The sequence below is a fragment of the Ochlerotatus camptorhynchus genome, unplaced genomic scaffold, assembly GCF_037179485.1.
Source record: "Ochlerotatus camptorhynchus isolate MF236.1 unplaced genomic scaffold, CSIRO-AGI_Acam_v1.1 ptg000770l, whole genome shotgun sequence".
NCBI lineage: Eukaryota > Metazoa > Arthropoda > Insecta > Diptera > Culicidae > Ochlerotatus > Ochlerotatus camptorhynchus.
The window spans coordinates 78,077-222,255 of record NW_027041237.1 but is presented as its reverse complement, the minus strand read 5'-3'; the positions used below and the strand labels follow the sequence as shown (position 1 = coordinate 222,255).

Genomic DNA, 144,179 nt, shown 5'->3' with positions numbered 1-144,179 from the left:
CTTGTGTTCTCCCAAGTGGTTAGCTGCCCATCGGTGTACCTGCATTTTTGTATTTTTCATTAGAGTGTCGCTTAGTTCGAGATCAAGAGCATATTGCTCTCCAAACCTTGTGTTCTCAATCCCTACCCTGCCATCCATTTGTTACAATTTGTTACCCTTAACCTCGAGATAACCGCGAGTAATCGGCCCCCGCTTTACTAACGTTAGTTTTAAGTAATTTTATAACCCAAACAATGATCATGGGCTCCGCAAAGCTACGACAAATGAGCCTGGAAAAATAAACGCATTATAAAAAAAAATCGAATATATTGCAAAAATAGTGAGTCGATTCCAAAAAATGCCGACTTAATGCCAGGTTAGGTATATAAAATAGTGTCCGTTCATAGTGTAACTTTTTTAGTAAGTAAATTGACTTTTCAGAAAATAAAATCTTAAAATACAATTATAAAAGCGGTTCATTTGGAAAATATGCGTTTTTTATATTATTCGATGAAGAATTTGTTGTTTCAATTCAGACAATTTTCCATCAGTTTCGCTTTTACCAAATTGTTGTACAAGCAGGTTTGGAAGCCCATATGTTTATTTTTTTAATAATTACTTTATTTGTACAGGCTCAATCGAATAAACTTTACAGAGCCGAGTTATCATTTTTCTTATACATTATTGTGATTTACGATGCAAATATTTAATTAATCCTAGAACATGAACTTATTTCTATTCTTCTTGAAAAAAAAAAGAACAAAATACAAACTCAACACAAGGTTAATCAAACTTACAATCTAAGGTAGATATTCTAAGAGTAAACATATATGAGTTTCATAAACTCCAGATCACGCCAAAATATCCCGAACTGGAACATTAGGTTGTCTACCTCGAGTACGAAGGGAATCGTACTGTTCAGATCTGACTCCACGATGCTCAGCACAAGACTAAATAATGTGGTTGGCGTCTTGGTAACCTTGTCCACATTCTCAGAGATTGCTATCCCCCAGCCCAACACGGAACAAGTGAGCGTTTAACGAATAGTGGTTGGTCAGGAGGTGAGACATCAGACGTATGAAGTCTCGACCCACCAACCCCTTGAACCAAGGACACTTCGACACGTTAGGGATGATCAAGTATAGTCATCGTCCCAAACTCCCTTCACTCCATTTATTTTGCCAGCTGGCGAGCGACTGTTGACGATAAATGAAGAAAAATTCATTGTAGGCGATTTGACGCTTGTAAATATCGCCTTCCATAGCGCCCACCTTAGCAAGTGAGTCCGCCATTTCATTGCCTGTAATCGAGCTTTACCGGCCTCATGGAGCGAATAGCCTCAACAGAACTGAGACTATCCGTAAGATTAAAATAGTGATCTGGTGCAAGTGAGGCGATAGTTTCTAGCGTATAATGTATTGCCGCCAGCTCAGCAACATATATGGAACAAGGAGCAACATATTGGAACGATGTTGTTCTGGGATTCCGCGAATCTCTTGCGTCATAGACTGAATTGCCAAACTGACTGAATTGCTGAAGTCGGAGAAGCATACACGATTAGGATTATGCTGTGAAGGGCTGACATCCTGTGTTATGTACACGTACACATAAAACGAGCTGGGTTTATTTTTTTTCCTTGATTTTTTTTTCCGTCGATCTTGTTTTCCTGAGCATCAATGCTACCGACGCAAGAGAGGCAGCTCCCACACCTGGACCCTACCTATCGACCCATCAACTCATGAACCGGGGACCATCCCGGTGGTGCCGCCTGGGATTGAACCCAGGCCTGCTGGGGTGAGAGGTAATCACGCTTACCACTACACCACCGGCACCGCTAGTTTGAGGGTTTAGCTCAAGAAGCTTCTCAATGTTTTCGATTACCAGTGGGTTCATAACTTCACAACGGGAGAGGAGCCTGAGGGAAAATTCCGAAAACCCATTAGAGAGTGGCAACATGCCCACCAACACTTCAAGACTCATCATATGAGTCGAGTGCATGCATCCTAACGCGATACGAAGAAAACGATACTGGATACGTTCCAGTTTTATGATATGTGTTTTAGCCACCGGAAGCAAAAACTACCGTACTCTAAGACCGATAAAATCATTGTCCGGTTCAACGTTAGAAGATATTGCGGATGAGCTCCCCACCACGTTCCGGTAATTGTTCGGAGAAAATTGATCCTTTGTTGGTATTATCATCTCAGATACTCAATGTGGAATCGAACCAGACCCCAAGATATTTGAAAGAAATGGAATGAGTGATCGGCTTACCCAAAAGTTGAAGCTTCGGTTGTGCTGAGCTATGCTTCCTAGAAAAAAAGACCAACTCAGTTTTCTCCGTGGAGAATTCGATACCTAGCTGGATAGCCCAAGTAGACAAATTGTCTAAGGTTTCCTGTAAGGGTCCTTGCAGGTCGACCCCTTTGGGTCCTGTGATAGACACTACGCCGTCATCTGCAAGTTGTCTCAACGTGCAGTTGTCACTAAGACAATTATCAATTTCTCTGACATAGAAATTGTACAAAAGTGGGCTTAAACATGAGCCCTGGGGAAGGCCCATGTAGCTAAATCGTGAAGCTGTAGAGTTTCCATGAGAAAAGCTCATATGTTTCGCTGACAGCAAATTGTACTAAAAGTTATTAATTAATGGAGAAAGGCCACAAGCGTGGAGTTTTTGACAGGACTTCAACCGATACTGACTCAAAATCCCCTTAATATCCAAGAACACAGAAGCCATTTGCTCGTTTTAAGTAAAAGCCAACTGAATTTCTGTGGAAAGCATCGCGAGACAGTCGTTCGTTCCCGTGCCCCTACGGAACCCAAATTGAGTATCTGAGAGTAGGTGGTTCACCTCAACCCATTTGTCGAGGCGAAAAAGGATCATTTTCTCCAACAATTTTCGAATGCATGATAACATCGCGATGGGGCGATACGAGTTATGATCTGATGCGGGTTTTCCAGGTTTTACAATGGCTATAACTCTCACTCGCCTCCAATCATATAGAATAATATTTAACTCCAAGAACTGACAAAACAAGTTCAACATGCGCCTCTTAGCGACGTCTGGGAGGTTCTTCAACAAGTTGAACTTGATCCTATTAACCCCCGGAGCTAAATTGCGACACGAAAGGAGTGCGAGTGAGTGCTCCAGCATTATTAAAGGTTGGCTGATCTCGTGTTCTGAATTCGTCGTTTCACGAGGGGATTTTATTTTATTTTTATGTCCAAATAGTTTAAACTACTAACAGATTAACTCCTAACCCCTAGTCAACCCCTGATGAGTAGTCTCATATACATCTGATTATTTTCTTTTCCCATCGTTGTTTTTGGCAATAATACTGTTTGCACGTTTCACATGAGAAGGTTGTAGATTTGCGACCATTGCTACATATTGCGCAAGAAATACGATTTTCAGCAGGGTTTGCAGAACTCTGAGGATCACTTTCAGCATTTTGTGAGTATCATGGCGGATTTCGTCGTACTTCATCGATGTGCTGCAAAAACATGTGCATGTCATATTGACATTCAAGTGGTATTCCACCAGCAACAGATTTTTCGAACCTCTGAGTAACGAAAGCTTCTACCATAAAATAAGATTCATATTTTATAAATTTCGTTCGTCTGCCAGAATAATTTTTGTTCCAGTCAGGAGATTTGGTAATGAAAATAATGTACGCATTATACAGAGAAATATCAAGACTGTTCCAAAATAATCGTACAGGCCAACGATACGTGATTCTGGCACATGACGTGTCTCTTGTGACCTGATCTAAAGTGTCAACTCCTGCAATACAATGTTTGATTTATGTTTTGCAGCGGAAGATATGCCATGAATATGAGGATTACTGGACAGCACAAGAACAGTTTTGTACTTTTTGGGTTCTTATGAGGTTATTGTTGACTGTTTGTTGTACCCAATTAAAAATGAATGCTCTTTGCGACAGGAGAGCTACATGATTTCCCTTTTGTTTTAACGCAGAGTTCCTGTCATGTATGTTGTTAGGGTCGGATCGTGGTTTTCCGGCAGGGTTTTTTCGGTATCATACACGGACACTAGTCGCCAAAAACGAAACGGCAAAATCGGCGAAGTTGGCACTCATGTTCACGAACACTTTATTTAATTTGAAAAACGATCTTTATTTATTGGCGGTTGAAGCTTTACCATCTAATTTTTATACCCTTACATTGTCTATTGAAACCTACGTTGTGTTGGAAACATTTCTTCTAAAAAATTAGCATACAATATTTGCAGTGAAGTAATACTGCTTGCCTTTATGGGCAACAATTAGTTTGAGAATTGTCATCGCTGCCACCTGAAATTTCTGAATTTCACTCTTTCTAAACTCCTGTCATAATAATTCATGAAAAAACAAATCACACAATCAAAATACTCTAAGCTTCTTCAGTTGCTTCTTCGACAAATCTTTACAATCGGACGACAGATGATTCCCTTGCTGGTTTGCAGATTGACGACTCGGATGAGCCCATCTGGTCCGGGGATGGTGTTGACGATTCTTGCTAGTGGCCGCTTCACGGTAGCGAGAAACTCATCGACGACGACGACCAATCATCCGGGCTGGATTGCAGTGTTCGGTGTGATGTGTCGGTTTTCCTTCTGCAGCTCCTGCAAGTATTCGGTCATTGCTGCCTCAATTTGTGCCAGCACAGTGGACATATCTTCGAACGAGAGCATTGCGTTGCCGAACTGTCGATGTAACTGCTTCTTTGCGATCTTCACTGCTGCCTCCCACAACCCACCATAGTGTGGGGCTTTCGGCGGTGCCATATGCCACTGGATTCCCTGGTTCGCACAGTGGGTGGCTATTTGTCATCTTCTTCTTCTGCATCAGCTTTAAGCAGGTATAATTCGCGAAGTTCGCTTTGGGCACCCTGAAAGTTTTTCCCTTTATCGAAATCGATGTGTACAGGGCAACCACGACGAGCGATGAATCTTCGCAGTGCAGTGATAAATGCGGGTGTGGATAAACCGCTCACAAGCTCCAGGTGCACAGCTTTGGACGAAGCATACAAACACGCTGATGTAGGCCTTGGCTGGTGCAGCTCGTTTGTGGATTGGCCTGATGTATACTGGGCCGGCATAGTCAACTCGAGTGACTGAATACGGACGGCTAGGAATGATTCTGTCTTGGGGTAACTGTCCGGTTTATTGCTTGGTGGGTACGGGTTAAGCACGAGCGCATCGAAAGCAGTTTCTAACGATACCATTGACCAATCTACGTCCTTGAATTGGCCAGTATTCTTGCCGAATGGCTGCTAGGGTTACACGGCCGCCACCATGTAACAGTCTCATGTGGTGATGGTTGGCAACTAACCGTGTAAATGGATGGGAACTGGGAAGAAGGATGGGATGTTTGGTTAAATAAGGCTGCTCCGAAAGACGCAATCTACCTCCAACTCTGAGAATGCCTTCCGGGTCGACGAAGGGGCACAAAAGGCGTAAGCACGAATGCTGCGGAACCGCTTTTGCCTTCCCCAATTCTCGCTGGGTTTGTTTTGGATGGCCGCCACCATCTCTCGCCGCTCTGGGATGTCCTCCAGTGCTTTTTGTGGGAAGTTTTAGGCACACTGGTCCATGATGTCAAAGGTCGCTGCCGATCAACTTTCAACTTTCATTCCCCTCAACTTTCATCAACTTTCATTCCCCTCGAGACGAGATCCGCTGGATTCTGCTTGCCAGTGACGTGATGTCAACGTGATCCCGGAGTAGTGGTTTGGACTTCAGATACCTGATTCGCGACGAAAGTATTCCATTCAAGTACGACGGTGGGATCTGACCAGAAATGTGAGGCCAAATTGGGCATATCCAGGGCCAGGATGACCTTTTGATGTAATCTAACAGCGAGAACAGCTGCCGACAATTCCAGCCGGGGAATGGATAAACGCTTGAGTGGGGTTACCTGCTGGGGTGAGAGGTAATCACGCTTACCACTACACCACCGGCACCGCTTAGTTCTCCGAGTTGGCGAAGGGTTTTGGTGTGGTGTTCATATTCGTCGACGAGAAAATGCAATGCTGATGCGGACTCTTTCTTCATGCAAGGACAGTCGAGGAGGGCTTGCAGGTGGTGTTTTTTAGAAGGTAGTCATTGGCGTAGCGTTTGCCAGGCGATGGTGTAGTTGGCGGAGCTGATACAAATGGATTGGATCAGTTGGGCTGCTTTTCCCTTGAGAGCAGGGCGAAGGTAGTGCAATTTTTGAATATCATGGACCTCGGGATTGGTATGAATCAGGGCAACGAACGTATCGTGGAAGGCTAGCCACTGATTGTAGTCGCCGACGAATTCCGGCAGAGTAATGGTCGGCAACTTGATTCCCGAGGACCTAGAGCCAGCAGGTTTAGGGATTGAGCATGTGGAAGAAAGTACAATGGGGAGGTACGATTGAAGAGCAGCCTTTATTACGAAGTAGCGGGTTTCATTATGGGAGCGGTAGTGGAGGTTTTGTGCCATACCTTCGTTCGTTGTTTCGATGTCCTCTAGCTGGATCAGCACATCCCCCAATCCCATCCACATGGTGTCCAAATGGTCCAGACGTAGTTGCACTTGTCCTCGATCTCGTTCTGCAGCGTAATTCTCGACGAACTGCTCCGTTCTGCCCAAGGAAGCGATGAGGGTTGTCCGCCGGGTGATGAGTTGCTGCTTCGTGCGATCATTCACCATTTTGGACACGGAGTGTCGATGTGTGTACTAGATAGGGTTACACAGAGAATGACCCGGTAGAGCCGGACAAACAGAGTAGAGATATTGGAGCGGTACTAACCTGCTCAAGGCTAGTATTAGGCCTTTTGATTTTATTTGAATACTGGAACTGATGATGTTACATTATACAGGTATTCCACTAAGACGCCCACATTCATCAGGATACTGGAACTGGTCTACGGAACGGTGATGTGGGAAAAACTGAAAACTGCTTTAACTGAAACTAGTGGTGGTCACTTCCTGGACTGGTTAGCTCAACAGTTGGGCATGTATCTTGACAGGTGGATGGTTAATGCGGTATGACGGAATCGGAATAAAATTGGGAAAAAATACCTAAAAGCACTAGCGGGAACTCCTGCACAACTTGGAATACTACGTACTGTGTGCCTAAGGGTACTAGGCCTTGTATTTAATAAATCCAAGCATGAACTTTTACGGGTTTCAAAATTCTCGATGGCAGTGAAGCACAAGTGGATCTGAGAAGAATGGCGATCACTTGAATGCCGATGAGATCACAATAGATCGGGATAATGGCGAATGTAGCGTTAGTTTCCGTAGTGCGATGGCGGGATTTCTGGGAGGAAACCTGATCCTGTTCACGGCACCAATATGTTAGGGCCGGATCGTGGTTTTCCGGCAGGGTATTTTGGGATCACACACGGACGCCAAAAACGAAACGGCAAAATCGGAGGAGTAGGCATTCAAGTTCACCAACACTTTATTTAATTTGAAAAACTATCTTTATTTTTTGGCGGTTGGAGCTTTACTATCTCATATTTATTCCCTTACATTGTCTATTTAAACCTACGTTGTGTTGGACACATTTCTTCTAAAAAACATGCATACAATATTTGTAGTGCAGTCCTAGAACTGCCAGCACTGCCTGCCTTTATGGGCAACAATCAGTTTGCGAACTGTCATATGTTTTCCTCTCAAGTAGTTTTTCATATGGTTGCCAAAAAAAGTTGTCAACCACTACTTCCCTGATCCAGAAAAGATTGTACCAAGTCCATAGCAACTCGACGACCTTGGTTCTCTTCTCGTATTTTAGGTTTTCTTTGATACACACTTAGAAAAAATTACCGACTTCGGTAATTCATTTACCGAATTCTCAACAGCTGAACGGTCGGTAATGTGTTCGGTAATCGAGAACATTGCCGACAAATCTGTAAACTGAATCAGCAAAATTAGCTGTCAAATTAACCGAACGATCGGTAACGTTTACCGTTTACAAGAGAACTGCAATTTTGGAGTCGATATGGAAAATGAAAAGTTTTGCCGGTGCCGGTATGAAATCTTTCCTTTTTATGTGGTCATTGATGTGCCGGTGCAGGCCGGTAACATAACCTGGAACTTGCAACCGACAGAAAAACCAAGCAACAGCATCGGCCATCTGTAACAATGGGTATTTTAGGTTATTTAGATAACGAAATATCATTACTTACGGAACATATCTACGATTCGCTCATCTTGGTGTTGCAGCTGGTCCATAACAGCCTCCATCATTACACTTTTTATTTTTCACAAGTTTCCACTTACAAACTTTTTTTAGAAGGTCTAAAATCACAATATGGCGAATTTGATGTTTCTCGCTGTGAAAACTACCGAACTTGGAACTGGAATGGTTTGTTTACCGAAACATCAGTAAAATATTTAACCGAAGTCAGTGATGCAGCTGATTTACAGATCTTGTAATTTATTATTATTATTTAGCTTTATTAAGGGGGCTTTCAGCCTTGGGCTGGTTCGCCTCCAAAGTATCTTGTAATTTAATACTCAGTAGTAAAAGAGTTTTTATTTGCGTTTTTCGTTGGTTCTGTACACCAGCTATCATCAATAATTTTATTTTCGTCACGAGCTGTCTTCGGGCGCGGACGCATTTGCATTTTGGTCTGCAAGTAATTTGTATTCATATAATTTTTACCCTTCTTACAAAGAAGGGTATAGATATCACTTGAAAAACCGACTATCGATCCGAGGCCCGGAGGGCCGAGTGTCATATACCATTTGACTCAGCTCGACGAGATCGGAACATGTCTGTGTGTGTGTGTGTGTATGTGTGTATATGTGTATGTGTGTGTGTATGTAACGAAATGAATGCGCTCACGTTTATCAGTAACCGCTCAACCGATTTGGACAAACTCGGCGCCAAATGATAGGTCTTGGGGTCCCATTGAACGCTATTGAACGGTTTTGGAATCGGTGAACCGGTTCCGGAGATATGGCCGGAATAAGATCCGGTGAATATGGGCCTTCACGCTGGATTTAACGGAAAACGTATCAAAACCATCATATACCATTCGACTCAGCTCGACGAGATCGGAACATGTCTGTGTGTGTGTGTGTACGTGTGTATGTGTGTATGTGTGTATGTGTGTATGTGTGTGTGTATGTAACGAAATGAATGCGCTCACGTTTCTCAGCAACCGCTCAACCGATTTGGACAAACTCGGCGCCAAATGATAGGTCTTGGGGTCCCATTGAACGCTATTGAACGGTTTTGGAATCGGTGAACCGGTTCCGGAGATATGGCCGGAATAAGATCCGGTGAATATGGGCCTTCACGCTGGATTTAACGGAAAACGTATCAAAACCATCATATACCATTCGACTCAGCTCGACGAGATCGGAACATGTCTGTGTGTGTGTGTGTGTACGTGTGTATGTGTGTATGTGTGTATGTGTGTATGTGTGTATGTGTGTGTGTATGTAACGAAATGAATGCGCTCACGTTTCTCAGCAACCGCTCAACCGATTTGGACAAACTCGGCGCCAAATGATAGGTCTTGGGGTCCCATTGAACGCTATTGAACGGTTTTGGAATCGGTGAACCGGTTCCGGAGATATGGCCGGAATAAGATCCGGTGAATATGGGCCTTCACGCTGGATTTAACGGAAAACGTATTAAAACCATCATGCGACACATCAAATTACTACAGAATTCAAAAATAAGATCAATGCAAGTCGTGGTAAGTGTTCCAGACCACATTGGACACACTTGGACATGTTCCGGGTACCCCGGGGAAGTTGCTTGAATATGAATTGAATTAAAACCCATTAAATCACATTAAAATACGATGATAAGGTGATTGGTAGCCTCACCAAATAGACTTCACCCGGATATATTCCGGGTACCCCCAGGCAATGGCGTAGCGTCACTGGATGACACGGGGGTGGGGGGCTTGGTCACTGATAATAACAATAAAATAAATAAATTTGAATAAGTAAGAAGGGTCTGATCACAACAAAGGGGGATAAATTCGGGTTTTTTTTTACATTTCGACAACGACGCATGTGTGTCTCGCTGGCCATTTGTCCCTTATAGTGTCGCGTCGAATATTTACAACATAAGCAGTTATGCTGTGTGGTGTAATATCATGCAGCATCAACGACGACCGCTTTCTATGGAAGTGCGAATTTTGCTACAAAAAATACCATGCTGCCTGTGTCGGAGTACAGCGACAACGGGAGCATTTCATCACCGCATTCATGGTGCCAATGTCTGCTGACTGCCAGCACATTTTACGGAAGGAAGCCGACGTGAGGAAGCTGCTTCATCAACAGGAGCAATCCACTCTCAAACGGACGCGAATCACCGCATTGCTGCTGACCTAAAAAAATTCTGCTTAGTATCAGAATTATTCGACAGCATTGAGCACTTGCTCAATGACGTAAAAGAAACGTTGGCAGTAATAAATAAAAATAATAATAACATGTACAGCACGGTCGGCCAGCATATGAAAACGTGCGATTCACAAGCGCACGCGACAATAACCGGCATCAACGAATCAAATTCGTTGATGTCACAAAAAATTACAAAATTACTTGACGAACGGCTATCAAGTTTATCAAATGATATGGCATTTTCAATAAAAGGGGCCGAATCATCACCATCATCATCATCCAGAGCCAAAACTTCTGGAAATTCTTGAGGAAGTGAAATTTTTATCTGGGGCAGTTTCTAGTCTTCAGATAAATGCTGCAGAACCTCATCAGAAGACCTTGGAGGAAGAATTAGCTGAAAGTTCTCCAGTACACAAAAATACAATATCTCCAAAAACTGACCATTCATCTCCTGGGCGGTTTTTATGCAACAAATGGCACTGGAAGCAGGACTGGTCTAAATTTGACGCAAAACAATGGACTCGCAGGTTGCAGGAAAAAGTTGCATAAAAAGCCAAACGCAGCAGAAAACGACGAAAACAACAACAAATCCACACCAGCAATACCAAAAACATCATCCAAAGAAAGGAATATGTACAACAACAGCAACAACAACAACAACAACAACAACAACAACAACAACAACAACAACAACAACAACAACAACAACAACAACAACAACAACAACAACAACAACAACAACAACAACAACAACAACAACAACAACAACAACAACAACAACAACAACAACAACAACAACAACAACAACAACAACAACAACAACAACAACAACAACAACAACAACAACAACAACAACAACAACAACAACAACAACAACAACAACAACAACAACAACAACAACAACAACAACAACAACAACAACAACAACAACAACAACAACAACAACAACAACAACAACAACAACAACAACAACAACAACAACAACAACAACAACAACAACAACAACAACAACAACAACAACAACAACAACAACAACAACAACAACAACAACAACAACAACAACAACAACAACAACAACAACAACAACAACAACAACAACAACAACAACAACAACAACAACAACAACAACAACAACAACAACAACAACAACAACAACAACAACAACAACAACAACAACAACAACAACAACAACAACAACAACAACAACAACAACAACAACAACAACAACAACAACAACAACAACAACAACAACAACAACAACAACAACAACAACAACAACAACAACAACAACAACAACAACAACAACAACAACAACAACAACAACAACAACAACAACAACAACAACAACAACAACAACAACAACAACAACAACAACAACAACAACAACAACAACAACAACAACAACAACAACAACAACAACAACAACAACAACAACAACAACAACAACAACAACAACAACAACAACAACAACAACAACAACAGCCGAAAATCTGACGTACGTAATTATCGTGGTATCCTTATCTTGCATTCCTAAACTTTTCGAGGCAATTGCCAACGAAAAATTATTTCACCAAATCAAAAATAGAATAACAACAACAACAACAACAACAACAACAACAGCCGAAAATCTGACGTACGTAATTATCGTGGTATCCTTATCTTGCATTCCTAAACTTTTCGAGGCAATTGCCAACGAAAAAATATTTCACCAAATCAAAAATAGAATAACTGACATGCAACGCGGCTTTTTCAAGGGCGGCTTTTTCAAGGGTCGCTCGACCTTGACAAATTTACTTGAATTTATAGACTACAAACTTAGAAAAATTCATGTAAATGTAGGTGCTCTGAGAGTGACATAAATTTGAGTCATAACAGACGCGAAATATAGCTGAATGAAACGAGCAACGAACTTTTCAGTCTTGGAGCACTTAATATTACATGACATGTTTGTTTACGTCTCATCTTTTATGTCAAAGCTGGATTCCGTCACGTGTAAAATTAGTTATTTATAAGTGTGTATTCATTGAATGCAATGGATAATGGAAACCACGTAGAAGCTCTCTATACAGACTTTAGCAAGGCATTTGACCGCATAGACATACCAATGCTACTTTTTAAATTGCAAAAAAATGGAATTGAGTCAGGGTTCCTAAAATGGCTTGAATTATATTTAACTAACCGCCAACAAATAATTAAATTCAACGGAAAGAAATCGAGTCCAATTCAAGTCACTTCAGGCGTTCCCCAAGGCTCTCATTTGGGACCTCTTCTTTTTATTCTATACGTAAACGACATTTCTTTCATTCTCAAAAAAACTTGAATTGCTTATTTATGCCGACGACATGAAGCTCTTTTTGGAAATAAGAAATGATATCAGTATATTCCGGAATGAAATACGCATATTCTACATATGGTGCAAAAAAAGTCTACTAGAATTGAATGTAAAAAAATGTAACTTAATATCATTTAGCAGGAAAAGAACAACTTCAAATATTTCAATTGCACTAGGAAATCAGAATGTAGAAAAATGTGAAAGAGTTAGGGATTTAGGAATTATCTTAGACTCTAAACTAACTTTCATAGACCATTACAACACAATTATTCACAGGGCAATTAACATGCTAGGCTTTATCAAGCGCTTTTGCTATTACTTTCAGGAACCATACACAATTAAAACACTATATATCGCCTATGTGAGGTCAATACTGGAATATTGCAGCATTGTATGGTCTCCTTTTTCAATCACGCACGAAGAAAGATTAGAATCCGTACAAAAACAATTTCTATTATACGCTCTTCGTAAATTAGGTTGGACATCATTTCCTCTTCCATCATATGAAGCACGCTGCATACTTATAAACATTCAAACATTAAAAGAGCGTCGTGAATATGCAATGGTATCATTTGTAAACGATATCGTTCCGCAGCGCATTGACTCCACAGAACTTTTATCAAAATTAAATTTCCATGCACCTACTCGGCAACTCCGAAATCGAAACTTATTTGCCATAAAACACCATCGCACAAATTATGCAAAATATGGGCCATTACCCGAGCAAAGTTAGAGATCAAATTGAAATCAAAATTTGGGAGAGAACGGGAAGCTACTATTCATTGCTGTGGAACATGTCCGGGTTGCCAGTATTGCTGGATTCTAGTAATTCTCAACATGCCGGTCGCCTTGAAATCAGTTGTATTTCAAGCTAACTACTTCTACCTACTACGACCGACTGTTTTCCTATCTAAAAAGCCGAATACATACTACTACCTACTATATTGATTTGTTTTGTTTATATAATCATCGTCTGCTGCTTTCGAATGCTGAGTGCGATGACCTATCCAGTATTGACCGAGAAACGTAGAGCTTCCTTTGAAATTGTTAGTGGTTGGTTGTTGTTCTTCCCTCACCGGTTGGTGGTTGCTGGCATCAATCGATTCTACAAAACATTCAGTGCTTTTTTATTTGAAATTTTGAAAATTTACAGAACTTTCCTGGAGCGGAGGCCACCTGGCCTCCGCGGATGCCACAGACACCGATGACAACGAGTGGATCGTCGTTCTAGCTACGTTGGAGAATCATCTGCAACCATACTTGATGCTACGAGGTTGTCACGGTAGAGACTAGCCATCCTAACGGGTTATTCAGGCCCTATCGACGGCTTCCTGGTTACGAAAACAGCAGGACCGAGCGATGATACCAGATGCTCGGCTGGAATTGATGATGACTGGAGTATTGATGGCATGCTGTGACATTGGCGATATGGGGTGACTGATTGCTAACAAGAATGGAGAAGTATTAATTCCTAGGACTAACGATAGCTGACATTGACCAAGAACCGAAAGGGATAGAACATGCTGGACAACAATGGGTGACGATTGACGGACTGGAACAGCTTGGACCTGATGAACTTAGCAACATCTTCCAGGGGGCCGACGTCCCACGGTTGGGACTAGCCGAGTGGCTATGGAGTATAAACATTCCTTAAGCTTTTTGCAATAAATTAATATAAAACTACTTAACTGGGAAGCGGAGGCCGCCTTAGTGAAGGCCTCCGCGGTGCTGAAGCACCAGCGATGAGTACTAATTCTCTTCAATAGAGGGTGCGTTGTCCTTGATAGGAAGAACGCAGATTTTCGAAATACCCCGTTTAAACGATCCCTCTTTGGTGCGGACGTTGACTACTCGAATGTTTCCATCCGAGCCCGTGAATACTTCTTCTATTCGCCCCAACTTCCATTTTTGAGGGGGCAGATTGTCCTCCTGGACCAGAACCATGGGGCCTATGTGGACGTTATCACGCTTTCTAGTCCACTTCGTCCTATTGTGCAGATCCGAGAGGTAGTGGTTTTTCCATTTCCACCATAATTGTTGCACAAAGCCTTGGGTTCGTTGCCAGACTGACAAACGGTTTTCCGATATTTCTTGCAAGTCTGGTTTCGGAATTGCTGTCAGAGGTCTTCCGATGAGGAAATGTTCAGGTTTAGTGCTTCATAATCGTTGGGATCACTGCTGAGGGGTGTTATTGGCCGAGAATTCAGGATATCTGCAGCCTGCTGTGTAATTGTGTGCAATTCATCATAGCTCAACTGCCTCGTTCCAACGATCTTCCGGAAATGCCCCTTGAATGTCACGGCCGCCTCCCATAGTCCTCCAAAATTTGGTGCGCATGCCGGTATGAAATCAAACTCAATCCCTCCATCTTCTGCTGTGCGTACTACAGTATGTTGAAATCACTGATCAAGAAACTGAAGGCGTAACTCTTCTAACCCTCTGCTGGCTCCGACGAAATTGGTGGCATTATCGCACATGACCACTAGCGGTTTGCCTCTAATAGCCACGAAGCGCTTGAATGCTGCCAGAAATGCTTGCGTCGACTAATCTGCTACAACTTCCAAGTGCGATAGGACTAACTCGAACGGATGGTAGGTCAGCCATTAGCTGCTCGTGTATCTTTGGTTTGTTCCGGAAGCATGGAATTCATTCATGATACACCTTGCGAGCTAGGTTGCGAGCGTTCGTTGGCCAAAACTTCTCTCTTACGGATGCAATTAGAAGCTGTTGACCAGCATGGAAGTGCTTTAGATGATAGTGCCGCATTATAAGTTTGGTGAACGGATGCTGATGGTGAAGAATCATAGGGTGCTTACGACCATCTGAGACAGGAGCGTGAGCAAGCCGGCCGCCAACGCGAAGCGTTTTATCCACCAGAATAGGATTCAATGATAGAATTTTCGACGAAACCTTCACGTCACGACTATGTGAGAGATCTGTCATTTCTCCAGGGAAGCTTTCTTCCTGGGTAATTCGAACAAGAGCTGCTGTAGCTTCTTTCAGTTCCTGAAGGCTGATATTCCTGCGACGAAAATTATAGAATCGGTCCAAAAGTACGGTTGTAACGGAATCTGGATTCTGTTGCAGAATTTCTCATAGAGATGACTCATCAAAAGTGCTGCGGATAGTTCTAACCGTGGTATAGATTGAGTCTTCTTCTTTCGCTTGAGATCTTCGAGTGGTGCAACTTTCGACTTGGCAGTAATCAGTCGAACAGTAATCGATCCGTCCGTGGCAACACAGCGGAGAAACAAGCATGCTCCATATGCTACTTGCGAGGCTTCGCAAAAACCATGTACTTCTACAGTGGCTAGGTCTTGGATGAGGGAAACCCATCGACGTACAGTGAGAGTGTCCAAAGCCATTAGATTACGACGATATTCCAACCAGAAATGCTGCAGATCCTCAGGTAACAAGTCGTCCCAGTCGCATTTTTCCTTCCATAGCCTTTGTAGGAATATTTTAGCTTGGACCACTACAGGACTAATCAAACCGAGAGGATCGAAAATCCGAGCAGATTCTGACAAAACAGTCCTTTTGGTGATAGGAGCTTCGGTATCGAATTTCGGAACACTGAAGCTAAAAGTGTCGGTAGCTGTTGGAAGCCAGCCAAACCAAGAGTTTTTACGGAGGACGTCGATGAATCCAATTCAAAAGATATGCATTCGTCTTGGAAATTAGTGGGAACACACGCCAGAAGTTCAGCGCTATTCGAGTTCTATTTTCACAGAATGAAGCCAGCCGAATTCGTGAGATCCATCAGTTCTTTCACGAGGACCTTGCCTTCGTCCAGATTGTCTGTGCCTGTCAAAATGTCGTCGACATAGAAATCCTTCTTAACAGCCTTTGCTGCTGTCGGATGAGTGGTTTCACCTTCACTTCCCAATCGCTGAAGGTACTTCGTTGCTAAATGCGGAGCAGAGCTTGTTCCATATGTAACCGTAGTCAGCTTGTACATTTTGTTGAGTTCATTGGGTGAACGTCTCCAGTAAATGCATGTGAGGAGAAGATCTGCACGGCAAACCTTTATCATTACGAATCTCCGGAAGCGAAAGCGTAGTGTAATGGAATGCAGATCATCTTGCACGATTGGTCCAACCATCAATCCGTCGTTCAGTGAAATCCCCGTTGAGGTCCTGCATGAAGCGTCAAACACGACACGATGTTTGGTAGTCGTGCTGTCAGGCTTCAGTATGGCATAATGTGGCAAATAATATGCTGGTTCTTCCTCTGCAGAAATTTCTTCCATATGACCCATTGACAAATACTCGTCGATGAAGTCACAATATAGATCTTTCAAGGGTTATTCGATGTGAACCGAAGCTCAAGCCCATAGAAACGTTTTAGAGCACTGGTTCTTGAATCTCCAAGCTGCTGGAGCTTCCTTTTTTTTGGGAGTGTAACTACAAATCTACCATCATCATCCCGTGTAGTAGTTCGCTCGAAGATTTCTTCGCACATCGATTCCTCTACAGACAGCGTGCTTCTGTTGTTCCAGTATTCCAGTTCCCAAAATTTGGTCAATTATTCCTGAAGATCAAGTGCAGCACAAGTTTCGGTAGAACGTACAGTTGAATGTATTCTGAATACGGAGATATTTTGAGCGACCGTGGGAGTACTGTCGCATACACCATTTTTGTTGATTTTGTCGAAGAACAACCAATGCCTGCTATAGACAGGTCACTGGCAGTTTCTGCCAGCTTGAGTTTTTTGCAAAGGTTCTTCGAAATAAAGCAGTACTCGGAGCATGAATCGAACAAGGCTCTTGCGAGTTGCACAATTCCATATTGGTCCGTTATGCGCACCAAGGCGGTGGACAACAGGACTTGGCGTGATGCAGTGTGCATGTTGACAGGCAATGATGTGTGTCTATTGAGGGAGTACGATCTGTGATGGGTGGTGGGTGTGAATTTGTGCTTGCAATAGGGAATGAGCTTGTGGAAGGTCCTGTGTTTTGATTTGGTGTGGTTTGATTCTGGGCGTGTGGCTGTGTTCGATGGTTGTTCGATTTTTGTGTTCGATTCTGTTCTAGTGGGACGGAGGAACCATTCTGTGACGATGTAGCAGCTGCTCCACCGTCTATTGATCCCATGTGCAAAAACGAATGGTGCTTCCGCTGACAATGTCGACAGACACCCTTGGTGCAAATCCGAACCAGGTACGAAGAAGAATAACAATTTAATCACAGTCCACATTTCTTCACCTTCTCATATCGCTCAGACACTTTCAGTTTCAGGAATTATGGCACTTGAATGCTGAATGTTGAGCTTCTCCACAGAAAGGACACTGTGTCGAAGAATGTGCTGAAGGATGACTCACGGTTGACTTCGGTTTTCGCGTCTCGAAGTTGGTGTGTTTCTCTGGAGCAATTGATTGAAGCACAGAACATTAATTTCTTAGGAAAGACAGCAAAGCGTCGTACTTGGGCACCTCCTTGGAACAATGATGTGATTCCCAATGGCGAAGGGTAATGGAGTCGAGCCTTGAACACACCATGTGCACCAGTATTGTGCTCCATTTTGTAGTATCCTCTCCAATTTTTTCCATTGTGAAGTATCCTGCTATCCATCACTTGTGTTTCTCATTAAATTATTCAACTTCACTTGTTGATGGTTTATGTTAGATTGATTTTATTGTTCATGTTTAACTTAGCCTAAACTGGAGGTAATTGAAGTCATTATGTATTTGCTAGCCAATCAGCGATCGATACATAGATCGACCAAGAGAGGGAGAGAAATGATCAAGAGAGAAACCGCGCTGCGGCTTTCCCACGTTTACATGTCGCATGGTGACAACGCCGCTTGGAAACAGACGTAGTGCATTGGCTTAGTAATTAGATCCTTTCTCTTATTGTAGGGTCGATGACTGGCGACAGCTAAGGAATTTCGACTCAGCAGTGGCGCAACAAATGCGATCTGCTGGAAATGAATAGAATTCGATGGCGACTGTTATGCAGATGCCACACCATCATCTGTAGATTCCTGTCATATTCGCTGATGAGATGATTCAACGTTTCGTAACTCTCTTTTTTTTTTAACTCTTTATTTGTTCCAAATTCAAAATAAATTACATTTCATTTTTAACCTAGGTGCTCCAGTTACTACAGTAACTTACCAGCTTTAATTGTTATGATATATATCTAAGTGTTTTTACATTGTTCCTGTCTTGGCAATTCAGTATTTTAAACAGGTTTTTTAACCTGCATGTCAGTATAACAATTGATAGCTTAAAACTAAATAGCTAAAACTAAATCTTATCTAAGTATAAAGGGAATTAATCGTTGCAATTGAGGATTGTAACGATTTTTGCCGGAAATTATTAATTATTTTGTTGGACATTTGTGCTAAAGTCTCAACATTCGAAATTCTATGTACTTCGGTAGTACTGTCCAGGGAGGCAACTTCAAAATCATCTTCAGAATTTTGTTCTGAATCCTTTGAAGTGCTTTTTTCCTGGTAGTGCAACAACTAGACCATATTGGCACAGCGTAAAGCATGGCCGGTCTAAAAACTTGTTTAAATATTAGAAGTTTATTCGTCAGGCAAAGTTTGGATTTCCTGTTTATAAGAGGATACAAACATTTTATATATTTGTTACATTTGGCTTGAATGCCCTCAATGTGACCTTTAAAAGTTAATTTTTGGTCAACTGCTAATCCAAGATATTTCACTTGGTTTGACCAGGAAATTGGAACTCCGTTCATAGTAACTATGTGACTACTACTAGGTTTCAAAAACGAAGCTCTAGGCTTATGTGGAAATATTATAAGTTGAGTTTTGGAAGCGTTGGGAGAAATCTTCCATTTTTGTAAATAAGAAGAGAAAATATCTAAACTTTTCTGCAGTCTGCTGTAAATAACACGAAGACTTCTTCCTTTAGCGGAAATGCCTGTGTTATCAGCGAACAAAGATTTGTGGCAACCCTGAGGCAAATCAGGGAGGTCCGAAGTGAAAAAGTTGTACAATATAGGCCCAAGAATGCTACCCTGAGGAGCTCCTGCTCTAACAGGTAGTCAATTAGATTTGGAATTTTAATAATTTACCTGCAGAGTTCTGTCAGTTAAATAATTTTGAACTAATTTCATAATGTAAAGTTGAAAATTAAACTTTTTCAATAAAGCAATCAAAACTTCATGCCAAACACTTGTCGAATGTTTTTCTATGTTTAGAAGATCAACTTCAGTTGAGAGGCCTTCATACTTGTTTGAACGAATTAAATTGGTAACTCTTAAGAGTTGATGAGTAGTTGAATGCCCATGGCAAAATCCAAACTGCTCATCTGCAAAAATTGAGTTCGTATTGATGTGAAGCATCATTCTATTCAAAATTATCTTTTCAAAAAGTTTACTTATTGAAGAAAGCAAACTTATTGGACGGTAGCTAGAAGCTTCAGCTGGATTTTTATCCGGCTTCAAAATTGGAACAACTTTTGCATTTTTCCATTTATCAGGAAAGTATGCCAAATGGAAACATCTGTTAAATAATTTTACCAAGAAAGACAAGGTACTCTCTGGGAGTTTTTTGATGACGATATAGAAAATTCCATCATCACCTGAAGCTTTCATATTATGAAACTTTTTAGTTATAGACCTTACTTCGTCCAAATCAGTCCCCCAGGAATCATCAAAAATATTTTCCCGAGAGAAAATATTCCGATAATCCCGAGCAACCTGATTCTCAATGGGACTAGTAAGACCCAAACTGAAATTATGGGAACTCTCAAATTGCTTAGCAAGTTTCTGAGCTTTTTCCAAATTTGTGATCACAATTTTACCAACTTCTTTAACCGCTGGAAATGGCTTATGAGGTTTTTTCAAAAATTTTGTGAGTTTCCAAAAGGGTTTGAAACTCGGGTCTAATTTAGAAATATTATTTTCAAAAGTTTTGTTCCTCAGGGCAAAGAATCGCTTTTTAATTTGTTTTTGCAAATCCCGCCAGATAACCTTCATGGCAGGATCACGTGTTCTTTGATATTGTCTCCTACGGACATTTTTAAGACGGATCAAGAGCTGAAGATCGTCGTCTATTATAATTGAATCGAATTTAACCTCGCATTTTGGTACTGAGGCAGCTCTTGCTTCAACTATAGAAGAAGTCAGAGATTCAAGAGCATAATTAATTTCATCTTTGGTTTGCAAAGGAATGTTTGCATCGAAGTTATATTCCATAAATGTTCGATATTGCTCCCAATCAGCTCTATGGTAATTGAAAGTAGAGCTGTTGGGATTACAAATTATTTCTTGGGATATTTCAAAAGTTACTGGAAGGTGATCAGAACCGAAGTAAGCATGGGTAGCCAATTGGCTACAAAGTTGACATGAATCAGTTAAGACCAAATCAATAGTGGAGGGATTTCTTGCACAAGAAAAGCATGTTGGGCTGTTTGGATATTGAATAGTGTAATAACCTGCAGAACAATCATCAAACAGAATATTACCATTGGAATTGCTTTGAGCATTATTCCATGAGCGGTGTTTTGCATTAAAATCACCAATAATGAAAAATTTAGACCTATGACGGGAAAGTTTCTCGAGGTCACCCTTGAGAAAATTCTATTGCTGGCCTAAGCATTGGAATGGCAAATAGATAGCTCTAAACGTAAAATTTCCAAATTTTGTTTCAACAGAAACTCCCAAAGTTTTAAAAACTTTGGTTTCAAATGAAGAAAGAATTTTATGTTTGATTCGTCTATGAATAATGATGGCAACGCCACCACAGGGTCCAACAAGACGATCATTTCTATAAATGAAGTAATTTGCGTCCTTCTCAACCTTATGGTCAGGTTTAAGGAACGTTTCAGTTATAACGGCAATATGCACGTTATGAACTCTCAAACATTTCTTTTATCTTTAAGAGATCGAGCATTCCAATTTAAAATATTTAATGTTTTAAAATCCATTGCTGAATTTTATAGTCATGACAATATTGTTTGCAAATTTTACCCCAGTTTGAATAGCATCAAACATGGAGTTAGATTTTGGCATATCAGAAATCATGTCAATTAATGATTTCTGTAAAAATTCCATTTTAGGGGCAGTAATGCTTCCTAAGTAAAAATTGTCGAAATTTCCGGTAGAACGTTGGTTAGTATTTTGATTTCTACCCGTTGCAATAGCAGCATAGGTAGCTCCATTAACTCGCTGAACATTTTTAGCAGCGAGGGGAGTAAGTACAGATGAAAAATTTGAAGCAGGGGTGATATTTGTACCTACGGGTACGAATGTAGAATTTGTTCCTCGCTGACCGTTGTTAACAGCAGATGAATTTGTACCTGTTCGGAAACGTGGAGCGTTTCCTACCTGTCGCTTAGAACGAGATTGTAGGATCGCTTTGCGAGTCTTACATTCCCAAAAATTGGATTTGTGGTTTTCACCACAATTTGAACATTTAAATTTCTTAGGATCTTCCTTCACAGGACAGTCGTCCTTTGCGTGAGAGGAATCACCACAATTCATGCATTTAGCAATTTTTAGTTCCGTGACCCCATCCCTGGCACTTACGGCACTGAGTGAGTATAGAAGATGAATTTTCCAAATCGATATCCAAGAAGGATTACCTCGGATAGGGTCCAAAAAAGGATCGAAGAGGAATAAAAGTTGAACAAGGTAGAAATTTTACAGGTTGAGCACTGAAAAGTGCTGTTTAAATTTTTTGTAGCTTTAGGTAGTAGTAACACTTCCTTCAGCAAAAAGCAAATAGATCCGCACGGCAAGAGAGCACGATGCGGACTGATTGAACCTATTCTTCAACTATTATTCTAGATCACTTCGATGGCGGGTACAACAGCCATTTCAATAACGTTCACGATGGCTGATACCGACGCCACTTCTATTGTCCACAAAACGTTTACCACGAGTCACTATTGTCCACTTCTTGGTCCGATTTATCGGGATTATCCAGTCCAACGGTCCACCAGTCCCAAAATCCGGTTCGAAGGACCAAAATGTTCTTACCGGTACTGTGGAGGAGACCCTTATTTCGGACACTTGAAATATTTGTTTTTTGAATAAATGAACACTTGAAAATATAGAAAACGAACACTCTATTGACCGACGGAGTTCGATTGCAAAAACTGTTTATTTGCTGCTATTTGGGGCACGATCGATAGCTAACTAACTGTGCCCTGGTATATTGAAACGATACCTAGGGTCAGTGATGAATATGAAGACCGAGAGAAATACCGATCGCGTACGATCAGTCCTATCCTCATCTAGTTTGCGCCCTAGATAGTGATAAGGAAAACTGATAACGATCACTGTGGGAGAGAACGGGAAGCTACTATTTATTGCTGTGGAACATGTCCGGGCTGCCAGTATTGCTGGATTCTAGTAATTCTCAACACTATTAGTGGTGGAGAACAAGTTACCCTTTCACTTTCCTGAGTGGAATGCGATGAAGATTTTAAATGAGCTTACTCGTACCGCGGAAATCATGCGGAATTCAATGATTGAACTATTTCGCAATAAACTGGTTTGTTTGAAAGTGGACTCGGCGACTCGACACGGAAAATCGGTTTTTGCTATAAACTTGACCTTGCCAGATGAAGAAGGCAATTTTGAAATATACCATCTCAGTAAGTAAATGATTATATCGAATATACAACCAAAAAAAAATGTGAATTTTTGGATTCTGTGAGACGCAGTGTAAAAAAAATATGGCTAAAGATACCATTCTTTGTTACCAACGCAAACGCAATAAAAAAAAATTAGTCCGGGAATCGATTGCGCCAAGAATCACCGATTTAAGACGGTGATAACTGTCATTATTGCTCCATTTCTCTGTTCTTCTTATCGCAAAATATTAGACCCATATTATTTTATATTTTGTTATTATGGTGAACATTTCCATGTTAGAGTGGTACAAAAAATTGTTTATTTTCGTTTTTTTAAATGACCTTTTTTCTGAAACTTTTAACTTTTTAACCATTAAGCCGATTTCAAAGATGAAAATATCATATGAAAGTTATTTATAAACATTAATAGGAAAAAAAAAAACAATAATATTAAAATATTGGGATTTTGTATTGAAAAACATGAAATGTGTTTGATTTTTATGGTTTTCAAGGACGCAATATGTTTTTATATTTTTCCTTGAAAATTTAGGCTTTATTACACAACTTATCAAAAAATCTGCAAGTCATTTTTTCAGCCTATTTATGATTTAGGCTGATCCTTAAATTAATGGTTATTTGGAGACAAGGGTTCAATTTCAAAGTGAATCTACGAAACATTAAACAAATGGAGGATAACTTCAAGGGCATTTTAAAAGGGTTTCTATATTATTTTAAGTAAAATTCCAAGTGAGTTGTCAGGGATAATAAAAATAGATTGAAGCTTCCTTGAACTCATAGAAAAACAGTAGAATTTAAAGAGAATCTACCGATAAATGTTGTGATTTTTTTTGTGTATTCTGCGACAAAATCCTTGAGAATAATTGAATAAAATATTACAGAGTTTCCTGTGAAATTTTAAACACAGATGTTGGAAGCTTTTGACGCAGAACTAATTGTCTAACTGAACAGAAACAAACAGTTGAAATGTTTTAACTATCACACCAAGTGACTCGAAATTTTCAATGAATATTATCTAGTCCTCATAGCACACATAAAGTTTTATGAAGTTCTAATGCAGTACCTGCATCTTGAGTCAAGAGAACAATATGAATTCTGAAAAAAAAACTGTACAGTAACAAATTCAAATCAAAAAGTTAAGCAAGGAAACACTATGACCAGTCTTCTTATATATACACTTTATCAAGCAATCTTTTAAGCTAAATATCCCACAACAAAATATTTTACACTACGAAAGAAATAATGTTTCAAAGTTCTGGCTTATTTTGACCTACAATAATTCAAAACCTCCAAATTGCATGACAATTCAACCTGTTAAAATGTAACAAAAATAGGAATATCTGTCACATTTTCCAGTTTTTAAATCCGCTAAAACATTCAGCAAGGATTGATTAATAGATGGTCCTTGTTATATTAAGAAACTTCGCTTAATACACCAAATCCCAAAAATTCACCCGTATACTTCGCTTTAATGGGTTCATCTATAACACATTTCAACATGATGCCGTATGTTTTTGTTTCTTCAAATAAGCGGCACGTCAGACAAAAGAAAACCAGACACGAGTCATCAACGAAGAAATTGGATCATTTGGCCTCGAGTATACGCAAATCGTGACTATCACTTCTAACAATGGGCAAAACATACTAGTAACTGTTCTGGAAATTAAGAAACTCTTTGGTCCAGGTGTTACAGGTTCTTTAGCGTCTATTCTTACCAAAGAAAACGCATTGATTGGTAGTTTGAAAAATGAAGCTGAACCGGATAGCGATACAGAAGTTGTTGAGGAGGCGGAAGAAGAGGATGAGGAGTGCGAAGATATTGGTGGACATAAGCATTTGGGCCCGGAGAGTGATGATTTCAGTGAAGATCGTGAAGGAGAAACTGATAAAGTTAGCGTTAGCTGTGACCATGAGGACGCCGACGACTTCAGAATTGACATACTTGAAAGCGTGAGGTGTGGTGCTCACACCGCCCAATTGGGGGTATGGGACGTTCTCCGGGAGTACAAAACCAGATTGTCAAATATAAACAAGAAGTGCCTCCGCATGCATCATAGAAAGAACCACCAAATGTTCCAGTTCCACAAAATTTCCCTTCCTCCGAAGTTTTGCGAAACCCGGTGGAATGTCTGGTATATTTTACTGAGGTATCAGAAGGAGCAAGATAAAACACCGTTCTTAGTCATACTCAAGAACAATGATCCTGACATTGGTAAGCATTGCTAAAGTAAACGGGCATTTTATTAAAAATGCATGAATAATTTATACCGTTTTCATCAATACATTATTTAGTAACAGTTGATCCGCAACGTGACTGATTTTTACATGATCTTAATTTTGATTAACCTTCTACATACATAAAACCAGTGCACTTACCTTAAGTCATCAAATATTTTAAACTAGAATTCTCGATATATAAAAATATATTGAGCATATGCATTGAGTCAAAACTTGAATGATTTAGAAATCGGACATAAGTTTTTGGATATTACAGCGTTCTTAGTGGCCGTAGCCAAAAACTTTTTCTGGTTTAAATACTTTAACGAGTAGCTGTTGAAAATTTAATCAAAGTCGATCAACGTATTTCAATGTTATAGATTATGGAATTTGAAATGGGAAAATTATTTCCGCACAACACTTGGAGAATATTTTGTGCTCTGTTTTCAAGATATCCATAATGTTTAACATATTCCTTTGTGTCATTTGACAGCTGAATAAAAACCCTTCAAATTAGGCGTTAATCATCTCTATACCCAAAGTCTTTCATGATTTAGAAGCGTTTAAATGTATGCAAGGTTTCTTGTACTCAAGCTTACAAATCGACAGCACCTGCTCTATACTCCTTCAACACTGGTTTAGAGTAGTGGCAACAAGTTATGCACACAATTCTGTTTTATGAAATTTTTTTTTAAATTCTGCTATCATGCAAGATTAATACCACCTGATTTTTCTTCGATTTTTTTGTGATTTTGAAATAAGTTGTATTAAATTTGAAAATTGAGATCAAACGTTCAAAATTGAATTGAGTGCATCACGATAAAACACTACCTTGAACTTGTGCTGTCATATGAAAGGTAAAACCCTCTTTTGCAAACTCTCTTTCATGAAGATCTTTGACGTTATAGTGCACTATGCGTTCAAAATCTTGGATTTAGGTTCACAGCTACAGATCTCTTGCTGTTATTGCCGAAAATGTGTGTCCCATTTATAAATGATTCAAGCTTTAAGACATGTATACTGGTGTCACAAATGCTTGTCTTAGACGTGGTAATAAGATTGATACAAATTCTAATGTCTTAGTATACATAAATGATCGCTTTAATAGAGCAGAAGTTGCTATCGTCGTTCATAATCATTCCAATCACCATTTTATTGCTGTTATTAATAAAGTAATAAGATAACAAATAAAATATTTGGCATGAAAGAAGTAACCGTTAAAAATATCTTTATTTTAACAAGCGTGTAAAATTTCCTCTTGTTTAATTTTGAGCTATAGTTAGTATCAACAGTGAAATTGCATACAAGCTTGTATATAGGAAACGCACCAGTATTGGCCATGTTCCTATTTTGGACACCTTCTGACGATATTTCACTTTCAGTTCCATTGAAAAAATATGAAAAATTGTATGAAAAATCGTCTCACATTTCGACCACAAAGTGCACTACTCTACCTTACATAAACATTTCGACCACAAAATGCACGAATATTAAAATGTAATCGTGTGTTCAAAATAGGAACCTAAGGCTAATACTGGTGCACATACCCTACAACATTGTTAATGTATGTCGCTGACATATCGCTTGAATTTACATGATATATTGGGTAAATTCGCGCGAAATCTAGCGTTAATAACGCGTGCGCTATGTATCGCTGAAACTACGATGAGTTTTTCAAACGGTGTAACTACCCATGCGTCATGTTAATCATTGCATAGAATGTTTGATTTGCTAATTATGTTTGTTTTTAGAATTTTCTCGGCACTGGACCTTCATCAATCAGTTTTGTAGGGCATTTGAACCTCTAGGGGCCTCATAGCCTAGTCAGTAAAGGCACGGTATAACCAAGCCGGAGGCGGCGGGTTCGATTCCGGTCCGGTCGAGGGAATCTTTCGGGTTGGAAATTTTCTCGACTTCCCTGGACATAATAGAGTATCATTGTGCTTGCCACACAATATACAAATTCATGCATTGGTATTGGCATCGAAAGCTCTTAATTAATAACTGTGGAAGTGCATTTAGAACACTAAGTTGAGAGCACGCAATAAGCTAATATGCGCTAAGCAATAAGCTTGAAATGCGAATAAGAAGAAGAAGTTGAACCTCTTTTTATGTTAGCAATGAAATGCCAGAAGGATCACGTGCCCATTTCTCAATTTTTTGCCGAATGGTTGATGAGCCAAGCTCAATTGAGTGTAATTGCCAAAGGTGGCAATTTATTGGCCAAACAACTCCTTGTAGCGATGGAAAACGGATGACCACACTGAGAACTAGCATGCCGTTCAAAGCTTGTCTTTACATGGACCCTAGATTTAATTTTCTTGGATCATATCGGCTCAGTGCAGATGAGAAGACTAAAATACAGATTCGTTTATTTGACTCTTAGGTTTTTTTTTCTATTTTGAATTATCATACCGAAGAATCTCAGAAAATTTATGGATTTTTCAGCTACGGGTAGAGAGCAAGCAAATGTTGAAAATTAATAATTTTAGGAATCAACTAGGGGAAATGTTGGCTTCGGCAAAACCTTAACCTATTATCGTCAGGGGGTAAACTACGTTTGGCTCAATTTTGGTATGTGGACACAATGTTGAAAGCATCTATTTGCCAAATTTTAGTGTTCTAGGACTTTTTTTACCCCCCTGACGATAATAGGTTAAGGTATTGCCGAAGCCAACATTTCCTCTATCATATAAAAAAAATGAAAAGGAACTTATCTCAGCTATTCATAGCAGGGGAAACTCACCTATTTCAGATATGACCTATACATGGTGACTGGTAGCTCGTGGTATTCCCGAAGCAGGGTGATAGAGGATCTCGAACTGAGCAAAACAATTTCTACACTATACCTCAATTCTCTATTATAACGGAGATATTTAGGCTCATAGTTCGTGACCACTCTAACTTTTGACCGCCCTAGTGCCTAGTGCGCTCTAAACAAAAATTCTAATATTATCTTGAAAAATATGCTATATTATGAACCGCTCACAACTATCATAAATGCATAAGTTAAACTTTTTTTTAAATCTATGGTACCATGAAATTCCCTATTTTTTAGCTATGGCAAAACATTGACATCCAAGTATCAAGCTTCAAAAACGTTGGATATTTTTTTTTATATTTGGTAACCCTGCCTCTATTATCGCTTAACATCAGTTTTTCTCAATTCCTATGGAGGAAAGGATTTCATCCCTTTATAATACGAGTCGTTAAAACTTGATTATGTTCAAGCGCTAATAATTCGACAGGGTTAGCAGGTATCAAAGAAAGCTAGACAATGTGAATGTAGAGAAATTTTCATCAATAAAAAAAAATTACGTAGGGGAAATGTTTGCTTCAGCAATACCTTAACCTGTTATCGTCAAGGGGGGTAAACAACGTCCTTGAGGGTTCAATTTTGGTATGTGGATACATTGTGTTTGAGAACATCCATTGGCCAAATTTAAGTGCTCTAGGACTTTGTTTACCCCCTGACGATAATAGGTTAAGGTATTGCCGAAGCCAACATTTCCCCCATTTAAGTTGTGAACTGCTTAACGGATAACATATTTGTAACAATAATTTTACAATTTTTGGTTGGACCACTAAGTGGTTGGGAGGTTGCACTAGGACCGTTCAAAATTCAGGGAATCATGAACTTTGAACCCAAATATCTCCGTTATAAAAGAGAATTAAGGTATGGTGTACAACAATTTCTTGCAGAGTTTGAGGTCCCCCATCACACTTTTTCTGGTGAGATACGAGCTACCTGTCTCCATATAGGGTGGGGTAAATGTAAATTTTAGCAATAGATTTATTCCACGCAAATGACGAATCGATCTTTTGTTACTTTCTCCGATTAGCTTAAAATATTGCATAATGGTTTTTTTTTTTATTGAAGAGACTTTCAGCCTTGAACTGGTTCGTCTGAGATTGCATAATGGTTTGTTATGGTCAGAAATTCACATTTCAGCTAAAATTCGGCCACTTTTAGCTTTTAAAAAAATGTGTACCATATTCGAAAGCTTGTCGAAAACGCATCGAAAACATCATGCCTCGAAAATGTGTTATCTAATCGAATTGACGTTAAAAAACAACTATGCGATAAGATCGAGTCTGACATTAATATTAATTTTGCTATATGACCAGAAGCTGCATAATACCCTACACTAATATCGTCAGGAAATAAGGAAATTGTGAGTTCTTTGCCGTTAATGTTTACGAAAAGTTCACTATTTTGCCATACAGAAATTCAAAACAAAAAATTTAATCGGTGGATTTGGACAGTTTGTGACCTGTTTCATACGACCGGAAGGTGTATGCTGGTCACAAATGCCGTGCCAAACTGATTTCCTACGCAATTAATCAATCTTTGATGTGACTTTCGCTAATAAACACGAGGAGCATTTCTTATAGCAAAACTGCCACAACAAAATGGGCATAGTTCATTTTAGTAAACAAACTAACACTTCTTCCTTGTGTGTCACCTTTATATTAAACGCCCAGGCTCCTGCCCACCTGTCATATTAGGCGCCTAGATCTCTCCCGAAGAATGCTTGTTGGATTCGTGTGGTTGCAAAATTATGAGTGAGTGACGCTTGCTTGAATATGTACATAAGGTAACTCAGCGAATGACGAGAGAAGGCGGAAGAGATGAAAGAGCGTGAATCGTTCCCTCAATATAACCGATCGTATTTGAAGGATGACGCTTTTTCGCATTGCTGTAAAGACTCAGATAACGATGGATAAGCGTAGCGAGTTGCGCAGAATGTTGTTAATCAGCAACCTTGGTTTTTGCCAATTTCTTTAAAACATCATAATAGATTTTCATAACAAAATTTTCGAATTCGATAAAACAAATTATATTTTTTTATCTAGTTCGTTTATTTGTAAGGCTCAATCGCGTTAGCTTTACGGAGCCGATAATTCATTGTTCTTTGTTTGTACCAAAATTCACTTAATTCTATGTCTAGCAGGAGTTGGGCCGAATACTCGCGGCTTACTCGAGGTTAGAGGGGTACATTGTCGAAGGATAGGAAAAGGAGAGGAGCTTGGGGTAGGGTCGCCAGTATGTGTGGTAGTGTGGTTCTAGATTCGTCTGGAGTTCGACCGGCTATGGTGACCAGTGGGCGACGATGAGACTCATCGAGACGGGGGGACAAGACAAACAAAAACTATTGAAGAGAGACAAAAGACAAAGAAATTAAATTCTTATACTAGACATTTGAAGAAACACATAAATCGACTGCATATAGCAGAAATCGCGGGTACCGAACACGTCTCTGATAGGGATATAGGGTTGTCTTTCTTGGGCCTCAAGGGTATTTAAAAGTCGCTCTCTGGGGCGTCATTATCCGTACAGTGCCAAACTGCGTGATCGATGTCATCGTAACCGTTTCCACACCGACAGATGTTGCTGTCCACGAGGTTTATTCTATTGAGATGAGCATCTAGCGAGTAGTGGTTGGACATAAGTCTACTCATCACGCGAATGAAGTCACGACTTAAGCCCAAGCCTTTAAACCACACTCTCGAAGAAACATTAGGAATAATTGAATGTAACCACCGTCCAAGATTTCCAGTATCCCAATCGGTTTGCCAACTCGAAAGGGTACTCTGACGCACTAAATGGTAAAATTAATCGTGTGAATTTGCCTGTCATAAAATTCGCCTTCCTGCGCGCCCACCTTTGCGAGAAAGTCCGCCTTCCCATTGCCTGGGATTGAGCAATGTGAGGGGACCCGTACAAAGGTAATCATATATGATCTTTCGACCAGCACACACATCTGCTCCGTTATCTTTGAAAGGAAATAAGATGAGTGCCTACTTGGTTTCATCGACCGAATAGCCTCAATCGAACTGAGACTATCCGAGAAGATGAAGTAATGGTCTGCGGGCATGTTGGAAATCATCCCCAATGCGAAGTTGATTGCTGCCAGCTCAGCAACATAAACAGAACAAGGTTCCTGAAGTTTGCGGAAGGCGCTAGAGTTTTCATTGAAGACACCAAAGCCAGTGGATCCAGTGAGACGTGACCCGCCTGTAAAATATCGTTTCACGCAATTGACGTGTTGGTACTTTTCAGTAAAAATACGCGGGATAATAATAGTTCGAAGTTGATCTGGAATCCCATGAATCACTTGTTTCATGTACAGATCATATTCAATTGAGGAACTGCGATTGGTGTCGTGAGCACGGTATGGAGTATAACAAGGAAGACACATATCCGACGATATGTAGTGGAGGTAGATTCTCATAAATCGAGATTGTGTGTTCAGCCCAAGAATTTATGCGTTGAGTGCATACAGCCAAGAGCAATACGCAGACAACGATATTGAATTCGTTCCAATTTTATTAGGTGACATTTTCTTGCCGAGAGAAAGCAGAAAGAGCCGTACTCTAGAACAGAGAGAATTGTTGTTTTATAAAGCGTTATGAGGTCTCCCGGATGAGCACCCCACCATGTGCCGCAAATTGAACGGAGAAAGTTGATCCTCTGCTGACATTTTTGCTTCAAATACGTAATATGGGTATTCCAAGTGCACTTTGAATCAAACCAGACCCCAAGGTACTTGAAAGACAATGATTGAGTAATGTTTCTGCCCAAAAGATTAAGCTGCATTTGGGCTGGGTACCGCTTTCGAGTAAACACTACCAGTTCAGTTTTCTGCGGCGAGAATTCGATCCCTAGATTCCTAGCCCAAGAAGACAAGTTATCTAAGGAACTTTGCAATGGTCCTTGCAAGTCCACGGCATGTGGACCTCTTACGGAAACCACACCGTCATCTGCAAGTTGTCTAAGCGTGCATTGTTCTGCCAAACAGTTGTCGATATCTTTGACGTAAAAATTATAAAGAAGAGGGCTGAGACATGAGCCTTGGGGCAGGCCCATGTAGCTAATTCTGGAAGTTGTCAGTTGTCCAAGGGAAAAGTTCATTTGCTTTTCTGACAACAAATTGTACAAGAAATTATTTAAAATTCCAGAAAGTCCACATCTGTGCAGATTGTCTGACAGAATTTCAATGGAAACTGAATCAAAAGCCCCCTTAATGTCCAAGAATACTGAAGCCAATTGCTCCTTGTGCGCAAAGGCCAGTTGAATATCTGTGGAAAGCAGCGCTAGACAATCGTTTGTTCCTTTGCTCTTGTGGAACCCAAACTGTGTATTTGATAGCAAGTCTCAGAAGGATCATTTTCTCCAACAATTTCCTAATGCACGAAAGCATCGCAATCGGACGGTATGAGTTATGGTCAGACGCTGGTTTGCCAGGTTTTCGAATGGCTATTACTTTGACCTGTCTCCATTCAGGCGGTATAATATTGTTTTCTAGTAAGGAATTGAATAAGTCTAGCAAGCGTATTTTAGCGATATCTGGGAGATTTTTCAGAAGATTGAATTCATATCGCTTCGCGGTGAGTAGTTGTTCGATGAAAGAAGAGCCATAGAGAATTCCAGTATTGTGAATGGTCTATCCAGAGAGCTGCCGCTCGAAGACGCTTCTCGAATAATGTGTTGTGCTGGAACTGAGTCCGGACAGACCTTTTTAGTGAAATCGAATATCCATCGGTTGGAGTATTCTTCACTCTCATTAGAAGATGAGCGGCTACTCATGTTGCGAGCCACCCTCCACAAGGTGTTCATTGAGATTTCTCGTGAGAGTCCCTCGATGAAATTGCGCCAATAACCGCGTTTTTTTTTGCTTTGATTAATTGTTTCAGCTTTGCCTCAAGCTTTGAATATTCCTCGAAGTATGTGGAGGTTTTGTGTCTACGAAAAGCTTTGAAAGCATCAGATTTTTCTACATACAATTTTGTGCATTCTTCGTCCCATCCAGGTGTGGCTGATCTACTTTTGAAGGGCGCACTTGGAACTTTTCTTTTTTGTGCTTCCAGTGAGCTTTTGTATATCAAATCGGCGTGGAATCGATATTCTTCTAATGGTGGAAGCGTATCTATTGATTCGGCACCAATGGTCACCGCCGTTGCATATTTCTGCCAATCTATGTTCCTTGTAAGATCAAATGGAACTCGAGGTGGTTCTGCAGAGTGAGGGGCACACTTAATTGAAATGGTGATTGGAAAATGATCGCTACCATGGGGATCATTGATAACCTTCCACAGACAATCCAATGATAGTGATCTTGAACACAAAGTTATGTCTAGTCGACTTTCTCGAGCCGGAGGTTTAGCTATACGTGTCACTTCACCAGTGTTCAAAATAGTCAAGTTGAAATCGTCACATAAATCGTAAAAAATTGCCGCTCTATTGTCATCGTATAGATCGCCCCACCCAGTACCATGGGAGTTCATATCACCTAGAAATAATACTGGGATGGAAGAATCGAAACTAGATTCCAGAGTTGACTACGACTAATGGAGGTTCTTGGTGGAACATATACTGAAGCTATGCAAAGATTTTCGTTCTTTACATTTATTTGGCAAGCGACGATTTCGACGCCTGATAGAGCAGGAAGGGACATTTTGTAGAAAGGGTAGAACTTTTTGATCCCTAAAAGTACTCCAGCCACATCATAAGTCGGTGCTTCTACACGCAGTTTATTGAATCTCTCCTTATGTACCAAGATTCTCGGATACTTCCGCAGCAAGTCTCTCGAAATGTCGAGTGTTTTCAAAGGTTTATTTCTAGGCAGAAAAAAGACAACCCACGGTCCTTTCGAAGACGGTTGGTAGTATCTAGTTCGCGCAACGTAGGTATCCGAAGACGCCATGAGTGTTGCGCAAAAGCGGTGCACAACCGCTTAAAAAGGAAAGAAAAAAAAAACTCAAAAAAAAACCCTTCACCAATTAATCTACTTAACTACGATGTTAATATTTTGTTGCCCAGTGTATGAAAAACCAAGCAAAACAAAAACAAAATTATCACAAAAAAAAGCTTTTCACTAGTTGCAAGAAGTTGCACCACTATAGCCCTCACAACACTATCAGGGGAGAGGGCAAAGCCACGCGCAAAATTCTATAACAAAAGCGCGGCAATGGGCTAGAGAAGACTATTGTATAGTATACTTAACACCGGCCGGTGCCGGCTGTGTGAGCTGGTGCAGCCACTCCGTTTGCTGCTTTGTTGTTGTTGCTTGCTGCTTTGGAGTGGTGATGAGACGATGACGGTGAGATGATAGTCCACCTATAGCGTCGCTAAAGGTGGCTACTTCCTCTGCTGACTGCGATTGCCTTGAGCACTGAACTTCGTCCACGGTAGGTAAAACGCGCGATATAAAAAAACCACTATGGTGCGAAAAAAAAACTCCACCGGCTACGAAACCAATACCCGCAACGGAGACACGAACAAACTACGTCCGGCTACTTCAAGCTATCGGCGAGGAATGGAAACAAATTATATTAATCTCAATCATAGTTGTAGCCAATTTCTTTAAAACGTCATAATAGATTTATTAGGAATTCTGATCGTTTCCGCTTAACAATTTCATTAAAATTGGTAAAAAATGTGATCAATTTCGTTCTGAACAATTGCTCTTGAGATCACGACAATTTATATTGAAAAATGTGAACATTTCATATCCGATTAAATGTCTTAACATTTGTATTGTATATTGCATAATAGTGTATATAGCAGTTTGGTATATTCTTATAGGGATTTACTATTTTTTAATTGTTTTTTCTTCATGTGCTTCAAACAGATTTATAGAATGTCTACTGCACATCGCATATAGGTTGAAAATCAGGTGCTGGCAAGTAATAACACCAGAACACAAGGAAAAACTAGCAATGATAAAAAAGCAATTCAGAAGAATTTTAAGCACAGGCTTGGTTTAATAATAGATGTTCCAAAACAGGCTCCAGCAACGATGGGAACACTGTTTTTTTTAACCCGAAAGTAGCCACTAAAATCACCGGATTAGACGAAGAAATAATTGAAATTTCCGGTAATAGTAAGCGTGCTGGCCTATGGGAAGAAAATCGAAATTGCCGCTTTAAGAGCGTATTGTTATGATACTGCCAAATATTATGTACGTTTCTATAACTGGTATTATATGCCCGTGCATCGTATTTTAATTCATGGGGCAGACATCACAGAAGCAGCGATCGGATATCTTTCGGAGAAACCACAGGAATGCCGAAACAAAGATCTCAAACGTTTTCCAGAGTGCTCAAGGTATGTTGACAATAATAAAAACGATGAAAAATATTCCTTAATTACTCAAGTACTTTTATTTGTGTACAGAATGGCAACCAATGAAGAATTTTTAGACGGTTACTTATGACTTCGGACCCCTTCATAACAAATCTAAGACGACAAACTCTAAAAAAAAATGGAAATGTTGCCAGCAGCAAAGAAACTTTTACTAGATTCGCTAGATCAATTATCTGATAGTGATTCAGACACAGAAGCTGACGATGAATAAATCCAGTAACACGTAACAGTTTTAATTGTATGCACTAATTTTAACAAAATCTAACATTGTGTAACACATGCATTAATTAATAAACCAATAAAAATAGCAAAAATTAAGTGAAAATATAATCACAACGACCTTAAACAAAAAAAAAAGAAGAAAAATAACTATGTAGCCGAGCAGAACTGGCCATGTTGTTTGGTCCACTAATACATTATGTTATGATTGATCAAAACATGCTTATTTTGGCTGCTAGAAACTGCCATCTTCAAAGAACGTTTAATTGCAAATTGCTAATTATTTTCCTTAAAATCGCTTTAAAAAGAAAATAAAGCAATATAAATTATTGCTGTCTTAAAAAAAATTGGGCATTTTAATAGTATTGAAAACTTTGTAAAACATTTTGAATCGATTTTTTAAGATTTATGATACAAGAAAGGTAGTCCTGACCGAAATCCAATTATATATCACATTAATTATGATTTAGAAACATGGTGTCTATAGCAAAGTTTTATAAAATGCAAAGTTCTACAACTTTGTCAAAGACATAAACCTATTATCTTGCGATTACAAAAAAAAATATTTTTGTGTAATACCACCTTAATCAAAATTCATGTGTATATTTCAAAAGATGTAGAATAACATTTTGAGAAATTTCTTCGAAGACACCTCATTGCTGAAACATCGGATACTGTGGGAAAAGAGTTTTGACCGTCTTTTATCAGAATAGTCCCACTGTGCACCGGTGGTGTAGTGTTAAGCGTGATTGCCTCTGAAACTCAATGAAAGTTTGAAAAGTTTTTTTTTATACATATAAGGGTTGCGTAGATTTTTGACACAATTTTTTTTATATATTTTTTTTGTACTGGCTTTACAGAGCTGAGTTATCCTTTGAATTATACATTATTACTGTCTTATATTTAAAGTTAAAGGAACTGGACCGAGTACTCGCAGGTGTCTCGAGGTTAGTGGCGATTTATAATTTTTTGGATAGGAAAAGGGAAGAAGGAGGTTTCAAATGTGGTTTACGATACAACTATTTAATTAATCCTAAAGCATGAAATTACTTCTATTCATCTTGAAAACAAACATTGAAAAAAAAAACCCCCACACGTACAAAATATAACAAGGTTAATCAAACTTACAATCTTAGGTTAATATCCTTAAAGTAAACATACATGAGTTTCATATACTCCAGATCGCGTCTAGCCAAAATATCCCGAACTGGAACATTAGGTTGCCTACCTCGAGTCCGAAGGGAATCATAAAAATGTGATCTGACTCCACGATACTCCGCACAAGACCAAGGGATGTGATCAGCGTCCTGGTAACCTTGTCCACATTCACACAGATTGCTGTCTCCCAACCCCACACGGAACAAGTGAGCGTTCAGGCAATAGTGATTGGACATGAGACGAGACATCACGCGTATGAAGTCTCGACCCAAGTCCAACCCTTTGAACCATGCAAACTTCGACACCTTAGGGATAATTGAATGTAGCCATCGTCCCAAGCTCCCTTCACTCCATTGATGTTGCCAGCTAACGAGTGACTGCTGACGATAAATAGAGAAAAATTCACTATAGGCGATTTGTCGATCATAAATGTCGCCTTCCATAGCGCCCACCTTCGCAAATGAATCCGCCTTCTCATTGCCCAAAATTGAGCAATGCGAAGGGACCCACGTGAAGGTGATGATGAAAGAGCGCGCGGATAAAGCACTAAGCAGCTCTTATATTTTCAAGAGAAAATACGAGAAGTGCTTTACCGGCCTAATGGAACGGATAGCTTCGACAGAACTGAGACTATTCGTAAAAATAAAGTAGTGGTCTGGAAGAAGTGAAGCAATAGTTTCCAAAGTGTAGTGAATTGCTGCCAGTTCAGCCACATACACAGAACAAGGAGCTTCCAGTTTTCGAGAGGCGCTATGAAATTCATTAAATACACCAAAACCAGCGGACTCCTCTATTAGAGATCCATCTGTGAATGCAGAATCAACATGGCCAAACTTTGCAGCGTATAATGACGGAGCAATCAAAGGACGATGATGCTCTGGAATTCGGCGGATTTCCTGCGTCATAGATAAATCAAAATTCACTGAATTGCTGAAATCGGAGAAGAATACACGATTGGGAATATTTCTTGAAGGGCTGACATCCTGTGTTAAATACAGGTAGTACAAAGCAGTGCTGTAAATTCTCAAAATCATTTGAACATTTTTGATGAAAATGAGAAAAGTAGCTATTCGCTATCAAAGGAGACCTCCTCCGAATGGGTGATATCAGTTGCTTACTCATTTGACGAAGGCATGGATCATTCTCATTTGAGAAACGCTATATATCATTCAATTGAGTGTAACCTACACACAAACGGAGCTCCAGAAGCTTCTCAAAGTTTTCTATCATCAGTGGGTTCATTACTTCGCAACGGGTGAGGAGCCTCAGAGATAACTCTGAAAAACGGACGGATAGTGGCAACATGCCCGCCAGCACTTCGAGACTCATAGTATGCGTCGAGTGAATGCATCCTAACGTGATACGAAGAAAACGATACTGGATCCGTTCCAGCTTAATGATGTGCGTTTTAGCTGCCGACTGGAAGCAAAAACTACAGTACTCGAAAACCGATAAAATCGTTGTCCGTTACAACGTCAGAAGATCTTGTGGACGGGCTCCCCACCACGTTCCGGTAATTGATTGAAGGAAATTGATCCTTAGTTGGCATTTTCGTCTTCGATACTTAATGTGGGATCTCCAGGTGCATTTGGAATCGAACCAGACCCCAAGATATTTGAAAGACATGGAATGAGTGATCGGTTTACCCAAAAGTTGAAGCTTCGGTTGTGCTGGGCTATGCTTCCTAGAAAAAACGTGAGTCTCCGTGGAGAATTCGATACCTAGCTGAATAGCCCAAGTACACGGAGAACAAATTATAGCAGACGCAATTATTTTTCCGGTCAAAATAACTATATTGTTCAATTGTTTTAGAGATAACCCGAAACTGTAGTTGATTTGACTATATATAGAGGGCAACAACTATAGTCCATAGTTGGCTCCTCGGTTGGCTCAACTATATTTTTCAGTAGATGAACAAACGTCAATCTTCAAAATACAACTATGCTTTAGTTGATTCAATAAAACTATTGTTAGAAAAGCAAAATTTTACAATGTTTATTAAACGAGCTGCTCTTCATTATCGACATATTAAGGAAGTTTGTTTTGCTTCTTTATCGATCTCAAAAACACAACTGCAAAATCATAAAAAAGTGAACAAGAACATTCAACTTAGATTTGAACCGTGTTCATCTGCGTGAGAACCAGCTATCTTATCGCCTGCTCTACGCATCACAAGTTAAAAGTATGTGGATTTATGATGATCATTTGAAACCAAATTATATAAATAAATTACATTTGACGGTTGTTATAATTGATCAAAGTTATAGTTGAATTGAGTATAAGATGAACAGTTGAATCTACTAGGTAGATATGATTGAGTTGACGGTCAAATTAATGTTGGAATAACTATAGGTTTCTGTTGGGGAAACGGTTCACTTAGTGGCAGGATGTGGCCGATCTGGACCCTACTCTTCGGCTATGGCTCGCCACAATTAGTCAAATGGTCATCGATAGACCAAGCTCACAAAAATCCACTTTTTACACCACCGTTTAAACTTCAGTTTATTGGTTTCACTCACTTTAAATTGACTACAAATTTGGTTCTTGATCTTCACTTCTTGAGCTACTGATAAGGAATGTTATTTATTACTGATACTGTCGACTTAAATCTAATAAGAACAGCTGATGATGTGTATGTATTGTAAACTGCACGAAAGAAATGAACAGCAATAACTAAACTAACGTAGAGTTCACACTAAGGTTGGATTCTGCTTTTAGCTATATACCCGCTACTGAACATCGCCGCCACCTTGAAATGCTCAATTTCAAAAAGGATTAAATTCAAAATTCTAATACTATTTCTACCCGCTACCAACAAACTACATCAATAATAGAAACAAAAGAGAACATAGTGTAAATGCTGCTTAACTATCTGTCACAATTTTCCTTTTCTTCATCATTTGGATTGCGGCTACTTCTCACCTCCGTTGAGTTCTCCGTCTTCGCTGGTGGTTGCAGAGCTGTCATCTCGGTCGGCGTCATTTTGTTTGTTGTTTTCTCCGGTTGGGTTATCCACGTCGTCATCGGATGGAAGAAAGCAAATTTTTGTAATTGGCCGCTTGATAACCCCACGAGACGTCTTCAGGGTCACCACACGAGTCAGCTGGTCGCGGCCAGGATGGATATCGAGAATACGAGCGAGTGGCCACTTGACTGGATGCAAGGATTCATCGACGACGATCACGAGACGACCGGGAAGGATTCCTTTGTTCGGCTTGTTGTATTTGGTGCATAGCTGCATCTCGTGCAAATATTCCTTTCGCCAATGATGCCAAAACTGCTGAAACGTCCTTTGAATTGCTTGATATTGGTTGAGAATACTCATCGAGAAATTTGTGTAATCCGGCTCAGGAACTGCGTGCATCGTTGACCCAATCAAAAAGTGAGCAGGAGTTAGGCACGATAGATCGTTGGGATCCTCCGACAGGGGTACAAGTGGCCGGCTATTCATTGATGCTTCAATTTGAGTTAGAAGCGTCGCCATACCCTCGAACGTAAGGCGAGAGTTTCCCAGCTGTTGGTACAGATGTTTTTTCGCGACTTTCACCGCAGCCTCCCATAATCCACCAAAGTGAGGCGCTTTTGGTGGACACAGGTGCCAGGTTATGGATTCGTTGGCGCAAAAGGAATGGATTTGGCCAGCTTGCTCGTTCTTCAGTAAACGGTAGATTTCTTCCAGATCGTTCTTCGCGCCCTCGAAATTCTTGCCGTTGTCCGAATAGACGTCGGACGGTCGGCCTCGACGGGACACAAATCTCCGAAATGCTGACAGAAAGGCTGGGGTTGATAAATCTCCTACCAACTCGATGTGTACAGCTTTTGTACTGAAGCAGACAAAGATGCAGATGTAGGCCTTGGTTGGAAGTGCTCTCTTGTGGATTGCTCTCAAGTAAACAGGTTCTGCAAAATCTACTCCGGTGATGCTGAATGGACGACTGGGGCTGATACGATGAACTGGAAGCTGTCCAAGTTGTTGGGTTGCTGGAACGGGACTTGCTCGGGCGCAGCGGAAACATGCGTGTATGATGCCTTTGATGAGTCGTCTTCCGTTGATAGGCCAGAATTTTTCTCTCATGGAGGCCAGTGTGAGTCGGCCGCCACCATGAATTAATCGTAGGTGGTGAAGTTTAGCAAGAAGGCGAGTATAGGGGTGAGGATTTGGTAGGAGGACAGGGTGTTTGTTTATGTATGGCTGCTCTAGTAAATTTAATCTCCCTCCCACTCTAATTATGCCGTCAGGGTCGAGAAAGGGGCTTAGGCGGCGAATCGGTGACTTATTAGATACTGCGTTGCCTCTGCGAAGATCCTTCAGCTCTTCTTTGAAACCATCGGCCTGGACTAGCCTGATGAGAATGGATTGGGCAGTACAGAGCTCATCTCGTGTTAGAGGGCTACTGGAAAGCGGACCAGTACTGGGGGGCTGTGTACGAAACTTTTCACGACAGTGGCGGACAAAGCGCAGACAGTATGCAGTTATGCGGATCATTGCAGTGTGCGTCGAAAAGTGAGCGAAGTGGGGATTGATAATGGATTCGGTTCTTGTTACTGCTACGACGAGTTTTCGGCGCTCCTTTCCGTCCTTTGGGTAGTCCTGTATGTTGTCACATGGCCATTGCCGTTCGGGAAGAGACAACCAGTTGGGTCCGTGCTTCCACAAGGTGCAATTGACGAAATCTTCGGTCTCCATTCCTCTCGATACCATGTCTGCGGGGTTTTGTTTGCCGGCTATATGGTTCCAGTAAGCTCCGTGAGTGGCTGACTGTATTGAGGAAACTCGATTGGCCACAAACGTTTTCCAGGTGTTGGGTGGAGCCTTGAGCCATTGGAGCGTGACTGTTGAGTCAGACCAAAAGTATGAAGCGGAAATTTCAATTTGCAATGCCTCGGATACTTTGACGAAGAGTTTTGCAGCTAGGTCAGCGGCACAAAGTTCCAATCGGGGAAGGCTGACGCGTTTCAGTGGCGCCACTCGGGATTTCGATGCAAGTAAATGTACAGCAACATTACCATAGGAATCAACGGATCGTGCGTATGTGCATGCACCATAGGCAGTCTCGGATGCATCGGAGAATGTGTGCAGCTGGATGGTAGCGTTTGGAAGCAACGCGTAACGTGGCACCCGGAACTCGGAAAGTTTTGTTAGTTGCTCGGCGTAATTCTCCCATTTCTTCGCGATCGATTCTGGAACCTCATCGTCCCAGCCAAACGATTGCAGCCACAGGAGTTGCATCAGCATTTTGCCACGGATTACTACAGGAGAAATTATTCCGAGGGGGTCGAATAGCTGCGATACCCCAGATAAAATGCTTCGTTTAGTAGGCGGTCCTTGCGTCGGTCGAATGATGGTCTCAAAACGGAACACGTCGATTTCAGGTTCCCAGCTGATTCCCAACGCCTTGATTGTTTCGTCCTTGTCGAATTTCAGAGCGGATTGAGTACCGACTTGGTCAGCAGCTAGTCCCTGCAGCACTTCCAACTTATTCGACGTCCACTTTCGCAAGCAGAATCCACCCTTCGCCATCAATTCTCCCAATTCGGTCCTCAACTGGATTGCTTCTTGAACCGACTGAGCACCACCGATGAAATCGTCAACGTAAAATCCCTTTCTGAGCGCTGGTCCTCCCAGCGGATAGGCATCACCTTCATCGTTGGCCAACTGCAGTAGTGTACGAGTTGCAAGGAAAGCAGACGGAGCCATACCGTACGTAACGGTAAGAAGTCGATAGGTTTGTACTGGGTCGGATTTGTTGAAACGGAATAGGATTTCTTGAAGCGGTGTATCCTCTTCATGGTTCAGGACCTGGCGGTACATCTTCTCGACGTCACCCACAACCGCTACAGGAAAGGTTCGAAATCGCAGGCTAATGTTAAGTATATCGTCCTGTACTACGGGGCCTACGAGCAGCGCTTCATTCAGAGAGTGTCCCGTAGACGTTTTGGCGGAAGCATCAAAGACGACACGTACTTTTGTCGTTGTGCTGGCCTCTTTCAGCACTGGATGATGGGGTAGAAAACATTCCTTCGACCTGCCTTCTTCCTCCTCAGGAACCAATCGCATATGCCCTAAATCCAAATACTCTCGCATGAACTTGCAGTATTCTTCTTTCAGGTGTACATCTCGGTTGAGCCTGCGCTCGAGAAGTTCAAAGCGTCGTAAAGCAGTGGCCTTCGATTCTCCAACTAGTTCGTCGAAGTTGGATTTACGTGGTAGTCGCACTATGTACCGTCCTTCGGTGTTTCTGGTAACCGTGGATGTGTAGAATTCCTCACATTTCTTCTCCTCTGGTGAGTAGGCAGATCGAGATGGCAGCTCTTCGATTTCCCAAAAGCGTTCTAAGCTTTCTTCGAGGGACATTAGTGAAACGGTCGTAACAGAGCAGGCAGAAGAATCGGAGGAATTTTCAGCAGCGTTGGCGGTTCCAGAGACGATCCACCCGAAGACACTATCAACTAGCAACGGAAGGGAATCGGACAATTGAATTCTAGCAGCGGTCTTGAAGCAAGAGAAGAAATGCTCGTTGCCGATTATTAAATCAATCCCGGAGCTCTTGTGGAAGTTTGGATCGGCGTAGAACAGGTCCTGTGGTAGATTCCAGCCTTCAACGGAGACGTCACGGGACGGAAGGTTCGGGATGACCTTGTTCAGCACCAAGAAGTCGACATCTAGGATGAATTCTCCTTTCCGGGAACGAACTTGCGTACGGACAGAGTTGCGGGCATGTTGCGGTTTCTCCCCTACTCCATGGATCAAAACATTCACTTTGTTTCGTTTCAGCCGCAAAATTTGGGCCAAGTTTTCGGAGATGATGTTCGGTTGGGAAGCGCAATCCAAAAGAGCTCTGGCAAAATGCTCTTCACCATAACAGTCGACGATTTTCAGCAGTACGGTGAGCATGAAAACGTTTCTACCGCAACTTTGCATCGGAATACTGCACACTTGCTCTTGAGATTTCACAAATGTCGATGCAGACAGCAACGGAACGGCCTCGGAAGTGGCTATGTTGGTTTGAACGGATGCCCTAGAAGAACTACCAGAAGAGGAAGCGTTGACATTTGTGCTGGATTGTTTGGAACTATCCACGTAGGCTGCATGGATGAGGGAGTGGTGGCGTTTCTGGCAGAACTTGCAGCTGTACTTCGACGAACAATTTCGAGCGAGGTGGTCATTGCGGAAGCAATTGAGACAGAGACGCTTGGCATTAAGAAGGTTCAACTTTTCGGAAATAGGAAGCTTCTCGAATTTGTAGCACTTTACTAAAGGATGACGTTGATCGCAGGCGTAGCACTTCATAGGAGAATTTTCGACGGCAGCATGGGACGAGACTTTCGTTGGAAACGATCTTTTCGAAAACGGAGGTTTGAATTGGGTTTCGGCTGGGACAGACGAATAGTGTTGGTTGACGGAAATCGATTCCAAGACGCGCATACGACGTTGCAGGAACTCGATCAGTCGCTCGTAGGTTACTGCGTCCAGAGTGGAAGCGTGATCCTCCCACGCCTTCAGGGTGTCATCGTGCAGTCGCGTACAGAGGACGTGCTCCAATATGGTACTCCACGAATTTACTGGCTCACCCAACTGACCTAGAATTTTGACGTGTCGCTCGAAATCATCGACGATGGTATGCAAGATGGACGCTGACTCTCTCTTCATCTTTGGGCACTCCAACAACGCTTGAAGATGACGTTTTCTCAGGAGGTACTTGTTGGCATATCGGTTGACAAGAGCTTCCCAAGCGAGCGAATAATTAGCAGCACTGATTCCAATTGATTCGATTAACTGAGCTGCTTCCCCCTTGATAGCAGCCCGTAGGTAGTGAAATTTCTGGATGTCTGCCACATCCGGATTCGCATGGATAAGAGCCAGAAAAGTGTCGTGGAACGCAAGCCAGTCTTTGTAGTCCCCAGAAAATTCAGGCAATGAAATGGTAGGCAGTTTCAGACCCTTTAGAGTGTTAGCCCCAGAAGCAGTATGTTGAGGGAGATTGTCGTGCAGATTGATTGGAGGAGGAAGTTTAGAGCGTAAGAAGGATTTTATTTTAAAGGACAGAGTTTCGAAATTGGAACGAAACTGTAAGTTTCTCACCATGCCTTCGTTGGTGTCCTCCATATCCTCCAGTTCCGTCTGCACATCCTCTAGCCCCTGTAGGATCACGTCGAGATTCTCCAATCGCAGATCGACCTCGAGCTTGTCCCGTTCCTCCTGGTACTGCAGCATAAATTTCTCCGCTCGTCCTAGAGACGCAAGCAGAGTGGTTCGTCGGGATGTCAGCACATGTTTCCGACGATCTTCCTCCATCGTGTCGAAGCGAGACGTGCAATGAAGGTAGGCAACGATCTGGCAACGAAAAAGACCAGGAAGCACTGGGGGAAAAACAATAAATCACTTGGAAAGGTGCTCACCTGACCAAGGCGGATAAGTGCCTTGTATTAATGTATACGCAGGAACAAAAAAAACGATCCAAAATGGCACTGGAGTGGTGGGATTCTTTGCTCGATTGCACCACGGCGTGGTCGCAGAAAAGCACCAGGAAACGGCAGGGATTGCTTTAACGACGTATTCCGTTCCTTCGGTTCCACACACGGGCACTGGTTTCGTTTCTTCAGTACTGTTTGCACACACTTCAGTTCCGTTGATTCGTTTGGAACAGCAAGAACGTGACGATCTCACAAACTCCACCGAGCGAAAATTCCGATCAGCACATGAAAGGTAGAGGTAATCTAAAGAGCACCAGCAAACAATAGGAAAGGAAGTTGGACAGGCAATTACCTTCTGCCTGATCTCAACAGGCCTTGTATAAATTGATTGCTGCAACAGTTCTTCAGTTGGATCTTCACGGATGGCGGATGGCGTCACTCGATGGCAATGGCACAATAGGATGGGCTTTGTGTCTATTCACAGTGCACTTCGATGGCGGACGATTGGCTTGTTCAGCTGGCTGAGGTGGCGTCTATAACAAGCTGGTATTGTCCACTACGTTGCTTGGAAGATGGCGAATAGAGCGGGCTTCTTTGTCCCACGGAAGAATGGCGAATCGGTCGGCGACCTTTTCGTACTCAACAATGCCACTATCCTGGTCACGGCACCAAATTGTGTTGGGGAAACGGTTCACTTAGTGGCAGGATGTGGCCGATCTGGACCCTACTCTTCGGCTATGGCTCGCCACAATTAGTCAAATGGTCATCGATAGACCAAGCTCACAAAAATCCACTTTTTACACCACCGTTTAAACTTCAGTTTATTGGTTTCACTCACTTTAAATTGACTACAAATTTGGTTCTTGATCTTCACTTCTTGAGCTACTGATAAGGAATGTTATTTATTACTGATACTGTCGACTTAAATCTAATAGGAACAGCTGATGATGTGTATGTATTGTAAACTGCACGAAAGAAATGAACAGCAATAACTAAACTAACGTAGAGTTCACACTAGAGTTGGATTCTGCTTTTAGCTATATACCCGCTACTGAACAGTTTCTTTCAAACAACAATATTTTTCCATGTGAAAGTAACTATTAGGATTGTTATCTTAACTTAACGAATTTGTTCTCCGTGTGGACAAATTGTCCAAGGTATCCTGTAAGGGTCCTTGCAGGTCAACCTCTTTTGGTCCTGTGATAGACACTACGCCGTCATCTGCAAGTTGTCTCAACGTGCTATTGTCACTAAGACAGTCATCAATTTCTCTAACGTAGAAATTGTACAAAAGGGGGCTTAAACATGAGCCTTGGGGGAGACCCATGTAGTTAAATCGAAAAGCTGTAGAGTTTCCAGCTCATATGTTTTTCTGACAGCAAATTGTACAAAAAATTATTCATCAATGGAGACAATCCACAAACGTGGAGTTTCTCTGAAAGAACTTCAACGGATACTGAATCAAAAGCCCCCTTGATATCCAAGAACACAGAAGCCATTTGCTCTTTCTTAGCAAAAGCCAACTGAATTTCCGAGGAAAGCAACGCGAGACAGTCGTTCGTTCCCTTACCCCTACGGAAACCAAATTGAGTATCTGAAAGAAGGTGGTTCGTCTCAACGCATTTGTCGAAAAAGGTGAAAAAGGACCATTTCCTCCATCAATTTCCGAATGCACGACTGCATCGCGATGGGCCGATACGAATTGTGATCCGACGCGGGTTTATCAGGCTTTTTAATGGTTATCACCCTCACTCGTCTCCAATCGTCGGGAACAATATTGAGCTCCAAGAACTGATTGTACATGTTCAACATGCGCCTCTTAGTGACGTCTGGGAGGTTTTTCAGCAAGTTGAACTTGATTCTATCAGATCCCGGGGCAGAATTGCCACACGAAAGGAGAGCGAGTGAAAGTTCAACCATTGAAAAAGGCTGACTGATTTCGTCTACCGCATTCGCGGTTTCGCGAAGAATCAACTGCGACGGCACGGAATCCGGACACACTTTTCGCGCGAATTTAAGAATCCATCGATCCGAGTATTCCTCGCTTTCGTTGTTAGTAGACCGGTTACGCATTCTTCGCGCCGTACTCCAAAGCGTATTCATAGACGTTTCGCGCGACAATCCGTCTACAAACTGCCGCCAGTAACCCCGTTTTTTGGCCTTGATGAGGCTCTTGAGTTCGCGTTCAAGAGATGTGTATGCGTCGAAATGCTCGCGTGTTCCGCGTTTCCGAAAAAGTTTAAACGCGTCGGACTTTTTACGGTAAACCTCCGTGCATTGTTGGTGTTTTCTTACGAATTGACGATCGCGGTCGTGTTTGAGCTTGAAGTGCGCTGTCGACGAACAGATTAGAGAATAAGTTATATTCCTCCAACGGCGGAAGCTCTTCCACTGCCGATACTGTATCGCCTATCGCGGATTGGAACTTAGTCCAATCGACGTTACGGGTTAGATCATACGCGACTTTAACGGATTCTGACGAGTTGAACCCACTGGCAATCGAAATTTTGATCGGCAGATGATCACTACCGTGCGGATCCTGGATTACATGCCAAGTGCAATCCAACGATAGTGAATTGGAGCAAAAGGTGAGGTCTAATCTGCTACCATTCGAGGATGGACCAGCCAAACGTGTTACTTCTCCATTGTTAAGTGTTGTCATGTTGAAGTTGTCGCAGAGATCATAAATCAAAGTAGAACGGTTATCATCGTACAGCTCCCCCCCACCTTTACCGTGGGAGTTAAAATCTCCTATGATCAACCATGGAGCGGGAAGTACCGCACATATGTCGAAAAGTTGTTTGCGATTAACAGAGACCCTAGGAGCAATATATACAGAAGCAATACAAAGGCTCTTACCTTTAATGGTAGCCTGACATGCGACAACTTCAATACCGGGGAATTCGGGAAGATTTACTCTATAGAAGGAATGGCACTTTTTGATCCCCAAAAGTACCCCTCCTCCACGTGAATCCTCACGATCCAATCGAATAATGTTAAAATCATAAAAAGGGAGATCAATTTCTGAAGAGAGCCATGTTTCACAGAGGGCAAATGCATCGCAATTATTGTTATGGACAAAATACTTGAACGAATCTAATTTCGGAATACGACTTCGCCAATTCCACTGTAGAACAGTGATCAAATCCCCGACCTCGTTTGGAAAATTATCCATCGAAGGAGATGATAGCTGCAAGAAGGGGCATGAGAACAACCCAGATGAAGAAGGGGCTTTCGTTCTTAAAATTGGGGCATCAGGGGTTTTGGATGTCCCCGGAAGAGGTGGAAAATCCTGGGTATAGTCAGTTCTGCGGAATCCAGGAGGAGTAGAAGTCTCCTTTTTTCCACCACTCCTTGATTTGGGCAAGCTGATTTAGGGTTCTTTATTTGCAACAATCCGCGAACGGATGCGCTTTCGTTTCCGTGCAGAACCTTCCGGAAAACTGAAAGATGTTCCCTCCTCAGCCAAGTCAGAGTCAGTCTCGTCATCTGACAAAAGAGAAAAGGGATTTTTGTCATTGGTCGATGGCGTGGCTGTCTTAAGCATTTCTGCAAAAGACCGCCTGAAACGTTCCTTAAGGGAGCGTTTCATTTTGTCCCCGAGCTGTTTGTACGCCGAGCACGGCGAGAGAGCATGCCCAAGTAACAAATCTAGAGCTACTTGGCTATATTCAAAATTTATAAAGGTTTTATTGCAGCTGCAACCATTACCTACAGCTTTATGACGGTCATATACAATGCAAGTCATGAAACATTCTTATAGCTATCTACAAAACCCCTATAAAGCTAATGAAAAAACCAACTGATGCTTATGCTATTTTCACTATTGAAAGGTTTTATGATTGCTTTGAAGTATAAAAAAAAGTAATATGAATTGCCCTTATAAAACCCAAAAATAAATCCATTTGTTGCTTTATTAGTAAGCGCAATAAAACTAGTTGGCCATGAAACAGTTATTTTAAAACAATTATAAGCATTCAGTTGCAACTTGTCAGAAATGTTAATAGGCGGTTTATTTTTACAACATAGAAAAGAATCAAAACTTTCCGGTACTTCCAAGCGGAGCGCAAAGAAAATCAACAAAATTGTTAGCATGAGTATGAAAACATTTCGTGTATACGTATACGCGACGTAGTGTGCGTAAGAAAAACGTCAGCAATCTCTATAATTCTTCTGTTCTCGCTCGCATATACATGGGGTGATACTGTCGAATCTTGGTCGAAATACATGGAATGGTGACAGTCCTAGGACAAAAAGGCTGAAATCACGCATATCTTTTCATAAAGGTCAATGTACCATTCAAAACTTTTCCAAATGTTTGTAAAATTAATCGGTTGCACCCGTAGAATAGGAATATACATTTGCCCTCAAATAAAAAAAATGAATTCCAGCTGAACATTGCATTAGGTCCTAAGTAACATTGACAGATTCTCTTCGTCAACTTTCTCTTTGCATCCCCACGGTCATGTAAAGACATTCCCAGGTATTTTCAGCACATAAATCGATAAAAGAAGCTTTTATCTAGAATCCAATCGACAAACACATCAAGAAACGGTTCTGTGAATAAGTTACTAACGAAAGAGAAAGTCGACGAAGGGAATCGATCAATGTTACTTAGAACCTAATGCAAAGTTCAGTTTGAATTGCGTTGTAAAAAGAAAATAGTTCTCGTAATAAATAAAATCATGCATTATGATTTTCTGTTCTGCTTTCATCCTATGCATACTGGGCCAGGAATGCAACCTAGCGGAGCAAAATTAATAACTCCGAAACGAAGCATTTCCGCGACTTGCTGTCTTCGGCAAAATTTCCCATCATAATAAGGACCATCTATTGACATAAACAAATAGTTCAAAACTCTTCCGCAAAGATGGTGCCACAACCTAACTGCTTTCTCTGACGTTTTGGAAACTTGATGTCTTCGGCAAAGTTGTTTATCTTGACAAAATGAACAGCTCTTTCAAAGACGTTAAATTTCCACAGTCTACTGGAATGCCGTATGTCCAAACCGCTTGCAATTCTGGCAGTTCATGACCCGAGGTACAAACAACCGCACAGGAAGACGAAGTTTTCCCAGCTCGATGTATTGAGGAAGGGCAGATCCAGAAAAGGTCACCCGAAACGAGTCTGTGGGGGTAAAACTCTTTTTACCCTCGCTGAGCGATACTGACTTCATTCTATGAACGGCTAGTATCTTTACCGGAGGAAGCAAGGGGTTCTTGAATCGGCCAACCGCTTGCTTCTCCAGTATCTCGGGGTTCAGGCTCGTCTCAGTGACCACGCCTTCGATCTCCACATCAGAGGCTGGAATGTACACCCTATATTCCAGTGTGAAAAACTGGGAAACAGCAATTTCATTGGCCTGTTTCAGGTAAGCGACGGTCACACGAAGTTTGTTGTGCCTAACCTTCGTTATTTCGGTCACGGCAGAGAATCGCTTTGTCAGATCATCAGATATCTGAACAACATTCAAGGGTTTGTTTTTGGGCTGAAAATAGACAACTCATGGGCCAGTCGAGTCATTCGGGTAGGCCCGCAATCTGGTGCTTTTCTCAGCCTGCCCATTGACAGACTGAGACGACGAACCAGGGATGACATCATCATTTTTCTGAGATGAATGGTCATCCATGCCGTCTTCCGAAAAAACATCCATTTTGTTCTACTAGAGGGAGCGCAAAACGCTCTCCCACTGAATTGATGTTTAAACTCGCACAGACACAATACACAGAAATACAAAATGAAAATTTAACTAATGGGGGAGTAAAAGAAACAAGAAAAAAACAAAAACTTATCTGATAATCCTATACTACTACCACCGAGCGTTATATGTGTAGGCGTTTACCCAGATGGCTGGGAAGCGACGCGCAGCGTGGATGACCTTCGCTGTGATGCACTTGATCGAGGCACGACACTCAGCGCACACAGGCGCACGATGATTGATGAACGATGTAGATGTAGAAACGGGTGCTCACACTCGATGATGATGATACGTGAGCGGGTATGCGTAAGCGCGTATGCGTGACCACGCAACGATGATGCCCAAATTGGTTTGCGAATTTCCAATAGCATGGATTAATTTTTCCGAAAATGACACTTTCTACTAAAAAAACCTCACTTTTCGATCAATTTACCGGGAACTATAGTAAGAAAAAAACTGATAATTTATATCAAGCGAATACCGAGAAAACTTCCAAAACAACGGAGCGCGAAACAAGTCGACCGTGCTTCTTGCTAGGACGCAGTGAGATTAAAGCCCTACAGTAAAAGTATGGATGTCTGTCAAAAGTTGTTCCAATCGAACCGTCAAAATGCACCGCTTTGCTCGATTGGAACAGCTTTTTTCAGTTTTGTGGTGACAGTCGTCCATACTTTTACTGTAGGGCTTTAAGTGAGATGACACAATTTTTGTGTGGACTTTTTTTCATTTTGGTCCACCTGTTCCGTAACATTTTCCATTAATATAACCCCTCCTACCTCCTTTCGTCGCGTTTTTCCTATACATAGAGCAGTACTTATCACAAAATCTTAAGCCCCCATCTCCCGTTAGAGCGTGACATAATATACCCCTCATACCCTCTCCCACTTATGTAACAATAAGTAACGCAAGCTCGACTCCGTCCCCCCTTCTTAATGCGTTAATTATTATGTGCAAGAAGACTATGCACTGCCTGGTGATTACATTTATTTTATGTTTTTTTCTCGCGTTTGGGAGTTGTGTCATCGAATCTTAAAAGAGAACAGTTAATATATAATATTTATTTATTCATGAATGAAGAATATTGAATTTATGTAACGTCAATCATGATGTATTTCTTTCAAAAGTATAATGATAAATCTTCTATGTCAATTAAAGATGCGTCTTGACTCATCTGTAGTTCATCGCGCTTCATAAGCAACTGAACTAGATCATCATTTAACAATTCGATATATCTCTGTAAGTCGTTAACAATTATTTGAAGTTGAGCGATATTTAAATTAGTTAAAAAATGACGTGAAACACGTCGTTTATCCTCCTGCATTATTACTCCAGCTTTTTTGACTGCTGAACGGATTATCGTCGTCACGGGGGAAACCTCTACGTTGTTGCATTTGTCTATCTGTGAATGCAATAGTAATTTAATAAATTATTTTATGAAAAGAGGAATTTTATAATTTATAAAAAGTAACAGATGAAATTGGGCAATAGAGTAAACGCTCCTATAGTTGTGATACGTTAGAAGCGTTATATTACTATAATAGTTGTGTCTGGATTCTCCGTACATTATATTTTTCTCAGAAAAAAACATTATATTTCTCTACAAATTTGTCTCAGGCGTCATTTCGATCGTAAATGTCGTTTCCATGCAACTTTTATTTAATTTTAATTTTGAAAATTTTACAAGATCCAAAATGACCGAATTTTAGCAAAAATGTGAATCATTGTTAATCTGAAACAATTATGCAAATTTGCATGCGAATCGTAGAAGGCCGATTTTTTCCGATTCGTAATTTGGTGTGGAATTGCTTTAATGAAATCGAGGGAGTTGCCACCGAAGCGAGCTTGACTTGACTACCAATTGTGGATTGCATTAAAATGCTATCAGTGTCTGTCGTCATGACGAAGAAAACCACTTGGACTCGTTTCGTGTTACCTTCACTGGGGTAGGGTAGGATGGTGCAAAACGACCGTTTAAGCAAAATCGTCAATTGCTGGCGAATGGAAGCTAAAATCAAAAAGAAAGTAATGGCTTTGTTTCATTACCATGTTTTCTACGAAGATCAAGTGATTTAGAGCTACAAAAGAATGATTTTCCATGACTTTCAAGGTATTTTATAAATTGCTTCCAATATGATAGCTGGGCAAAACACCTGATTCATGGTGCAATATGCACCACAACATTAGGGCAAGACGCACGACAACAATGGCCAAAACGCACCACAACATTGGGGTAAAATGCACCCCATGGTAGACAAACCATGACCCCTGCAAGTGGATAATGCAAAGGGATGCGGTATTTCAAATGATTATTTCTTTATGTTACATCAGAAATCAGGTCTCAAAATCTCAATAGAATGTTAAACTGTGATTCATCAAGTAAAATATCTTAACAATATACAAAAAATAAATTCGTCAAATTTTTTGTGATATATGATGTAAAAATCTTAATTTGCAGTCGATGATTTTAACAACTGTGTCCTGTTTTGCACAAAATGCTATTTTTTAAAGGTATCAGTTGGTAAATATATGATTTTCTGATCAAGAATTATTTGTCAAACCTCCAACCAAAATGCATCTGAGGAAAAGTTATCGCTGTTTTTCTAAAAGTGGGCATTTTACCCCAGGGGTGCATTGCGGGCTGTTCTCCCTTACTACCGAATTAAGTCAGGAAAGGGAAGGTTCAACTACCTGTACGCTTGTAAACTGTCAAAGGTAATGAACTGCTCGAGAAACCACACTGCGATATGTGTGGTAAGAAGCATGCGAAGGGTCCTTGTCGTGCTTCACTGAAATGTATTTATTGCAAGGATACTCCGCAGGCTCTTGCAGATTGCCTGAAGTACATACAAGTGTGAGAAAAACTTAGCACTCTCTGCAGGATCACTCCCGACGTTTCTTTGCAGAGATCTTGAAAACTTCTGCTACATCTTCCCGAATCATCCTGCCACCTCCTTTGACCTTCTTTAGAACATCATTTCCGTCATCTGTTGAAAAAAACTCAAATTTTAATAGATTCGAGTCGAAACAATTTAATGTGCATGGCCGTGAAAATGAAGGAAAAAGATGACATCTTGTAAAGAAATGGAACGTCATCGCTCAATGAAGCATGTTTCTTGAGTCAATTGTAGCCGAGTTATTTACGAAGAGAGAGTACATGAAGAGAATCGATCAATGTTGATAGGAAAGTGAAAAGTGACACGAGATTTCGGGTTTAATTTTGCAAGTCATACCGCAATAGAGGTAACTCTAAGACCAGAATGTCCGATGAAACGTGCTCAACTTTTTGGCTCAGCTCTGGTACTATCTTTGGTCCCAAGCTAATCGATGCACTCCTCCCTCGAAACATAGGAAAATCTACGAACCCCTTATTTTATCTGTCAAACTTTCATAGCGAATGAAAACAAACATAGTGTAGTACTAGAATTTCAACTATAACAGGGTACGCTTGAGTGCTGGGACTCGGATTATCCGGATATTTTTATTTTTAAATTTTATTAAATTTTGCCAATTCATAGATCTGCCATTCCACATCAGGTCACATGGACACCTAATAACCAACTTGTTGACACATATATAGAACAGTAAAAAAGAAAACTGTTAGAGGGAGAATAAATTTGAAATTTCACTATCCGGATATCCGGATAGTTACTATCCGCCTGATAACGATCTCAACGTTTTCTCAATTTATTTTATTTCAATATTGGGCATTAGAAAGCATGATATTCTGTATATTGAATATAAATCTAACGATATTTAATTTGTCTGAAAGTAATTTTATTGAAAAAAAAAAAAACTGAAGTATCCGGATAGCTGAAGTCCCAGCTCTAGTACGCTTACAGATGTATTGGGACCAATAGGTTAATCAAGTAGCACATAACATATGTGGAACTCCATCATCAAAAATCGACCCCACTTCAGTAATTTCAATCTGAAATTACTGAATCGATTTTGCAAATTGATTATACCAGCTGTAAAATGAGAAAGGAGATCAAGGGGGTAACCGATTATATTTAAATAATTATAACCTGGTTTATTATATAAAATTTTCTTAGCACTTTTGAACTTATGTCGTTATTTTTCTTTAACTATTTATGTACTTTATTTTAAACTATATAACTAGCTTTAACAAACTCATCACCTTGCTTCACAGTAAAAAATAGATTAACGTTTGCATAAAAAAGTAGACAGTTTTTGCCGATTTTTTATGCAATGACCTGCTACCCAACGATTAATCCTGAAATATCATTGTAACTGTATATGCATATGTTAACTGTATGCAGTCTTCTAACTCTAAGTTTGACCGGGTATATTTTTCAATTTTGTTTCTGTAAACTGAGAAGAAAAATGTATGTACTATTTTTTTCCCTAAACTTTTTCTCAATGTTTGGAACCAATTGCATCAACCTTTAATTTAATTTGGATTCGCAAATCTACCGCGCAAACTAGGAGTTAACTGCACAAAAAACAGCAAAATTTTGCGGTTTATGCTGAAAATATGCTGACCATCGTTCCATTCACAAGAATTTTGATCTGTAATACCCAAGGATTCAACCCTCGATATGTTTCTCAGCTGCGGCCAAATTAACATTTTTGCTCTAATCCCAACACAAAGATCTACTTCAATTACGTTGTACTAAAAAACGTAGAAAAGTTTATCGAAAAGCCAAAATGTGGGACTTCCAGCTAGCAGCCTCAAAGTTACCAGGAACGGCTAATGGACCAACAACTGGAACACTTACCCTAGTTTTATTTCTAGCTTTTAGAAAAAAATTAACCTTAACATCCATCAACAGAATATTTCGTGATGTAATCATAACGTTGACTTACTAAAAGAACAATGATCAATTTTCCAACATTCAATTGAATATTCAAACTGGTTGCAGTATTTTACATTCAATTAACGTAATTTCCGTAATGAATGCAATGCAATTTAACCAGGCCGAAAAGATGAAGAAATATTACATCTGTAAATAGGCAATACTACTATAGAGGTAACTCTAAGACTAGAAGGTCCCGCAGAAACGTGCTCAACTTTTTGGCACAGCTCTGGTACTCTCTTCGGTCCCAAGCTAAATGATTCACCCCTCGAAACATAGGAAAAACCAATAACCCCTCATTTTATCTGTCAAACTTTCATAGCGAATCAAAACAAACATTGCGTAGTACTAGAATTTCGACTAGAATAGGGTACTTTAATCGTTTGCTTGGGACCAATAGGCTACTAAAGTGGTGAGCCAATTTAAAATCGTTAGTTTCGTATTGATTGTTGATATTACCATAGAGGTAACTCTAAGACTAGTAGGTCCCGGAAAAATGTACTCAACTTTTTGGTTCAGCTCTGGTACTATCTTCGGTCCTAAGCTAATCGATGCACCCCTCGAAACATAGGAAAATCCACGAACCCCTCATTTTATCTGTCAAACTTTCATAGCGAATCAAATCAAACATAGTGTAGTACTAGAATTTCGACTAGAATGGGGTACGTTAATCGATTTGCTTGGGACCCATAGGCTAGTCAAGTAGTGAGCCAATTTCAAATCGATAGTTTCGTATTGATTGTTGATATTACTGGTTAATAGCTTTCTTGATAGGATTTTGACCAATTTGAAAATAGCTTGTAGAGCTAGTCGAAAAAAGAATGGCCGCATTACCAAGACAATTTATAATTCACCTTTTTCACCACTATGTAACTCTTTACTCTTTTGGACAAATCCCATCAGCAAACGTCAGTCTGTGCTTGAAACATGGTGGACATTTCCTTGCCCTTCCACTCCTATGAAAATCCCATATACTGTCAATCTATACGTGAAAAGACGGTGGCTCGCTGGTACCATGGTGGAGTGAAGAGATAAGACAAAGTCCGCTAGACTTCATGTACAGATTGTCCGATGCTTATGGGATTTTACCATAGGAGTAAAGAGTTGCAGAGTCGTCGTCAACGTCAATGCTTACTGAGCATGCAACCATATATCTGCTTCCCAGACAACCAGTAGTCGTATAACAATGTGCAGACAGTATCGTAAATTGCTACAGTTTAAGTCAAAATCGCATATGAGAATGGCATACATCGCATTATGTATAATTTAAATCGTATAGAATGCAAATTTCCGACCTATATGCGATGATTCATTTTTCCGTCGTACTGTATCACAAATCAAATCGGGTTACATCGTAAGACTTTTCAAAGTGAATTTGTTATTACAGATTAAATCGTATATGTTGTTAAATCAACTCGTTTAAAATTAAATTTAAATTTGCACGTATATGGCCTCCACTTTTGTACGTATAAGCCATTTCTTTGCATTCTATACGATTTGTCGGTTTGTATATATGTTTGTATATCACGAAAACAACTTTGAATATACGTGCATTCTGGTTGTCTGGGTTTTCTTTCATAAGAGCCAATGTCGCAAACGTTGAACAATTACTTTTTCCACGAATTTCTCGAGAAAGAAAAACCACTCAATTAAACCACCACGATGATTGTGTAGAGGGAGAGTCACCCTTTCCGATAGAATTGATGACTTACATGCAGTGATGGGCAACTGAACCAACCGGTGCGCACCGTGTGCTGGTTCGTGTTCAAAAAATACTCCTGTGTTTATGTAAGCGTGTACCCTGGCTCGGTTGAGTTTTAGTGTACCAGTGTGTTCTAAATCAAAACCGTGTGCCGGTTTTCGAGTTGATGTTCAGAACCGCAGCTTGAAAACCGAAAACCGGTGTGCTAGAATTTTGGTTTTGGTACACGAGATATAAACCGTGTGCAGGGTTCAATTATATGTTACCAAAATCGGGTATACCGTTCTTGGTTCGGAACATTGGCAAGAATTAAATAGCAGTGCTCCCAAAAAGGTGAGTAAAATATTTGTACCAAGCGACAGTTATTAATTCAATTGGCAAATATTTTGATAGGCAATATTGGTAGCGAAGGAACTAGAAATCATTTTGAAGTCTGACAAATACCCTTCGATATGGGTATTTTTGGAGTCCGCGTCACGCCTATAGTCTGGAAATCGATAACCGATACCTTCTTGAAATCCAGAAGGCGGCATCCTGTTGCAGATAAACTGAGAAATCCTGTCAAATACCCTTCGATATGGGTATTTCTGGAATCGGGGTGACGTATAAATACCGGAAATCATTGCCAGACACCATCTTGAAATCCAAGATGGTGGCTTCCGGTAGTAGGAAAACTGGAAAATACTAGCAAATACGCTTCAATATGGCTATTTTCGGAATGGGGATGACCAATTTAGACCGGATATCAATGTCAGACACCATCTTGAAATCCAATATGGCAACTTCCGGTTATAGGAAAACTGAGAAATAGTAGCAAATACCCTTCAATATGGGTATTTTTGGAATCAGGATGAGGTTTATAGGCCGAATATCAATGTCAGACACCATCTTGAAATCCAAGATGGCGGCTTCCGGTTATAGAAAAACTGGGAAATAATTTGAAATCGTTAGTTTCCACCGGTTGATACCGCCTTCGTTAGCTTCTAAATACTACAATTTGCTTACAGAACACATGATCGAAAGAATTCACAAACCAAAGATCCTGCAGGTACTGGTCGGAAAGACACATGGATGAACCTTCTCTCAAAACTATTACAAAATAAAGATAGATTAAAATTTAATCAATTTATGTCCAAGCGAAGTTTAAACATTGATTTGATTAAAAATAATTTAAAAATTATTGTTCAATTGTTCAGGCTAGATGAATTGATGTTAAAAATTTTAAACAAACAGATTGTAGAATGTATTTATTGAACGTCCGAACTGGTGTACAACATAAAAGTAATTGCGCGGCTGAGCGAGAGTGATGCTGCCTACCTATGTTAGCTATCTGATGATTGCTATGCTGCCTCTAAAGTGGATCCTACACGATTGCTTTTATTGACAATAATCGTATTGTCAATACATTCTATATTGACTTCAATATATCGAGATTGACAATATTTCTGAATTCACATCATCAATATTATTGTCAATAATTCCCCTTCGTGTCAATATATTGATGCGTGTGGGCTTTGCTTAAGACAAATGCATAGCGGTGTCAAGGTTTATATAAAAATGAGCTCATGGAATAGGTTTATAAAAGTATCATCACGCTTTCTTTTTGTTTTGTTAGCCTATTGTTAGAATTTATGGACCGTTTACCCGCGGTCTACTCGGGGTTAGTGAGTTACTAAACTTCCCAATCACCAAAACGTTCTGGAGGAACCACTGAACGACCACTACGCGTTACACGAGGACATACAACAGGGGACGAAGCACCTTGAGAAGAATGATGACAAGGTAGAGAATCTTGGAGAGCTTGTTGAGGGGAGTCCAATGAGCCATCAAAGTCTTCACGTGCGAGTGCCGTTCCATTAATTACACCGGAACCATTAGAATAATGGCAACTATCCAATACCTCCCCGCATAAATGCAAACCATTACTTTACCTTACCAAAAATGGTTAAACATTGTTTATAATCCCTGCTAAACTTTAACTGAAATGGTTATGGAACTTTACATGAACGTTTGTGTGATAAAGTTTAAACCTTATGTATTATGGTTTTTTGGAAGTGAACCTTACAAACAATGGGTTGTTAAGAACCATTACCATTCCAAATTCTTGTTTTCTCCATACATTTTCGGAGAGAGGACTAAATTAAAACCTTTTTACTTATGGTTTGAGAACTTTAATGGTAATAGTCATGGTAGCCAGTAAGGTCCATAAATGGTTTAGTATTATCGGTTATGGTTCGCGTTTATGCGGGTCACCCGAAGAACCGTGAGAGGAATTTTCTATCGAACTGAGATTCTGGAGATGATCTGATGGTTTCGGAACAATGATGTTTCAGTGAATCGTCTTCTACAAGTAAATCACTGCTATTGAATCCGTTATTCGTAGTTTGGGTCAAAAATCTACGATTTCGACGGAAGTGGTTTCCAAAGTTATCTTTAACCACATAAGATCCACCATTTACATCACGTACAATCTTTCCATAGTGCCATTCGTTGGAACTTTTCTTAAAAGTACTCGATCACCAACTTTCACTAGTGGGAGTTGCTTGGCGGACTGATCAAAATATTGCTTTTGAGAATTTCGCTTCTTATCTATTCTATCACGAACAATACGTTCATCAAGTGAATCGCGGATAAGAAGCGATTCATCTATTGGCAAACGTGTTTTGATCTGCCTTCCAAAAAACAATTGACTGGGTGAAATTTTCATGCTAGCGACGGGTGTGGTGTTATACTCAAGCAGACGATACTGGAACTGATCAACTTCCCCTACTTCATAACATCTCTTCAGTAAGTTTTTAGCTATAGTGACTGCCTTCTCAGCAAGACCATTGCTTTGCGGATAACGCGGACTAGAGAACTCAAATCTAATGTTATTCCTGTTGGCATCCCTTTCGCATTCAAGGGAGTTAAACGGCACATTGTCACTACGAACCACGGTTGGATATCCATAAAAGTTAAAGAATTTTTCGAACAACTTACACACACTGGACATGGGCTTGTCTTGCAACCCATCAGAGCAAATAAACCCAGAATAAGCATCTATTACCACCAACCAGTCATGGCCGCCATACTCGTAGATACCAGTCGAAACTCTTTGGAAAGGATATGCTGGGAATTTATCGTGTGTCAATGGCTCTTTGCAGTTGTTACGCCGAAATTTTCCACATGTCGTACACGAAGAAACAATTTCCGTCAAGTTATTTGTCATTCCAGGCCAGAAAAAGTGAATTCTAGCGTTGGCGAGCGTTTTTTCGATCCTCAGGTGTGGGGCGTGTAGCCATTTACACTGTCGACTGCAGGCATGGAAAATCATTTGCATTCATTTACATTCATTTGCCTTTAACTTTTTTCTTCAACAGCATTCCGCAAAATGATGTATAGAGCTTTTGTAGGTTTTGTTATTAGCTACAACTTTTGTTAGCAAGTCAAATTCATATCTCTTATGCATGACGAACCAAAGCGAACAGGAGCCACTATTATTTTTCAGTGAATGTATTTTACATTCACTGAAAAACAGTAACAAGTTGTGCTCGCTCTAGTTCGTAATGCATAAGAGATACAGATTTGAATTATAAGAAAAAGTTGTAGCTAATAACAAAACCTACAAAAATTCTACATATCATATTGCAGAATGCTGTTGATGAAAAAAGTTAGAGGCAAATGAATGTAAATGAATGTATGAAATGAATGTAAATGATTTTCCATGCCTGGTCGACTGTCGAGGATATTTCAGCAAAATCAAAAACATACGCTGCAATCGAGGAGTATCATCGTCAATATCTTGCTTAATGAGAGTTTCGAGAGGTTTATGATCCGACTGAACTGTAAACTCTCGCCCATACAAGAAATGGTGGAACCGTTGACAAGCGAAAACGACAGCAAGGAGCTCTTTTTCAATCTGGGCCCATTTTTGCTCACAATTGGTCAGAGTTCGTGAGGCATATGCTACAGGCCAGTGATCTTGCAACAAAACACATCCAAGCCCATCCTTTGAACTATCTGTCTGAGCAATGCAAGGCTTACTTGGATCATAGATTGGTAACGTTGGTGGAGCAAATCTTTCAGCTCCATCTCATTTTCAGTATTCCACTCCCATTTAGCACCATGGTGAGTTAGTTTACGCAAGTTGATTGTTCGTTTCGATAAGTTAGGGATGTATTTGGCAAGATACTTGAAAAGGCCCAACAAGCTGACAACATCTACAATACACGAAGGTTTAGGCATAAGCGTAATTGCCCTAATTCCTTATCTACAGGATGCATTTTTCCACAGCCAATAATACTTCCCATAAACGTTACCTTATCTTGACGATATTGTAACTTATCAGCATTGAACTTAATGTTATTGCCTCGAGCTCGCTCAATGACTTGAGCTAAGGCTCTGTCATGTTCGTTTTCATCCTTACCTGCAATCAACACATCGTCGAAATGAGCTACAACACCTGGAATATCGCTAAAAATTTGCACCATCATCCGCTGAAACATTTCAGGCGCATTATTCAAACCAAATGGAACACGATTCCATCGGTATCGCCCAAATGGTGTCATGAATGTTGTCAAATCCGAACTTTTGCGATCCAATTCCATTTGCCAGAACCCACTACTCAAGTCAACAACAGAAAAGACTTATTTCCCGGATAAACGACTAAACAAATCTTCTTGAGTAGGGATGAGAAAATGTTCACGTTTGATACATTTGTTTAGAGGTTTTGGGTCTTTTTGGTAATTTACCGTTTGATTTTTCAATCAACTGCATATTACTTACCCAATCAGTTGGGTAATCAACAGGAGAAATCACACCTTCCTCTTTCCAACGGCTCAGTTCCAACTTCAATCGATCATGAAGCGCCAATGGGATTCGCTTTCGATAATGCAACGACGAAACAGAGTTTTCTTTCAAAATGATTAAAGATTTTCCAGGAAATCTATCCAATCCCTCAAAAGTGTCACGAAAACATTCTACGAATGGTTGACTTTCATTAGGAAACTCCGAACGACCTTCTACCGCACTAAAGGCCGGCGCACAATAGATACGTTTTCGGGTTTTTTGACAGTTAGCCCATGCATTATCTGTCAAAAAACCCGAAAACGTATCTATTGTGCGCCGGCCTTAAGACTACCGAGCTATGGGTCAACCAGGTGAATAGCGATTTAGTGTGATTCGAGGGGGAAGACAGTGAGAGCAATCCAGAGTAACTCTGAGGATCTCTTTTGCTCTCTGATGAACGATTTTATTATCTCGATTGTTTTGACAGCGCAGTCCAAGGAACGTTAGTTTTTTCAGCCGGTGATCTATGCCGTAAAATACACTCAATTCATCGGATAACCTATTAGCAAAACAAACATCACGCAATAACGTTGCTATTTTGATACCAAATAAATGGGGTTAGGGGGGGAGGGGGGCACATGTGGGGGCTTGGTGGAATAGTTTATACGTTTTTATTTTTTGTTCTAGCAACCGAGACCCTCACAGGACTCATCATGAAGTACATGTCCCCACCGGAGCTGGTAGCTGGAAGGGAATATCAATTCGCTTGCTCTAAGCATCTGGATGCCCAGTACTACGGTAGCAAGATCCTGGTCAATTTCATTATCATTGCAAATAGAAAAGTGCAGAAATCCATCATCAGAGTGATTTAAGAAAATAGCCAAGACTTCAATGAACTGGCTTATTTAAATATGGCATCCATTTATTTCCTTCATTCATTGTTTTCGTTTCGTTATCGAACTGACATTTGCACTATATGCCCTACTAATTTTGCTTTCGTCACAAATTAGATCAGATCCCAGAGCAACTCTGAGTAAAAGTGGTACTCAAATGAAAGCCGTCTTCCCCCTCGGTGTGACTTTTAAACTATGTTAATTTTTTTCTGAGTGTATGTATTGTCTGCCAGGTTCACATAAATCCGGACATCTATAAATCACTGTAACTTTTGAAATACTGCCACGTAGGAATGAAAAATTTCACTGAGGTAAAGCTGAGAGTCATTGATGAAAAAGACTATGATTGGTGTTAACTTTCCATGTTTAGTGTTCAAGATGGCGACGAATGAAAAAAAGGTGCGTCAGCGGATTTTGTACGGATCTAATACAAATCCTGACTAGTCAATACGGGAACTATCAAAACAAATGGATTTACCTAAATCCACTTTTCACGGTGTGCTCAAATCATTTTCGGGACGTTTGACAGTCGAGAAGAAACCGAGAAGTGAAAAAACATTGGACGTGCTGTCAATATCATGGACTGAAAGGTGAAGAGGATATTGAAGAAGAAAACCCGAATCATTCTGTTCGAACGGTGACTCGTAAAATAGGAATGTCTCCTGGTTTTGTCCAAAAATCAAAACAGCGTTTGGGGCTGAAGTCTTATAAAGTAAAAACAGTTCCAAATCGCAACGACAAACATAATTTGACAGCAAAATCACGGGCTTGACATTTGTACTGAGATTATTTTCTAGCGTTGTTATGGAATTATGTCTTGGAGGATTTCAAGCAGCTTCCAGGGCTGGCTTTCTATTCAGCTATGTCCAAAAATGATACAGTTGAGTATTTCAAGACGAAGAAGAAGGCATCGAAATTTACCAAAAATACCTTATTTGGCAACCAATTTGCACGAGTGGAAGAAAGAGTAAATCTTTCATCACTACATGCACAATCAACAAGGAGATTTACCAGAAAAAGTGCCTGCAGAAGTGATTGACATCCTTCATCAAAAGCCGCAAAGAAAACCTTTTGTTGTGGCCCGATTTGGCATCATGCCATTATGCTACAACTGTGATGGAGTGGTACAAATCAAAACATGTGAATATTGTACTAAAAACCGCAAATCCGCCAAATTGCCCAGAGCTACGTCCAATCGATGGGTTCTGATAAAGCGGAAGCTTTCTGGAAAGAAACAAGGAATCAAAGATATCAAATACTTCCAACACATTTGGACAAATACTGAATAACTATGTTTCGACTTCATGAATTTTCAAATCATATCCCATGAATCTGAAATTAACAACTACAATTGAAATATAATGCGAAATTTATGTTTACTTAAGTTTTGATGTGTCCGGATTATTGTAGATACATACTTTACTCTTAGTGGTCTCCCAGTTACATGTGTAGGCCCTTGCAATGGAACGTTCCATTTCAATTGTGCGGCAATCACTATTACCAACAATCAATACGAAACTATCGATTTTAAATTTGCTCACTACTTGACTAGCCTATTGTTCCCAAGCAAATCGATTAACGTACCCCATTCTAAACGAAATTCTAGTACTACACAATGTTTGTTTTGATTCGCTATTAAAGTTTGACAGATAAAATGAGGGGTTAGTGGATTTTCCTTTGTTTCGAGGGGTGAATCAATTAGGTTGGGACCGAAGATAATACCAGAGCTGAGCCAAAAAGTTGAGCACGTTTCTTCGGGACCTTCTAGTCTTAGAGTTATCTATGCTATTACTGCGGCAATACTAATAGGAGAGAGCGCAAATGTGCTTTTTTTTTCAAGTGTGATAATTGTCTATCAGGTGATTGTGATTAAACCGAAAGAGTCCAAACTTGCGAAGTCACTCGTTAGTTTTCGAAATCTCAGTTGGATTCAAAATTACACAAAATCAGTGATCCCAGAGCATCAATACGGATTCGTAAGACAAACTCTCGACGAATTCGAATCCTATGCCGTACACCAATATTCTCATCAACATAATCGAAAAGCGGTAACAAGTGAATGCTATTTACGTTGATTTTTTAAAAGACTTCGACAAAGTGCCCCACGACCTTGCCATACTAAAAATGGATTGTCTTGGTTTACCATCCTGGATCATAATTTATCGTCTCGCAAAGCTTTCTTACGATTCCAACAGGTTTGACAGAAGGAAGTCATTTTGACCCATTGATCTTCGTATAATTCGGTCAGTGATGAAAAAGTTCGCAAAAAATCACTATGACTCGCGAACTTTTCCCTTGGAGAACTTCGTGAAATATCGCGAACTTTTCCAACACTGAATTCGTTAATGACCTATGCGATAGTCTACCTACATGGAAAGAAAAAAGTTCCTGATTTTGAGTTTTTTTCACCCAGGTTGGCAGTTCCGTGCGCCAACTCAATTTAGAGTTCTAGCGCCTACTCAATTTTGAGATGTTGTCATTCACTCGCATGTAAACAGGATTACTTACTTTTAAGTTGTTTTCACTCAACCTCAAGTTCAAACTACTCAAAATTAAGTTTTACACAACTTACTTGGCGAACGGAACTGAGAGCAAGTGAGAGACATCAACTCAAAAGTAAGTTTAAAGAACTCAACCGTTGGGTAGTTTTGGTTCTCCGTGAACGCTCCGTAATGGTATTAGCATAGACAAACAGATATAACACTCGCACGTTGTTCATCGAGCAAGCATTTAACGGTCAATTTAAAAGTATCGTAGTTGGTAGTACCGCCACCTGTGGCGCGTATAGTCAATTCCCTTGCGTTTGACGTTTACATACTACCGCCATCTGTTCAGCGTACTACCCACAACAGTGTACTCAACAGATGGCGGTAATGTTTTAGCGACGATGTTTTACAGTGAGAAATATTCAATGGGTTATGTCTGTTTGTCTGTGGTATTAGCGTATTACACGGTGTTTCGCGAAAACCCATTAATGGGTATAAAAATACCCATTACCGCTAAAAGTGCCCCTCCTCATTTAATGGGTAAACTATGGTTTACTCATAAATGGGTAAATGGGTGGTCTGTCAATAAATGGGTGTTTTTTCGCCCATTTTCTTATATTATGTTTACCGTAAATGGGTGAAAAAATATCCATTTTTACAAATGGAGGATGCAAGCTCTCGTTGATATAAAAAAAGTTAAAGGGTTGTGTCCTAGACACGACCGCAGTATGACGTAGAACCACACAAAATTGATGTTTTTCATGCATTTTTGACTATTATAATTTTCAAGTATTTCAATGTTTCGGTTATGGTACACTCAAAACAATTTACACATTTTTCTTGACAAATATCCATGTGAAATTTCACATGATTTTCATTTGACCACACATAAACAGAATCCACTCAGAAGTACACATGAAATTTATACGCAAATGAATAGTATGTGTGGTCACTAGACTGATGCAAAATTTGACTTTTTCGCTCCACAGTGCTTAAATGGTTTCAAATCGGGTCCTGATTAGCCTCCCAAAGTTACAACTCATTTGGTTAGAAACAGACATCGCACAAGCCATTTGAAGTTTACATGTAAATTACTATGGGAAATCTCAACTTTTTGTTCATTGCCTTCTAGTCTTTTTCCATATTGAGCTGCGAAACAGTTCGATAGCCATTATTAAAGAAAATTTTCTCAGCTACAACTTTGCTCAAGATTGTTTCTATGTAAAACGAGACAGGAAAAAGTTATTAATTATTTAAGAGATTGGTAAACTTATGACATGATCAAGCAGCTGCTCTGTAGGCAACACTGTATTTTGCAGTGTGACATAGTAGCCATGATTTTTGTGTCCTATTCAACGCCCCAGAAACACCAATGTTGCCTGCTGAGCAGTTGATTGAGCATGATCATTAGACATCAGCGCATTGAACCATTGATAACTTTCGATCCTTGCATTTACTCAAAAAGTGGTCTTGGGCAAAGTTGTAGCTGGGAAAATTTCTTGCAAGTACAATTGAATGTTTTTGAAGCAGACCGATATGGTGAATTATTAGATAGACATGAACAAAAATCTTGGTTTTACCATAGTAATTCCCATACAAACTTCAAATGGTTTTGTTATTGTGGAGCGAAAAAGTCAAATTTTGCATCAGTCTAGTGGTCACGCATGGTTTTTATATGTACATATATTAAGTATGTGGCTGACACATAGATATTGATTTGTTGATCACGTTGCAACAATTACAGTGTGGATCCTAAACAGTCCAGGACCCGGAATTCTGAGGTTCACCGCCTGGCTGGCCTTCAGCCTCTCGAAGAGCGACGAACGGTCTCCTTGGAAAGGTTCAGAGACACCTGTCTGAGATCAGATCTTCAGATCGTACGTGATCTGGCACGTTAGTTAAGTTAAACTCGTAGTTAGGTAGGTTATCAAATTTTTCAATTAAAACAAAACACACCCCCCAAGAGGTATTCTGTTAACTAGATGAAATACGCAAATACTAAATTACAATATTCAATGAACAAAGATGAAGAGCAATTGAAATCAAATATGTCTTTCAAGCAATTTTTCTTTCTCAAATTTGAAAGTTTTGGTGCAGGAAGAAATTAAAGGAGAAACTTCTGTTTTTACTAAAAATTGTGGTTTGCTTAAATTTTATTTCCCGGAAAAAGTGATCGTCAAAGTCCTTGTCTTTTTCGGATTAGTGTTGAGGGGAGGGAGAGCATTCCTCATTTCACGCCGTGATCCACTATTAGCCACTGACTTGGTCCTGCTTGCTGCAGGACCAAGTGCCTCGCCGTCCGAGGCGACAATGAGCAAAAGCACGACAGCAGCGCTGATTTGTATCTTTTCAGGCTCAAGCAGAACGATGTGCAACCGAACCTGATAGGATTTCCCGCCGTTTTTTATGAATTAGGTGGAGCAGAAAGTTTCTTTTGTCCAGAATATGTAAAATAGGATGGACTTTTGATGTTAATATAATTGCATATATAGAGGTACCAGATATGATTTACAGTCAGTTGTTGGTAATCCATCGAGTGTATGTCTCCTGTTAAGCAATTAGTTTTTGAAAATGTTGGCTCTGCATGTAAAAAAATAATTGTTTATAGGGGAAATGTTGACTTCGGCAATACCTTAACCTATTATCGTCATGGGGGCAAACAAAGTCCTAGAGCACTCAAATTTGGCCAATAGATGCTCTGAAACACAATGCATCAACATGCCCAAATTGAGCTCTCAAGGACGTTGTTTACCCCCTGACGATAATAGGTTAAGGTATTGCCGAAGCCAACATTTCCCCTACATAATTGTGGTTTGCTTAAAATTTATTTCCTGGAAAAAAAATGATCGTCAAAGTCCATGTCTCTTTCGGGCTATTGTTAAGGGGGGAGGGGAGAGGTTGTTAAGAGGGAGGGGGTTTTATATGCACGTTTTTTCAAGTCTCATGCCTCATTGTGGTGGACATGCCGTGATCCACCTTTAGCCGCTGACTTAGTCCTGCTTTCTGCAGGACCTAGTACCACGCCGTCCGAAGCGGGAATGAGCAGAGGCAGGAGAGCAGCGCTGATTTATATCTTTTCACGTTCAAGCAGAATGATGTGCAACCAAGTGGTATTCGTTTATGATGACTGGGTTTAGGAAAAGGGCTTATTTCATGGAAACAGTGATAAAATTATAATTTGTACATTTCCAATAGTTTAATTACAGAAAAATTGGAAAAATATTTATTTCAGCAGGTTCGTAATGTAATATCCTATCGCTTGGCTATTTGGATTTTAATTTCATCTATAAATGACAAAGTTACAAGCGTTCAAAACCTAACACTACTTCACCACACATATTTTTTGATTTGCACCCCAGTATAGTCGACAAAGACGTAGTTCTACGTCAAAACTTTCTAAAACATTGAAAATAAATGCTCAAATTTTACGCGAAATATTATTATACCATATTGGATAATATGTATTGACTTATCCGTAAGCCTCTCCAAAATTTTGGATTCTAACGTTTTCCGGAGATCGTCTATTTTCGCCAAATATGCTGCGGACATAACTGTTGAGTCGGTGACGGAAATGAGATAAAATTTCGAAGTGTTTTTTCACCCATTAATGGGTAAAAAATATACCCACTATGCAACCGTGAACTGATTCTTTAAATGGGTATTTTTTCACCCATTTTATGATTTCAAAATTCCCCCATTTTTTGACAGGCTGCATAAATGTTTTGAAAATGGGTATTTTTTTTTACCCATTAATGGGTTTTCACGAAACACCGTGTAGGTCGTATGAATAAAAGCGTTTACTTTACTTTTCCCGTAAGAAAAGCACGGGAAAGTAGAGTAAACTCTTTTTATTCATACGGCCCATTGAATGCAATCCTCTGCCAAGAAGAAGGTTTGCTGAAGCCACCACCATTGGTGGTGTCAGCACTGTAGCCTACAATTTTTATCAACAAATCAAGCATCTATATGGACAGATTATAATTTCTCAATGTTTGCATCAGCTGTCTTAGTTCTTAGATTGGCAGATAAACGAGCCAAAGAAGGAGGAGACAATAGAGAGACTTTTGTGAACCATCTTTCTGGCAAACACGAACGTATAGAAACGCAATAATTTTTACAACAGGGAATCTATTTTCTTGTATTTTGACAGTCGACTGCGTCGCCCATAATGAAATAGTTTTTGCACGGTCGTTTCCGCGAGAGAAGAAGAACACGCCACCGACAAAAAGTAGCCAGTTGTCTCCTCTTCCTCTTAGCAAAGAACCAACAACTTTGGCTTTAAGAAAAATGTTGGTGGATGACGTTTCTGCGGATGTGGATGATCTGAAAATTTCCCGGGCGATGCAATCAATAGTGGATTTCTGGAAACTCAAAGCAGATATCGAGCGGCTATCTGTCTGATGCTAGGCAAATTAAATGCATAGGAACGTCGAGAAATATAGTCATCACGTTTTTGATATTTTAACCGGCAACATTGACTGTAATAATGTACTTCAGAATGTATGCTTACATGCACCCCGCCAGCTACAACATCAATAAATAGTGTGGATTCCTAGTCACCGATCCAGCTATGGCAAAATAATCTATTAGACGCTTGCTGCAAAGTCAAGTTTGCGAGGTTTTAGATTTCAATATTAGTAAATTAGTCTATAAGAAAGTTGATTGATGATTTGATGGTTGAAGATGATGATCTAAATAAATAAAAAAACTACAAGGGACAGCCCAATGGGGTTGTACGAACAGTTGACGTAGGACTACGCTCACATATATTAATAATTGGTCAGTGTCCATTTTCCGTTTAATACTAATAAGTTTCTTTTTCAGTTCATGTGTAATTATTCTTGTGTTAGAAAATATTCCAAACTAACTCTTTCTTTGAAAATTGTGGTGGCCCTGAAAAGGGCCATTTTGATGGTTTGTGGCTCTGAAAAGAGCCGTTTTGATGTTGCATGGCCCTCAAAAGAAGTAAGGACTATCCAACGCTTATGTAATCACAAAAGCACAAGAATGAGGATCGGCTCGACGACGCCAATCTTATATAGTGCCTGCTGACACGTGATTGGTTAGTTGCATTATCCAACCAGGTTGCAACACGTGGTGGTAACTTTTAGAATTTTACATGCGAGTTGTGCTTCGCTAGGATGTTGACAAAATGAACCATTAAGTCAAGGCTATTTTTTCGCATAGACGGCGCTGTTCCATTGGTAGTAAGTAATAAAATTTTGAGACCTCCACGGATATGTTGAGCTAGTTTGAGTTTGCGTGAGCTTCGACATGATGATAACGTGCTTGATGACGGTGGCCCACAATGCTTTCTCACGATGAGCAACTGTACCCAAACAGTGACAGTGTGGCTTCGTCACTGCTACCCTGTATATAGAGCGCTCTTGCAGGCAGCCATGGCAGCAAGCTGCTTGTGGAGCCTTTCGAACACGTCTGAAGTTCGAAAGGAAATGCGGCAACGGCTTGATTCGTTTGCGACCAACTATGTGATGTCTTTATTAGGAAATACACCTTATGGTGTAAGTAAATGTGTAAAAGTAAAAAAAACTGAACGACAATGTCCATAAACGATTTCTTTAGGTTGTCGTCAACTTTTTTTGGAAAGCTATGTGAAATTCACATTGATTTCATGCATTACATAAGTGATATATTTTTTGAGTGTATCCCCTGTTTCCAAGTTTGGTCACAAGATTACAACTCTGGAGAGCATTTTGTGTGGTCGTTGGGAGCATGTGGTTCTGAATATGGCGATGAGGATCGGAGGCGAATGCCACTTCGACTTGTTTCGTCTACTTACTACTCTCTGACGACTGTGCTGGGGAAGCAACATATGCATGTAGGTAATTGGCGGAATTGTTAGTTAATTTGACGCTTTTGGACAATGCTGGACATTTACCAGTTTTTCAATAGTTTTTTGTTGAAAATCAACACTCAAAAGCATTGTTATCGATGCGTTGCCATATTTCTGATCGATTGGTGATAAAGTTATTGAAATTGAACCAGGGGCAGCTGAGATATTAACGTTGAAAATCTTTCTTAATTTGTTACATGTTCCATTTTCGGTTTTCACAAAGTGTACCCCCATATAGAAATCAAAGACGTAGTCCTACGTCAAAAAAACTGGATGCTAAAAGCCCTTGGGAATTTTATGGAGGTAATGATGTCGTCTTTCAACACAGTGACAATTTGTTCGACTATCATGAATACGGCGAATGAGAACGACCCAAATTTGAGTTTAGTCAACTCATAATCGCAAAAGTGCAGGAACTCAGCGATGAGTAAATTTGCCTCATGTTTTTCCTAGGATTTCAAGAGAAAAATTCTTAAATTTGAGAAAAGTAAAGATTGGATTCACTCAGTCTATTGGTACTACTCCGAGACTGAATAAAATGTTTGTCAATTTCCTCATTTTCCGGCAGATATTTTAGGTTTTCCACAGGAAACCATTAGATAAATTTACTCATCGCTGAGTTCCTGCACTTTTGGCGATTATGAGTGAACTAAACTCAAATTTGGGTCGTTCTCATTTGCCGTGAAGAAATAGTGACATGCGTGTGGCGAATAACTTAGCATTAATGTGTATTGCATTTGAGAAGAATAATTTGAATTTTATATTTTTGCATTTGTAAACATTGACTTTGATTTTTCGTAACTGTTAACAGCTGTTTACTCACAAATATACAACTCCAATTAGTAGGGAAACATCTACGAGGAAGAGGAGACAACTGGCTTCTTTTTGTCTGTGATGTGTTCTTCTTCTCTCGCGGAAACGATCTTGAAAAAAAAATTATTTCATTTTGGGGTACACAGTCAGCTGTCAAAATACAAGAAAATAGTTTCCCTGTTGACCAATTCCACGCCAAATCGGTCAGTCACCAAACTTTGATCTGCATGATACTTGGCACATATGTTTAGTATGATAGACCAAGTATTTTCCGCAGGAGACCCTTTTGACTCAAGGGTAATTTTTGAAAAGGGCCTATGTGTTTCTGCACACATACGTTTAAAAAAAATGTAGTTCGAAAACAGTTGGTAATTTAACGGGGATAGTTAACATTCTGGAATTTTTTTTTTGTCATATTGGCGATACCAGCTATGCCCTTGTTGAATAGCTCAATATTATGCGTCCTGGAAAATTGTTGCTCTCCACTATCCTGAGATGATGTTGTTGTTATTGACGTACACACTTAGATTTTTTCGCCGAGATGGGCACCACCGAGCAGCTAAAAAACGGGAATTTTGCCGAGATCTCAGCTAACAAACATATTTTTTGCTGAATTTCCAGCAAAATAAAATGCCGAGCTGCTCGGTGGTGCCCATCTCGGCAAAAAAAATCTAAGTGTGTAGTTGATGGTATTTCTTCGAGGCCATGTCGATGTAGATGGCTGCGGCTCCACGATGTCCATGACTGACGGTTGCAATTATAGGTCCAGATTTTCAGCACATGGATCGATTCTATTTAAATTCAAGCGACACGTATCACAGATTGATAGAGATGTATCCAAATTAAATTTCCACTCTAGAAACTTATGTTTTTCAATCAAATTTTCGGATAATTTACGAAGCTTTGACAAACACCGTTTATTAGGAAACGGCTTGCAACACTCGACCTTCTTGAATTCCATATTCAAATTATACTTGGTCACTCAAAAAGATTTTTTTTTAGTGATGTCTGTTTTCAAAAGGATGGACAGGCTTATATACAAACGTAGGTACCATTTGGATATTCAGGTATAAATATTGTGTTGGTATTGAAGCTACTCTAACAGAGAAGCTCTTTTTTCATGAAAAATACCATGGAAGACATTATGATGTACCTAAAATAATAAGATGGATTGGTACATCAAAATGAACATCTTAAATAGGATGAAACTACGCTTGATAATGAAAATAAGTGCAACTTAACTTGTGTTGGTTTCTATATTTAAAATAATAGTGTTTTCATTTCCCCTGTAAATTCAAAACGGGTTGTCTGATCGTTCAATCGTCAAAAGACAAATTGAAGGTTAATATATGTGTATCTTGCTAAACTTATCAATGCTGATGGAGAATCACGATTAACTTATGAAAACGGCTTATTTTCTACAAAAAATTGATGAAAGTAAATTTGAAATATCTCGAAAACGGTTATATTTAGGAATTTTATCGATATAAGCACTATCGTTTGAAATGATTTTTATAATCATATACTAACATCAAACTGAACATTTTGCCGTAAATAATGAAAGTTTAAAAAATGCCTTAAAAGTTGCTCTTAGAAAAACTTTTTTATTAAAAGTTTGTCCATCCTGGAATTGTTTTCAAAAGTTTTTATTAAAAAAATATGAAAAAAATCAAAAATATGTTTTTTTGGTTATTGGAATTTTGAGGTTTATTTTTTTTTTGTAAAAAAAAACGCATAAAAAAAATTCCGTGTATATTTTTTTTATAAAGCCTTATTAGTTTCCTACAACTCCTTCTAAGTAATTTTTTTTCTACAACCAGCTGTTTTCGAACTACATTTTTTTTTAAATGTATGTGTGCAAAAACACATAGGCCCTTTTCAAAAATTACCCTTGAGTCAAAAGGGTCTCCTCTCCTGCGAAAATACTTGGTCTATCATACTGAAAATATGGACAAAGTATCATCCAAATCGAAGATGGTCGAGCACGATTTCAGGTTTTTTGAGCTCATTCTGGATGGAATCCCTCTGTTGTAAAAATTCTCGCGTATCTATACGTTAGCCCACGCCAGTGACAAGGCCTATACACACAGCAGCGTTTGACAGTAGACAGCATGTCCCGGGCTAAAATTGTTTATTTTGCTGTACTGGGCCCGCTGTCACAGTATAACATGTTGCCTAAGCGCCTGCCACTGGGCTGCGTTCGCCCGACCAATCAGGCGCTGGTTCGCGTTTGACAGAAAATTGGTTCATAAGAGTCTCCCTATTGTCTCCTCTTCCTCTTAGGGAAATATTTCCCATACTTGTCATTGAAGTGATTGTTTACTTATGCTGATATGTCAGTTTGTAAAGTTGTTCTGATTTATACATTAAGTCAATGATTACTAGATGAATTATTGTACGTAAGGACTGTTCATTAAAGAAAAAGGATACCTGTTTATCAATGGTTTAGGATTAAAACGTAACGAAAAACTACGAATTTTCGCTCAGTGTGTAAAAGAATTGATTATTTTGGCATCACACCTGAAAAAAAGTGAGGAATTTCGAACGATGGGTCAGATCCGCTTATCAACTCGCAGATTAATTCTGCACAAATGGTTTTCAGAAAAGTTGTCGTTTCGAGAATTGGCAAAAAGCGTGAAGTGCAGTAAATCTACAGTGTTAAAAATTGTTAAGAAGTTTGGAGAAACGTGTTGTCTTGAAGATTTACCGAAATCTGGGCCAAAAAAGGGGCATCGAACCAGAAAAGAAGCTGGCAACAGTACGCCTTTTTAAATCGCATAAACCGTGTTCCGTTCGTGAAATTGCCAAAAAATTGGACATTACCGTCGAAAGTGTGCAGAACATCAAAAAACGTAGCAATATCAGAACCTACAAGAAGCAAAAAGCACCTAAAAGGACACAGAAAGCTTCTTCGAAAATACGGTCACGGAACTTGTATGACGTTCTCCTTCAAAAGCCGAACCGGTATATTTTGATGGACGACGATACGTACGTCAAATTGGATACCAGTACACTTCCCGGGCATCGATACATCCGAACTGAAAAATTTGGAAAAAAAAGGTTTTGGTGTGGCAAGCCATTTGCTCCTGTGGCTTGAAGAGTTTCTTCGTGTATTTCACAACGGGAACAATCAATGGTGAAAATTACAGAAAAGATTGCATCAAAAAATGGCTTCTACCTTTCTACAGAGAGCATACGTATCTTCCATTGTTTTGGCCGGATCTGGGATTTGCTCATTATGCTTCTGCTACGTTGAAGATGCTCAAGAAGCAAAAAGTCGATTTGGTCGAAAAAATCCATAATCCCCTTAACTGCCCTGAACTGCTTCCTATCGCAAGATACTGGGCAATAATTAAACGGCATCATAAGAAAGATGAAAGAGAAGCACGCTCTGTTGACTGCTTCAAGAAAATTTGGTCTGCAGCACAACGAAAGGTTAATAAGAAAGCTGTGCAGAATCTAATGCGCGGTATTAAGAGAAAAGTCCGAGCAAAAATGAGAAGTAAACATTCAAACTCACGTGAAATCAGTCATATGTATGTTGATTTTCATTTATATAAAGTAAACTTATGTATAAATAGTTTCCTTTGAGAAACAGCTGTCTACTTTCATTAATGAACAGTCCTTAGGAATAAAGAAGGGATTTTTTATGCACACTTCTTCTTCTTCTTCTTATGCGCATTTCAAGCTTATTGCTCAGCGCATATTAGCTTATTGCGTGCTCTCAACTTAGTGTTCTAAATGCACTTCCACAATTATTAATTGAGAGCTTTCGATGCCAATTACCAATGCATGAATTTGTATATTGTGTGGCAAGCACAATGATACTCTATGCCCAGGTAAGTCAAGAAAATTTCCAACCCGAAAGATTCCCTCGACTGGACCGGGAATCGAACCCGCCGCCTCCGGCTTGGTAATACCGTGCATTTACTGGCTAGGCTATGAGGCCCCATTTTTATGCACACGCCAAGATAATAACATCATCAATGCAAATGATGGTATAATTCAATGGACGATTTAGTCATGTCAACTTATAAACAGCACAATGGTATACAATTTATTGCTTCAGTAAACAAACCATTACAACATTCATCAGCTGGGTTAAGATGTTCATTCAAACAAGTAACAATGCTAAATTGTATTATAAGATTATTTGCTTATCTCACCACTGGATTTCCATGTTCAGCAGTCGTAGAGTAATCACTGTCAAATCGTGATGTGTACTCAATTAAGCGGAAAGTTTCACAGGTCATGTAATTCGATTTCCAAACACTCATTATGCAGCATCACGTGTTTTCATCATGCAGCGTATGTCTTCAGTCTGTAAAATATAATAGTAAACATTCAACGATTTATTAATATTTTTTTGGAAAACATCTTTATCACATTTAAATAATATTTATTAAAAAAATATTCTTCGGTACAGCGAACAATAATATTTACATTATTTTATAACTATCAGGTAATCATAACTATAAATTATTGGCACAACTATAAAAACACACACACACACACACACACACACACACACACACACACACACAGACACACACACACACACACACACACACACACACACACACACACAGACACACACACACACACACACACACACACACACACACACACACACACACACACACACACACACACACACACACACACACACACACACACACACACACACACACACACTCACACACACTCGCACACACACACACACACACACACACACACACACAGGGCTACAAATGGTGAGTTGACAACCTAGCTCTGGTTTGGTTCTCACAAGTTCCTACCTCACGCCACCCCGTGGTGTAGCCTGGGCAATGTTGTCCTTCTGACAATAGCAAAGTGAGGGGGTGCGACGCGAACACTGGCGCGGTAACCATAACACGGCGATCGAGGAAATGCTTCGTCAACCCGCAGGAGTGCCAACCGTTAGGATCGACGCCAGTAAGATCCTTATTACGGCATACTGGACACGGCATGGAACTATGGACACGACACGGTACAATGGATTGGATCCCACGCTACATGGCTGACAGTCGTGCTATTCTGCTCCCTAAGTAAAGAAGGGTGACACCTTCTTGAAATGGCGAGTGGGCTAATAGTGTGGCTGCCCCCGTCCCGGTAAAACCTTGGCAGGCCTCCGGATACGTTCAAAACTCATCACCAATTGGTGATTGGTGAGTAGTAGGCTCAGATGTAATATTCCTGACTTACGCCGATCTGGCTCTGAACACGGCCCCCATGTAGGACCGTGTCAACCCTAGCATGGCCTCCCTGCTTGCATAGATAACCATGGAATCACGATAGGCGACTACATACAACGAGTGGAGATAGCGGCCCGGAGGGGGGACCCAACAGAATGGAGAAAAACGGAGAAAGAAACAAAAAAGAAGAAAATGAGAAAATCCAAAAAAATATGAAGAACGACGGCAAGACGCCAGACAGTGAAAACGGAGGAGCAAACGTGTTCGCAAGGAGTGGGATATTGCAGAGATCACCAGTGTCGAACCTGGGGGTCACTGCGAGTTCCAGCAGCAGCAGTAAGTTTCAAGAAGAGCAGCCAGGCGTTGGGCTAAGCCAGATATTCACACCAATATCCAGTAGTAGCAAATCCCAAGAACTGCAGCTCGCGAGAACCAAAATGACGGAGGTCAGGAGGAAGATCGATGATCTCTATGTGTTCGTGAAGGATAAAAACAACGTACACAAAGAGATCAAGCAACTTGTGACCGGTATCAAATCCGGCATAACAGTGGCAGATCAGGAATGTCAAGAGTGGAGAAAAAGAGCCGAAAATGCCGAAAAGGCTCTGCTGGAGGCCAAGGAGAGCATAAGACTGGCTCAAGCACATGAGACGCCGAAGGGACCCACAAATCCACGTCCTGAAAAGAGAGATAGGGACACGCCAGGAGATGAGGAGGAGCCCAAACAACGCAGGGACGACGAGGAAGGCATCAAGGAGATGGGAGAAAATGGTGCGTGGCGTAAAGTCGAGAACCAGAAGGAGAGGAAGAAAAAACAGAAGGAAGATGAAGTGAGGAAGAAGGAAGAGGAAGCGAGGAAGAAGGAAGAGAAGAAGAAGGAAGACAGGAAGAATAAGGAGAAGCCTAGGCCTCGTAGGGAGAGAAGCAAGGGTGACGCTCTGGTTGTTGAGGCGAAGGACAAAACGTCCTACGCAGCACTCCTCCGGAAAGTGAGAGAGGATCCGGAGTTGAAACAACTAGGCGAGAACGTGGTGAAAACCAGGCGAACCCAGAAAGGCGAGATGCTATTCGAGCTGAAAAGGGACCCTACGGTTAAGAGCGCAGCTTTTAAGGAGCTCGTCGAAAAATCTCTTGGCGAGACGGCGAACGTAAGAGCCTTATCCCAGGAGTCAGTGGTAGAGTGCAGGGATCTGGACGAGATCACAACAGAAGACGAGTTGAAAAGTGCGCTGAAGGTGCAATGCAACCTGGGAGACGTATCGATGGCAATTCGGTTGAGAAAGGCGTATGGTGGCACGCAGACGGCGTCGATACGACTTTCTTCGGACGCAGCTAACGAGCTGCTGAAGACTGGCCGAATCAAGGTTGGGTGGTCAGTGTGCCCGTTGAAAGCTATTCCTCGGGTATCTAAGAAAATGGAGAGATGCTACAAATGCATGGGCTTCGGTCACCAGGCGAGACACTGCAAAGGCCCTGACAGATCTGATCTGTGCAGGAAATGCGGAGAGAAGGGGCACGTTGCAAAAGACTGTACAAAGCAACCGAGGTGCATGCTCTGCAAAAAGGAGGACGGAAACGGCCATGTGACGGGAAGTTTCAGGTGCCCTGAGTTCAAGAAGGCTATGGTGGGCCAGCAATAATGAAGGTAACCCAAATAAATCTCAATCATTGTAACACAGCACAGCAACTGTTGTGGCAGTCAACAACGGAAACAAAGTGCGACGTTGCAATCATTGCAGAGCCATACCGAGTCCCTCTCGATAATGGTAACTGGGTGGCGGATAGAGCAGGAATGGCGGCCATACAAGTCATGGGCAGGTATCCCATTCAACAAGTGGTGGCAAGCTCATACGAAGGTTTCGTGATCGCCAAAATCAAGGGAATCTATGTATGTAGTTGCTACGCACCCCCGAGATGGACAATTGAGCAGTTCCACCAGATGCTAGATGGGCTCACCGAAGAGCTCATTGGACGGAGACCAGTCGTCATCGCAGGAGACTTCAATGCTTGGGCAGTGGATTGGGGGAGCAGATGTACCAACGCAAGAGGGTATAGCCTGCTGGAAGCTCTGGCAAAGTTGAACGTCAGTCTGGCCAACGAAGGAACCATCAGCACCTTCCGCAAAGATGGTAGGGAATCCATTATCGACGTCACTTTCTGCAGTACGTCGCTAATGGCAAATATGAACTGGACAGTGTGCGAGGAGTACACCCATAGTGACCATCAGGCGATCCGGTACAGCTTTGGCCAACGGATACCTATGGCAATGTGGAAAACGAAAGTAAGCAAGCGGAGGTGGAAGACGAAGACATTCGACAAGGATCTCTTTGTAGAAGCTCTCCGGGTAGACAGCAGCGTCCCAGACCAAAGCGCGGACGAGTTGACCGAATCGTTAGTGAGGGCATGCGACACAACCATGCCGCGGAAATCGGAAGCAAGGAACAGACGGCGGCCAGCTTACTGGTGGAACGAGGCACTTAGCACTCTCCGTGCTAGTTGTCTCCGAACCAGAAGGCGCGTTCAGAGAGCAAGAACTGATGCAGACAGAGCAGAGCGAAGGGTGGTGTTTCGAGCAGCCAAGGCCGCTCTAAAACGGGAGATAAAGCTGAGCAAGTCAAACTGCTTCAAGGAGCTGTGTCGAGACGCTGATGCCAACCCCTGGGGTGACGCATACCGAGTCATGATGGCGAAGATTAGAGGTCCAACGATGCCCGTTGAAATGTGCCCAGACAAGCTGAAAGTCATCGTGGAGGGACTTTTCCCGAAGCACGACCAAATGACCTGGCCACCTACACCGTACGGCGAGGCAGAGGCAGACAACACCGAAGGTAGACAAGTCTCCAACGAGGAACTCGTAGCAGTGGAGAAAGGACTGAAGACGAAGAAAGCTCCCGGTCCGGATGGAATCCCCAACATGGCGTTGAAGGTGGCGATCCAGGCGTTCCCGGACATGTTCAGGATAGTGCTGCAGAAGTGTCTGGATGAAGGTCACTTCCCGGACCGATGGAAGATACAGAAGCTAGTGCTGCTGCCGAAACCCGGAAAACCGCCGGGGGATCCAGCATCGTATAGGCCTATATGCTTGCTTGATACAGTCGGAAAGCTATTGGAGAAGATCATCCTCAACAGGCTAACGAAATTCACGGAGAGTGAGCATGGATTGTCGGTGAGGCAGTTCGGATTCCGGAAAGGGAGATCAACGGTGGATGCAATTCGGACAGTGGTCGAGAGTGCCGAGAAAGCGCTAAACAGAAGCGGAGAGGAGATCGATATTGCGCCGTGATAACGATCGACGTGAAGAACGCATTCAACAGTGCCAGCTGGGAGGCCATCGCCGAAGCACTGCATGGAATGAGGGTTCCTGATTACCTGTGTAGCATTATAAGGAGTTACTTCCAGAACCGGGTTCTAGTCTACGAGACGGACATGGGAGAGAAATCAATCCGGATCACGGCGGGCGTGCCACAAGGTTCCATCCTTGGCCCAACGCTCTGGAACGTGATGTACAACGGCGTGCTAACGCTGAAGTTGCCCAAAGGAGTTGAGATCGTAGGATTTGCGGACGACGTCGTGTTTGCGGTAGTAGGCGAGACGTTAGAAGAGGTAGAAATGCTGGCAACCGAGGCGATAGCCCACCACAAAACGGAAGTGCTATTTGTCAGTAACTGCAAAGCTGTTCAGCGAGCAGAAATTACCGTCAGGGAGAACGCCATAGCATCAAAGCGCGTGCTGAAGTATCTTGGAGTGATGATCGATGACCGGCTAAACTTCAATAGCCACGTCGACTACGCATGTGAGAAGGCGGCGAAGGCCATCAATGCGATAGCCAGAATCATGCCTAACAATTTAGGACCAAGCAGCAGCAAGAGGCGTCTTCTGGCTAGTGTATCGTCGTCGATACTGAGGTATGGAGGTCCAGCCTGGGATGCAGCGCTGAAAACGAAGAAGAACCAAAGAAAATTGAACAGTACGTTCCGCCTCATGGCCATGCGAGTCGTGAGTGCGTACAGAACAATTTCGACGGAAGCAGTATGCGTTATCGCCGATATGATACCCATCGTCATCACCTTGGCGGAGGACACCGAATGCTATATGCGAAGAGATACCAGAGGAGTTCGAAAAATGGTGAGAACGGAATCGATGGTTAAGTGGCAAGAGGAGTGGGACGCAGCGGAGAACGGTAGATGGACACACAGGCTAATACCGATTCTTTCGACCTGGGTGAACAGAAAGCATGGAGAAATCAACTTCCACTTGAGGCAGTTCCTGTCTGGTCATGGCTGCTTCAGGAAGTACCTGCATCGCTTTGGACACACAACGTCACCTCTCTGTCCGGAGTGTGGCAACGTAGACGAAACGCCGGAGCACGTGGTTTGAGGCAGTGCGAGTGGAGATGCCGTCCCTTAGCGCGAGAAATGTCGTCAGTGAAATGTGCCGGGATGAGAGGACGTGGAGCGTCGTCAGCAGGGCAGTGACGCAAATTTTGTCGGAGCTGCAGCGAAAATGGAGAGATGATCAGCGAGTTAGCAACGCCGGCTAGCTGAGCTAAAGAGAAGTGCTAGAGCACAGGCCCCCCGCCCCCCTCCCCCCCGACGAAATACTCTAGGGGAGTTCCGGGGGGATAGTGGCTAGAGGCGAGTAAGGTTTTAGTGGTTAAAAGTCCCACACTGTGCCAGAAGGAGAACAAACACGCAACCCAGTGACAGGCCGGGCTTTTGAAGCTTTCCTAACTATAAAAAAAAAACACACACACACACACAGGGCTACAAATGGTGAGTTGACAACCTGGAAAGAGCGTTTTACCTAGCTCTGGTCCTCACAACTTTCTACCTCACGCCTCCCCGTGGTGTAGTCTGGGCAATGTTGTCCTTCCGACAATAGCAAAGTGTGGGGGTGAGACGGCGATAGAGGAAATGCTTCGTCAACCCGCAGGAGTGCCAACCGGCACATTAGGATCGACGCCAGTAAGATCCTTATTACGGCATACTGGACACGGCATGGAATTATGGACACGACACGGCACAATGGATTGGATACCACGCTACATGGCTGACAGTCGTGCTATTCTGCTCCCTAAGTAAAGAAGGGTGACACCTTCTTGAAATATTGAGTGGGCTAATAGTGCGGCTACCCCCGTCCCGGTAAAACCTTGGCAGGCCTCCGGATACGTTCAAAACTCGTCACCAATTGGTGGTTGGTGAGTAGTAGGCTCAGATGTAACATTCCTGACTTACGCCGATCTGGCTCTGAAAACGGCCCCCATGAAGAACCGTGTCAACCCTAGCATGGCCTCCCTGCTTGCATAGATAACCATGGGATCACGATAGGCGACTACATACAACGAGTGGAGATAGCGGCCCGGAGGGGGGACCCAACAGAATGGAGAAAAACGGAGAAAGAAACAAAAAAGAAGAAAATGAGAAAATCCAAAAAAATATGAACTACGACGGCAAGACGCCAGAAATGGAAAACGGAAGAGCGAACGTGTTCGCAAGGAGCGGGATATTGCAGAAATCACCAGTTTTGAACCTGGAGGCCACAGCGAGTTCCAGCAGCACCAGTTAGTCCCAAGGTGAGCAGCAAGGACACCAAGGAGAGCTAGGTCTTATGCTAAGCCAGATGTTCACACCGAAATCCAGCAGTAGCACACCCCAAGAAGGATTGCAGCTTGGGAAGACCAAATTGGAGGAGGAGGATCAATGAACTCCATGACTTCGTCAAGGATAAGAGCAACGTCCACAAGGCAATTAAGGAAATGGTAACGGGCATCAAATCCGCCATTATTGCTGCCGAACTAAACCAAATAGATTATCTCATTGAATCAATGAAATACTTTTTTTTTTGACACTCTACCCTATCACGAATTTTAATAGGCCTTTTCTCTTCCCGTTATCTGAACATTCTACTTGTTGAGAGGAAAATATGGACTTTCTCTTTGCATACTCCGATGTGAACTCTATCTGATGAAGCTATTCTTCAAATGTGACTCATCATGGTAGGTAACTGGTGTGGTTTGAGCTTTTGTGAGACTTAGTGCGGTGATCTAGACAATTTTTGATTCTGAACAAACTGAGACGAAACTATTTTGATCGTAGGACGAGTTTTTCGAATGTAACGCAGGAGTATCGGTTCAAAAGGCCTGCTTCGCATCATTAGGAAATCTGCATTTTTCAGTTTTGTTATCTCAGATCAGTGATATTCTTGATGTGCTATTACTCTTCTGAAAAACTGGACGCTACCTTTTGTGATGAGTGACTATAGACCAGTATTTACGCGAGACAATACATTTGACTTCATCAGATTCTCAAACACTTATACATACTTTGACCTTGACTTTCGACATTTGACTTTGACCATTTTTTTTTAACAAAACTACTGCTACAATTTTATTATACATTTTTCCTAATCATCTTCCGGAACTCCCGGTTTTAGATCTGCAGCGGAGAAAACACCCAAGTTTTGTCCTAATGCATCCACAAGCTCATAAGAATTTGTTCCCTTTTTAGCTACTATTTTACTCGGGATATATGCTGGTCCCAATTTTGCATTGAACGAATCCCCAGCTGAATATTGTTTAAAACTTCTTCGGTACACCTTTTGCCCTACACTATAGGTTGGAGCGGGTTTACAAAAACGCAAATTATAATTATTTGTGCTTCTCTCGTGAGCTTTCTGTAAATTTTTGATAACCATATCTTGAATGGATCGATCAATCTGATGTTTTCGGACCAATCTCTCTTTGTCAGAGAGTTCACTAGCTACTACATCCAAAAGATGATCGTCGCCACTGGTTACTATCTCATGGCCAAAGAGTATCCTATAAGGAGAAAAACCCGTTGACGAATGTACGGTGTTGTTAATTGTAAATTCTGTATCGGAGATCTTTGTATCCCACACAGCAAAAAAATAGGAATATTACATGACATGTAAACCAAACCCATTTTAAGATTACATCGCTTTAAGCTATGTTTTAATTTAGTTTTACATTAAAAATCATGCACATAATAAAAGCATGATAAAACTCATAAAATTACACGTTTATTCGATTAATTTTCTCTTGCAGTTTAATGTCACCACGTGATGTAAAAACTTATCGAAGAACATCGGATTTTCAACGATGAAACCATCCATGCTCGTGTAAATTTAAAAAATCAACAAACATTGAGAAAGCTAATATGGCGGACGGACCAATTATTCGATCAGTTTTTTCTCCACTCGGTTTGTTTTGTTTTGTTCGCTCAGTTTTGGTTATGTGGAACGATTTATCGTGCATACGCGCGTCCACAAATAGAAAATGGATGACAGACAAAATATTGATTAAAGCGGATTTATACAGAGAGCACATTTAGTTCGTGCAGAAAATCAAAAATTTGGATATAGAAAAATAGAAAAACATTCAAATATGCGCTCATGGTTCCTTCACGCGTGCTTGACAATCAGTTCAATTTTATGTAAATTCGTTCAAAAAGCCAAATGCGTGTAATTATAAATGTCCCTCGAAAGCCATCCATGTAAAATTCAAGAGACGTTTAATTTTACATGCATGTAAATTTCAAGTCGTGTAAATTTAAAAACCAATTAAATTTTACATGAATATGCATGCTCGTTTATGTGCATGGAAATTCGTGTAAAATTACAAAATAATTTTAACTGTGCATGTTCGCTGGTCAGATCGCACGTATGTCCGTATACACGTTTCAATGCTCCAATTGAGCCGCTCTACAGGGTTGGCCTGGCTGTGATGCCTGGCATTGGCCCAATGGACAACCTTGTATCGCTCGAGAAAGTCTTTGAAATGTTTGCTCAAAAAAGTGCTCGCATTATCGCTAATTAGTATTTCTGGTACGAAATAGCGGCGAAACCATAACTCTTCCATAGTTTTCATCACCAAATCGGTGGAATTTTTTTTTTACTGGCACTACCATCGTCCACTTTGAGAAAAGATCCAATAAAACCAAAAGGTGAGAATTGACTGCGAGACAATGACTGAATAAAGTCTATAGCCAAGATTTGAAATGGCTTTGAAGTTACAGCCTTTGCTTGCCCATTTCGGGATGTTGAGACAGCGACGAAGGTTTGCACTCTTTGCATATCGTGCAACGTTCAATAAATTTCCGAACCGTTGTTGCCATTTTAGGCCAAAAATACTTGCGTCTCAGTTTCTCCAATAGTTTCTCGTAACAATAGTTTGTTCATGCTCCTCTCGCGTTAATCGGTCTCGAGCTTCGTTAGGAACGCACTGTTTCCACTCGTATTTGTAATCGAGGGTTTCGGTTTTATTTGGAACGCAATTAAATAATCTATTATTCTCTATCCGATAATAAAGGTGATCATCGGGAGACTCACGAACGGATGACATTATTGTTGAGTACCAGGCGTTCACTTTGCCATCGACATCGACCAGTTCAACTGCACGAGAGAGAGAGCATCTGGGATCACATTAGCTCCGCGCCTGTGTTGGATCTCCATGTCAAATCCCTGCAAATCAATGCTCCAACGGCAAAGTCTTGAAGACGATCGCCCCTTACTCTTCATAATGTGGGTTAATGCCGAAGCATCCGTGACGAAGTGTGGTCTAAACTTGTCTATCGCTGAGATTACTGCTAGTCCTTCCTTCTCAGATGCAGCATAATTCTGCTGTGCGGGCGACAACTTCTGAGAGAAGTATGCTACCACCCTTTCACCGTCTTCATGTTCTTGCTTGAGAATAGATGCAATTGCGCTATCGCTAGGATCAGTTTGAATGACGAATGGTAAGTTAAAATTTGGATTCGCTAGAAGAGGTGCTGAGATCAGGTGTTCTTTGATGCTACTAAATGCCTGCTCAGCAACGTTAGACCATTTGATTGATTTTGGTTTTTTTCCGTAGGAGATTTGTGAGCGGCGCAGTTAATTCACTGAACTTCGGAATGAATCTCCTATAGTGATTGGCCATCCCTAGAAAACGTTGGAGTGACCGGTTTGATATTGGACGCTCATAATTTACGATCGCTTCTATTCTCTCGGGAGCCAAAGCCTTCACACGAGAGGATATACCCATAGGGAAGTTCGTTTACGCAAAACTTCGATTTATCAATATTTATTGAGATGTTCGCGTTTCGAAATCGCCTGGCAACTTCACGAAGACTCTCGATGTGTGCCTCAAATGTATTACTTACGACGACGATATCGTCGAGGTACACAAATACATTGGGCTCCAGTTCACCATATCCCAACACCTCCAATTAACCATCTCCAACACCGACCATTAATCGGGCAAGTGTTGCGGAGCGAATTGGGATCAAGTGGTATTTGCAAGAAAGCCTTTGAAAGTTCAATCGTGGTTAAATACCTACCTGGTCTCAATCTGCTAAGTATGCGATCCTGATGTGGAAGAGGGTATGCGTCTCGTTTTGTGCGATCATTCAAACGTCGTGCATCTAAGCACAGTCGCACTTCTCCAGTTGGTTACAAAACCGGCACTGTGTTTAGCGACCAATCACTTTTGCTACGCTCGATTCCTTTTTGAGCCAGCATTTTGTCTGATTCCCGGTTTATTTTAGCATGAAGCTTGATGAAGCATGAAGCATCAATTTTGTGAGATATCAATATCACGAGCGTTTCCCCCTCCATTGCTGCGTTAAACATTCCCTTCACCTCATAAAGCTTTTTCTTCTGTTTATTGGACAACTCGTCTTCTCCTATTTCCCCGAGTTCCACTTCACTTTCTTTAGAACGCATTTCATAGTATTCTCTCTGGTTTTGGATTGTTGACTCGAGATTAAAAGCTCGCCAAAAATCGTCGTAGCCGAGAATCAGTCTATGTTTGCCTTCAGGTGCAATCAGAGCGGGATATTATGTGAGTTTCTCCATTAAACGTTATTGGTAAATTCACGTAGCCTCGAATTTCAATAGGAGAACCTGAAACTGTTTTGGCTGATATTTTTGTTGAAAAAACTTTCAGTCGAAGGTCTTTGATAAGCTTTGTGGAATCTTTTCCAAGGACCGTTTTTTGGGCTCCACTGTCCAAAAGGCCAATATTTTTTTATTGAATATCTCAATTTCTATAAACGGACGTGCGTCTCCATAAATTTGAAATATAAGTTCGTCAATAGAGTGTGACTCATAATCGTCATTGGTGCAAAACCAAAATTTAATAGATTGTCGTTCGTTGCATCACCATGGGAGTTTGAGAAAACTTGGCTCTAGCTTCCTCCCTTAAGCTAAGCTCTCCAAGTTTTTTGGGCAACGAGGACAAGTTTTTGTTATAACGTCTTTTTTTTTCCTTTTATTTAACGTCGGTCTCTGTTCCGCAATCTAGTGCCAATCACCGACGGACATCGATTGCCATCCATTGATGGCAATCGAATATGCAGGAAGGCAGCTTTCCACACCTGCGTAGGATATCGCACCCATTCACAACACACATGGGCCGGGACCAACGGCTTTACTTCCCTTCCGAAGGAACACGTGACCAGAGATTTTTATGCCTCAGAAAAATGCCACCGACCTCGGCTGGGATTGAACCCAGACCCATCGGGGTGTTAGAAAGCAGTTACGCTTACCACTACACCACCGGTGCCGGCTGTTATAACGTCTGGAAAGCCGCATATTCGGCAAAATTTATGTCTAGACGCCTCACATTCAAAGTAGTGGTGACCCTGTTTTCGGCAATTGTAACAAGTGCCGATTTGTGGACGCTTGTATTGTTCAACCAACGTTTTCCATGTGCCTCTCACAGAACCTTCCATCGGTTCCAACTGGCCTTCGTGCTTTCCCCGCCTTCTCTCTTCCTGTTGTATCTGTTGTTTATTGCCTTCCTCTATCTGTTTTGTGTTGTTTTTCGTGTTTTGTTTGCTGTTGTATTTATTGGACGCAGAAATTTCATTTAATTGATTGGTACGTGGTTTGTTCGAATTGTCGAACGGTTTTTGAAACATGTTCCAATTATTTTCGTCAACAATTCTTCCGTATCGTTTCAATTTTGGTAACGATGTGATACCTGCACCAGTCATGGCGTTCTTGAAATCAAAACGCATGTTTCTCCAAATTAACTCAAATTTTCTCTTTTCAGAGATCGATCGGGTCATGGATTGGAAGATTTTCTGCATATCGTGCAGATAATCCACAAATTGGCACCGGCTGAAGGAACTCGGTTTTCAGTTCAGACTTCACTTCTGCCCAGTTCCTAAAATCTCGATTCTCCATGCCCTCAATGAACCAATTTTTTGCTCTACCAGCAAAAAGATGAATCGCGCTTCTAAAAAGCTCACGATCTGAAATATTCTCAGCTCTTCGTCTCATCTTTACCTCCTTCAAGAATTCAGTAAATTTCCTGCCACTGTCCTTACCATCATATTTGATTCTCCATTCGGACACCAGAATACGCTTTAGTGGTTTTTGATACCTTTTCCTTTCCTTCTGATTGTTTCCTTTCTTAGCTTGCTTCTGCATTCTGCGTATAGTTTCTGAATTCACAGAACTATCATGACTGGAGATTGATGAACTCAAACTCTCGGTTGATGAGTATTCATCCGAAGAATCTGTAGTGACACTCACCTTCTTAGATCGTTTTTTGAGTTTTCGAGTTGGCGATTTTCGCCTGTCTCGCTTACTCTTCTTCGAGCTACTACCTCTTTCTATTTTATTTTTCTTGTCCTCACCCAAACTCTCTGTACTATCTGAGGTGCTCTCAGAGTGAGTTTCTGACTCAGACTTAGGCACTTTAGGTGTAAGTAAACTATCATTTTTCTTATTTGTAGGTATTTTATCGTCTTTGCCTTCGTGATTATCTACAGTTTCCATTTTTGGAACCTCAAGTGGTTCCATTTTAATTTTCTCATTTAGATTCGTTAAAAGTTTTTCCAAACGCTTTTTCCTTTCAATTCCTTCTTCTGCCTGCTTTATCCGTTTTTCTTCTATCTCAAGTTTTCTTTCCCTTCTATCCTCCTGCTGTTTTGTGGTCATGATCACAATATATTTGAATATTTTTATCACATCCCCTGGATTTTCAATTTTCTCTTGCTAATAATTTGACAGCCAACTCAAAATTTCCTTAGATCTTTGAACGGATTTTTCAATCTTTAACTTCTTTGATTCAATTGATTGCTTCAGTCCACCACTTGCTTCATCATCCGTATTTTGGAGATCTTTTCCGCAAGCGGTTTCATTCAGCACTTCAATTTCGCTTCGCACATCTACAAGAGCTGAATGCACATAATTTTCCATTTGTATTAGCTCTTCTTTGTTGCCAGAAGCAACCTTATAGCAATCGGGGAAATGGTTATCGACTATTTTAGTCACTTTTCTACCTAAATTCATTACCTCAACCTGATTTTTTTGAGCTTGTGGTGAACGAAAGAGAGAGAATATTCTCACTCTTTAATCAAATATTATAAATTAACAATATGGTTCACCCTTCTATTATCCCCAAGACACGATTTTTCCCGATACTAGCGGCTCTAGTGACGCGAAAGGTGACTAGTGCACTGTAAATTGAGCGTAACAAGGCTATCAAAAACAACTTACTGTTGAGTAAAATTTAAACACACGGTAAGAAAAAAATAGCCCAAATTAAGTTTATATCTCAAGCGTCGCCGAGATTTTCTGAGGTACACAATCTTTGATCACGAAGGGTGGGTGTGGGAGCTGCTTCTCGGGCGTCGGTAGCATTGGTATTCAGTACGGAAAACAAATCAAGGAAAAAAGTTTATTTCACCCAACTAGGTACTATGTGGGAAGCCAAAAGTAAGTAAAGTCCCATGTACTCAATTAATCATGTTTTGTTGTTTTTGACATCATCCACATCCAGAGGGCCAATCACTTTCGAATATATGGGAATGGTAGGAAACCATTTGCATTTGCATGAACATTTTCAGTTTTTATTCATTATCGTCTTTAAGAGCAGTTTGGCAGTTGTCACAAATGACATCAAGATGCCTATGCGGGGTCAATTTTGTTCTGATAGTTTTTAATCCGACAAGTAGGCTTACTCAGATTGGACTTTTCCACTTTTCGCGCTGCCGTTCCGCTTCCGCTGTAATTGCGTAATAAATAATAAAGCGGAATGAAACGATGCAAAATGGAAAGCAGAATCAAAATAAAAATAAACCCCGGTTATATGCACGAAGTGTCATTCAGATTACCGGGGTCCACAGTATTGTAGGATATTTGGACACCGCAAAAATCTCCCTTTTATACCTGCACCATTCAAAACATGCGATTATAACCATTTCCCCAGAATTCTGCAATTCTGGAACAACCGACGTTTAAATGCATTGCTTACATTTGGCTTGTACGCCTTTGCACATGTTGCTGCATGGAGAACGAGGTACCAACACGCTAACTTGAAAGTATCCATTTATAAGTACAAAAAGGTCCATTTTGAAGAAAAGTGACTAAACTAGTATTAGTAGTTTTTTACCCATTAATGAGTAACTGTTACCCATTAATGGGTAACAGATACTCATTAATGGATAAAAAAAATGCTAATTTAATGGAAAGTCACTTATCTTTAAAATTTGTGTTTTTTACCCAATAATGGGAACTTTAAAGTTAAATAAAAATTGGGGCTAGATAAAATTAAATAAATAATGAAAACTAAATTTTGAGAAATCCATTGAGTGAAAATTACCTAACGATCAATTGAATGCAATTGGCGTTGACGGCGACTCTGGAGCTCTTTACTCCTATGTTAAAATCCATAAGTAAACTTCAGACTGTGCGTGAAACATGGCGGACTTCGTACTATCAACCGGTGGAAACTAACGATTTTAAATTGATTCACTACTTGAATAGCCTATAGGCGAATCCAAAAGAAACTAAGCGATCGTTTCAGCCTCTGGCGGTTAATAGGGGAACCTTCAAAAGAGTGATGACGGTGGAAATTTTCACCGTGAAGCATAGGAGGAGGACAATATTTTCACCTTCCTGATTAATTTATCCACCGCAGGTGCTTGAAATCATCATCCACGTGGAATATTTTGTTTTCTGTATCGGGTTTGCAGTGATCCGGCTGGTGCTTCCATATATTTTTGATAAGAAAAATTAAGATTTATAAAATTGTCCCAGCGGTTATGATCTTCCGGATTTTTAATGTGTGGTTATTTCAGCTGTAAATCAGTTCAGATCTGTAGATAATCGAAAAATACAACCACTCCCGATGGAAATTTACAAGTTGTACAATAAAATGTACATTGTTTTGAGTTTTGAAAATCGTCATTATGATGTAAACAAATGGATTGGATGACATTTCCTTTCAAAATCGGCTAGCGCACTCTACATTGATGGTGCATGAAAAGAGCCTATTGGTCCCAAGCAAATCGATTAACGTACCTCTAGTCGAAACTCTAGTACTTCACTATGTTTGTTTTGATTCGGTATGAAAGTTTGACAGATAAAATGAGAGGTTCGTGGATTTTCCTATGTTTCGAGGGATGCATCGATTAGCTTGGGACCGAAGATAGTACCAGAGCTGAGCCAAAAAGTTGAGCACATTTCTTCGGGACATTCTGGTCTTCTCTATAGTTCTATCAACCGGTGGAAACTAATGATTTTAAATTGGCTCACTTCTTGACTAGCCTATTGGTCCCAAGCAAATCGATTAACGTACCCCATTATAGTCGAAATTCTAGTACTACACTATGTTTGTTTTGATTCGCTATGAAAGTTTGACAGATAAAATAAGGGGCTCGTGGATTTTCCTATATTTCGATGGGTGCATCGATTAGCTTGGGACCGAAGATAGTACCAGAGCTGAGCCAAAAAGTTGAGCAAGTTTCTTCCGGACCTTCTTGTCTCAGAGTTACCTCTATGGTTCTATCCTTTCACTTCACCGAAAAATCCCATAAGAAACTGTCAATCTGTTCTATTCTTCGAAATAAATCAAGAATTTAATCAAGAAATAACTTTTATTTAATCTTATTACACGTAGCGATCCGTATCACGCAAGATCTAATTTAACAATGGCGTTCAAGAGAATGATAGGTAGGTGTGTGTGTGTCGAGAGTGTATAACATAAAAGTAGTAGTAGATTGTTCTTCAAACGAGGGCACATCAAAGTAATATAGAACATCTTTTCGTTTCTTCAAAAAGCTTCACAAGTCTAGAGTTGATAATCATTCAGTCTTGCCGAAACACGGATGGTTCTCTTTGGTAGGCCTGATGACGACGGTGTAATGTGACGATACCGATTTGCAACTGCAGTGGGTGGTGTAGCCGCAGCTTGTGTAAACAAAGTAGGCATCGTCTCATTCGTGTTGTTGTTTGCGTTGCGCTCCACCTGACAGGTAGCAGGAATACAATCAGTTGTCGGGTTGGCATCAGATTCCAAAATATCCGTTGGTGTTGGATTCGACCGTAGTTCCTGGTTTGTAATCGGGATCACAGGTGCTGAGCGTACTGGCGGCGTTTCGGGATCCTTACGTGGCTTGAGGTGAACCAACGATCGACGATAATCCACACCATCCACATTCACAACGTAGGACCGATCGTTGAGGCGACTTGAGACGACTCCTGGTGTCCATAACTTCGTTGTATCGGGCCTCAACTGGACATGAACTGGTGAACCCACCCGCAACGCAGGTAGTTGTTTTGCTTTCTTATCGTAGTAGAATTTAGCCTTCTTACGATTTATTTCGATTGCAGTAGGAACCTCTTCCACCACCGTTGGACGCAGACAATCAACCGCTGCTGGCACACCACACAGGGTGGAACGGGAGAAGAGTCGAGCATTTGGACTTGAACCAATCTTATTCGGAATATTACGCCAATGCAACAAAGCGTACCAATAATCCGTTTCACTTTCCTGTGCTTTCTTCAACAGATGCTTGGCCACCTTCACGGCAGCCTCAGCTTTACCGTTGGCCTGTTGATGATATGGTGCAGACGTAACAAGCTCGAAGTCCCATTCGGAAGCAAACTTCGTCATCTTCTGGTTGACAAAATTAGTACCGTTGTCGCAGACGACGCGTTGTGGAACACCATGACGGGCGAAATTCTGCTTACATGCGATGATAACGGATTCCGGAGTGAGGTCCTTCAAGATGTCCAATTCGAAGAAATCGGAGTAGTGATCGATAGTTATCAGGAAACTGCGTTTGGCTCCACGATATTCCGCAAAGAATACATCCATCGAAGCGAGCTGAAACGGATAAACGGGGATTTCATGACTTTGCATGGGCGGATTCGATTGCGATGCGGTGAACTTTGCACAAATGCCACACTCCTTAACGACATCCTTGATCTGTGAGTTCATGCCGGGCTAGAACAGATTTGCTCGTGCCAGCTTCAAAGTTGCCTCTATCCCGTTATGACTTGCATGACAGCTTCCAATCAGCCTTCTTCGAAGAACATGTGGCACCAGTATACGGTCGTTACGAAAAATCAGGCCGTCTTGCGTGGAAAGTTCATTGCAATAGTTGAAATACACTCTAGCACTATCGGGCACACGGTCAGCGGACTCCGGCCAACCGTTTTGAATGTAGTTCATCACAAACTGCATCAAAGGATCTTGTTCTGTTTGTTCGATAATTTCATTTATTTTACTGTCCGAAATTCGCAAAAAAGCACTCAACTTCACATTTTCCACATCTTTTAGCACTTTATATATATTCTGCTTCTTGTACTCCTCAGGTTCTGTTGAAGCCAGACATGCACGGGACAACGCATCTGCTACTACGTTATCCTTACCCGTTACGAATTCCACAGAAAGGTTATATCGTTGGAGATTCAACAGCATATGCTGCAATCGACGAGGCGCTGATAGCAGTGGTTTATGGAAAATGGCAATTAATGGCTTGTGATCCGTCCTGACCGTCGCACTGGGATTACCGACAATCAACTAGTCGAAGCGTATGCAGGCGAAGAGAATTGCCAACAGCTCCTTTTCAATCTGGGCGTAATTTCTTTCCGTGGATGTGAGGGTTCTGGATGTATAGCCAATAACTCCATCCTGTTGGAAAATGGCCACGCCAAGCCCAGTGCTGCTAGCATCACATTCAATGACCAATGGTTGCTTGACGTCATAATAACGAAGAGTGTTGATGTCAGCCACCCTCGATTTAACTTTTTCGAATTCAGCTTGCTCCACCGATGTCCACTGCCAAGGAACGGATTCCGAAATCAGTCTTCGCAGATTGTTCATGTTGACGCTGAGATTTTGGATAAATCGGCTAAGGTAGTTCACCATGCCAATAAATCGATGAACCTCTTTCCGATTTACCGGTGTTGGATAACTGCGGATAGCAATCACCTTGTCTTCATCGGGTTTAAGGCCTTGATCCGTTAGCACATGACTGTAGAACTTAACTGATCGCTCACACATTTTCAACTTCGACTTATTCAACTTTATGTTATGCTGCTCAAGCCGGCAAAGAAGATTCTTCAGACATTCGTTGTGGTTGATCAACGCTTCCTCGAGGGTGTCTCCCACGCCAAAAACCAGTACATCATCTGCAATGCACTCGACCCCCTTGAGCCCTTGAATAACTTCTTGAAGCTTTATCTGAAAAATTTCGGGGGCTGGGGCAATACCGAATGGAAGACGAGTCCATCGATACCGACCAAATGGCGTCCAAAACGTTGTGAGCCTACTGCTGGGCTCATCGAGCACCACATGCCAGAACCCTTTCCTAGCATCGACAGTAGAGAAAACTCTTGCTTTGCCCAGTTCTGGGAGTATCTCGTCGAGAGTGACAAATTGCAGATTGGGCCTCTTTAACGCTTTATTCAAAGGCACTGGATCCAAGCAGATACGAACACCTGATTCTAGCCCACCACGCTGAACAATCACTAGGTTACTTACCCAGACCGTATGGCGGGTTTCCTTGACAATTATTCCGTCTTGTTCAAGCGATTCCAATTCTCGTTTCAGCTTCTCACGAACCGCTATGGGGACCCGTCGCGGAGGCTGAATTGATGGGGTTATCGACTTATCCACTTCCAATGAAACCACACCTGGCAGCATTCCATATCCGGTAAACAGGTCCTGATGGTCATCAATGATTCTCTGAGCCTTGACCCTGTAGATGTTCATCAGCTTGTCTGGTGATTCCCCTTGAGTGAATGAAACTGTTCGGCAAAACTTGACAAATCCTAGCTCACGTGACGCTTTTGCTGACAACAGGGGACGATGATCAGCTTCTACTACCTGCAATACCAGGCGGTAATTCCGGTCGAGTCGGCGACATGGAACTTTTATCTGACCCAGCACATTGATCGGGTTGCCACCGAAGCTTTGAAGACGAAACTTTGTTGGTAGTAGCGATGGGTGACTCTCACTGGTAAGCTTAGCGAGGTAATCATGGCCAATCAGGCTGGTGTTGGCTCCGGTGACCAATTCACATAATACTGCGTTCCACTGCTCGGTGAATTTTAGGTCCCATTCTGCCAAGACACTGCCTCCACTGCTCGAATTGTCGTACACTTTTCCGATTTCGTATTCCACATCACCTGCTTGCGACGACGCATCACTGTCGGAGCTAGATATCGATCCTTCCGAATAACTTCCTTCTTGCACTTCCTTCACTTGCTTGAACTTCCGGCTCTTGGATTTTCCAGTAGCTTTACACACTTTCTCAAAGTGGTTCTTGCCGTGGCATCGATGACACCGCTTGCCGAAAGCTGGACATGCACCTTTCACGAACTCATGTCGGTCACCGCAAAACTTGCATCTGGACGATCCAGCTTTGAATTCTCCTTTCGCTTTTCGAATTTTGTTCATTTCCGATTGCTTCACTGGTACTCCAAGTTCCACTGCTCTTGCTGATGCGATTTCTTCAGCCCTGCACAGATCGGTAGCCTTATCCAAGGTAACGTCAGACATGGTTAATAGCTTGGAACGTAGATGTGGCCACTTATTTGATGTGATCAACTTGAATGTAGTCAGTTCCGCGGCCAGGTCGCCCAGCTTGGCGAGTCTGGCTAGCATCTTCAACCGAGAGCAAAAATCATCCGTAGATTCTCCTGACATTTGCACGGCACTAAAAAAGTCTAAACGGTCGACATTCACGTTCCGTTTCGGCACGACGATTGCCTTGATAGCTTTCAAGGTCTCTTCCGGGTTCACTTTTTGTTCAGCTGTGAGCTCGAAATTAAAGAACTTTTTCCGAGCTGGCTCACCGATTACGGACAATAGAAAACTGACTTTCTTTGAATTATCCGTAGCTGGCCACTGTTGCATGCCAATGGCGCTGGCGTACTCCAACCAGCTGTTCTCGAAGAAGCCGAAATTCTCGGCCATGTCTCCTTCCAGCGTTAAGGGTGAAGGTAGTGGGACAGGTACCCCGGATGCACATGGCTGCTGAGCTGCTTCGTTTCCTCTTCCTGTATTCATGGATTGCACCAGATCGCGTAACATCTGGGTTTGACGTTGCATGAATTCTCTGAACTGATTGGCGTCCATTTCGATGAGGACTTCCGACCAGCAAAAACACTTTTCAAAATGGCCGCTGCTACGACGCACGACCGAACATGAACCGAACTTTTTTCGTTTACTACTTTCCGCACGATTTTCCGCGATTTCAACGATGACACCGGAAAAACTTTCAGAAGCACACGTCAGCTTCTGACACCATGTTCTATTCTTCGAAATAAATCAAGAATTTAATCAAGAAATAACTTTTATTTAATCTTATTACACGTAGCGATCCGTATCACGCAAGATCTAATTTAACAATGGCGTTCAAGAGAATGATAGGTAGGTGTGTGTGTCGAGAGTGTATAACATAAAAGTAGTAGTAGATTGTTCTTCAAACGAGGGCACATCAAAGTAAATAGAACACAATCATTTCTAGAAGAGACCATATTTCAACGCCAATAATGGAGCACGAACGAAAGCGATGAAGCACACAAAAATGACAGTATTAAAGGCAGCGCAGGTTGCTATGATTTTCATCCAAAAATAAGTTAAAATTTCCCAACGGTGAAAACATGACGGTTGAGTACTTTTAACTGAAGATCGAATTATTATTTTTTTTTTCAGTTCCACGGTTGCCTTCGTCGGGTGCACATGTGTTTCGGTATCGGTCCATTTTCTTTTTCTGTTTAGTTAACTGTTCTTTATATATTTTTCGAAAAAAAAAGTATTGTAAATGCAAGTGTAACGTTTTGAATGTATGCTGTCGCTTGTGGTTCCTCAGATAGAGGAAATGAGCGTTTATTTAAAGTTAAAAGTTAATGAAAAGTGCAATCGAAAAAATGTGCGACGAAAATCGTGGGCAGGCTTTTGTCTTCCCATACGCTCACGCATACATAAGAGTGAAGAAGAGAAGTGTCCCGAAGAATGCGATGATTTTCCCCTCTTTTTATGCCTCGCCGGCGTTTCACAAAAGTGAGAAATGTGGAAAGCTGCAAATGTGTTGGATTGTGCATGCTAAGTTGTGATGGTAAAATTCTAAAACGTAGAATCACTATCACAAGAAAACGGAAGAACTGTGGTAAAAAATGTGCGGGTGATAGGCGTTTGTTTATGCACACGTATAGAAATGGATGCATGTTTTTATATTGGTGGATTCAGTTGTTGCTATGGTTGCTATGCAATGCTGACTCGTTGGAGGAGTTCACCATGCAATGACAAAGTGGTTAGCAGAATGTGTGTTTAGTGCTACGGTGTTGATGCAACAATGATGGAACGGTGTGCGGAAGGCTGTCTGTAATGTTGCACTGTCAGTTGCGCGCGGCCGCGTGTGTGTGTGTGTGTGTGGTCTTTCATGCGATGATCATCATCATCATCATCCCAACTGATGATCCAATATTTAGAGTTATAGTTGAATGAATTTAATATACATTATTATATATTTCATTGATTAATTTGAATTCCTATATCTTTTTAGATTGTTATCATTGTTTATCATGTTATATGATTAAATTCTATTCATGCATTTCAAACTATTCAGTATTTTAACTTAAATGAGGTAAACTTACCCTCCTTCCACTTTTCGTGACGTTTGCGTTTTTAAAGTCATTGCTTGTCGTTGCTTGATATCTATGCCTTTACCGGTTGATCTAACGGAGGTACATATTGAATTTAATTATTTTCATTTCATTATTCACTTCAGCAGCATACTCCTTGATGGACCAAACAATGTTGAATTTCAAATAAAACAAGGATAATCTATCCATTCAAAAGAAATTCAAAACATATCTGAAATACTGGATTCATCGATATCAATTATTCATGTTTATTTCAGCTTTTCGTTGATAGATCATGAAAAGACCAACATTAAAATAATTAACCTTCTGCAGACTACTAAAAGTTCTACCTAATGACCAATATTAGCTGGAACAATTATATATTTATATTGTTTTGCATTACTTATCGAAATTAAAATTTAGCGGATGAAGCAGTGAAAGCAACAACAATGCATAACATTATATGCATAAATTTTATACAGGTTATTTCTCGTTGTGCATGGCATCATTTAGACGAGATTCCAATTTTATTGTTAGTCTTGTTAGTTATACTTCACACTTTACATTTACATCCTTACATTATTGTAAGGAGAGAATATCAAGTATAATTCAAGATCAAAATATATATTTGGTTAATATAACCTTGAAATTTCAGTGCTACATCCACTTGATATTGTGAGCTGAAGAAACATAGAGCTGCATCTTATTATGTGTAAAATATGTATTTTTTTCATTGCAGAATATCAACTATTTTATCTACATAAATTTATATTCATTATTCTAGTTATTCATCACAATTTTTAGCATTATTGTTAGTATCATTCGAGCAAAATATATTCTATACATTTCAGTGTTACATGCACCTGCCATTGTGAGCTCAGGAGGTATAGAGCTGCATCTTATTATATGTAAAATACTTCTTCATTGCAGTAGCAACTATATTATCCATATAAATGTATTTCATTGTGTCATATTTAATGTTCTGATATATTTCATTTCTCCATTGCATATATTTTCATTATATAAATAAATACTGGGTTGGGAGGGAGCATCAGGGTATCAATTGACCTGGAACTGGACGATTGGAGTGGTATGACAACCGGAGTCTAGGAGGGAATAAACACTAAATATCATTTTCTTCATCCTACCGATTCGATTGTGATGGTGTGAATTCTACTCCAACAATTTCATGGAGATTCACGCGCCCTTCTTAACAAACCATCCTGTAGGAAGCTTAATAAGTATTGCGAATTGCGTTATTCGATTTGTTGGATCGTATCGTTGGAAGGAGATTCTTAAATTCCCGTGGATTTCGCGTAAGTGCCTCTGCCTACGGGTCCATCCCACCGTTTTTGGCCCTTCATACAGCGATATTGTGAATTCAGATCGGTAGCTCAAATTGATCTTGCTATTAAGTGGAGCTGCATACAAGACAAGATCTTCGAAGGGATGGTGGCTACCTTATATACATACATACAGATCGAATATTTTTTTTATTTTTTTGTTCTTGAGCTTTTTTAAACTCAAGATGTTTTTGAGTGTTTTTTTTTTTCTTACTATTACCCAAAATTGGGTTAACGATTATTAGCGTGTTGAAAGTTTTTTTCCTGCCAGTTGCCAATGTGGTATGTAAAGAGGGATGGCAGATATAATCTGCATTTTCTTTTATTTGTTTGATTTACCTCTAAGCTTATTGTATTCAAACTATAGCAGATATCACGTTATTAAGGCACTTTTGATATCATATTATAATACGTTATTACGTTATTAATATCAACTATAGTCTGAACGTAGTATAATGTCATGACGTCAGGGTAGGCGTGTAACATGCATGAGAAAGCTAATACTGTTTACCACACCTTTTATTTGACTAAACGTATGAATTGATTACACGCTTAAATAATAAGGCCACGAATGTTTTTAGTCACCTTTCTCACCGGGAGAGTTCAGAGTTCCCATTATTGGGTAAAAATACAAATTTTAAAGATAAGTGACTTACCATTAAATTAGCATTTTTTTTTATCCATTAATGAGTATCTGTTACCCATTAATGGGTAACAGTTACTCATTAATGGTTAAAAAACTACTAATACTAGTTAAGTCATTTTTCTTCAAAATGGACCTTTTTGTACTTATAAATGGATACTTTCAAGTTAGCGTGTTGGTACCTCGTTCTCCATGCAGCAACATGTGCAAAGGCGTACAAGCCAAATGTAAGCAATGCATTTAAACGTCGGTTGTTCCAGAATTGCAGAATTCTGGGGAAATGGTTATAATCGCATGTTTTGAATGGTGCAGGTATAAAAGGGAGATTTTTGCGGTGTCCAAATATCCTACAATACTGTGGACCCCGGTAATCTGAATGACACTTCGTGCATATAACCGGGGTTTATTTTTATTTTGATTCTGCTTTCCATTTTGCATCGTTTCATTCCGCTTTATTATTTATTACGCAATTACAGCGGAAGCGGAACGGCAGCGCGAAAAGTGGAAAAGTCCAATCTGAGTAAGCCTACTTGTCGGATTAAAAACTATCAGAACAAAATTGACCCCGCATAGGCATCTTGATGTCATTTGTGACAACTGCCAAACTGCTCTTAAAGACGATAATGAATAAAAACTGAAAATGTTCATGCAAATGCAAATGGTTTCCTACCATTCCCATATATTCGAAAGTGATTGGCCCTCTGGATGTGGATGATGTCAAAAACAACAAAACATGATTAATTGAGTACATGGGACTTTACTTACTTTTGGCTTCCCACATAGTACTTAGTTGGGTGAAATAAACTTTTTTCCTTGATTTGTTTTCCGTACTGAATACCAATGCTACCGACGCCCGAGAAGCAGCTCCCACACCCACCCTTCGTGATCAAAGATTGTGTACCTCAGAAAATCTCGGCGACGCTTGAGATATAAACTTAATTTGGGCTATTTTTTTCTTACCGTGTGTTTAAATTTTACTCAACAGTAAGTTGTTTTTGATAGCCTTGTTACGCTCAATTTACAGTGTACTAGTCACCTTTCGCGTCACTAGAGCCGCTAGTATCGGGAAAAATCGTGTCTTGGGGATAATAAAAGAGTGAACCACAGACAAACAGACATAACACATTGAATATTTTTCAATATAAAACATCGTCACTTAAACACTACCGCCATCTGTTGAGAATACTGTGATGGGTAGTACGCTGAACAGATGGCATTAGCGTGTAAACGTCAAACGCAAGGGTTATTGACTATGCGCGCCACGGGTGGTGGTACTACCAACTAAAAACATTTAAATTGACCGTTAAATGCATGTTCGATGAACAAATTGCCAGTGTTATGTCTGTTTGTCTGTGAGTGAACCATATTGTTAATTTATAATATTTGGTATTACTTATGCGTCTTTTCAGAAATATATGGGAATTCTGAAAGTGAACCATATTGTTAATTTATAATATTTGCTATCACCTTACTCCTTTCTTTGGATACGATGAACAACATCCTCAAAGAAATCGAAGACGCCATTCTGAGAGCATGAGTCTCATTGTCAAACAGTAAGTTATTAACATTAAAAGGAATTTTCCACATCGAAACCATTGTAAATGCACAATACACTGATTTCCCAGAGGAAGCATTGACTTATGCAAAACCTAAAATAGCTAGTAAAGTCAACATGCTGCTATACATCTTTGAAGTTCCAAAAACCAGCGACAATTGTCAGATAATCGAAATTGTGTGGTAGTCAATAATACAATAATAGCTAATATTCCAAAGTTTATCATCAAGTCCAGTAAGAAGCTCAACACTACAATTAATCCTGAAAATTCAATTCAACAACTATATACACGAAACCCAACCGTTTTCGGATGACTGTATTTTTCCAGTTATAATGGGATTACAAAGCCACTGCTCAGCAATACGAAAAAATCAAACAGAGTTCATAACTTTACCCGAAAACAAGGTACTTGTACTACAACTGCAAAAAACCAGTACGTAAATTCAAACTGTGAACCACACAATAGTACATTCACAGGAAACTTCTTACTGCACTTTGGAAATTGTACCATCAGGATCGAAAACTATACGTTCACGACAGAGGAAATATTCAGTAAAACAATCCAGCTAACAGGAATATTTCCATGCTCATCAATCAGCATGGAAATCATCGATATGAAAATTTATCAAGTCTAAATTGGAAAACATGCAACAACCGACATCGAATTGAGCACATACAGTTGCAACAATTTGAACACAGGGCGTGGTTCTTCGGAATTTTCGATGTTTTATCGACCACCACAATAATCATCATAACAGTTGCAACTCTCTGTTTCCGCAGGAAAAAGGTTGCATTAACATTTAAATATCCTAAGATGAACAAAAAGTCAGGAACAACGAGTCGAGATCCACCTTTAAATACAGAAAACAGACGTTGAGGCTCGAACTAAATGTCTGTAAAAACTTGTGTAAAGATTCCTATTCGACTTAAGCGCCACTAACAGCGATTTCCCCACTTAAAAACCCTCTTTGGCAGCCTGATGACGCTGGCGTTGCACAACTTGCACTAGACACTAAGTGCTGGTAGCGCCAAGTGGCAATTTTCAACAGATAATTTATCGATACTAGCGCCAAATTGACCGAAAGTGTTAAATGTATACACGGTTACCAGCGTAAACACATTACTGAGTAAAAAAATACACATTTTTTATATTTATATGCAGCTGTCAAAAAATGTGTAAATTTGGAGATCTTAAAATGTGTCAAAAAATACACATTTTAAGAATGAAGTACCAGTCAAAAAATGTGTATTTTTATACTCATTAATTGGTAAAAAAAACTTCAAACTTTGCTGTATCCTGCGTAAACAAGACGCCATTTGTATATATTTCCTGTTTAACGGAAAATGAAGAAACTATGTTCCAAGGTGGACAGTGCAACGATGGACATACTAGACGGTAGGTGATTAATACTATTTTCATAATTAAGTTTTAGAAAAAAAATCATTCAATGTCCGGTGTCTCGCTTGCTTGCTTCATACTGATTTTTGTTTTTTTTTCCTTGATTTGTTTTTCTGTGCTGAGCACCAATGCTACTGACTACAGGAAGGCAGCTCCCACACCTGGATCCTTCCCGTTCGATCCATCAACTCATGAACCGGGGACCAATGGCTTTACTTCCCGTGATCAGAGATGTTATGCCTCAGAACATCCCAGCGGTGCCGACTGGGATTGAACCCAGGCCTGCTGGGGTAAGAGGTAATCACGCTTATCTCTACATCATCGGCGCCACTACTGATTTTTTGATGGCATTCCTTTTTTTTTTAATAAAATATTATTTTATTCGAGCAATCTTTATTTTATCATTGACACAAATAAGAAAAGTCCGAAGTTAATACAAAACCATGCGCACCCATTATATTTAAGTTCTAGAAATGATTACTTTTTACACATTTCGCTGTAAAAACCGTTCTTGAAAAATGTGTAAAACATACACTTCTATTGACGTTTGCTGGGTTTACACATAAATGTATAAACGTAGTTTACACATTTTATGAGTAGGCCCCTTTTTTCACGAAATGTGTGAAATTTTACACATTAATGTGTTTACGCTGGTTACCGTGTAGATGAAATCTGGAGATGCTAGTGCTACTTAACGGCGACGTTTCCACTTAACTTTACACAAGTTTCTGACCGAGCTTGGACGTCTGTTCTCTGTGCTTTAAATCAGTCGAGGACGTCAGATCTTACCCCCCGGAGGAATTACATAATCAATCACAACCACCCATAGCAACAAGTCAGCAATAATGATGTTACGCCATCAAACAGAGTCCAACGCCACGCCAGAGCCCAACGTATTGTCCTGTCAGCAGTTTTTATTAACAAATACTTATCTTTAAGTAAAGTCTGTTCCAGTTGGTATTTAACCGCTGCTTTTTAATTTCTGTAGTGCCTCTAGTTGTCGTAGCAAGAAACTATTGACAGCGTTTTGATCTGGAAGGATTGTTTATATAGTAGTGAAAATTTCATCAGGATTCATATACTTGTTCAAAAGTTATCGAAAATGGAACGTGACAGACGTGAAAAAATTCTGCACACTCACATTTTGATGGACGATAAAACTTACGTAAAAATGGACTTTGGACAAATCGCGGGCCAAATTTTTTACTTTGCTAAGGGGGATGCTCCGGATAAATTCAAAATTGTCTTTGCAGATAAATTCTCTCACAAGTTGATGATTTGGCAAGGAATCTGCAGTTGCGGAAAGAAAACAAAGGTTTTCATCACTGGAGCGACTATGAATGGACAACTTTACAAGGAGGAGTGTCTCCAGAACATAATTTTGCCGTTTATTCAATCACACGAAGGTCCCGTAAAGTTCTGGCCTGACTTAGCCAGCTGCCATGTTATAGAATGGTATAAGCAGAATAATGTCGATTTTATTGAGAAAAAGTATCAATCCACCAAGTTGTCCAGATTTTCGTTCCATTGAAAAAATTTGGGCAATTGTCAAGCGCAAATTGAAGAAATGTTGCAAAACAATCAAAACACCATCTGATTTGGAGAAGTGGTGGATTAGGATGGTAGATGAGCTTTTTTTTATCAAAGGCAAGAGTCACTCGAGCCATCGAAAATGTTCGATATTTTATAAATTGCTGTTATGGCTCGAGTGTTAAAAAAACACGTGTACTGAGGATAATATATATATTCATTCATTCATGAACCACAAATGCTGGAAAATGTTGCAGTTAAATGCTGGAAAATGTTGCAGTTAAAGTTTTTACAGTTAAAGTTCATTAATGTATTCATTTCAACATCATCTGGATCCAATTATTAAATTACATAGGGTTTTTGATCTAATTTCCGTCCTACTAAGCACAACCCGCGCTTTACTTCTCTTTTCTGAACGAGTTTAAACAAAAAATGGAATATTTCTGTGAAAGATGACTTTAAAATTCATTCACCTTTCCATACGTACCGTTGGATTTAATAAAGAGTCACAAATTGTGGAGATATTGTTTGAAATCTAACACTGCTTCTTGATTCTAAATTCGTTCTACGAGTTTCAATTCCGTCCTAACGCATTGAAACGCCATTAGATTTTCCTCGTCCTACGGATAAACGTAGAAAAAGAGGATTCTCTAGGAGTGCTTCTTTTGTTTTGAGAACAATGAGCGTAAATATTAATATAATGCGCTCTAACTGGATTTATGTTGTAGCTAATGAACTTACGCATCAGAACAAACCTATTATTCATTTCTTCGTGGTGAAATCATTGATATTATTGATCTTTTCTGATCGATAGAACGGAAATGGGCGATTACGACGAAGTAGTGCTCTACCCTACATACACATCTGGCTGAAAATCTTCTTTATAAAGACCAGCCAAAGATCAGCCAATCAAAATGCTTCATAAAGATGAGTGCACATAACTAGATTCGCTAGGTCAAAGTGACATGGCAGTAAAAATTGCATCCTTGCAAACGAAAAAAAAATTGATTGTATCCAATTATCCAATGTAAACGTTGACACAATATACCTTTAATCTTCAGGAGGGTTTCACTAAATATATTATATTAATAATATGATCCATTCATACCTTTTCTATACAATGTAATGCTGACCCGAAAAATATTGCTGCGTGCGCCATCTAACGTTGAAAAAGATCAGCAACAATCATCTGATTACAATCGAGGGTCGCGAGTATAGCACTTATTACAAAAATAAAAGTCAATTTATTTTCCTGAATTAAATTTTGTATAGTAGGTGCATGAAAATTTGTCTGATATATCACTGTTGTCATCAATAAAATAATGTTTTTTTATATATTCTTTATTTGTTTTCCGGTGATCTTGTTTTCCATATTAAGTACCAATGCTACCGACGCTAGGAAGGCAGCTCCCACACCCTACCTATCGACCCATCAACTCATGGACCGGAGACCACCAGCTTACTTCCCTTCCGAAGGAAGGCGTGATCAGAGATTTTATACCTCAGAAAATCCTGGCGGCGCCGACTAGGATTGAACCCAGGCCTGCTGGGGTGAGAGGCAACCACACTTACCGCTAAACCACCCGTGCCGCAAATAAAATAATATGTTGAAATACATTTTTTTTATTAATTACTTTATTTGTACAGGCTCAATCGAATAAACTTTACAGAGCCGAGTTATCATTTTCGTTATACATTATTGATGTCTTATATTATACATAAGTTAAAGGAGCTGGACCGGATACTCGCGGTTGTCTCGAGGTTAGTGGAGATTTACAATTTTTTTGGATGGGAAAAGGGAGAGGGAGGTTTGAAATGTGGTTTACGATACACATATTTAATTAATCCTAAAACATGAACTAATTTCTATTCCTCTTGAAAACAAACATAAAAAAAAACCCACACGTACAAAATACAAACTAAACACAAGGTTAATCAAACTTACAATCTAATGCTAATATTCTTAAAGTAAACATATATGAGTTTCATAAACTCCAGATCGCGTCTAGCCAAAATATCCCGAACTGGAACGTTAGGTGGTCTACCTCGAGCCCGAAGGGAATCGTACAGCTCCGATCTGACTCCACGATGCTCAGCACAAGACCAAATAATATGATCGGCGTCTTGGTAACCTTGTCCACATTCACAGAGATTGCTGTCCCCCAGCCCAACACGGAACAAGTGAGCGTTTAACGAATAGTGATTGGACATGAGGCGAGACATCATACGAATGAGGTCTCGACCCACATCCAACCCCTTGAACCAAGGCCTCTTCGACACCTTAGGGATGATCGAATATAGCCATCGTCCCAAACTCCCTTCACTCCACTTATTCTGCCAGCTGACGAGTGACTGTTGACGGTAAATAAAGAAAAATTCATCGTAGGCGATTTGTCGATCGTAAATATCGCCTTCCATAGCGCCCACCTTAGCAAGTGAGTCCGCCATCTCATTGCCCGGAATCGAGCAATGAGATAGGACCCATGCAAAGGTGATGACAAAAGATCTTAAAAATAAAGCACTTAAAAGCTCTCGTATTTTCATGAGAAAATACGAGGAGTGCTTTACCGGCCTCATGGAGCAAATAGCCTCGACAGAACTGAGACTATTTGTAAAAATAAAATAGTGATCTGGTGGAAGTGAGGCGATCGTTTCTAGCGTATAGTATATTGCCGCCAGCTCAGCAACATATACGGAACAAGGAGCTTGAAGCATTCGAGAGGTGCTATGAAATTCGTTAAAAATACCAAAACCAGCGGACGACTCTATTAGTGATCCATCTGTGAAGAACGATCTTGCGGAATCAACTTGGCCAAACTTTGCAGCGTAAATTGACGGAACAATCATGGAACGTGGATGTTCTGGGATCCCACGAATCTCCCGCGTCATAGATAAATCAAAACTAACTGAATTGCCGAAGTCGGAGAAGCATACACGATGAGGATTATGCTGTGAAGGGCTGACATCCTGTGTTATGTACACGTAGTACAATGTCATAAAACGAGTTTGAGGGCTTAGCCCTCAAGCTCAAGAAACTTCTCAAAGTTTGCAATCACCAGTGGTTTCATAATTTCACAACGGGTGAGGAGCCTGAGGGATAATTCCGAAAACCGATCAGATAGTGGCAACATGCCCGCCAGCACTTCGAGACTCATCGTATGAGTCGAGTGCATGCATCCTAACGCGATACGAAGACAGCGATACTGGATCCTTTCCAGTTTGATGATATGAGTTTTAGCCGCCGACTGGAAGCAAAAACTACCGTACTCTAAAACCGATAGAATCGTTGTCCGGTACAACGTCAGAAGATCTTATGGATGGGCTCCCCACCACGTTCCGGTAATTGTTCGAAGAAAATTGATCCTTTGTTGGCATTTTCGTCTCAGATACTCAATGTGGGATCTCCAGGTGCATTTGGAATCGAACCAGACCCCAAGATATTTGAAAGACATGGAATGAGTGATCGGCCTACCCAAAAGTTGAAGCTTCGATTGTGCTGGGCTATGCTTCCTAGAAAAAACGACCAACTCAGTTTTCTCCGTGGAGAATTCGATACCTAGCTGAATAGCCCAAGTAGACAAATTGTCCAAGGTATCCTGTAAGGGTCCTTGCAGGTTGGCCTCTCTGGGGCCTGTCATAGACACTACTCCGTCATCTGCAAGTTGTCTCAGCGTGCAGTTGTCACTTAGACAATTGTCAATTTCTCTGACGTAGAAATTATACAAAAGGGGCTTAAACATGAGCCCTGGGGGAGACCCATGTAGTTGTAGAGTTTCCATGAGAAAAGCTCATATGTTTCTCTGACAGCAAATTGTACAAAAAATTATTAATTAATGGAGAAAGGCCACATGCGTGGAGTTTGTCTGAAAGGACTTCAACCGATACTGAATCAAAAGTCCCCTTGATATCCAAGAACACAGAAGCCATTTGCTCTTTTTTAGCAAAAGCAAACTGAATTTCTGTGGAAAGCAACGCGAGACAGTCGTTCGTTCCCTTGCCCCTACGGAAACCAAATTGAGTATCTGAGAGTAGGTGGTTCGTCTCAACCCATTTGTCCATGCGAAAAAAGATCATTTTCTCCAACGATTTTCGTTTTCTGATCTCGTCTACCGAATTCGTCGTTTTGCGAGGAATCATCCGTGCCGGCACGGAATCAGGACATACTTTTCGTGCGAACTTAAGAATCCAACGATCTGAGTACTCCTCGCTCTCGTTGTTCGAAGACCGGTTACGCATCCTTCGCGCCGCGTTCCAAAGCGCATTCATCGACGTTTCGCGCGATAAACCGTCCACGAATTGCCGCCAGTATCCGGGTTTCTTTGCTTTGATGAGGCTCTTGAGTTCGCGTTCAAGAGCCGAGTACGCTTCGAAATACACGGGTGTTCCACGTTTCCGGAAAAGCTTAAACGGGTCGGACTTTTTACGATAAACCTCTGTGCATTGGTGGTCCCACCAAGGGGAAGGAGGTTTCCTACGCAAAGACGTTCCAGGAACCGGCCGAGTTTGAGCTCGAAGCGCGCTGTCCAAGATCAGATTGGAGAGGAAGTTATATTCCTCCAACGGTGGAAGCCCTTCTGCCGATGACACGGCTTCCTCTATCGCGGTCTTGAACGTTGTCCAATCGATATTACGGGTGAGGTCGTACACGACGTTAACGGATTCCGACGCAGGGTGCCTTCCATTCATTTTGACTAAAAAAATGTTTTAAGAAATTATGGAATAATAAGATATTATGAAAATATTTTGATTATGCAAACAACAAGAAAAGATTGTTAAGTTTGTGTTTGACACATAATACCTGCCAATTTTGCTACATGAGAGTCGCAATAAGCGATTTTGTAATTTATCTCATCCACTCTTCGCTCTTCACTCTTCGCGAAGAGGCGATCAGAAAAACGCTCATTGTGACTCTGTCAAAGCTAAATTTGCAGGTTTATTGTGTGAAACACAAACTTTACAATCTTTTCTTATTACTTACACATACAAAACATCATCATAATATCTTATTACTCCATAATTTCATAAAACATTTTTTTAGTCAAAATGAATGGAAGGCACCCTGTTCCGACGGATTGAACCCACTGGCAATCGAAATTTTGATCGGCAAGTGATCACTACCGTGGGGATCCTGGATCACATTCCACGTGCAATCCAACGATAATGAGTTAGAGCAAAGTGTGAGGTCTAATTTACTTCCATTCGAGGATGGTCCAGCCAAACGTGTTACTTCTCCATTGTTAAGTATTGTCATATTGAAGTTATCACAGAGGTCATATATAAAAGTAGAACGGTTGTCATCATACAGTTCCCCCCAGCCTGTACCGTGGGAATTAAAATCTCCCATAATCAACCGTGGAGCAGGAGGTACCGAACAGATATCTGAAAGTTGTTTTCGATTAACAACGGCTCTAGGAGGAATATAAACAGAAGCAATACAAAGGGTCTTACCTTTAATAATAGCCTGACATGCGACAACTTCAATACCTGTAAATTGTGGAAGATTCACCCAGAAGTACCCCTCCTCCACGCGAATCCTCACGATCCAGTCGAATAATGTTAAAATCATGAAAAGGAAGATTAATATCTGAAGAGAGCCAAGTTTTACAAAGAGCAAATGCATCACAATCATTATTGTGAACTAAAAACTTAAAAGAGTCTAATTTAGGAATAAGACTTCGAAAATTCCACTGTAGAATAGTGATCAAATCCCCGACCTCGTTTGGAAAATTATCCATCTAAGGAAATGATTGCTGCAAGGAGGGGCCACTTCAATGTCAATTGCTTCAAGAGGGTCTTCACAGTAGGAAGCATTGCCAGAACAATGCTTTTGAGAAATCAGAAATATTCAGGTACGTGAGGATATCGTCCACAATTTTATCAAATGAGAACAACCCAGATGAAGAAGGGGCTTCTGTTCTTAAAAATTGGACATCAGGGGTTTTGGATGTCCCCGGGAGAGGTGGAAAATCCTGGGTATAGTCAGTTCTTCTGAATGCAGGAGGAGTAGAAATTTCCTTTTTTCCACCACTCCTTGATTTGGGCAAGCTGATTTGAGGTTCTTCATTCTCAACTTTCCGCGAACGGATGCGTTTTCGTTTCCGTGCTGAAAAACGGAAAGAAGTTCCCTCCTCAGCCAAGTCAGAGTCAGTCTCGTCATCTGACAAAAGAGAAAAGGGATTTTTGTCGTTGGTCGATGGCGTGGCCGTCTTAAGCATTTCTGCAAAAGACTGCCGGGAACGTTCCTTAAGTGAGTGTTGTAATTTCTCCCCGCGTTGTTTGTACACCGGGCATGACGAGATACCATGAGGAGTTCCCTTACAGTACACGCAGTTTGGTGCAGTGACTGTGCAGGCGCCATCCTCGTGCTTCTCCCCGCATTTGGAACAGCGTGCCTTGCTGCCACAGTGGGACGCCGTATGTCCCAACTGCTTACAGTTTTGGCAGTTCATGACCCGGGGAACGAACAAGCGCACAGGTAGTCGAAGTTTTCCCCGCTCGATGTAGTGAGGAAGGGCTGAACGAGAAAAGGTCACCCGAAACGAGTCTGTGGGGGTAAAGCTCTTTTTACCCTCGCTGACAGATACTGAGCCCAGTTTTTGGACATCCAGTATCTTCACCGGGGGAAGCAAAGGGTTCTTGAAACGGCCAACCGCCTGCTTCTCCAAGATCTCGGGGGTCAGACTCGCTTCGGTGACCACACCTTCGATCTGCACATCACGAGCTGGGATGTAAACTCTATACTCGAGCGTGAAGAGCTGGGAGGCAGCAATCTCGTTAGCCTGCTTCAGGTTAGAGACGGAGACACGAAGTTTATTGTGCCTAACCTTCGTGATTTCAGTCACGGCCGAGTATCGCTTCGTCAGATCATTAGTAATTTGCATTACATTCAAAGGTTTGTTTCTGGGCTGAAAGTAGACAACCCATGGGCCAGTCGAGTCATCTGGATAGGCTCGCGATCGGGGGTTTATCTGAGCCTGTCCTTTGCCAGACTGAGACGATGAACCAGGGATGACATCATCTTTCTTCTGAGATGACGTACGTTTTCGACCCTTCTTGCCAACGCGTGGCAAAGTGGTGTCATCTTCCGACAAAACGTCCATTTCGTCTTGCGACAAAATGTCCATTTTGCCGTACTAGTGGGAGCGAAAAACGCTCTACCACTGAAACGATAATCACTCGGACACAATACACACAAAAAACTACAAACACAGAACACAAACTTAAAATTTAACTGATGGGCGAGAGAGACAAACAAGAACAAAAACTTATCTGATAATCCTATACTACTACCACCGAGCGTTTAAACAGCAGCAGCGGAGCGACGCGCAGCGTGGATGATCTTCGATCAGCGTGAGCGGGCGGTCTTTGTTGGTGTGAGCTTATGTGAGGGTCGGCACTCAGCTGAACACACGATGATAGATGAGCGGTGTAAATGCGCAGGCAGATGCTGACACTTGATGACGATGATCCGTGTGCAGGTATGCGTTACCACGCACCGATGGTGCGCAAAATGGTTGGCGAATTGGCAATCGCAAAAACAATTTTCCTTCCGATGATGCCGAAAACACACTTTCTTCTCAGAAAAAAAAACTCACTTTTAGTTAATTGTTTAACTGGGAACTATGTCAGGAAACACTAAGCGAGAAAAACTGATAATTTAAATCAAGCGAATATCGAGAAAACTGCGAAACTAGCGGAGAGCGAACTAAGTCGACCGTACTTCTTGCTAGGACGCAGTGGAGTGATGTTGAAATACATAGATTTTAAATATTTTACAAATTTTCATTTAGTTTACCCCTTCTGCAGATAAACAAATACATTGCACATTTTCTTATGAGCTCTATTCTCGTTGGCTGCAAAAGTGTCCTAACCGCCAAATTCTACCAGTAACGTAATTTGGTATCTAACTATTTTTATTTCAATAGATAGAGAAATTAAATGTTGTTAACTATTAAAAACTAGGAAACTTCTTAGAACATTGTTTTTGTTTATCTCTTCTATATCTGGAGATATAAACCATTTAAGAAAACAAAAGCCAAAAATCAGTTTTTCAGTCATATTTTTTTTAAACATCACTTTTTTGGCCTACTATGTTCAAAGCGATTGTATTTGATATTATAATACACATTTTCTTCAAAGACACTAAACCACTACAAGTCTGCTGTCATAAGTTATCGTCAGTTTTGTAGTCTTTTAGTCCAAGCTTTCAAGCGATAGTGTTTCATATCACTTTAAAAAGCATATCAAGAAGTACATTTTAACAACTTTTGGTAGAGGTAATTTTTGTTGTTTTTGAATAAATCCACTTTGAAAATAAATAAATCTTCATTGTTCGCTTTCTTTCGAGTATTAAAGATTTAGATCGATGATGCACTATTTTGTATATACATTTATATACTATAAAGCATAAAAATCTTCAAAATAGCATCATAAATGGAACACTAGCAAGACTGTTAAAGTCTTTGACATGAACAAGAATATTATTTATACCATGAACCCCCGTTAATCTGAACGACACTGCGTGTATATTACCGGGATTTATTTTAAATTTGAACTTCTAGTAACCCTACGACCATCAGAAAAGCGAGTTTCTGGTAGCCAAATTTGCTGTTTTTTTTATTATTCTGCATTCCGTTTTACAACGGTCCATTTCGGTTTTCTCTGTTCCATGTGCTGGATGACGTTTGAACAATTTAAATAAATAAAGCTTTAATTGTTGAGACGCGGAAATGTTCATTTCAAAACGCCGCAAAATGAGAAAAAGTAATATTTTTTCAAGTGCTTTCATTATATTAACGCAGATTTTATTTTATCCGTGATTCGTTTAGCCGGAGCAGAGCTGGACGTAAGTTTGGTGCAAAGGAAGCTTACCCTGGTGATACTGAAGTTTCAGAAGCTTTGACGGGCAGCTGTAAAGAAACCTGAACGATTTTTGAAGATCAACTACGCTTGGCTTCGAGGAGAATTTCGCCCGGTGTCCGTTGGCCATTCTTTTAAGCCGTTCAAAAATGCGCACAGAAAATCAAAGAAAAACAGGGTCCAATCTCTTCTCAATCAATCTTCTCAATTTGGCAGAAGAAATCTCTTTTGCTACAGCAACATCTGTAGCCTCCACAGGGTTTTGTAAAGCCGGCAAATTGAAAGGAAGAATAGCACAAAACCCCGAGACGGCAATCGAGCTATAACGTCCAGCAGATCGATGAAAACACGGTTTTGAAACTCTTACAGCTCTTGCATTCTTATGCAAAAATGAGTTTTAAAAGGCTCAGTACCTGAACATCCGTCAGATGAATATAAGCAAGGGCGTGGACATGTACCCAATAGAAGCTATGCTATCCTACAGGTATTTTAAACAAAGAGTCAATAACATTGAATAATACCTACACACTTAGAAATAACTAATTTTACCCGTGACGGAATCAATCTTTGACATAAAATATGAGACGTAAACAAATATGTCATTTAATATTTAGTACTCCGAGACTGAAAAGTTCGTTGCTCGTCGAAAAGTACGTTTGATTCAGTTATATTCCGCGTCTGTTATGAAGTAAATTTATGTCAAAACTGACGCTCGTATATGTCACTCTCAGAGCACCTAAATTTACATTAATTTTTCTAAGTGAGTATATAATTACATATTAGGGCCCTATTAATTCATCTGTTGCTGAAGTGCCTTTACAGGAATTTGTGGAGCATACCACGAAACGCCTGTTTGAAAGCGTTATGAGCAGGTCGATGTATCAAAATGTGGTACCATATGACGGGTATACACTTATGTACGAATGGGGTTGTGATGGTAGCAGCAACCACGCAACATATAAACAATGTTTTTTTTTCGAAGAGGACAAGAATGAAGAGTTACAGGAATACAGCGATTCCCATTTATTCTCGTTCTCATTAGTTTTTTTTGCTTTTTGGTTTGTTTTTTTCCGTCGATCTTGTTTTCCGTGCTGAGCACCAATGCTACCGACGTGCCAGGAAGGCAGCTCCCACACCTGGACCCTACCTATCGACCCATCCAACTCATGAACCGGGGACCAACGGCTTTACTTCCCATCCGAAGAGGAAGGCGTGATCAGAGATGTTATGCCTCAGAACATCCCGGCGGCGCCGACTGGGATTAAACCCAGGCCTGGGGTGAGAGGTAATCACGCTTATCACTACACCACCGGCTCCGTTCTCATTAGTTACTTTCCTTGATATTCACAAAAGAGTCCGAATTGACAAAACGGGAGGTTTCGCTTATGAATAAGCAAATACAAAATTTGATGAATTTGGAAGTAAAGTTGGAGAGCCGATCTGTTTGTGTAAAACCCCAAGTGATGTTCACAATGTTGGATACAAAAGTCTTAAATGATTTAACCGGAACGAACTCTCAATCATACTACATTTGTAGAAGGTCTGGAAAATGTTTGAACGATTTCAGAAGCGACCCAGATTCTGATGATCCAGCCGAGTACAAATTTGGGTTTTCTCCTCTGCATGCATATATTAGAACGATGGAAATAGTTCTGACAGTGCCGTATATCCTGGTCCTTGATAAACCTACATGGCGTTTAAGCAAGGCAAATTAAGCGGTGAAAGCTAGAGAAATGGAAATTTGAAGCAAAATACGTATGGAATAAGGTAGGTACGTATAGTTAAAAAATTTCAACATTATATTTTTGTTTTTGAAAATGGAGGATTTAACTAGCTATTTTTTGTCCTTTTTAACAGGATTACGCATCAGTGAGCCTATGCCTGGTGGTGGAAATTCTTATGATGGGAACACCGCCCGGAAGTTTTCCGTGAATGGAAAGTTGCAACAAAAATTACCGGGTCAATAAAAATCTGTTGGAGCGATTTCATATTCTACTTACTGTAATTAACTGTAAGTCGAAGATTTATTATTTCTTTTGAAATTTATGCTGAAGAGACTAGAGTCTTATTCCAGAATTTATACGATTAGTATGCATTGTCTCCAACAGGGCACAAGTTGCTAGTCCATGGGGATGGCATTATTAAATACACGGTGTTTCCAATTGGAATGTGCAGCGAAGAGGTTCAGGAGACGAGGAATAAATGCAACCGGAGATATCGCGAGTTCCACTCCCGAAAATTTAACAACAAAGGTTAATATTACGGATGCATTCAAAAGATTGCTTTTATCATCAGATCCTGTGATTTCATTAACCAATAGTGCATCTTTGTCTTTGGGCAATCCTGTACTAACAGGTAAAACCAGGCAGCTATTTTTTGACAACTAGCTTTATTTTTATTTATTTTTTGCTTTTGTCTAGTCAGTAGCATATAACTAGTTGTAAATATAAATTTTTACTGTAAATCATCGATCTGGTTCTTTAATACTCGAAAGAAATCCGACAATGTAGATTTCTAGAATAAAAACTCCTATTTTCAAAGAGGATTTATTTAAAAACAACAAAAAATACCTTCACCAAAAGTTGTTAAAATGTACTTTTTGATATGCTTTTTAAACTGATATATAACACTATCGGTTGTACTTGCACCATTTTGAAATATTAAGCTTGAAAGTGTCGGCTAAAATACTACAAAACTGACGATAACTTGTGACAGAAGACTTGTACTGGTATAGTGTCTTTGAAGAAAATGTGTATTTCAATATTATCTACAATTGCTCTGAACATAGTAGGCCAAAAAAGTGATGTTTAAAGAAAAATATGACCGAAAATCTGATTTTTCGCTTTTGTTTTCTTAAATGGCTTAAATCTCCAAATATAGAAGAGATAATCGAAATCAATGTTCTAAGAAGTTTTCTAGTTTTGATAGTTAACAACTTTGTACAACATTTAATTTCTCTGTCTATTGAAATAAAAATAGTTAGATACCAAATTACGTTACTGGTAGAATTTGGCATTTAGGACACTTTTTCAACCAACGAGAATAGAGCTCATAAGAAAATGTTCAGGAGACATCAAAACGCTATCTCTATTATGTGTTATTAATTTATTCCACCTAATTTTGCTTCCTGGACCACTGTGCATTGGTAGCCTTTTTGGCCACAGAAGCGCTAAAAATTATGTTCGCCAGCCAAGCGAAAGTATAGATTATATTGTTAATATAGGGTGGGTGAGCCAGTAGTGGAGGTACTAAGCCAATTTATTAATTAAACAATAAATATACGATGTACACGTAATTGTTATACGTCAATCTATAGCTTTCAACCTCTATTTTGATAGAAAAATATTACACTGTAATAATATTGCATACAATTTTAGAAAAATCATCCTCCATTAATAGGAACACTGTTCCAGTAGTTGTGGTAGTTGCTAACTTTGGTTGCTATAATAGTGGAATGCGTTGGTTTCTTATGGGTTCCACTATTATAGGAACACTACCACTACTAATTCTGAATTTTAATTGTGATATAAACATTCATTCACGTAGACTTGGATTTCATTTCACGCGCTCGGTTGCGTGATGTTGTTTACAAAGATGGGCTTTTGCATACAATATTTGCTACATTGCATGAAATGTGTCAGAACTTAATAGGATATATAATGTAAACGTATATGATATGTGACGCTCCATTTATGTGCATCATATTGAACAGAAATTTACACTACTTTTTCGAACTCTGTAGCAAAGGAGTGAAAATTTCAAGGAAAATTAATGATTTTCCGTAATTTTTGGGCTAATTTTAAGTAATAAATATGCAAATATGCTTTATTTTAGGACAGCTACCGATGAAAAATAATCTTATCTGGGTCCTCCTCACTATTCCGGCACAACCTCCATACCGCAACTATAGGTACACCACTATTACTGGAACACCTACCCTAATATATTCGGTTTCACACTAGAAATTTCTGTTAAAATGAGTTATAGCCACCATTTCCCCTTTCCCGTATTTACGCTTGCCCCGGAGCACCTTATTAAAAAAAAAATCGGTTACGCTCAGAAGGGATAAGTTATTATTTCTCACACAGCCTTAAATTTTTCGCTAGGAAGCCTGACAAATTTGAGGTTTGTTTCAGGTGATCAGCATTTGTAGAGTACAACTTACTTGTTGTTTTGTCATCTAGTTTGAAAATGTTCAACCTTGCCATGACTTCAAAGTCTGCTTAACTGTATCCGTGAAATGTAGGTAAAAGTTATTGAATCTCTCGTGAAAGATTCGCAAGGCGTGAAAACATTTCATGGCCTCTTCTTTTTATAGATGCATAGTGATAACTAAACGATACGCAATCAAATTTCATCACAAGAAAAGATTCAATGAAATTCACCCATTCAACCGATCATCTTCAAACTTTCAGGGAATATAAGAAAATATATTATTTAACTTTTTCCATGCTAGTTTTATTCAATTTCATTGCCATATCCAAATGCACGTATTTTTCTCTTAACACTACTCATAAGATCTTGTACAACGTTTGGACCAACTTTTTTAGTGTGGAAGTCCATGTTTTCTTCATATCTTCCTTTGATTTCACTTCCTTAGGGTGTTTCCGAAGTACCTGCTTCATTATGGCCCAGTACTTCTCAATTGATCGCAGTTCCGGTGCGTTCGGGGGATTGAAATGCTTTGACACGAAATTGACCTCCTTAGCCCACTCTACCACTCCAGAACATCTTTCGAGTAATGGCACGAGGCTAAATCCGGCCAGAAAAGCGTAGGACCGTTGTGTTACCTCAGAAGTCGAAGTAGACGCTTTTGGAGTCAATCCTTAAGGTATACCTGCCCATTGATCGTCCCAGTTGTCACGAATGGAGTGCTCCACTTTCCACACGAGAAAATTGCTTGCCAAGTCATGTATTTTTGGCCAACTTCGACATCTTCTGCTTTCTGACGTCCTCAAGGACATCGAACGTATGATGAACAGTGAAGAACAGGAGCCCCGGAAGCTGCCGGATGCTGCCGGAAGTCTGCTTTTACATACGTCTCGTCATCCATAACGATACAATGCAGTTTTGTCAACATCTGGGTGTAGAGCTTCCGTGCACGTGATTTCCTTACCGTAGTCTGTCGTTCATCGCGATTCGGTGCCTTTTGGACTTTGTACGTGAGTAGTCCTTCACGTTTTTTCGCATCTTGCACTAAAGTTTTGCTTAAATGCAGCCTTAATCTTAGCCACATCTGAACTGTTTGTGATTCCTCTTGAACGGTTGAACTACCCGCTTATGATCTTTTACACTATACGGAGATCCAGTTTGGCCACTTTTTTTTCCTTCCGTTAATCGGTCAAACGTTCGTTGTACCGATTTAAAACACGGCTCACCGTAGATAGTACCATTCCCAGCTTCCTGCTAATGGCACGATGAGAGAGATCCGGATTTTCGAGGAACGAGCGCAAATTTTATTGTGCCGTTACTGTACTTCGAACTCCATCGTTGCAACGATTGCACAGTTGCTAGTGAAACATACACAATATAAACAATACACATTGAACTAATTTCAGTTAAAAGTTCAATAGAAAATACTCAATGGGTAAAAAGTTGCAGCCATTTGAAGATGATGCAATTTGATTCCGTACACCCTTTAGCTGCTTCTGATATAATATCTTGAGAAGTGCTGCACCGAATACTCGACCGCTATAGTATTCAGCCGAATACTTTGGCCAAATATCGAGCAAAATTTCACTCAAACCTATTGTTTGGCAGTAAAAGGCCGAATTTCAGCTAAAAAATACATGTAATCACCGAATATGTGGCCGAACAGCACTATTCGGTGCAGCTATTTGAACTGAGCTAATCTAAATTTATGAATGAGAAATATAATTTTATTATACAAATGGTTTTTCAATTTATTTAAAATTCTCCTTAAAATCATGTGTAGAATTGCTTTGCCTGTCCTAGGGTAAACGTACCAATAGTGGAGGCACGTGCAATGTGTTCCTATATTGGCTTATGGAGACTCCATAAACCATTATAGGAACTCATTGCACCAATGTACCTCCACTATAGGTGCGGTTACCCTTATAAATTAAAAAAAAATTGCGCATTTTGGATGAAGCTTGTACGTAAATAGGTATATGTTTACCTACTAAATTCATAAGTAGTTCTTGGCACTGCGCATACCGCAATAAGGACTGTCTTCAGATGATTAATTAAAGCGTCCAACAATGACAGTCATTATGGCTGGTATTCCCTATCATTTCAAGATTTCTAGGACACAAATCTTGGATGGTTGTGACATCACTCATGAAATTGAAACTCCTTGCAACAAACGTGAAGCTCCCGTTTTATTGTTAAAAAATTTGTGAGAGCTAATATTTGTGCTCTTGAAATTTGTATGTGGTAATGAGATTGATCAGAAGCCGAGTTATTTACGAAAGAGAGTGTCGATGAAGAGAATCGATCAATGTAGATAGGACCTATTGAAAAGTGACGCAAGATTTGTTTTCCGTACTGAGCTCCAATACTACTGACACCAGGGAGGCAGCTCCCACACCTGGACCCTACCAATCGACCCATCAACTCAACCGGGGACCAACGGCTTTACTTCCCGAAGGAAGGCGTGATCAAAGATGTTATGCCTTAGAACATGCGGGTGGCGCAGAGTGAGATTGGACCCAGGCCTGCTGGGGTGAGAGGTAATCACGCTAACCACCGGCGCCGATATCCTTCAAGGTGATATCACGGCGAATGAGAACGACCCAAATTTGAGCTTAGTTATCTCAGAAATAAGAAATAAAGTGCAGGAACTCAGCTATGAGTAAATTTGCCTCATGTTTTCGCAGGGTTTTCCAGGATTTTCCTGGGAAAAATTCCCGAATTTGAGAAAAGTAAAGATTGGATTCACTCAGTGCATTGGTACTACTCCGAGACTAAATAAAATTTTAGTCAATTTCCTCATTTTCTGGCAGATTTTTTAGGTTTTCCACAGGAAACCATGAAACAAATTTACTCATCACTGAGTTCCTGCACTTTTGGCGATTATGAGTGAACTAAACTCAAATTTGGGTCGTTCTCATTCGCCGTGTACGCAAAATGAAAAGAGCCAGTGTCGCTACTTGATAGCAAACAACTCATAATGGAAGGAGTCTTTGTAGCTTTTATACCACTTGGTTGCACATGATTCTGTTTTAACCTGAAAAGATATAAAAGAGCGCTGCTGTATGGCATTAGCTCATTTTCGCTTCGGACGACGTGGTGAACAGCAATAGCAGCAGTAGGAAGGTGGTGGCTAGTCCACTCCTTCACACCTAACAAGCAACAATTGACTGGCCGTGGTAAAGGAGGAAAAGGTCTGGTAAAGGAGGCGCCAAGCGTCATCGCAAAGTTCTTCGAGATAACCGCCATCGGTCATCTGGTTCGCCGTGGTGGTGTCTTAATTTTTATAATTTTCGAGCGTGCTTCCTAGGAAAAATATATAAGTTAAACCATTTATCACGGTAAAAATGACACAAAATCGAATGAAAATGGTGTCGACTTGAGGCAATTTCAGAATATTTTGGTTTTTGATATTTTAAACTCCAAACCCCATATTTATTAATTCTATGGCATATTTATTATTTAGAAAATTCATGTAAAATATCCTTTGATTGGCAGCCTGAGGAATTTAAAAAAAATTGACTGCTATAGGAAAAATACGGCAAATCGGTTCAAATTGGGAAAAATACATGATGCATGTATCCTTCTATTCCCATAATTCCCATTTGTCCATAGAATGACATATACCTCGATACTTTTAGCTATAACAAATGTATTAAAGTGTTGTAGTGAGTCAATAAGCATCACATACAGAGGTGGCACGTGATAGGGTGTGTACACCCTTCTTGACTCCGCGTACACGAGATTGAACTATATCTAATAAAGTTTGTCTACTTATTAATACGCATATGCAAGATATATATAAAACAGTAGAGAACACAAACAAGTGAACATGAGTTTGAAGACAATTCTGACAGCGACCATGATTCTGACAGTAGCAGTGGCGATAGAAAAAGTTATTAGATTAATGAAGATACATTACATATTATTATTTTTTTGCTAAGGTCCCTAATGGTCTAAATGATTGTTTTATTTTTATAAAGTACACTGAGTCAAGTAAGGTCGGGGGGTAAGAGAGCAAGGTCATTTCTAAATTTGAATGCTAGAATGTAGCTGCGATATAACAAGAAACTACATAGATCCAATTGCGTCATCAATAGTAGAGTTCATCGGCTCTATGAAGTCTCCTATTTTATCGCACCCACATTTCAGCATTGAGATTTTTAAATTATCATTTCCGCTTGCCCTGATATACATATACCATGTTTTTAGCAGGATTTCAGAGATTCGTCACACAAACTTAAAAATAGATAATTTTGAGATAAAAGAGCAAACCCAACTTCCCGTATTTACTCAGAACTGTTTTCATTCTGTTCCTACAGATTTTTGTGCAACTACAGCATGGTTCCGTTTTTGACAACAGTAAAATTTGACTTTTTAGCCTCCCAACAGAGATAAAAAAGTTGTATGAAAAAATAAGTGATTTTGATGATAAAAATAGAAAAAAAAACTCCAACTTTCCGTATTTTCCCCAGGATGAAACTATTTCCAGTTTTTACCTTAAGAAATGATATGAACCATATTTTTGTTTCAGCGAATTTCAGATTAATGTGTTGAGATGCTTCAAATCAGGAAAATTTGGGCACAACTTTGCAACTTTTTTTTGCCGAAAGTGTACCAAAAGTGCTTCTGAACGTGTTTCGCAGTTGGGTGTGGTGAAATTCGTGAATTCGCGGTTGTTTTCAGTGAAAATTTCGTATCCCAAAATTGCTCACCGAGTTCCCTTTTTTTGCCATTCGACGACGACGGGTTTGCGAGAGAAAAATAAGCATCAGGAATGTGCTCCCGGATATATTGATTTGGTGAGTACGTTCCAGTTGAGGATTGTTCTTATACATTTCTCGATTACATTTTCGAGGGGACGACCGGAGAGCTTTGAGCTTTGGGTGTTGTTGCTCACGGATAGAAACTCAGTCTTTTTTTTCTTTCTTTTTTTTTCCTTTATTTTAACGTCGGTCTCTGTTCCGCAATCTAATGCCAATCACCGACGGACATCGATTGCCATCCATTGATGGCAATCAAATGTGCAGGAAGGCAGCTTCCACTCCTGCGTAGGATATCGCACCCATTCAACACACATGGGCCGGGACCAACGGCTTTACTTCCCTTCCGAAGGAAGACGTGACCACAGATTGTTATGCCTCAGAAAATCCCACCGACCTCGGCTGGGATTGAACCCAGACCCATCGGGGTGTTAGAAACAGTCACGCTTACCACTACACCACCGGCGCCGGCCAGAAGCTCAGTCTCGCAGACAGACTATGATAGAGGAATCATGCCTCTCTACCTGTTTGTGCTGTTAGTTTTTGAAGATAGGCTTTGGTTCGTGAGGGATCATTGATTGACGTGTTTGTTTGTGGAGGAAATTACGCCCTGGTCTCAAGGTTCTCCGAACGTGTCTGCTTTTGTGGGGAGTGTGTTTGATGTTCGGTTTGGTGTGGCTGGGAGAAAACGATTGCAACGATTGCACAGTTGCTAGTGAAACATACACAATATAAACAATACACATTGAACTAATTTCAGTTAAAATTTCAATAGAAAATGCTCAATGGGTAAAAAGTTGCAGCCATTTGAAGATGATGCAATTTGATTCCGTACACCATTTAGCTGCTTCTGATATAATATCTTGAGAAGTGCTGCACCGAATACTCGACCGCCATAGTATTCAGCCGAATACTTTGGCCAAATATCGAGCAAAATTTCACTCAAACCTATTGTTTGGCAGTAAAAGGCCGAATTTCAGCTAAAAAATACATGTAATCACCGAATATGTGGCCAAACAGCACTATTCGGTGCAGCTATTTGAACTGAGCTAATCTAAATTTATGAATGAGAAATATAATTTTATTATACAAATGGTTTTTCAATTTATTTAAAATTCTCCTTAAAATCATGTGTAGAATTGCTTTGCCTGTCCTAGGGTAAACGTACCAATAGTGGAGGCACGTGCAATGTGTTCCTATATTGGCTTATGGAGACTCCATAAACCATTATAGGAACTCATTGCACCAACGTACCTCCACTATTGGTGCGGTTACCCTTATAAATTTAAAAAAAATCGCGCATTTTGGATGAAGCTTGTACGTAAATAGGTATATGTTTACCTACTAAATTCATAAGTAGTTCTTGGCACTGCGCATACCGCAATAAGGACTGTCTTCAGATGATTAATTAAAGCGTCCAACAATGACAGTCATTATGGCTGGTATTCCCTATCATTTCAAGATTTCTAGGACACAAATCTTGGATGGTTGTGACATCACTCATGAAATTGAAACTTCTTGCAACAAACGTGAAGCTCCCGTTTTATTGTTAAAAAATTTGTGAGAGCTAATATTTGTGCTCTTGAAATTTGTATGTGGTAATGAGATTGATCAGAAGCCGAGTTATTTACGAAAGAGAGTGTCGATGAAGAGAATCGATCAATGTAGATAGGACCTATTGAAAAGTGACGCAAGATTTGTTTTCCGTACTGAGCTCCAATACTACTGACACCAGGGAGGCAGCTCCCACACCTGGACCCTACCAATCGACCCATCAACTCAACCGGGGACCAACGGCTTTACTTCCCGAAGGAAGGCGTGATCAGAGATGTTATGCCTTAGAACATGCCGGTGGCGCAGAGTGAGATTGGACCCAGGCCTGCTGGGGTGAGAGGTAATCACGCTTACCACCGGCGCCGATATCCTTCAAGGTGATATCACGGCTCTCTACCTATTTGTGCTGTTAGTTTTTGAAGATAGGCTTTGGTTCGTGAGGGATCATTGATTGACGTGTTTGTTTGTGGAGGAAATTACGCCCTGGTCTCAAGGTTCTCCGAACGTGTCTGCTTTTGTGGGGAGTGTGTTTGATGTTCGGTTTGGTGTGGCTGGGAGAAAAGGTAGGGGAAAATTTACTCTATCTGATGGTGGTGTTGGCATGCGTGGGCGGGATGCCGGTTGCGCCGAATTGGGGATCGGATGCATTGTTTGCGGGAGCAGATGCGTCCCTTCGGGGGAGCAATCGAGATTTATTTTCATCGTTTCCATTTGTCAGAAGGATGACCTCGATCGCATGAAGCAAGTTCCTCGAGGTTTTTACGGCTAGGTGTCTACGAATAATCCATTATGATTTTTTTTTTTTCATGTTGAAGTATGATTCGTTAAGAAAATAAATGTCATGATCGAACATGCAAGCTTGGCACTTGACCGATTAATTTATTTTTGTGTTGTTAGGTGTGTCCTTAACATGATCATGAGGGCCGTGGTTGAAGACTGACGGTAGTCACGGCGGGTCGTGTTTGATTATGGGGTTTGGTGGTTTTGCCGACGAAATATGAAGGAGAAAACCGTCGTTTTAAAATGCAATAGAGTTCGGTCGAGATAGCTTAAAAGATTTGCAATATTTGTACGCTGGTAAAATCAGCAAGCGTGAAGAAAGGGGCACGCTAGCTCAAAAAATGTGAATGTTTTATGGATTCTGTTCCCGTCTTAGGCCGCGGCCGGAGTGGACGCGACGTGACCAATTCAAGAGAATCTTATTATTTTGTATTAACGTCTTGTAAGAGTAGAAATTAATGAAGGCCTAAGCGCTTTTTCGTAGCTTTTTTGTCTCCAGGATTAAAAGATCATCGGTAGTAGAGGCTTATTCTTGTGTAAAGGGCACCATCGTGGAGTTTGAGTTTTAAAAATCCCAGGTCCTATTATATTATTATTATATATTCAATGATAAATATTTAAAACAGGATCAAAACACATCTGGAAGAAGCAAAGTAACATTGTTTGATTTTCTATTATTTATGTTTAACGTTTATAGTGCAATTAACCATTTTTTTTTCCTTTCCAGGAGAGAAAATTACATTGAGGGAGCTTATTGTGTTCGCGAGTCCTCCGTTCAGGCTGGATTTATTGATTTAAATCTTTAAGTTTATTTCAGGCTGTTTCAAATCTTGTTGAAAGGAGCGTGGATTTTCCATTCGCGGCCGGTAGCATAGATGAAACTACAGCTGTTCTTAATATCGCTTTGAAAACGTGTACCAATCAACTAGTAGAGCAAAAGTTTGTTTCTTTGAAAATCTCGAACAGCTGGTGCAATTTGGATCTTTTGCGTTTAAAAAGGAAAAGGGACAAATGGTACAAAAAGTTGTGTAGATCAAATAATGACAATCATTGGAATAGATACACAATCGCGCGTAATAAGTATTCATAATTGATAAAGAAAACTCGTTGTGAATATGTTCAAAGGAAGATTGATCAGCATCAAAACAACAGCAAAGAGCTATGAAACATTTTGAAATCTTTATTACAACCTAGTAATTTTTGATAGAGCTGGAATTAGGGCGTAACAGCTTTTGTAAACAATGACTTCTCTAGATAATTTCTCGAAACTTAAGGCACGCCCACGCAAACCAACATAACCAACGAGAAGGTGAAGGTGACGTTGATTTGAGTGAGCGAGTCTTAGCTTTCTAGAAATCATCGAGAGAAGTCATTGTTAACAAAAGCTGTTTCGCCCTAATTCCAGCTCTATCTAGAATTGCAAACCGCGGGACTGCATATAAATGGTTTGAACGAATTGTTTTTAATGATTCTGTTTCCAGTCCCGTGAGGAATAACCTTGGAGTGCCCCAGGCAAGGGTATTAGGGCCCCTGGTATTTATTATGTATATTAATGACTTCCCAAGTAACAAAATGAATTTTATGGTACACTTGAAGAAGTATTCAAGACAAGTTCTATAAAACTGAACATAAAACTAATTATTCTACAAAGCTACTCTAAAACAGCGATAAAACCATCATAAGACGAAGGAGGCCGATACTAAAGAAGGTTCTCAAGACTAGTTTTTAAGGTTCGCTTAAAACTTGACATTCCTATCGATACATGCTTATATTGGCATTCAAGATCTCTTTAAACCTCTGATAAAACTACGACAAGTTGTCATTGTGTTATATTTTTCTCTTCAAGAGTGCTTCCAGTACGTGATAAGTTTGTTTCACAGGTTCCAGTTTTTGCTAGATAGCTTGTTTCTTGATAGAAAATCTGTTCGAGTTATAAATTCTTCGATTATTTGGTATTCCTTTACCTATAACGATGTGAATAAAACTTGGTCATGGACATATTAACAAAGACGATCATTTTCGAGCTTGTAGTTCAGCGATTTTCCATGCTATATTTATTTTACCGTCGTTAAGCAATACAAAATTCGAAAAATCTAACGCGCCTCGACGATATTGCTTAAATATTGATTTATTTAAAAATAATAATTTTATTGGCAAAGTGATAAATTTGAAACAGGCAGATTTTTTATGATTTTGAAAGGGATTTTACAGATTCCTTTGTCAAATCCAGAATCTTATTTGGAATGGTAATAATCAGTTGACATAACTGAAATCGAATGATTATTATTGTCATTTATGTGTCAATGGCTACATTCTGAGAATGTCAAAATCAATCGCCATTATTTTCAATGGTTTGAAATAAACCCCTAACAAGATTCTGTTAAGACTAATCTTTCTTGCACAGAACTATGGAGATTAATAAGTTCAATTAACCTTGTTGTTTTCTTGAATAAGATCAGTTGGGCTTGAATACAATTAGTGATTGATAATCAAGACAGATAAGTTTTATGTAAGATCGCCATAAGTTCAGTGCTTCTATCACAAACATTGCAAATGTTAACGTTCAAATGAAAAGATCTTATAATCAATTGTTGTTGCTAATTCCAACTCCATCTTGATTTTATTAATTATTCTAAACTACACAACTTATGTAGAACTGTACAATGAAAACATCGCGATGTAATTAAATGTTTTATAAAGTATTGAGAAGTAAAGTGATTTGCAATGAATAATTTAATTTGGAATATTTCTTATACCCCCTAGAACCTTTTGGTATGTAAATTGCAGTAGACTAGAAAATAGCTCGTCATCGAGTTTGTCATTTGAGCATCGGAAGGATTGTTCTCCGGCTTTGTTTCCTTGTGTCTTTGTATACCTATTCGCACCTGTTCGTCTTGTTTTGAAGTCGATGCGTGCTGAGATGAAGGCATGTTAATATATTGGATAGATTTTTACTCAATTTCCGTTTGTAAGATCCACTATTTTTCATTTTTTTCCACCTGTTGGCGTCCATTAGTTTTGACAGTTTGTTTATGTATTTTAGGAAAGTCTTTCTCAAGAGTTTTTACTCTCGGTTAAAACCTTTTTGTTTTAAGAAAGTTTTATGCCAGCATTCTCAAAATACATTAGGATGCTTTGTTGATTGTTCATTAACTCTTGATCGCTTGCACTACTTATGAATATTTTAGGTGGACAAAAAGGCTAACTAAGAGGTGGACGCCTGAGCTTTTCCACATTTAGGGAAAATGGCTCTAATGTTGGCCTATGGATCTAAGATTGGGCCTATCGCTAAAAATCTGCTATTCATCAATTTTATCTAGTTGAACGCGTCATTGGGACGGTACTAATTGATATTTTTGGCTGCTATTGAAAATTTAGTCGATTGTTGAATTTATGTATGGACCCAAGTAAGGGACATTTAGGTCGACATTACATCCATTTCCCCTATATCGCTGTGAAGCAACTGTAAACTCTAGAGGTAATTTATATCTGTAACTGTAACCAGTTCGATTTTGTTTGTTTGCATGGTTAAATTGTCATATTTAATTATCTTAAAGATAATAAGACTACAAACCTTCGTAGGGGTAAGAGGTGGGACCATCATCATCTTTAAAGACCTCACGGTTGATGCATGTGTTCATGATTATCGATGTCAACGGATCCTCATGGATACGTTATATAATTGAAGAAATGTAAACTGTGCGATGCTTGTCTTTATATTGACCGTGCATATTCATTGTTCAATTTGTAAAAAAATGCTATTGGGTGCAAAAAATGTCACGTCGATTAAAGCCGCCGCCTAAAAGTGCTATCGGCGTGATGCCGAGCATAATTATCCCACACGCCACCGGTGACCTTTTTTGAATCAGCGCACACCTCTAACCTGTACCTTCCAGTAAGACGTAGTCTACACTCAAAAATAATTCAAAACATTGTTAGATTAAAAAGTATTATTTTTTTTTTCGATAAATGTGATTTAAACATTGCTTAGTATAAAAATAAATCTATCTTAGAGATCAAATTAAGCATAACATTGAATTTGAAACGAAAATTCCTCAGTTGTATAAAAAGATTGGCACACGCTTCATCATTCTGGATTAGTTTTTTTTTAAGTGGTAGCAATTGTTCCATTCGAAGGTCAGTAAGTTATTATAAATTAATTAAAACGATCAGCTGGAGACCTGAACCTTATCTAACCTAAAACGATCTTCGACTTAATAAAATATTCCACACAGAATACAAAATAGCCTTGATTGGATCTTGCTTTACATCAGGCAGAAATATTCAAGCAGGTAGATCAGGAAGTTAAACTACAACGCACGGTACCAAATATGGTTTTGGGTACTCTACTAACCGTTAGATTGAGAAAATTCTACTAAGGCACCGCGACACAGTAGTTAATCCCCCAGTTCGGAAGACTCCCTATCCGAAAGTAAGCAATGCGGACGATATCTTTCTGAAAGTTTGCAGTTCAACAGTCTGATCGAGAACGGAAACTATTTGGTGAGATTCGATAAGTCCAGTGCACACTTCGCAGGTATGTGTTTGTTTTTCTTCAAGTCCCTCGGACAGAAGGAAAAGTTTTGTAAGCAAGCAGCAAGCACATATGAAGGATGAGGTGGAAGTGGCTCTGGTTGCTAGTAAAAATGCACAATTTTTATCCGTGTGTAACTTTTTTTATCCGTGGGTAATATCTGGGTATAACTAGTTTCGAGTGAATTGTTTACATGTGCAAAATTTCATAACAATCGGTTCAGTGGTTATTGAGATGTCATCGAAACAAGAAGAAAATCGCCGGAGAATTTTGCGCGCCGTCATGGAAAATCCGACTGCGACCATGAGATGGATCGGAAGACAACTAGGAATCACCCATACAATTGTGTCCCGGGTGGTAATATCGTTTAAGGAGTCCCAGACGACGGAGCGGCGGGCTGGAAGTGGAAGAAAATCGAAGACAGCTGACCCTGTGAAGGCCCGGAAGGTGTTGGATTATTTCAAGCATAATCCGAACCTTTCGATTCGCGACGCGACTCTGAAGGCAAAGTGTTCCGCCTGGTTCGTTCAGCAAATCATGAAACGAGCTGGGCTTCGTGTATTCAAGGTCCGGAAGGCACCGAACCGGCGTGATCAACAAAACACGGCGGCAAATCCCGCGCAAGAAAGCTGTATCGAGATTGGTTAACGAAACCGATGTGTTTGGTTATGGATGACGAAACCTACATCAAAGGAGACGCAAAGCAGATACCGGGGCTGGAGTTCTACGTTGCCAAATCACGGTTTGATGTTCCGAAAGACATAAGGAAGAAGAAAATGGACAAATTCGCCAAAAAATACTTGCTCTGGCAGGCCATATGCCAATGCGGTAAACCGTACATCACAAAGGGTACCATCAACAGCGAAATTTATCGCCCCGAGTGTCTCCAGAAGCGTCTGTTGCCCTTGCTGCGGTCCCACGCAGGCAAGACATTATTTTGGCCGGAATTGGCATCATGCCATTACGCGCGATCGACGATGGATTGGTACAGAGACAATAACGATGTTTTTGTACCAAAAACCGCCAACCCCCCAAATTCACCAGAGATTCATCCGGTGGAAAGATTTTGGGCCATAATGAAGGTCAAAGTTCGAAAATCGTCCAAGGTGTTTAAGAACGAGCTGGAGTTGAAGAAAGAATGGGTGAAAGTGACCAAAATGGTCGGTTCCACCATTGCACAAAATGTAATGAGGGGTCTTAAGGGAAAGGTGTGGGCTTTCAGCGATGGAAAGGACATTTAATAAAGTAATTATGCCGAAACATAATCCATATTTATTAGTTCATTCCCTGAAAGTTTAAAAAAAAATCCGGCTTAAAATAAATTTTTGGCGAACACTTTTGCCAGGTGCATTTTTTTTTTTGAGTACAGGCCTTATAAGGAGAACTTTTCGATCCAACATCAGACACGAGCTTTATATTTGCAAGATTCTGAACTCTACTGGAAGGCACTGCAATTGGTACCTGATGTCGGTTCAACGTTCAACTCAATAAAATCATAATTCCATTATTTCCGACATTATTCACGAATCTTTTGTTTATTTTTTTCTAAATACATGATATCTCAGTAATTAAAAACGCATTCTGACGAATTATTGGACTGTATAGAGATTAGTGACGTTTAACGCACGCACACTAGCGCACATCACCGTGTTAAGTTGTTTATTATTTTCCTCTGGCTAACTAAGAAAATGTATGAAATTATATCTGTCAAAATGAGTTTGACAGTGATTTTTTATGTATTTTCCTCGGATTTTCACTAACACGCTCTCACATATCACACCAATACAACCGGACGTGAAAATCTCAATACAATTTACATACTGTTACTTTACATTATACACTGAATAAACCATTTTTAAACTTAGCTTGTATTCTCTCTATTTATACCGAACTATGCGTCGGTCAGGAGAGTTGCGATTTAGCATAACTTTTAATCTATTTAGATTTGAAAATCTTTTGAGTGCACGTCAAAAGAAAGATGAAGATAATCAATCAATGCAGATAAGATCTTTTGAAATGTTCATCTAGAATTGTTTCGGTAATTTCACCAAAAACAAACTGATTGCAAATTCAACAGCGATGATGTTGTCTAGTTTATGTTTCGAGCATGTCGAATTTTATTCAAAAGCGATCCTTGAAACTGATCTATTCTCATTGATATTATTAACAATATGTTAACATTATTATTGTAACATCAACATGTCACATAATAGGTTTTCCCTTACCGTTCTGAATACGAAAAAAAGGTGCAAGGGATTCTTTGCTCATAATTAAGCAGGAAAACCGAATGATGTTGAAGTTTTTCTTTAGCAGTAAAGTCTATTCTACATTCGTCTCGTGTGCATAAAATGATGAAATACGTTAACGCTATACACCAAAGCAAGTTGAAGGATTATTAAATGTAAGAAGAAAAACTTCAAGGCAATCGATTTATGAAATAAGAAGCTTAACGCAATTTCAATGCAAAGTGTTTATATAACAACATAATACATACTCACGAAACAAACATTGGTTGCACTTAAAATAATTTCACTCCTTCTAACGTATTTTAGTGTTTTGTTATTAGGATACACATATTCAACATCGGATACAACTAGAATACTCCAATCAAAGGAACACCATTATTTCAAAGAGGTTTTCAGCACATCATATGCGCATGTCCATGGTTTTACAAGTCCAAGCATAATACATCCGGGTTTGACACACTGTGAAAACATTGTGGCGAAATCATAACTAGCAAAATAAAAATGAAATAAAATCTGGCTTTTATCTTATATTATTATAAGGGAAAAAAATAATTCTATCTATTAGAGAAACATTAAGGAGAAATAAATAAAATTTATTGAAAATATAATGCTATCGGTCTATCGGATAGCCCTTGACTTTCTTCTTTTCCTCCCATTACACTAGCCGGCAAAATATGAACTATTATCGCACCCTTCAGCCATTTGCAATGAATTTGATAGACTTTGCTGGCCTAATCCAAATATGCACTCATATTATATGTAACACGTATAAAGTACCGGATAACATTTAATGTCTGATTTATTTTGCCTCTCCAAAAAATATCAATGGACTGTGTTCGCGATAGCGAAGAATCTTGGCCTAACTATCGTCGCGCCAGGCAGCGTGTCACACAACAGCCGTGCAACAAGGCATATACAATCCCAACAGCTGATTCATTTCCCTTTCGTTCCCTTTTCGTGCAGACCACGGGATATTGGTCTTACACGCTATCATTTTTTTTATGCACAACGCAAATAAGACGATGTTTTTGATTGGTGGACCAATCGCAGGTTTTTGTCTCAACGAAAAGAAGGAGAAAGTTCCACTGTTCTTTGTGAAAGGATTTCCAGTCTCAAATGTACCATGCGCCTGTGCACTGAAGGCATCAAGCTGATGGTTCCAGCGATGAACCACTACAAGGCCGTCGAGACGTTGCAGAAGCAGAAAAATATGAAGTATTTCTCCCACGATGGCATATGGCATGGCATGGCATGGAACAAAAAAAAATGATGGGGTTGTGTACGGCTACATGGTTGACGTAGACTACGTTAAGCCATAAAGGTAACTCTAAGACTAGTAGGTCCCGAAGAAACGTGCTCAAATTTTTGGCTCAGCTCTGGTACTATCTTCGGTCCCAAGCTAATCGATTCATCCCTCGAAACATAGGAAAATCCACGAGCCCCTCATTTTATCTATCAAACTTTCATATCGAATCAAAACAAACATTGTGTAGTACTAGAATTTTGACTAGAATGGGGTACGTTAATCGATTTGCTTGGGACCAATAGGCTAGTCAAGTAGTGAGCCAATTTAAAATCGTTAGTTTCGTATTGATTGTTGGTTAAACTGTGTAGTGAAATTCTCGTGCATTTATCTAGATATTGATTTAAAATACAGTTGAAGTAACCTATGACTTTGGTCCTATGTACATATTTTGGATTTCCTACTTAGTAAAACTTGGTTAAATTCAGCCTAATAAAAATGCGAATATATATGGGAAATGCTCGGGGAAATGGCTCTAATGTTGGCCTATGGATCTAAGATTGGGCCCACAGCTAAAAATCTGCTCTTTATATCTACATGAACGCGTCATTGGGACGTTACTAATGGATATTTTTGGTTGCTAATGAAAATTTAGTCGACTGCTGAATTTGGTATGGGCCCAAATAAGGGGCATTTAGGCCGACATGATATCCATTTCCCATATTCTATTACATTTGGTTGCTAAATTACAAACAGATATGGATAAATTTTCTGGTTTTTTGACAGTAGCCCATGCATTATCTGTAAAAAAAAAACCCCGAAAACTTATGCATTGTGCGCCAGCCTTAAGGCTTTCTTCAGGTGATTCATTACAGCGTCCAACAATGACTTCAAGATTTCTAGGGACCAAATCTCGGACGGTTGTGACATCACTCATGAAATTGTAACTCCTTATGTTCTGCACTGCAGCAAACGTGAAGTTTCAGTTTCTTTGTTAAAAGTTTTGTGAGAGCTGATATTTGTGCTCTTGAAATTTTTATGTGGTACCTACTGAGATTGATCAGAAACAAGGTTTCCACACCGATTCATCTTCAAAACGCTACAAAAAATGCACACCCAAAAACGGAGTGCTCAATTTTGCACCACTGTTATGCAACATTTCGTAGTTGATCGGGAATATCTCGATGAGCCAAAAATCCCTTCTGGGTACATCTTTTATCTACCGATTGAGCAAAAAAAAAAATACTAAATATTGCTGTTTTTTAAAGATTTTGTTTGCGTTTTGTAGACTCACATGCATCTTTTGGCATAAGATCACGGGGCGTTTCTGTGGTGGAAAAAAAAGTGACTTCCATATCTATCACAGATTACAAATTCGACAGTGAGCATGCATAAGGGCATAACCGCAATGGTCGATACTCTTTTTTGTTAATAACTCACATGGATTAAAATATCTCGGTGCTGTTGCTTTTGATAGCCAGTACAGGTTGCAGGTTACAGCACTACATTAAAAAAAATTCAGATAATATTCAAGATGCACATTGCATTAGGTCCTAAGTATAACATTGATCGATTCTCTTCGTCGAACTTCTCTTTCGTTTATAACTTGAGCACATAACCGTTTCGTGTTGTGTTTGTCGTATAAGATGCTAGATAAACTCCGGCTTGGTAATTCCGTGCCTTTACTGACTCGGCTATGAGGCATGGCTGAAAATACCTGGGAATGTCTTTGCCGAGGGGATACAAGAAGAAAGTCGACGAAGAGAATTGGTCAATGTTACTTAGGACATAATGTAATGTTCAGCTTGAATTGTTTCGCTTAGCTATTGGCGTTGACGGCGACTCTGTAGCTCTTTACTCCTATGAGAAAATCCATAAGCAAACGTCAGACTGTGCGTGAAACGTGGCGGACTTTGTACTATCCTTTAACTCCACCGAAAATTCCCATAAGAAACTATCTAAATTTGCTGAAAAAGCAAATTTTTCGACGGTGCCGTCAACGCCAATAGCAATGTAAAGAGAAAATCGATGAAGAAAATCGTTCATTGCAAGTAGGCCCTTTTCAACGCTCACTGTCGAATTTTAGAACCTAGCACTGCAAAACAAATTTTGACTTTAAATGACCTATATTTCTTGGATTTGTGTGGTTTTTTTAACTCTTTATTTGTTCCAAATTCAAAATAAATTACATTTCATGTTAACCTAGGTGCTACAGTTACTACAGTAACTTACCAGCCTTAATTGTTATGATATATATCTAAGTGTTTTTACATTGTTCCTGCCTTGGCAATTCAGTATTTTAAACAGGTTTTTTAAACCTGCATGTCAGTATAACAATTAAAATCTTAAAACTAAAAACTAAAACTAAATCTTATCTAGGTTTAAAGGAAATTAATCGTTGCAATTGAGGATTGCAACGATTTTCGCCTGAAGTTATTAATTATTTCGTTGGACATTTGTTCTAAAGTCTCAACATTCGAAATTCTATGTACTTCGGTAGTACTGTACCAGGGAGGCAACTTCAAAATCATCTTCAGAACTTTGTTCTGAATCCTTTGAAGTGCTTTTTTCGTGGTAGTGCAACAACTAGACCATATTGGCACAGCGTAAAGCATGGCCGGTCTAAACATTTGTTTAAATATTAGAAGTTTATTCGTCAGGAAAAGTTTGGATTTCCTGTTTATAAGAGGATAACAACATTTTATATATTTGTTACATTTGGCTTGAATGCCCTCAATGTGATATTTAAAAATAAATTTTTGGTCAAGTGCTAATCCAAGATATTTCACTTGTTTTGACCAGGAAATTGGAACTCCGTTCATAGTGACTATGTGACTACTACTAGGATTCAAAACGAAGCTCTAGGCTTATGTGGAAATATTATAAGTTGAGTTTTGGAAGCGTTGGGAGAAATCTTCCATTTTTGTAAATAAAAAGAGAAAATATCTAAACTTTTCTGCAGTCTGCTGCAAATAACACGAAGACTTCTTCCTTTAGCGGAAATGCCGGTGTCATCGGCGAACAAAGATTTGTGACAACCCTGAGGCAAATCAGGGAGGCCCGAAGTGAAAATGTTATATATTACATTATATTATTGCAGATTTGGAATTTTGATAATTTACCTGCAGAGTTCTGCCAGTTAAATAGTTTTGAACTAATTTCATAATTTAAAGTGGAAAATTAAACTTAGAAAATTAATAGTTTCAAACAAACCTTCATGCCAAACACTGTAGAATGCTTTTTCTTTATCTAGAAGAGCAACTCCAGTTGAGTGGCCTTCAGATTTGTTTGAAAGAATTAAATTGGTAACTCTTAAGAGTTGATGAGTAGTTGAATGCCCATGGCGAAATCCAAACTGCTCATCTGCAAAAATTGAGCTCGTATTGATGTGAAGCATCATTCTATTCAAAATTATCTTTTCAAAAAGTTTACTTATTGAAGAAAGCAAACTTATTGGACGGTAGCTAGAAGCTTCAGCTGGATTTTTATCCGGCTTCAAAATTGGAACAACTTTTGCATTTTTCAGGAAAGTATGCCAAATGAAAACATCGGTTAAATAATTCTACCAGGAAAGACAAGGTACTCTCTGGGAGTTTTTTGATGACGATATAGAAAATTCCATCATCACCTGAAGCTTTCATATTATGAAACTTTTTAGTTATAGACCTTACTTTGTCCATATCAGTCCCCCAGGAATTATCAAAAATATTTTCCCGAGAGAAAATCTTCCGATAATCCCGAGCAACCTGATTCTCAATAGGACTAGTAAACTGAAATTATGGGAACTCTCGAATTGCTTAGCAAGTTTCTGAGCTTTTTCCAAATTTGTGATCAAAATTTTACCACCTTCTTTAAGCGCTGGAATAGGCTTTTGAGGTTTTTTCAAAATTTTTGTGAGTTTCCAAAAAGATTTGGAACTCGGGTCTAACTTAGATACATTATTTTCAAAAGTTTTGTTCCTCAGGGCAGATAATCGTTTTTTTTATTTGTTTTTGCAAATCCCGCCAGATAACTTTCATGGCCGGATCGCGTGTTCTTTGATATTGTCTCCTACGGACATTTTTAAGACGGATCAAGAGCTGAAGATCGTCGTCTATTAAAATTGTATCGAATTTAACCTCGCATTTTGGTACTGAGGTGGCATAATTAATTGTTTCTTTCATTTGCAAAGGAATGTTTGGATCGAAGTTATATTCCATAAATGTTCGATATTGCTCCCAATCAGCTCTATGGTAACACTAGTTTACAAAACAACATAAAAAGTGTGAACTTTAGTGGTTGACCAACGTTTTTAATGCAAAATCCTACGCTGAATTCAATGCCGTGGTCAGAAAAAAATAAAGTAGTGCCATTTTTGAGATATACAAAAATTTTATTTTTTTGAATTTTGGACAAAAGTACGATTACTAAAATGTCATTATCTTTGAATTTAGTGCACCAATTTCAAATCTTTTTTAATGAAAATGAAGCTAAATAAATTTGCTATCGTTCACTAGAATAATATGTCTTAATTAAAAATTTAATTTTGAAGTCACTTAAAAATTTAAGGCATTTTTTTTTAATTTTTCCTGCGAATTTTCCATAAAAGTCTTGTTTTAATCAACATTTTTTATGGGATAAGAAGATTCAAAAAATCATTCCATAATTTATTCTTAAAGTCCATTAAAAACTGGAGAAAATGAGCCTTTAATGGATGAAATCGGTTGAAAATTGTCGAAGTTATGAATTTTTTTTGTAAAATCATGGAAATTGAATGTTCCAAGATTGGCCGTTGTCCCGCTCCTAGGCTCATGCACCACTTCCAGTAAGCCTTTCTGCGGACGTGTACGCATACGGTGCATTTCACTAACCCAAAATTAAATGGGATATTTTCAACAATATAATTTACGCTAGTGTTTGTGAGACCGCTCGGCGAGAACCTAACGCAACCAACTCAATTTGACAGCTTTCTTTCTTTAACATTGCTTAACGATGTATACGACAAAACATGAATTCAAGTGTAAAAATGATCCTCAAAAGTTTTGTTACGCGTGTGGCAACTAGTAACTATATATTTACAAAATCGGTCAATTTCACTGCTTCGTTGCAAACTGCATACAGGCTTTATTTTAAAATTGATCCTGGAGACTTTGACGAACCGTGGATTCCAAAAGTATTATGTAGTTCGTGCAAAACGTGCTTGGCTAGATGGATGTCAGGCGCAAGGTAAATTGATTTTTTGAATAACTTTCATATAAACAATTTATGTACAGCATGGTAGTGCTTTGTTCTTTCCTGATCGACATTATCTTACTTCATCTATTTTTGATAAGTGTTAATGTCTTACTTACTAACTCACTTATTTGTTATCTGTCAGTCGCTATTTGTCCTTTGACATGCCCACCATATGGCGTCGACCGTTTTGTCATGCAACGGATTGTTATTTCTGCTCGACAAAAGTTAAGCAACAAGGACGTCACAAAACAGTTGAGTATCCACAAGTGGCTTCTATGACAAAACCTGTTCCACATTCAAGTTCGGTCCCGTATCCTGTTTATCCAAAGCGGAAACGAGCGCCCTCTGTTGAATCGACCGTTACAAAAAGTGAGGAGGAATTCAACGAGGAATGCGAGGAAGACTTCGAGGTGGAATCGGAAAGAAACCCAAAACTGTTTACATAATCCGAATTTAATGATTTGGTGCGAGATCTCGACTTACCGAAGGAGAAATCCGAATTGCTGGCATCACGCTTGAAAGAACACAACATGCTGAGCAAGGAGGTCAAAATTTCTTGTCACAGGAATCGTCACAAGAAATTTGACAAATATTATTCTACAAAGGACAAGGCATGTTTTTGCCATGACGTAAACGGCTTGTTTGAAGAGTTTGGTGAGCCATATGATCCAGCTGAATGGCGTTTATTCATCGATAGCAGCAAGTTGAGCTTGAAAGCCGTTTTACTGCATCAAGGGAATGAGAAACTTTCTATTCCATTAGCTCATGTCGTTAATATGAAGGAAACGTATGAATCAATGGCTCTATTGCTCAATTTGATAAATTACAATCAACACAATTGGAAAATTTGTTCCGATCTTAAAGTAGTTGCCATGTTGACTGGATTGCAACAGGGATACACAAAATATATGTGTTTTTTGTGTAAATGGGACAGTCGAGCTCGTAAGGAACACTACGTCCGAAAAGATTGGCCAAAACGGGATAATTTCACAATTGGTAAAGACAACGTTAAAAATGATCCTCTTGTGGTAAAAGAACGCATAATACTTCCACCACTACATATAAAACTTGGGCTATTCAAAAATTTCGTCAAAGCGTTGCAAAAAGAAGGGCCGGCATTCCAGTACTTGAAATCAGTATTTCCAAATTTATTTGACGCAAAGATAAAGGAAGGTGTATTTGTTGGCCCACAGATCAAAAAACTGCTCAATGATTCCGCATTCAATACAGTTTTGACACCAGATGAGGAAGAAGCGTGGAAATCGTTCCAGCGTGTTGTCACAACCTTTTTAGGAAATTTCAGAAGCCCAGATTATGAGGAAGCCGTCGATGAATTGCTCAAAAATTATAAGAAAATAGGTATAAATCAAAAATATTGTGTTTGTTACATATAATCAATTTCAAATCCTTTTATTTCACTGAACACAGGTGTGAATATGTCTTTGAAGATACATTTCCTACATTCTCACATGGATTTTTTCCCGGAAAATCTTGGTGACGAGAGTGATGAGCACGGCGAACGTTTTCACCAACAAATGAAGATGATGGAACGTCGTTACCAAGGGTTTTGGGATGAAGCAATGATGGGTGACTATTGTTGGTTTCTGATTCGAGAAACAAGTTCAAAACATCGAAGACAAAGTCATTCGATTGTCAATCATTTTTAATAAAACCTAAATAAATTTCTTTTGTATCAACTCGGTTTTAAATCCTGATATGCCTTAATCAAATTGATATGTAGAGAAAAGAATCTCCCATGAAAACTTTACATGTGATTTGGATGCTTACAACGACACCTAGAAAAGGAACCCTAAAGCTGTTGTATTTCAGCAACATTTTTAAGTGTTTTACAAAAATGCTCATAACTTCGACAATTTCCAACCGATTTCATCCATTAAAGGCTCATTTTTTCCGGTTTTGAATGGACTTTATGAATAAATTATGGCATGATTTTTTGAATCTTTTTATCCCATTAAAAATGTTGATTAAAACAAGATTTTTATGGAAAATTCGCAGGAAAAATAAAAAAAAATGCTGTAAATTTTTAAATGACTTCAAAATTAATTTTTTAATTAAGACATAATATTCGAGTGAACGATAGCAAATTTATTTAGCTTCATTTTCATAAAATAAAGTTTAAAATTGGTGCACTAGTTCCAAAGATATTGACATTTTAGTAATCGTACTTTTGTCCAAAATTCAAAAAATCAAAATTTTTGTATATCTCAAAAATGGCTCTACTTTAATTTTTTCTGACCACGGCATTGAATTTAGCGTAGGATTTTGCATTGGAAATGGTCATCACCTTACCGAGTTCAAAAATGCTGTAAACTAGTGTAATTGAAAGTAGAGCTGTTGGTATTAGAAATTATTTCTTGGGATATTTCAAAAGTTACTGGAAGGTGATCAGAACCGAAGTCAGCATGGGTAACCAATTGGCTACAAAGTTGACATGAATCAGTTAAGACCAAATAAATAGGGGAAATGACGGCTTCGGCATGCCAGACTATTTTCGGCAACCCAAATTGAAACACTATTTTCCCTGGATTTTCTTACGAAAACACTTCGCTGAATGCATGCAAACGATTCTTTATGCTTTCAGCTTCAATTTGACTATACTTTTACCACTGAGAAAAAGCAATCTAGCAAGGTTTTCTTGAAATGAAACACACGCACTACAAATTGTAGCTGATTTCGAGTTGCCGATAATAGAACAGCAGGGGAAATGACGGCTTCGGCATGCCAGACTATTTTCGGCAACCCAAATTGAAACACTATTTTCCCTGGATTTTCTTACGAAAACACTTCGCTGAATGCATGCAAACGATTCTTTATGCTTTCAGCTTCAATTTGACTATACTTTTACCACTGAGAAAAAGCAATCTAGCAAGGTTTTCTTGAAATGAAACACACGCACTACAAATTGTAGCTGATTTCGAGTTGCCGATAATAGAACAGCAGATTTACATGCAGTTCAAATGGAACGGTTGCCGAAGAAAAACTGGTTGCCGACAATACTCGCTCTCACTAGAGAAGATTGGAGCTTTGTAATAGCGTTTCAAAACAGTTTTTGACAATTCTTTCGACTGAAATTGTTAGAGCAGCTGGCAGCAAAAGATTGTAAACAAACCAATACTGCATATGTGTGCGTTCCTTAGAGAAAAGGGCTATAGAAAGAAGGTCGCTGCTTAGGTTGCCGAGAATACGTAAATTCCCCTAGTTGAGGGATTTCTTGCAGAAGAAAAGCATGTTGGGCTGTTTGGATATTGAATAGTGTAATAACCTGCAGAACAATCATCAAACAGAATATTACCATTGGAATCGCTTTGGGCACTATTCCATGAGCGGTGTTTTGCATTAAAATCACCAATAATGAAGAATTTAGACCTATGACGCGTAAGTTTCTGAAGGTCACCCTTGAGAAAATTCTTTTGCTGGCCTATGCATTGGAGTGCCAAATAGGCAGCTATAAATGTAAGTTGTCCAAATTTTGTTTCAACGGAAACTCCCAAAGTTTCATAAATTTTAGTTTCAAATGAAGAAAGAATTTTATGTTTGATTCGTCTATGAACAATGATGGCAACGCCACCACAGGATCCAACAAGACGATCATTTCTATAAATGAAATAATTTGCGTCCTTCTTAACCTTATGGTCAGGTTTAAGGAACGTTTCAGTTATAACGGCAATATGCACGTTATGAACTCTCAAACATTTCTTTTATCTTTAAGAGGTCGAGCATTCCAATTTAAAATATTTAATGCTTTAAAATCCATTACTGAATTTTAAAGTCATGACAATATTATTTGCGAATATTACTCCAGTTTGAATAGCATCAAACATGGAGTTAGATTTAAGCATATCAGAAATCATGTCAATTAATGAATTCTGCAAAAATTTCATTTTAGGGGCAGTAATGCTTCCTAAGTCAAAATTGTCAAAATTTCCGTTAGAATTTCGTTGGTTAGTATTTTGATTTCTACCCTTGCAATAGCAGCATAGGTAGCTCCATTAACTCGCTGAACATTGTTAGCAGCGAGAGGAGTAGGTACAGATGAAAAATTTGAAGCAGGGGTGATAATTGCACCTACGGGTACGAATGTAGAATTTGTTCCTCGCTGACGCTCCTCCTCGTGCAGCGTTTTCTACCTGTCGATTAGAACGATATTGTAGGATCGCTTTGCAAGTCTTACATTCCCAAAAATTGGATTTGTGGTTTTCACCACAATTTGAACATTTAAATTTCTTAGGATCTTCCTTCACAGGACAGTCATCCTTTGCGTGAGAGGAATCACCACAATTCATGCATTTATCTGGCATGTAGCAATTTTTAGTTCCGAGACCCCATCCCTGGCACTTACGGCACTGAGTGAGGTTTTGGAAATTTCATCCATTGTCAACTCCAAATGGAAGGAAGCCGGGTTGCCTTGTTCCATGTTTCTCGGGAATGACTCGGCTATTAGGGGAAGAGAAAAAGGCGACTTGTTTGCTCGTCATTTCAGGCAAGTGTTCCACGATTTATCCGCTTCGCCGACACAAGTGCTGGATGCTACTGTTGGGATGACACGTGATGTGTATAGTTTCGAAGCTCTTGTTCGCCGCCGGACCTGACGGCATTTCGTCATCAGTTCTAAAACGTTCTGTAGCCAATCTCTGCCTTCTACTTGCGAGGCTATTCATTCTCTCGACACAGCAATGTTAGTTCCCTGCCACTGGAAACTTTCTTATCTATTTCCAGTCTACAAAAAAGGCGATAGACGGAATGTCACAAATTATCGTGCCTGTTCAAAGCTGTTTGAGATTATCATAAATGATGCTCTGTTCACGTGTTGCAAAAATTATATCGATACAGAACAACACGGCTTTTATCCGAAGCGCTCCGTGTCCACGAACCTGGTACAGGTTACTTCTAACTGTTTGCGATGAATGGATTCAGGATGGCAAGTCGATACTGTGTATATGGATCTAAAGCTGCATTTGACACGGTGGACCATAATATCCTGCTTGCAAAGCTGGAGATACTTGGCGTATCGTCAACGGTTGTGATTGGCGCGTCGGAATTGGATGTTTTCTCAAACAACTTGGGAGTTCCACAAGGCAGTAACCTAGGACCACTGTTGTTTTCGATCTTTTTAAACGACGTTGCCTTTCTGATACCATCAGGATGCCGCGTTTTCTATGCATACGATACGAAGATCTACAAAATGATTAAAAGTCTCTCGAACTGTTGGGATCTCCAGAATTTGTTAGATATTTTTGCTGACTGCCCGAAAAAAAATAACAACAAAAACACATTAAAAAACAATAACGGCGCCGGTGGTGTAGTGGTAAGCGTGATTACCTCTCACCCCAGCAGGCCTGGGTTCAATCCCAGTCGGCGCCGCCGGGATGTTCTGAGGCATAACATCTCTGATCACGCCTTCCTTCGGATGGGAAGTAAAGCCGTTGGTCCCCGGTTCATGAGTTGATGGGTCGATAGGTAGGGTCCAGGTGTGGGAGCTGCCTTCCTGGCACGTCGGTAGCATTGGTGCTCAGCACGGAAAACAAGATCGACGGAAAAAACAAACCAAAGGAAAAAAAAAAAAAAAAAAAACATTAAAAAACAATGTAACAATAAGACGAAAATTATTGTCTTAACAATGATTTATATTGTTACGTCTACAATAAATTTACCTTGATTTATGTTGTACAAAACAGTAAATTTCATGGTAAATGGAAAATTTACAATGAAAAAGTATCTTAACAATGAAATTTTCGTGATTTCCCCATATATTTTTTTTTTTCAATAACATTATATATTATTGTTATTTTACTGTTGGTTGGCGAATTTATTGATTAAAAAAAAT

General features: G+C 40.1%; 2 protein-coding genes and 1 long non-coding RNA gene across 4 annotated transcripts; all 3 read right to left on the bottom strand.

The window, feature by feature from the left end:
- Positions 1-6,085: 6,085 nt before the first annotated feature.
- LOC135714978 (uncharacterized) lies at positions 6,086-6,661 on the bottom strand. Its single transcript, XM_065238383.1, has one exon. It carries the CDS (start codon positions 6,659-6,661, stop codon positions 6,086-6,088), a length of 576 nt encoding a protein of 191 aa, XP_065094455.1.
- Positions 6,662-39,880: 33,219 nt separating this feature from the next.
- LOC135714977 (uncharacterized) lies at positions 39,881-45,265 on the bottom strand. Its single transcript, XM_065238382.1, has 3 exons — positions 45,053-45,265; positions 41,977-44,911; positions 39,881-40,734 (listed from the first exon to the last, which is right to left on the bottom strand). Exons 1-3 carry the CDS (start codon positions 45,263-45,265, stop codon positions 39,881-39,883), a joined length of 4,002 nt encoding a protein of 1,333 aa, XP_065094454.1.
- Positions 45,266-52,165: 6,900 nt separating this feature from the next.
- Positions 52,166-132,267, bottom strand: LOC135714983 (uncharacterized). Of its 2 annotated transcripts, none has more exons than XR_010518916.1 (3): positions 132,126-132,267; positions 76,581-76,735; positions 52,166-52,481 (listed from the first exon to the last, which is right to left on the bottom strand). It is a non-coding gene; the product is annotated as an uncharacterized LOC135714983 (long non-coding RNA). The 2 variants fall into 2 exon arrangements; XR_010518917.1 differs by having other exon boundaries at positions 132,130-132,267.
- Between the last annotated feature and the right edge of the window lie 11,912 nt (positions 132,268-144,179).

What these genes read in the sequence shown, in the direction of transcription:
- LOC135714977 (XM_065238382.1), bottom strand. Translation starts at nt 45,265, where the DNA reads ATGGAGGAAGATCGTCGGAAACATGTGCTGACATCCCGACGAACCACT. An exon ending in AGGACACCAACGAAGGCATG is followed by an intron (nt 44,912 to 45,052) that starts GTGAGAAACTTA and finishes AACACTCTAAAG; the next exon opens with GGTCTGAAACTGCCTACCAT. An exon ending in ACGATCCGTTGATTCCTATG is followed by an intron (nt 40,735 to 41,976) that starts GTAATGTTGCTG and finishes CCTTTCTGTCAG; the next exon opens with CATTTCGGAGATTTGTGTCC.
- LOC135714978 (XM_065238383.1), bottom strand. Translation starts at nt 6,661, where the DNA reads ATGGTGAATGATCGCACGAAGCAGCAACTCATCACCCGGCGGACAACC.